Raw genomic sequence first — 122,019 nt, 5'->3', positions numbered from 1 at the left:
TTGAAAGACTTTTTTAAAGATTAACAGAGGAACTTGAATGCCCTAAGAACACGGATTAGGGTGTTGAGGAAGAGCCCCAACTTCATATCAGCATCCTAGAGAACACTGCATTACAGCCTGAGGCAGTGTGTTTCTAAGGATGACCATGTCACCATGAAAACACTGAGTCAGCTCTGTGTCTGCAGATGAACAAGGCAAGGAGATGTCAAGTTCACCACAGAGTAAAGCAGGGATATGGAGGCGGCAGAGACTAGAGCTGGGAGTGAACCAGAGTTAAAGCTGGGTATATTCAGACTCTCCTTCCCTTTTAGAATTCCTCATCCCTCGCATTCAATGGTCTTCAGTGTGTGTGTGCATGTGTGTTCAGATGTGTGTGAGCACACTAATGTGTGCATTTATGTGCATGAGTATATAAGGCCTGAAGTTGGCATCATGCCACTCTTTCCATTCTATTCATGGACACAGGACCTCTCACTGTACCGAAAGCTTATCAATTGCAGCTAGTCTGCCAAGGCATCTTGTCCCAGCGAGTGTGGGATTACAGGTGGATACTATATCTGCCCTGTTTTACATGCATGCTGGGGATCTGAACTCTGATCCTCACACTTGTTTGACAGGCATGTGCTTTATCCACTGAGCCAACTTCTCAGATCCAAAGTGACCTTTTTCTGTCTCCAGAAAGGTTAGCCACTAATTAGCTTCTTCCTTCTAGTGATGGAGGCCTGCCTCACTTGCATAGATACCCATCTGGCCATGTGACTGAAATATTTCCATTTACCTAACCAAATATGAAAAGCATAAAATGTTAATATTAAAAGCATAAATGTCCCAGTGTGCCACCCTTTATCCCACACTCGAGCAGACCAGCGATTCGTAATTCGAGCAGCTGGACAAGTAGTTCAGAAAAGCGCAAAGCTAACAGAAAATCTGTTCGAAAAAACAAAAAAAAAAAAAAAAATAAAAGCATAAATGTTAATATTAATACAGATAACACTTGTATTCACTACCCAGGATTCTGCCTTTCTTTCTCATGGTAAATTCCTAGATGTTTTCTTAGGGTGGACCATACTTTCCCAACCTCAATCATACATCTTGAACAAAGCTGACCACTTTCCTTCCTCCATTCCCTCTGCCTTCCTAAACTGTTAGACTGCATTCCTAAAGATAGCCATCAAGGTCTATTCTTTTATTTTGCCACTTCCTCTTCCTGACTACCAAGTTCTAGCTATCAAAGTATTAAATGCCAGCAATCAAAAGCCCCCTTTTGGCTGCCCTAATTAACATGCCCAATCAAAATAAACCAACTCATCCTAACATGGGGTTCTCCCCTTTTCCTTTATAAACTACCATTTGCCACAGGCCATGACTGTCTCCTCTCTATTCAGAGGCAGTCCCTGATCCTTCAGAGGCAAATATCTTCCCCCCTCGGGGCCCCGCTCCTTTATTCCTTCCCCCTTCTCCCTCATCCTCTATGTCCTGTCTTTGTCTCTTATTCCCTGACCTTTGTCCCCCTGGGGCAAATAAATGTCCTTTGTACTGAGAACTTAGTCTTGGAATGTCTTGTGCTGACTTCAAGGTCCTATCAGTGGGGAACGTAGATCTATATTTTAAGGGGGGGGGGGTCTCACTATGTAACATAGGCTGGTCTTGAACTAACAATCTTCCTATCTCAGCCACTAAGTGTAAGATTATAAGCATGAGCCACCATGTGTGCTTGAGGTGAATATGAGCAGAAATGGATTAAGAACCTGGATAGAATAGCTGTGGTCATCATACAGCACTGGTCTGAATCCAGTGCAGCACAGTGGTTTAAGCAGTAGACAAGTGGGTTCTTCCTCTTAAGCGTTAGAGAAGAAAAAGAAACAGAAAATGATATAAACAAAGAAGGAAATTATACAACACCAGGGAAACAGACCAACCACTCTCTACTACACAGAGGCAGGAAAAACATGAGGCAGCTGAGCAGCTGGCCAGCAGGTAAGAGACCTGTGGGCAGGCCTCTCCACCACCTCCACCTCCACCACCTCCACCACCCACTGGACTCAGTAACCTACAAAATCCCCAAACCCACTGAACCCATCATCCTCCCTGTATTCAACTGTCCCCAACAACACCAGCAGCCCCTAGAGGCACAAGCACCACCTGCATCAATTAGAAGAACAGCCCTAGCAGCTGGCCAACAGGTAAAGACCTGCGGGCAGGCCACTCTACCACCATGGTCACCCACTGGATTCTGTAACCTACAAGACCCACTCTGTCACCCAAACCCACTGAACCCATCATCCTCTCCCTGGCCAGCCACCCTCCCACAACATCAACAACCCCTAGAGGCACAACCACCATCTACACCAGTTGGAAGAACAGCCCCATCAAGGCAGCTGGGCCCTGCCCCCAACTCTGCTGGAATTCCACCACTCTGGTGCCACCCCCAGAAGCCTCTATATGTACAAGTACCACCTCCACCAGTTGGAAGAACAGGTGTAGGAAAAAACCTCCACCAGCTGGAAGAACAGAACCCATCAGCACAAGTAAAGCCCATACCAGCCAGAAGAACTGGGTGATGTGCTGGATCTAGGGCACCCAAACCCCCACAAATCTCAGTTGAGACAACCTTACTTGACCTGACAACCAGCCAATCACCAGAACTCTTGTGCATCCAGTCCAAAAGACAATAAAAGAAATAGATAATAAAGGAACAAAAGACCCATCCAACAAAGATGTCACAAGAATCAATACTAGTACCTAGAATTATCCCAAACCCAGATGGGTAAACAGTAGTGTAAGAATACATTCAACAACATAAAGAGCAATGTGGCACCATCAAAACCTAGTAGTTCTACAACAGCAAGACCTGAACACCCTAACGCAGATGAAGCAGAAGGAAACAACCTTAAAAATAACTTCATGAAGATGATAGAGGCACTTAAAGAGGAAATGAAAAATCCCTTAATGAAATCAAGGAAAAGACAAAAAATTGGAAGAAATCAATAAACCCCTTAAAGAAAGCTTAAAATAAAAAAAAGCCACGAAATAAACAAACAGGTGAAGGAAAACGCCTGTTGAAAATTAAAATAGAAGAAATAAAGAAGGCACAAACCAAGGGAATTCTGGAAATTTAAAATCTGGGAAAACAAACAGGAACAACAGATGTAAGCATCACCAACAGACTTCAAGAGATGGAAGAGAGAATATCAGGCACTGAGGATACGATAGAAGAAATAGATCATCAGTCAAAGAAAATGTTAAACCCCAAAACTTCTTAACACAAAACATCCAGGAAATCTGGGACATGACCAAACAAAAGAATAATAGGGATAGAAGAAGAAGAAGAATTCCAGCTCAAAGGCACAGAAAATATATTCAACAAAATCATAAAAGAAAACTTTCCCAACCTAAAAAAAAAAGGGACATGCCTACAAAAGTACAAGAAGCTTACAGAACATCAAATAGACTGGACAAAAAAAAAAAAGAGTCCCCTCGCCACATAATAATCAAAACACTAAACATACAGAATAAAGAAGGAATATTACAAGCTGCAAAGGAAAAAGGTCAAGTAACATAGAAAGGCAGACCTATCAGAATTACACCCGTCTTCACAATGGAGACTCTAAAAGCCAGAAGGTCCTGGACAGATGTTTCATAGACACTAAGAGATGTCTTAGACCATGGATGCCAGCCCAGACTACTATACCCAGCAAAGCTTTCAATCACCATAGATGGAGAAAACAAGATATTCCATGACAAAACCAGATTTAAAAAATACCTATCCACAAATTCAGCCCTACAGAAAGTACTAGAAGGAAAACTCTAACCCAAGAAAGTTAGCTGCCCCCACAAAAACACAGGCAATAGATAATCTCATGCCAGCAAATCCCAAGGAAGGGAAACACACACACACACACACACACACACACACACACACACACACACTACCAGCAACAACAAAGTCAAAATATAACAGGGATTAACAATCACTTATCATTAATAGCTCTCATTATCAATGGACTCAATTCATCCATAAAAAGACACAGACAAACAAAAATAGGATCCATCCTTCTTCTGGATATAAAAAATACACCACAAATTCAAGGACAGATATTACCTCAGAGTAAAGAGTTGGGAAAAGATTTTTCAATCAAATGGACATAAGAAGCAAGATGCTGTAGCTATCCAAATATCTAACAAAATAGGCTTCCAACTAAAATTAATCAAAAGAGATGGAGAAAGACTTTGTATATCCATCACATCCTTCACAAGAAAAAAATCCATCAATAAGTCTCAATTCTGAACATTTATGCCCCAAATACAAGGGCACCCACATTTGTAAAAGAAACATTACTAAAGCTTAAATCACACATCAAACCCCACACACTAATAAGAGGAGACTTTAACATCTCACTCTCAGCAATGAACAGGTCTGCCAGACAGAAACTTAACAGAGAAATAGGTAACAAACAGACATTATGAACTTCATGGAACCTTCTCTAAAATTGATCACATACTCGGTCACAAAGCAAATCACAACAGATACAAAAAAAATTGGAATAATCCCCTGTATCTTATTAGATCACCATTACTTAAAGTTAGAATTCAACAAAATACACAAACTACAGAAAGCCTACAAATTCATGGAAACTGAACAATGCTCAACTGAATCACCACTGCTTCAGGGAAATTAAAGACATCCTAGAATTCAATGAAAATGAATGAACAACATACTCAAACTTATGGGACACTATGAAAGCAATGCTAAGAGGAAAGCATTAAGTGCCTACATAAAAATTTTGGAGAAATCTCACACTAGCGACTTCACAGCACACCTGAAAGCTCTAGAATAAAAAGAAACAAACTCACCCAGGAGGAGTAGATAGCAGGAAATAATCAAACTCAGGCTGTAATCAATAAAATAGAAACAGAGAACAACATAAAGAATCAATGAAACAGAGAGTTGGTTCTTTGAGAAAATCAACAAGATAGACAAACCCTTATCCAAACTAATAAAGGCAGAGAAAGAATATCCATATTAACAAAATCAGAAATGAAAGGAGAAGCATAACAACAGATACTGAGGAAATCCAGAGAATCATCAGGTCATACTTCAAAAACCTGTACTACACAAAATTGAAAAATCTAAAAGAAATGAACAATTTCCTGGATAGGTACCACATATCAAAATTAAATCAAGACCAGATAAACAATTTAAATAGATCTATAACCCCTAAGGGAAAAAAGCAGTCATTAAAAGTCTCCCCAACTAAAAAGAGCCCACGGCCAGATGGTTTCAGTGCAGAATTCTACCAGAATTTCAAAGAAGAGCTACTTCCAATACTATTCAAATTGTTCCACACAATAGAAACAGAAGGATCATTTCCAAAATCTTTTTATGAGGCTACAGTTACTCTGATACACAAACCAAACAAAGATGCAACAAATAAAGAGTTACAGACCAATCTCCCTCATGAACACTGATGCGAAAACACTCAATAAAATACTGGCAAATTGAATCCAAGAATACATCAAAAAAATCATCCACCGTGATCAAGCAGGCTTCATCCCAGAGATGCAAGAATGGTTCAACATATGAAAATCTGTCAATGCAATCCACCATATAAAAAAGAGAGAGATCAGGGATACAAGGAACATACCTAAACATAAAAAAAAGCATTATACAGCAAGCCAACAGTCAACATCAAATTAAATGAAGAGAAACTCAAAGCAATTCCACTAAAATCAGAAACAAGTTAAGGCTGCCCACTCTCTCCATAGCTATCCAATATAATACTCAAAGTTCTGGCTTGAGCAATAAGACAACAAAAGGGGATCAAGATTCAAATTGGAAAGGAAGAAGTCAAACTTTCACTATTTGCAGATGATATGATAGCATACATAAGTGACCCCAAAAATTCTACCAGAGAACCTCTACAGCTGACAAACACCTTCAGTAATGTGGCGGGATACAAGATCAACTCAAAAAATCAGTAGCCCTCCTATACACAAATGATAAATGGGCTGAGAAAGAAATCAGAGAAACAACATCCTTTACAATAGCCACAATTAATATAAAATATCTTGGGGTAACTCTAACCAAACAAATGAAAGACCTATATAATAAGAACTTTAAGTCTTTGAAGAAAGAAACTAAAGAAGATATCAGAAAATAGAAGGCTCTCCCATGCTTATGGATAGATAGAATTAATATAGTAAAAATGGCAATCTTACCATAAGTGGTCTATAGATTCAAAGCAATCCTCATCAAATTCTCAACACAATTCTTCACAGACATCAAAAGGATAATACTCAACTTCATATGGAAAAACAAAAACCTAGGATAGCTAAAACAATCCTGTACAATAAAGGATCTTCTGTAAGTATCACCTACCCTGACTTCAAGCTCTACTATAGAGCTATAGTAATAAAAACAGTTTGGTATTGGCATGAAAACAGACATGTGGATCAATTGAATTGAATTGAAGACACTGTCATAAATACACACACCTATGAATACTTGACTTTTGACAAAGAAGCCAAAAGTATACAATGGGAAAAAAAAGAAAGCATCTTCAACAAATGGTGTTGCCATAACTGGATGTCCGCATGTAGAAGAATGCAAATAGATCCATATGTATCACCATGCACAAAACTCAAGTCCAAGTAGATCAAAAATATCAACATAAAACCAGTTACACTGAACATGTTAGAAGAGAAAGTGGGAAGTAGCCTTGAACATATTAGCACAGGAGACTAATTCCTGAATATAACACAGGCACTGAGATTGACAATTAATAATTGGAACCTCCTAAAACTGAAAAGCTTCTGTAAAGCAAAGGACACTATCAATAAGACAAAATGTCAGCCTACAGAATGGGAAAAGATCTTCACTAACCTCAAATCTAACAGAGGGCTAATCTCCAAAATATATAAAGAACACAAGAAAGTAGACATCAAAATACCAAATAATCCAATTTCAAAATGGGATACAAATTTAAAAAGAGAATTCCCAACAGAAAAATCTCAAATGGCCAAGATACACTTAAAGAATTATTCAACATTCTTAGCTATCAGGGAAATGCAAATCAAAATGACTCTGAGATATATTCTTACATCTGTCAGAATGGTTAAGACCAAAAACACTGATGAAAGTTTGTTGTTGGAGAGGATGTGGAATAAGGGGAACACTCCTCCACTGCTGGTGGGAGTACAAACTTGTACAGCCACTTTGGAAATGAGAATGGTGGTTTCTTAGAAAACTGGAAATTTATCTACTTCAAGACTCAGTGATACCACTTTTGGGCATATACCCAAAAGATGCTCAATCATACCACAAGGACACTTACTGAACTTTGGTCATTGCAGCAATATTTGTAATCGTCAGAACCTGGAAACAACCTAGGTGCTCCTCAATGGAAGAATGGATAAAGAAAATGTGGTACAATAACACAATGGAGTATTACTCAGCAGTAAAAAACAATGACATCATAAAATTTGTAGGCAAATGGATGGAACTAGAAAAACATCATCCCGAGTGAGGTAACCCAGACCCAGAAAGACAAACACAGTACGTACTCACTCATAAATAGATATTAGCTGTAAAACAAAAGATAACCAGGCTATAATCCACAGCCTCAGAGAAGCTAGGTAACAAGAGGACCCTGAGAGGGATGCATGGATCGCCCTGGGAAGGGGAAATAGAGGAGATCTTCTGGGTAAACTGGGGATGGGGGGGGGGGGGAAGAGGAGGGGATGGGGGATGGGAACATGAGGAATCGGGATGGATGGAGTTGGGGGCAGGATGGAGGGGGAGAGTAATGAAAGAGATAGCTTGATAGAGGAGGCCATTATTGGGTTAGGGGGAAACCTGGTGTCAGGCAAAATCCCAGGAATCCACAAGGATGACCCCAGCTAAGACTCCTAGGAATAGTGGAAATGGTGCCTGAACTGGCCTTCTCCTGTAATCAAATTGGTGACTACCCTAATTGTCATTATAGAACCTTCATCCAGTAACTGAGGGAAGTAGATACAGAGACTTGCAGCCAAGCACTGGGCAAAGCTCCAAGAGTCCAGTTGAAGAGAAGATGGAGGGATTATATGAGCAAGGAGGTGGGTCAAGATCATCATGGGAAAACCCACAGAGACAGCTGAGCTGAGCTAATGGGAGCTATGGACTATAAACTAACAGCTATGGAGCCTGCATGGGACCTAGGCCCTCTGCATGTGGGTGACAGCTATATAGCTTGGTCTGTTTGTGGGGCCTCTAACAGTGGGACCAGGACCTGTCCCTGGCTCATGAGCTGGCTTTTTGGAACCTATTCCCTGTGGTGGGATGCCTCTCCCAGCCTTGATTCAGGGGGTTGGAGCTTGGTCCTGCCTCAACTTGATATGCCATGCTTTGGTGACTCCCATGGGAGGCCTTCCCCTTTCTGAATAGAGACAAAAGAGAAGTAAATGGGGGGAGGCTAGAAGCAAGGTGAAGGGAAGGAATGAGAGGAGAGAAGGGAGGTGAAACTGTGGTTGGTATGTATGATAAATAAAATTTTTAACTAAAAAATATATGTGTGTGTGTGGTGCCCACAGAGGCTTCCTAGTGAGACCTTACTCAGGGCCAGAGAATCTGGGCTTGTTTTATCCAGCAGGGCTGCATAATGAGATGATTTGGCCACAGGCATGTTTACCAGGTTTTTGGAAGGGTTTACATTTGACTATGCAGTGTGCTTTGATCTTGCAAAGGGGAGGTCTTTTGCCTCTCCCCTTGGCATATTATAAAAAGCTCTTTTGAATAAAGTTCTGAGTGGCTGGGTATTGACTCAAGGCCCTCCCGAAGCCATCCTGTGTCTCTGTCTTCTTATTGTCTCTCTCTTTCTATCTAACATTTCCTTACTTCTCTCTCCTCCACCTAAGCACCCTTCAATAGGTAGGAACAGGTTGGAGCTGGACTCCTACAGTCTCCCACATAAACAGATGAGGCAGCTGTCATGGTCGACATTCAGTATCATCAGTTCTGAAGGGTTTCCTCTGTGCCGGGCACTTCTAAATGCTGTAAGAACCGTCACAGCAAACTTACAAAATAATGTTGCTAGTCATTCTACAGGTGGGAAAGCAGCTTCAGGAAGATTCCTAGCTTGTCCAAGATCACAGTGGAGAAGACATGAAGACAGGACACAAGTTCAATCTGTCTTACTCTCAAGTCCTTAACAACCCATGGAGAACTCTGAAACAGACAGACCTCAAGTACGTGAGTATTCCAAAACAGTCCGTCTCTGTCACTCTTGATTCCTATTCCAAAAGACCAGGGAATCCCTTCAACTATGCAGTCCCTCCTAAAAACCAGATGCAAAGGCCCCCCAGTGCCTGAGGCTGGCCTGTATCTGTAGAATGCTCAGGAAACTGGGTAGGTAGGGAAACTAACATAAACCACCTTATTTTCCTTGCAGCTTTGGAGATCAAACCCCTCCCCTGTGGAGGAAGGAATACTTACACATATAGGCAGACAATGTACCACTGAGCTATGCTCCCAGCTCAAAGAGCTACCCTTTTGTGTGTGTGTGTGCAAAGAACCATCTCATAAAATGGAACGAGAAAAAAAGGTTGGATCTCATGAGATTATTTTTCTAAACAGTGGCAGGAAAGTGCTATAAAATGTCTCATAAAATCCCATCAACTGTACAAATGTCACGGACTCAAATTGAACAGCCACTGTGTGAGTCATTGAACATCTGGGCTAAATTTCCAACCATCAGAGTGCCCCAGGCTCAGATCCTCGTTTACCGGTACAAACCAATCCATCATGACTCCTCTCTTAGGTTGTGTCCTCCCTCTCCCAATGGAACACACCTCTCTCCCTTCCCTACATTCACTTGATAGGTTAGTATACTTGCTTTCTAATAACAGTTTCGGGGGACTGAAGTCATCCATCTTTCTTGACCTCATAGGTAGACAGATTCTGAATTTAGCTCTCTACAATCAGCTCCAGGCAGATCTTCTGATGTCCAAACAATGAGCAAAGATGAATGAGAGAGCATTGGGTGCCTTTTGGTGTGTGGAGTCGATTTAGAGAAGACTGGTTTCGGTCCAGGAAAAAGAAAAAAAAAAAAGCTCAAACTTCCATTGCAAATAGACTACCCTAGAATTCACAACCTGAACTTTTATTGGTTTTACCCACATGCTGCTAATGAAATAAAAGGAAACTACTTTAGTGAGATTAACTCTCTGTAAGAACCCAATGTACTCTTCAGAGTTCTATCAGACCATATCTCACTAATAGTAAGTGCTCAATAAACAGTAGCTACATGTCAGATTTCGTCACACTGTCACCACAAGTCAATGGCATCCATACTGTTATCCCTACTTTAAAAGGCAAAGATAGAGCCTAAAGCTCAGTGATTAAGAGCACTTGCTGCCCTTCTAGAGGGCTTGAGTTCAGGTCCCAGCACCCACACAGGGTGCCTCACAAACAGCTGTACCTCCAGCTTCTGAGAATCCAACACCCTCCTCAGGACTCTGCAGGCACCTACACACATACACTAAAGAAAAATAATTTTTTAAAGGAATTAAGTTGAGACTGGAAAAGTACATTTTCTGAACAAAACACTACCACAAGAATGATTCAAATCTGAATCTAGACAGCCATGTGAGAGAAATAAAATATTTCTCAGTCAGTCTGAAAGTCACAGCATGTTTTTCTATGGTTACAAGGCTTTGCCAGCCACAGAATGTCCCAATCCACAGTCCATAATTTCCTCAATGAACCCAGCAAAACCCTTTTTTTAATTTTTTTATTTTTAGGAAGGTTGTATCTAATAAGAAATAAACATAAAGTCAAACTTGAAGAGTGCAAGAATGGTACCATTGGCCAAAGTTTCTGCTCATACCAGTGATTCACATATCAGATGCAACAAGAATTCAACACACCCATGAACCCAAAGCCAAGGCAGGTCTCATCTTACTTTAAATTGATATCTCTTTCCCTCCCTCTCTCTACCAGAAGAGGGAAGGGTAGAGGAAAGCAAAAAAAAAAATCTATCTTTCTTTTGGCTTAATAAGTCAAAAGTATGCAACTAATAGAGGTTGAATGAAGTCAGCAGAGGATCAATATGTGAAAGAATTTCTTCACTCATGATAGCCGGTTGTGAACTCTCATGAGGCAGGACACTTCAGATGCCCCATCTTCTCACGAAGGTGCCAAGAAAATGAGATTGACTGTCAAGAAGAGTGTCTGGGCCTCTGAGTAAACTATGGGATGCACACTAGTATGCTCCAGGCTTGGAGATCCTTTAACCATAGGAAAAACAAATGACTGTCCCCAAACAGCATGACTGAATGTACCAAGCAGATCTCAGAAGCCTGAGCATCGAATAACGATGCCACAAAAGAAACTTGTGTGCAGGGTAAGGCACGCAGGGAGATGACCCCAAAGTTCTCTTACATAAGTAAGGTCTCTGAAAGAACACTAGAAACAGTTGACTATCCTCTGAAAGTGCTTCAAACACAGTTACATCAAGAGACTGGGGGACAGACCTTTCAAGGTCCTTAATACTTCTTGAGTCTATGAGCATCTGAAACAGGCAAGCCGTCAGCACCCATGTGTAGTGTTGCATTTTAATAGGTGCAAAGACTTCCTTAAGTCAATAAAAACAATAGTAGGAATGACAATAGCTGTATGAGCTAATTCACTTTCGATTGCCTAGACATTTGGCAAATCCCACACAAAGCCTCTGGAATCTCCCGAAGGGCCCTAGAAAGTGATTTCCTATTTTTCACACATAGAAAATTAGCTTTCAAGATGTTAGGCAGCATGTTCAATGATTGCAAGATTCTGGACACGGAGCTTCTAACAACCCTGTTTTGAGATACCACCGTGCTATTCTGGGAAACAGAGTCCCATGAGAAAGCTTGGGCAGAGCACAAAGGGAATTCCTCTGATCATGTAAACATAATGGTGTTCTCCCCAGGACCATCATGATGAACACCAGCACAATAATGGCTCCAGAAGTTTTTCCATCGTCCTTCAAAGGACTGGCACAGGTCTGGGCATTCGGGAGGCTGTCTACAGAAAACTCTAAAAATAGCACCATCCCCTGCTCCAAATAACCCAACTCTCATGCAGAACATACAGAAGGGAGAGCCCAAAAGATGAAAGAGGTGGGGCTCCCAAGAAGGCAGAGCTGGAAGGAAAGCATCTAAGGCAGAGAGGCTGGTGCACTCTGGGTGCCAAGATTATTGGTGTTTCTCTAGGTTTCGATCTAGCCTCCTGAGAAAAACCCCAACTCCATCAGTTTCCCCCTATCCCTGCTCACACTACTCTAGCCTAAGCCGCCATTGTTTCTTGACCTAAGGACCCTATTGCCAGCTCCCCATCATCTGCCCTCTATAATCTTATCCCCAAACAGAAATGAAAAGAATCCCCTGCCACTTTGGACCTGTCATTTTGTAAAGTCCCTCCTTTTTGGTTAAATGGTAACAGTTTCCCAAAACCACAGTAGTCAGCAGAACTAAAGTAACCTGTTTTGCTAGACTCTTATCACCCCACCCCATACTGTTGGATCCGGGGAACTAGCTTTCCAGTAAGAGATGTTTGTAAATCACCTAATATTCTTTCACTCCCTGTTCACCACTCTCTAGTCGCTCCTGGCAATAGCCAATCTCTGACCAAAAAAGGAAGCTTTTGATATCTGTGCCCTGGTTCCTATCGCTCCTCTTCTTTGCACCCATAGCTACCCCTAGTCTGAAATCTGAGAGCAAGCTCTCTGGCTTCGAAATCCAAGACTTTCCTACTGCAAGTCTCCTTGTGTTGAGCCTGGGCTGTAATAGAGTTGCTAGGTTTCCTGTCTTCCATTCCTTCTATTCACCTTTCAGCCACATCGCCGACCACAACTTGCCAAGTACTGACTTCAAACCCTCCCCTCTGACTTCTGCACAGGGGGCCAGGCGGCAAGCTGCATCCTCCTGGTGTAAGCTCTGGTTTCTGAAGGCCAAACTACTTCTGTTGTCATTGCTAGAAGGTTTCTGAATTACACAAAACTGCTGAGTAGAAATAAAGTTATGTACATTGCAAAGTACTTTGAAGTGAGAGTTTATTAAAAGCTTATAAAAGAGATATTTTCCTATTTTAGACCTCACGGCTATTTTGGGGACCCACAAATAAGTGTGATCCTCCCCCAGCAACTTTACTTCTTGACATTCAAGTTTCACAATCCTTAAGTAAAATGTGATATTATTCAGCAGGAAAAAGCGTTTTCCTTTTTAACTTTTGACAAATTAATGTTCGCTTTAAACGTCTAGAAAAAAAACTGAAGTAATATTTTTAACATGGAGAAATTAATAGCAAGAGATTTAAAAATATTTTAAAATTTAAAAAAAAAATCCTTGCATGCATTTTGAACAGAGTCCATGTCCATAAGACTTCCAAGTCCTCCTAGACTGTGCCTCCCTCTGGTCATCTCATGCCACACTTTCCTGCCACACCCCATTTTTCCACCACAGGCTTGAGGTTCCAGAACACTCTGTGTGAACTGGCTCCCCTTCCACTCATGCTTCACTCCCAGCTCAGGTCCCATCGCTCCTCGCCCTGATCCAGCCCTGACTCATCACATCCACAATACCCACTGCTCCCAGGCATGTCCTTGTCTACCTGCTCTCTGCCCTTCCCACTGGAACGTGGGCAGCTGGAAAGCAAGGCCTTTCATCTTGTGCACAGCCAGCTGCTCCTGCATGCACACATGTCTGCTCCACAGACAGATGGATCCACAGTTGCTGGACTAGCATCTCTTTGAGGGGACGAAGGAAGGGACTCATGGGAAGGACAGAGAAGGTCAGGTGATCCTTTCTGGACCAACTTCCAGGGGTACCAGACACTACAGCACCGCATTAACAAGTTATCCATGTCCTAGGTAGAGTTTTTAGTGCTGTGACAAAACACCATAACCAAAAGCAAGTTGGGGTGGAAAAGGTTTAGTTCATTTCCCCTTCTACATCCAAGTTCAACGTCAAAAGCAGTGAGAGCAGGAACTCAGGCAGGGCAGGAACCTGGAGACAGGCACAATGCAGAAGTCATGGAGGAGTACTGCTTACTGGCTTGCTCAGCCTGCTTTCTTACTGAACCCAGGACCACCAGCCCAGGGGTGGCCCCACCCACAATGGACTGGACCCTTCTACATCAATCACTAAGAAAATGCCCTTATAGGCTTGGGTACAACCCAAGCGTGTGGGGGCATTTTCTCAATTGAGGATCCCTCCTCTCTGATGACTCCAGCTTGTGTCAAGTTGACATAAAACCAGCCAGCACAAGACCCATAGAGACTTTGAATGTGTGGCCGTAAGAAAGGGACAGTTCCCTGAGGCCTGGCCACTGGAATCAGGCAATGCAGACAACCTAATTTAATCCCCCACAGTAAACATCACAGTCAATACAACGAACGTCTCACTCACAAAATGTGGAAACGGGCTGGCAGAGGTTGGATCACCGCCTGGCAGCAGAGCCTGCGCCCCCACATTCTGTCTGCCAGCCATTCTGAGGCGCTGGGTTGGGCTATATTTAACTAGTGGTATTTGCCATCTTCTCAGACACCCATTTTTTTGGTATCGTCTAGGGCTGTAGAAAATGCCTCACTGAGGGGTTGAAGGAAGAGAAAAGTGTGTATGTCAGACCTATCAAAGTCTGGAGCAACAAGGACACTTTTGAAAACAAGAGCATTGTGTTTGCAGTCACACAGCCCTTTCCACCTGATGGGGTGACACTGGAGGACACCCCAAAAGAAAGCCAGGGTACCTGTGCTCCAGACATCTCCGAGGAGCTGCTGGCACTGAGTTCCAAAGCTGCCAGAGATGGGACTGGATTGGAATTTGTAATCTTTCGTTTTCCAGGCTCCTCTCAATGTGATCCCCCCCCCCCCCCCCCCGCCGCCATGATATTGCTGGAGGACAAATAATTGACAATGCTATCCAGCCCATCTGAGGAGTGATGTGATCCCAAGGCCATCAATCTGTCCATGTTACTCCTCCCTTCACCCACATCCCTCATGTGCCCAGAGGTGAATGGAGGAGGAGCTGTCTTGCTGAGCCTGGGGGTGAGGGAGATTTAACAGTTGCAAATCAGTGTTTCCAGAACTGTCTGGGGGGCAGGGAAGGGACTTGGTTAGCAGCACCTTGTTAAGGCCCCCTTGAGAGACACTGTGCAGGCGGAGAGGCAAGTCCTGGTGATGAATGGACTTCCCGTGCCTTATTCCTCAGTGTTTTCTTCTCAGCCCTGAGATGACTTGAGGGGGTAGGAGGGGGAGAAATAGGTGCGCACACACACACATAAAAATGGAAACACACACCGTACACAGAGAGGAAGGCACACACAAACACCAGGCTTGGCAAAGTCTTCATTTTCAGGAGGCCTATGAGGGTGTTCCCTGCTTTGGCTGAAAAATCGATAAAACAGCTACAGGGTGAGCTCCATTCTTAGAAATGATTGGAAAAGTTCCTCTGAATTGGGATTTTCACATGGCATTTTCAACAAATTTATGTGGATGGGAAGAAATTCCTCCCTGTTTCTTCCCAAGACTGCTTTTCATTGTCAGGATTCATGGGACTGACTCGAGGGAAGGTGTGCATTATGGTTTTAGACATTTCTCAGCGTGCTCTGATGACAAAATTTCACTCGTGGTGGAGATAAACAGCTTTTTTTTTTAATCTCAGAAGAGCGTGTGTAGGGTACAGATGACAGGATGGCTGCTGCCGTCCGTAATCCCCCTGTAACATAAACCTCACCTGGCATTTCTAGTGTCTTTATAAAAACCTGCCACCCCGACCCCAAAGGCCAACAGAATATGTTTCTAATAACTAACTTGCCACTTAGCAGTTCATAGTCACAGCAACTGGCTTCAAATTAATTAAACCGCTTTTCCTTTAAAACGGTGATGAATCTAATAGATTCATCTGGATAATCACAAAAAAAAAAAAAAAATGAGGAATCCTAACATCAGGGGGAAACCGGAAGGTGAGGAATCCTAACATTTCAGTGGACGTTACTCCAATCCCAGCTTGCCCTGGAGTCCTGTGTTCACACCAGGCCAGCGAGGGCAGTTAGCCCCACTTTACAAATGGAAAGTTGAATTTCAGATCGGCTTGCCTTGCCTGAGCTAGGGAAATGACAGAAGAGAATTTTGAACTCGGTCCCTCTGCCCTGACGTTCCAACATCCAAGTCCACGGTGCTTTTTCAAATGGATTCTTTTTATTAGCATATGTTAATTATACACAATAATGGTTTCACATGACATTTCCATGCATGTATATAATTTATTTCGATCATATTCACCCTCCATTACCCTCTCCTGTCCCCTTTCCACTCCTGCTCATTTTTCTTTGTCTAACTAGTTGTCCTACTTTGGGAAGGAGTGGCCCAATTAGTTAGTTTAGTTAGAACTGCTTGTAGGATCTTATGGGAAGGGTTGTTAACAGAAGCATGGACCACTTAACCAGTATCTGAAGAGAATGTTTTTCCTTCTACAACAATCATTAACTGCCTAGAAATCCTCTGGTGTTGGGGGGGGGGGTGCAGTTTCATGGGGGTTGGAGGGTACAGTTCAAGGGGCCCCTCCCTGCTCTATAACAGGATGTTGGCCCAGTCTTGTGCAGGTAATTGCAGCTGCTCTGAGTTTATGAGTGCGTCAGCCTTGTCGGGCCTAAAAGATATCATTCCACAGCATTCCACCCCTCCCCTGGCTCTTAGAGCCTTCCCACCCCCTCCCCCACAATGGTCCTTGGACCCTGAGGAGAGCGATATAGATGTCCCGTTTAAGGTTAAACATGCAACAGCCACTTATTCTCAGCCCTCTGATCAGTTATGAGCCTCTGCAGTGACGGACTGAGGTATTAACGGATGGGTGTGGATATAAATATTTTGAAAACACCCTGATCATATTGCGTCCATTTAATAGACCATCAACAGTAGCTTCTCTACTATGGCTTATGACCATCCCTGCCTCAAATCCATTCAGAAAGTCCTTGGTTATGTCTATAACAGACTTGCTTCTTGTCTTAGGGTTTCTATTGCTGTGAAGAGACACCATGACCATGGCAACTCTTATATAGGAAAACATTTCATTTTTTCTTATAAAGGAAACATTTGTAAGAAATGTCATTTTCTTATAAAACATTGAACAGTTTGGAGATTTAGTCCATTATCATGGCAGCAAGCAAGGCAGAATGCAGGCAGACACGGTGCTCGGAAAGGAGTACGGAGGTCTTACATCTTGACTCAGGGGCAACAGGAAGGGGTCTGTCTCATTGGACGTGGCTTAAGCATATATGAGACCTCAAAGTCCGCCTCCAGAGTAACACACTTCCTCCAACAAGGCCACACCTATGCCAATAAAGCCACACCTCCTAATAGTACCCACTCCCTTTAGGGGCCCTTCTCTTTCAAACCACCACACCACTATTGCACCGATGGGCACAGCTTGCCTGGCACGCTGGTAGTGTGGCACACAGAGTCCATGGCTGAGTAAGACTGTTGATTTTTCTCCTACAACAGCTCAAAAAGTCTCTTCCAACACGATGAGGGCTGGCCACCAGGAGGAAGCCCCCAGCTCAGTTCCGGCTTGATTTCTGTGTTCTACAACCAGTGTGTGTGATGTCTTCAGCAATAGGATCTCACTGCCGAGTTCTGGTGGGCAGCCCGCAGCAATAACAGCTTCCTGTGTCCGGGGAGCAAAAGGAGCCACCTTGACCGATAACTCATAGAAATCCCAGGTTGTTAACAACTACTGTATGTGGATTGCTAGTTGACCAAATACAACATCACTTGGAAGGAGGTGGTCAGGGGAGGACAATGGAAATATATCTCATAAGCTCATATGATCCTAGAATGTTGCAATCAGCTTTTCTATTTACTAAAACTTCTGTAGTCATAAAAAATAGACTCATTATTAATTCCGAACGTAACACCAACTCTATTCCCCATAACACCAACACCAACTGTTTACTTCTTAAAATTTGGAGCCAATAAGCTTGAGGTCTTGTATGGGTCACCCCCTAAAGTTAAAGTAAGATTTATCTTTATCTAATGGATTTGCCTGCAGTCCAAGTCCACAGCCTAGTCAGTTTCTCAAGGGTCTCTGAGACCACTATACCAGACACAGTATTTAAAGGCTATGTCAGGGTAATAATTCCACAGAATTCCATCTTTCCTAATAATGGAAGTAGCTGTCCACCAAGTGGCAATATTTCAAGGGAAAAAATAGTACACCAAATACGCATGGTTTTTAACTTACTACTAACTGCCTCTGTTCACATGACAATACGCCTCCTTTTCTTTTTTTAGATATATTTATTTCATGCTTATGAGTGTTCTGCCTGCATATATGTCTGTGCACTATGTGCATGCCTGGTGCCTATGGAAGTCAGAAAAGGGTGTTGAATCCTCTGGAATTACAGATGATTGTGGACCACCATGTGGATGCTGAGAACCTGGATCCTCTGGAAGAACAAGTGCTCTTAACCACTGAGACAGAACTCCAGTCCCACAATCTGCCTCTTTCTTCTAAGCTCCCAAACAATGTTGCCCCCTAGGTTTCAGAAAGCAGACCCTTCAGAGTCATTGTTGACCTCGGGCAGTTCTGTGGGACCCTGACAATACTCCCCACCCTTGCTCATCCTCATCATCTTCATCTCTACCACACTGCTTCAGCAGGAAGAGTCAGTTCCCCAGGAAAGGTATCATTCAGTAAAACAGAGTGCTGAGCAGTAACGCACACTTCCTGCTCTTGTTTGTATTTTGAAGAAGGTGATGCAGAAAAAAAAAAAAGAGGCATCTTTGCTTGTATTGACATAGCAAATACCCCAAAGTTTATACCAGAAACTGCTGGCATCAGGCACACCAGGGAAGGTACAGGGTAGGAAGGAGGTATTTGACTATTTTCTTTTATAACTCTTAAATCTGAAAGCGTGTAGATGTTTACCTCTTTCGTATTTTCAAAAGAAATCAAAGACTATTGAGGCTTCACCTTTATTTCCTATTTGGTTAATTTCAGAATTTCTGTGTCCCTTAACTGAAACATAAGGCATTTGGAAATTGGGTTTTGTTTTTGTTTTTTGTTTTTTTTGTGGTGGGGGGGTTGTTTTTTACAAAAACAATCAAAGGAAATCCAAGTGTATAAATTACCATGCCGGCCTCTTAGGGGTTAGGAACACTATTGACTATACCAACTTCTAGGAAGTCGCTGCCTTTATATACATGACCAGGTACATTATAATTACTATTGCTTCAGGGTCTGAGCTTCTGAAGGCATTTAAACCAACAAGGAGATATCCTCATTTAATTCAAATTAAACTCAAATGAGGCTACTAAAGAAGTCGCTTATCAAACCTTACCATGTAGGCTGAGTCTGAATAGGAACAATCAAAGACGGCCCCTGCCCTAACACCGTGGCTCTCTCTCCTGCTGCCGATGGAAACTCGCATTTCCTTCTAGGTGGGGAAGATGGGAGAGGGACAGATGAGAACAAATGTAATGACATCTTATGTGTGGACAAGCCAGATGAGACCCACCACTCTGCATGCTGACAAGAAAAGAAGAAATAGTAGTAGAGGAACAGGAAGCTTGCTGTGAGATTGTGTCTCCTAGAAATATCAGGGAACCTACACCCATGAAGCACAGATGCCTAAACACAACCTGAACAAAGACCACATCAATAGACATGCTACTGTGGAAGGGGAAAGATCCTGGGGCCTCAATCCTGGACAAAAACTACAGGCAACTAAACAATACTAAGGATGGGAGAAATAGTCTTCCCCGGGGAAGATCCCCCAGACCTGAAATCATGTACATGTAAGTAACACTATATGGACTGAATAGGTCGTATTTATATATTTAGGAATATACATATATGTGTGTGTATTTGAATACATAAATCAACAATTAAAGAAAAAGAGGTCATGAATTTGAAAGAGGGAAAGATGGCATAAAGGAGAGTCTAGAGGGAAGAAAGGGAAGGGGGAAGTAATGTGATTATATTTTAATCTCAAAAATAATAAAAGTATTAAATAATTAGAGAAAGAGCATACTAATGTCAGAGGTATTAAAATTTTTGCATACCAGACACACACACAGAGAGAGAGAGCGACAAGAGAAACAAGAGAGAGCTAAGTAAAAGATAAAAGTAAACTTAAAAAAAAGATAAAACAGCAGCAGTGAGAAGCCAGGTGCTGGCTGTGTGGTTTGAGCCTGGGTCTCCCAGTCAGAGCCCAGCCACACAAATCCTTCCCACTTTCCAGTTTATATTCACAGGCATTTTGCTTAATTTGTTTGAAGTTTTCTATCACATGAATTTTTCCCAGTGCTCATACAGCCCCATGGCCCTGTGTATTCCCGGCAGCACACGATGCTCAGCATTCACATAAGATGCTGGGACCGCCTGGGAGTTAGGAGGGCAGTTTGAAGAACCTGGGCTTAGAAGGAAGTCCTGTAGTATCACAGGTGCTGAGGGAGATAAACACAAGATAGCTGTGAGCCTACAAGGCCAAGTAAGGAAAAAAAAAAATAAACCAGCAGCCATGTCAACACCATCGTCCGCATGCACCCTGCTTTCTACCTCATGCTGTTATAATCTTATATCTTATGACATGTCCTGAAAATTGCCCCTGACAAACAGAATGGAATGCTTGGGAGAGATCATCCACTTACCCAGCAGTAAGAAGAAATGTGACACCAGGTCTACCCAGCTTCAAAGCTTTGACCCTGAGAGTTCTTCTGGATCAGAAACAGGTCCAGTGAGGGGAAGAGAGCAGCCTGCCAGGCCGTAGGCTAAAGCTTTCAAGTCAAAACCAGGTTCATGTCCTACAGACCCTTCCCTGTAGTCCCCGGCAACTGGTGACTTTTTCTTATGCACTTTTTTATGTAGCTGAGTGCTTGGCCTGCATGTCATGTATATTAGCCGCTTGCATGGAGAGCCAGCACAGACCAGAAGAGGGTGACGGATTCCCCGGAACTGGAGTTAGAGGCAGTTGTGAGCCACCATGTGGCTGCTGGGAATTGAACCGAGGCCCTCTGGAAGAGCAGTCAGTATTCTTAGAACCATCTCTCTACTCTCAGATGGCTTTTCTGAATGCCAGTTTTCACACCTGTAAACCACGGTTAAAGCCACCTCTATAAAAAAAACTTACCTTAGGAACAAAATGGCCAAAATAGAACAACTCTTGGAACCAGAACTGACGGGTCCCAGGAGTTGATGGGAGCTTGTTTCAGGTTCCTGTGTCAGTTTTCCTGGGAGTGCCCACTCACTTCCGGCCCCTCAAAACCAGTTCTGCAGAATTACTTCCACAGACACATTCATAAAAAGCCAGTCCCTCTGGGACCTGCAGACATCAGGAGCTATGGTTGCCCATCCTTCTCCTGCTCCCATTTATGAACTGAAATTGTAACCAGTTGCTGCAGCCAAGCCTCAAGTCTCCAGGCTACAATCTATTAGCAAATGCGTCCTCATTTACTGTTAAATGCACGGAATTCGTCTCTGGTTTGTCACTGTTTTATGGCTGCTTTCTGTCTTGGGACTTCAAGTGATGAAGTTTCATGTAGTTGGGTGCTTCTGTTTTTTTAATTGAAGCTATAGATTTCAAGAAACCAAAACAAAAATGGTGTTTAATTAAAAATCACTGTGGAGTTTGAAGTTCTTTGGTAGGTTACAATGGGCAAAAGGGATTCAATAAAGAGATTCTAACCATCTCAGGACAGTGAAGGCAATGCACGCCTTGCTAAATGGAGGAAAAAACCTAGTCACGGGTCTCTTCTGAAGAGCAGGCCATGTGGTCATTCTTCCCACATCTGATAGACTTTGCAAGCAAAATTAGGAGTCCCTTTACTTTGCAGAGGCCAGTTGCAAGAGTGGATCTGGAGAGCTAACATCCATGAGGTTGAGCCCCAGCGCTGCCACATACTCATATGTGACCTGGATAAAGTTCTCTGAGTTTCAGTCTGTTCTATAGAACAGGGACAGTGGCGATCTATTAGTTACTTGGCTTATTGCTATGATAAAGTACCTCACCCCTTAAGGGAGGGAGCTTTGCTTTTCTCACAGTCTCAGAGGCTACAGTCCATAGTGGTTGGGAGACTGTGGTAGAGGAAAGCAGCTCATACAATGGTAGCCAGGAAGCAGAAAAAAATAGATATATAGGAAGGGGTCAGGACAAGATATAGCCCCATGAGCATGCCCCTTAATGACCTGCTCCCTCCAGCTAGACTACATGCTTAAAGCTCTCAGGAACAACCCCTAGGCAGGTATGGTGGCACATACCTGTAATTCCAACATTCAGAACATTGAGGATGAAGGATTACCAGGAGTTTGAAGTCAGCCTGGGCTACATAGCAAAACCTGTCCTTCAAAAGAATGAAAAACACAATTGGACATAGTAGCACAAATCTAAAATCCCAGCACTTGAGAGGTAGAGGCAGGTAGATCAGGAGTTCAAGGTCATCTTCAGCTACAAAGTGAGTTTTGGCCTGGGCTATGTAAGACCTGGTTTCCTATACATACAAAATATTAATTGTCCAGAAATCCTGAAAATAATGCCACCACTTAGGGACCAAGGCTTCAACACACAAGTCTGTGAGGGACATTTCAAAGTTAAACTATAACACACAGTATGCAGTTCTTGATATAATGGGGTGAATGGCTACAACAGAATTCAAGTAAGAGAAGAATGTACTGGAGTCCACCGAAGCATGGATGCGCACACATAGAAACCCAGCAGTAGTTGCAAGATCTTTTAGCCTGGACAGTAAGACATCTGTCCAGATGCTGCTGTCAGCTGCACGGTGGGCTCTTTCATCCCTCGTTTCTTTCCTGTCTCCTGCCTGATGCTGGAAGAATCCAACACAAGATTCTAATTGGCTGACACATCTATTGGAGACAAGGGGAAACAAAGTTGGGTGTTCCTGGTGGTAGAGTCCCCTCACCCAAGGAAGTCACATGAATGTGTTCACAAGGGCAACTCTGCCCAAAGTGAATATCCATGGCAAAGTGATTCCTGTGAAGAATAAATAAGATTAAAGCTCTTAGCAACTTATTAGAATGTAGCAGATGGCCAATAAATGGCAGCTATTATTATTGCTATAATTAGTATTATTTTAACAGCTTCCACTGTAGCCATAAGGAGTGAGATGGCAGATGATAAAAATACATTCCTCCTTCTAGGTGAATTCGTGAGGAAAGAGTGAGGGGAGACATTGGCACAATAGACACCCAACACACAGGCCCAAAGCATCTGAGGAATGACACCTAGAAATATCAAGGCCAGCTCATAGACTACCTTGGAAACCAGAGTCAGTGTGGATGCTGGGGGAAGAGTATGTTCCCTGTTCTAGACAAAAATGGGAGGGAGGCACTCCCTGTCCTTCTCAGACCCTACTACACCAGGAGTATATTCCTCTGATTGCCTAAGAAGCTCTAGCTTAGCAACTTGCCTCTTGCCTCCAGTCGCATGTAAAGGAAAGATAGATCTGAGGTCCTTTTGTTTTTAACATGACAAGGTCTCAGGGAGTTCCCAGGCTAGTGGAAGAAAAAGATATGCCAAGATTATTATGCCAAGATGAAGAGCAATTTAAGAATGCACATAGACCTGCACATTGTGCATTAAAAATGCAGCTGAAGTCTATAAACAGAAGCCTAGCATAACCACATAGAACATAGAGTCTAGCATGGCAATTAATTCTTCATATCTGCCTGCTGTGTACGGTGGGCTTTTTTTTTTTTAAGGAAAAATCTTCACCATAGGTGCAAATCATACAAGCAGTGGCTTAGCACTGAAATTAAAGCTGGAGAGCTGGAGAGCTGGCTCAGTGGCTAAGAGCACCAGCTGCTCTTCCAGAGGACCTGGGTTTGAGTCCTAACACCCACATGGCAACTCAAACCATTTGTAACTCCAGTTCCAGAAGACTCGATTCCCTCTTTTGGTCTCCAAGGTGACAAGCATGCATGTGGCACACAGACATATGTGCAGGCAAAACACCCATACACATGAAATAAAATAAGAAATTTATAATTAGGACCAGAACAGTACCTTGGGAACTGTGTTCCTGGAGTCACAATACCACCACAGCAATAGTGTGTGAATTAAACAAAGTGAAAGCAACTTCATCTCCACTAAACAGCCTTTAGTGTTCATCGAATGGCCTTTGGATAGGAAACAGCATCACAGAGCCTCGGGCAGTCCCTGACGCACTCACTGGACTGAGAGGAAGCTACAGGTGAGCACTGTGCTTCTATTTTACAAAACCACTCCACATCTGCGGTTCTGGTTGGACCCTTCTCCTCTACGTGAGTCATTTTTCCCTTTTTGAATCTCTGTACACTTGATTTCTAATTAAAATGTTTTGTTTTGTTTTATAAATTCTGGTCATTAAAAGTTTTGGAATCATTTTTTTTCCCTGAGAGAGGGTTTCTCTGTGTAACTTGGGCTGTCCTGGAACTCACTCTGTAAACCAGGCTGGCCTTGAACCCACAGAGATCTATAGATGTAACCAACCGTCTTATTAAATAAGAAACACAGAAACAATGTAAAAGAGAAAGCAAAGGTCAGAGCTCAGAGCTAAAATCTCACCTTCCTCTGCTGTCCAGCTTCGCGAAAGAGACCTACTTCTGTCGTTCGTTTTTTTATAGTATGTCGTTCTGCCTTCTCATTGGTTGTAACCAAACACATGACTGCTCATCTGTCTGAATGTACAGCCCTAGGTCTTAAAGCATATGTCTCCAATGCTGACTGTATCCTGAACACACAGAGATCTATGGATTAAAGCGTGTGCACCACGCACACTCTCGCTATGCTCTAATAGCTCTGACCTGAACACACAGAGATCTTATGGATTAAAGGCGTGTGCCACACGCCACTCTTGCTATGTCTAATAGCTCTGACCCGAAACTTTATTATTAACATACAATCAAAATAATATTTCAGTACAATTAGATTACCACCACAGAGATCTGCCTACTTCTGCTTCCATCTCCTGAGTGCTGGGATTAAAGGCATGCGCCACCACTGTCCAGCAACTTGAATTTTTTGTTTGTTTGTTTTTTTGTTTTGTTTTGTTTTGTTTTCAAGACAGGGTTTCTCTGTGTAGTTTTGGTGCCTGTCCTGAATCTCACTCTGTAGATCAGGCTGGCCTCAAACTCACAGAGATCCACATGCCTCTGCCTCCCAAGTGCTGGGACTAAAGGCATGCACCACCACTGCCCAGCTTGAATATTTCTTAGACTAAGGTATTGTTGATAACTCCAAAGGATGTAAGGCATTAATACAAATGACTTCAGCATGCTGCGCTTGTTTTCAGTGTGTTGGCAATGTCAAACTGTACTGTAGATATTGCCCCTGCTTTGAGAACCCTCAGGGCGGTCTTCCTGATCAAAGCTTTCAGATGTCTCTGCTAAGGGACTCTATTGACTGTGGCAACCACTAACTCACTACCATTTCCTTCTGCTGTCTATGTTTATGGCCTACGAGGTTGTGTCTGTTATTTATCTGTTGTGGTTGTTATCATTGTCCATGCCAAATGTTAATTGCCAAGCTTCTAGCAGCCTAAAGCATTTTTCAAAAGCATGACTAGATATAATTGAGGATAAAGTTTCTGCAAACCCAATTTGAAAAACCGCACACGTCAGTTGTTACAGAATGACATGCTGTCATTCTTGATTGCTACTTGGATGCAATGGAAACTAGGCTCTGTTACATGTGAAAAATCTTAATAAAGTTTGTGTATCAGGAAAAAATTATGAAGAAATGTACATTCTGCACCATGTGGAATTTTCCACTCATCTTAATAAATTCAAGTTGTAATCCAAGTTGGGATAGCAATAATAGTAAATCATGGTTATTAACTAATTGAACTTCAGTTAAGATTTAATGGCACAGGGAGTCATTCCTTTATCCAAATACTATCTATTTAGTGTCTGCTATATGCCAGGAGCTGCAATGAATTCTGGGAGTGTGATTAAGGGCAAAGGTAGCATCCAGGCATGGTGACATGTTGGGAGCACAGCACAAAGAGTCTTGTGCCCACAGATCTCCAGAGAGCCCAGAAATGTTAAATATACAAGATTATTTTTCCAGTGGGAAAGATGTAAAAGCCTGTTTTTCCATCCAGAAAGCTGAGAATTGGAAGTTTAACAGCCTGGTGATCTGTGTCATCTGTTGGGCCAGGCCATATCAAGCTCTTATAACTAAGACCTGAGGTGGCTAATAATCTAAATGACCCTGATAGCCAGAGGATCCCCCAAACTCCCACAAACAGGACTGAAGGTGGCTGATAGCCCAAATGACCTCTATGTTATCTGTATGACAGAGACCAGGCCATATCTTTCCTTAGGCCCTTAAGCCAGTATAGGTAGCTTACTCTGGAATCCATCCTTTTGGAAGAAATGACATATATCCTGAGTTGAGTTTCAATGTAATTACACTTCTTTGTGCAATGGGAATTATGTTACACCAGGAAACTTTCTTCCTAACTTTATCAAGCTTAAATACATTGGGAATAAACTGCCTGTTATTAGACTCCCTGAAGTATGATCCAAGTTGACCAAGTCAATATGCACTGGGTTTACATTCTTATCTCTTTGCATGGTTCACTTTTCTGTATGACACCTGCGCACACCTTTAATCCCAGTACTCAGATGACAGAGGCAGGTAGATCTCTGAGTTCCAAGCCAGCCAGGGCTACACAGAAGAAACCCTGTCTCGAAAAAACAGCCAAGGCAGGTAGGTTCCTCAGGAATTTTCAGGCTAATGGATGATAGATCAATGGGTGATGGTGCTCTGCATGCTGTGAATGTGTTGCTCCCATTGGTTGATAAATAAAATGCTGATTGGCCAGTAGCCAGGCAGGAAGTATAGGCAGAAAAAACAGACAAGAATAATTCTGGGAAAAGGAAGGCTGAGTCAGGAGTCGCCAGCCAGACACAGAGGAAGCAAGATGTAAAGGCAGAACTGAGAAAAGGTACATGGCTAAACATAAATAGGAATTATGGGTTGGTTTAAATGTAAGAGCTAGTCAATAGTTAGCCTGAGCAATGGCCGAACAGTTTTAATTAATATAAGCCTCTGTGTGTTTACTTGGGTCCAAGCGGCTGCAGGACTGGTGGGTAAGAGAGATTTGTTCTGACCATGCATGGGCCAGGTGGGACACAGGAAAACTTCAGCTCCAATAGATAGGTAGTGACTGCATACAGAGGCAAAGTAGCAAACGCTGCCTGTGATAGCTGGAGCTCCCCAGGTGAGAGAGAGAGGCATGGCAAACACCCCAAAGTAGCTCCATCAAAAGGATGTGGGTAGAAGGGTGCTGTGGGATGTTCTGTATGCTGTGAATGTGTTGCTCTGATTAGTTGATAAATAAAAAGCTGATTGGCCAGTAGCCAGGCAGGAGGTATAGGCAAGATAAACAGACAAGGAGAATTCCGGGAAGAGGAAGGATGAGTTGGGTGATGCCAGCCCACGATCCAGGGAGCAGCAAGTAATAGCACACAGGTAAAGCCACAGAACACATGGCAACATATAGATTAACAGAAATGGGCTGAGTTTAAATATATGAGCTAGTCAGTGGAAGGCTTGAGCTAATGGCCAAGCAGTTTTAATTAATATAAGCCTCAGTGTGTTTACTTGGGTCTGAACGGCTGTGGGACCACAGGGTCACCGGGCAAGAACACAGAAAAACTTTCAGCTACAGAAGGGCTCTTTCCTTATCCTGTTTGCCTTCCCAGGAAGTTTAAAGATCTTGCTAAAGTTTAGGTAAGAAACAAAAATCAGTCCAAGTACCTTAGATCAGTGGCCCTCAACTAATGCTGTGACCCTTTAATACAGTTCCTCACATTGTGGTGACCTCTCCCAACCATAAAATTATTTCATTGCTACTTCATAACTGTAATTTTGCTACTGTTATGAATCATAATATAACTATCTACTATACAGGATATCTAATATGCAACCTCTAATGGGATTATGACCCATGGGTTGAGAACCACTGCTTTAGAAGTATGCAGCTTCCTTGAAAACCTAAATGCTCACAGAATCCTGAGACAGCTGAGTGGGATTTAAAGGCCACAGTTAGGCTTCTGTGAGATGATGCATAAGTACTTTTACCAAATATCCCTAGCTCATCTCCTTTCCAGAGTCACTTCCCTTTGTGGAAAGGTTGGACACATAATAATCCTGTGCACTGATTTTTTTTTTAGAGTAGATATCACATATTGCTTCCAGGCCAGAGCATCTTATCACCAGCAGCACTGTGCTCAGACCGAGCCCAGCATAAAGCCACCATCTAAGGCAGTGATTCTCAACCTATGGGTTGTGACCCCATGGGGGTCATGTATCAGCTATCCTGCATATCAGATATTTGCACTACAATTCATAACAGTAGGAAAATTATAGTTATAATGTAGCAACAAAACCAATTTTATAGTCATGCAGGGGTCACCACAACATAAGGAGCTGTATTAAAGGGTCGCAGCATTAGGAAGGTTGAGGACCACTGACCTAAGGTTTTCAGTAGCTTGTTACCATGGCCAAACCTTGTCAGTGCTGACTGAAACAGGTTCAGACTCCAGGATCATAAACTACCACAGCCCTGGAGATGCCAGACTATTGCTGTTTCCATGGCTACCACCACTGCTGAGACCACAGCTTTCTCACACCATGAAGCTAAAGAATGAACAGCGAATGTACAGCCCAGCTGCTGCCAATATTCACATGTACAGACATGACAAAACTCAGAGGCAAAAATGCCCTGTGCCTCCCTTCTGTCTCCAAAGTCTCCAGAGCTTTTGCTCACCAGAACCTAACATAGCTTCTGGAATACCAGGGACCACGGGCATCGGGAAAGGTGCTCTTAGCTGAAGGCATGTGAGGGCTGAGAAGGTGACAGAAACAGATGCTGAACGCCAACACACAAGATCTAGTTCAAATTTTTTTTCTAGATTAGCATGAAAAAATAAGGAGTTGAAATGTGCTACAGGGACCTTCACACCACAAAATCCCTGGAGGTTCTCTTACCACACCCCAGTCATTCAGCATCAGAATTTCACAGTCCGGGAGTCTTCATACCCACTGAATTCCAAGGCCCTCTGCCCAATGTCAAGGGTGATTTGTCCACCAGACAAAGACTAAGTAAGAATAAGGAAAAAGTAAAGGCACTCCTACATGAAAATGACTATTTTAATGTTCTCTGTAAGTTTTGTGTTTCTTACAGAGTCTAGTCATAACAAAATTATAGATCATGAAAATTTGATTTTGTCTAAGAGAAAAAATAAAACCCAACTCCTTCATTGTATAAGAAATGTGAAACAATGTGAGGGTTATGAGCTTTTCTTCACATTAATTTTTTTAAGGAAAACAGACAATTGTATGAAAGAAAGAAATATTAGAAGCTAAAGGAGGGGCTGGAGAAATGATTCACTGGTTAGGACCATTTGTGCCAGCCCTTCTAAAGGACCCAGTCAGCTACTAGCACCCCCAGCAGGCATCTCACAACTGGCTTTAACTCCAGCTCCAGAAGATTTGGCAGGTCTGGCATCTGCTGGCACCTGCACTCATGCGCATATACATACCCACACACAGACGCAGACAGACAGACAGACAGAGACAGACAGACAGACACACACACACACACACACACACACACACACCTATACATAATTTAAAATAATAAAAAATAAATCCTTTTTAAATATTAAAGATGCCAAATAAATTAGATTTGCCCTCAGAAGATGGTCTGTTCTCCATCTCCTAACTACTTCCCACGGAGGAAAGAGCACTTAGTGGGAGGGGTGGGGGCGAGGCAGGGTCTCATGTTGAGAGCTGGTCTTAAACTTGCTATGTAGCTTGTACTTCCCAAGTGCTGGGATTACAGGCATATACCACCATATGTCTTTTCTACGGTGCTGGGTGGGAATCTAACCCAGGGCCTTGTGCATGCTGAATATGAGTCTGCCAACTGAGCTACATCTCTCACCCAGAAAAGCTCTTAACTAGCGAACTATGAATGAGTGGCCCTTGACTTCAGAGGTAGTCTACAGTACTCAAGTAAAATTTGAACTAACATTTAGTATTTGGGGAATTTCACATTAAAAATACACATATTGGGTTTCCGCTGAAATTTTTGTTGTTCCACACATTTGTTCCAGTCCCGGATGACAGTAGTTGACTCCTCTGAGAAGCAGCTCTAGCTCTTACCTCCTGCCACACACCTGCCCAGGCCCAGCATCCCTTCCAATGGTCATCATCCTGTTTGCCACAATCCCTACACATCCTCAGGGTCTTCTGAACTCTCACTGTGAGGGCGGATGACCATTTATCACCCCGATTCTCACAACTAAATTTGTTCTAGAAACAAAGACCAGTGAGGATGTGTGAGTTCTCATACCTTCCCATTTCATTCTTCTTTATTACCTGCCTGGCCCCTAGGGGTGATTTGCCACAGTGGCCTTCAAGAACTCTGCAGCATTTCTGTGAGCCCCTTGGCAGCATATGGCTTGAACTCCAGTTGAAGAGAGCCCCCACCTGGCCAGCTGCAAAATAGCACCCCAGAGGGCTCGCTGTCTTTATAGTCTGGCAGGCAGGACAGTTAAGAGTGCTTTTCTATTCAGGATACCACAGCGCTGTGTTTGAGGTAATTAGTTTGGCTCTAAAATTAGCAGTTACATAAAATGTTAATGAACAGCTGTTCCCAATAAACAGGATAAATTGAAATTAATAATTGCCATATTCATTTAACAAATGAATTACCCACTTTTTAAATACACCGACATAACACGTGTGATCGCCTGCCGGGGGATCATCCTAAAATTTTTATTTTAGTGACAAAGAAGCAACATGGGAGCTGAATGGGCATGTGCCCACTCCACCTGCTCTGACTCTTCTGACTATAGAAAGAAATAGCTCGTTATACCCAAAACACCCTAAGAAACGGAATTCGACTTTTCCCCAGGGTGAGGGGGGGGGTGAAGCTGTGTCCGGTGTTTTTTTGAAAGACATCTTGTTGGTGACCCACTCCATACTGCTCAAGGCCTCTATTGTATTTGAGATACTTTTTTTTTATTTTTTTAATGGAACTTTAAGGAACCCAACCTATAAAGTATTCCTGAGACAAGGCAGTGCTGGGAAAGCTGGATGATAAGACCACAGGAAGGACATGAACCTTAGAGGGGCAGATGGCAGGGGGTGGGCTCTAAAAACACTAGAAAGGAAAAAGCAGGCTGCAAGAAACCACTCAGCAAAAAAAGCTAAGCCTTCACCTGCCACAACCCCAGGCCTTATTTGTACCGTGGCCAAGACAATGGCGTCTTCGCCTAAGGGAGCTCACCCACTCACGTCCTTGTCCAAGCCTTTCAGGCAAGTGCTGTCAAGGGACAAGAGGGTAATGGAAGAGCTGCTGATGGCTTCCCTGCGGAACCAGGAACATTTGTGGGGACAACTCACAGAGGAACCATTTCAGCTGGCACCTGAATGAGACATCCCAAGAGAACATTCTGGAAAGGGGACAAATATAAAGATAGGTAGGTAGGAAAGAAACTGGCATATCTGTGCAAGAGGTTAAACACAGAACGAGTTTAGCATTATCTGGCATTTTGTTTTTAAAAGCTCACTACGCACGCCAAGCCAAACAAAAGTGGTTGGAAGACAAATTAGAAGGCTCTTACAGATGGTGGTTTCCTCATAAATGGTCTCTGCCCAGACAGGAGACCCTCCCACCCTAGGATTTCCAATAGCATGTGGTGTTGATTGTGAAAGGCAAGGTCGTTACTGGCTAGATGTGCACTACACACTCCTCCAGCAAAGAATTGGAACTTAGCCCTTCTTCATTGGCTCCTTTGTCCCAGTCCTTATGCTCAACACATACAGAGATGGTTACCAAGACGCTCTACATATGGAAAGATCCGATAATGGTTTTTGATGAACCTAGACAATCTGTAATATTTCTGAGTAGTTAGCAGATCTGGGTCCCAACCTTACCATTTTCTACCTATACAACCTGGAAAATTTACATCACCACTTTTATGTGTCAGTTTCTCATATCTGGTTATAGAAAGGAGAGCACCTAAGTACTTTTTAAAAAACTTCCAATGATCTCTTACAGAGAAACAACTGAACAAATTATAGCTCTATGATATGTATGCTAGGTAAGAGTAAGTGGAATGGACACTATATATACATACGCTGAGATCCAAAAACACATTAAACTGGAAAAAACAAGAGGCAAAATCATATTTGATGTAGCAAAAGTAATATTGTGCATGTCTGTGCACATTTTCATGACAGAGTCATTGCCTTCTCCTCCTTCTATTTACTAGAAACATGATTTGTATTTGTAGCAGTGATTTAGTTAACCAGCATCTCTTGCAGCTACATGTGGCCTTTTGACTAAATTCTGCTCAATGAGATATAATCAGGTGGATACATAAATGAGACCCTCATTCTTTGTATTGTATCTGGTGTACAGGAAGAATGGCTACAGCTTCCATCATCACATTGGACCAGGTAACCTTAAAGATGGATACAACAGATAAAGGATGGCAGACTGGGGCCTGGATCCCTTATAACAACATGGAGCTACCATCCAGCCCTGGACCTCCTGCTTCCAGATTTTTTTTTCTTACATTTGGGAGAAACTTCTAATTTGCTTAAACTATTGTTACTTGAGATTCCCCTATCTCCTGCAGCCAAATGTAAACCAAAATAACAGAGTAGGTAAATCTCTCAGTCTGCAGGATACACTAATCTAATATTGGTTGTAACCCCTGAGAACAGGAGAGGGTTGTAATTATAGAGAAATACAGAAGGAACACAGCTCTGTCTTTCATATTTAACTTTTGGGAAAAACTATTCAGAGAAGGCAATTGTCCAAGTAAAAAATTGATTTTAAAGGAAAAAGAAAATCGAGTGTTAAATCAAAGAGGGAGTTTTTTGTTTTTTTTTTTTTAAACAGCAGCAGATGGGATTTATGGCCTTTGGATCTCCAGAGCTGCTTTTTCTCACTCAGCAGCAATCATGTGAAGGCCAGGCCATTTTAGCTAACATATCCCCAAAGACTCTTCCTCAGAATGTGAGCAGGTTACCCATTTCAGGGATACTTCACCTGTGGACTAGTCACCTGAGCCATCCAGCAAGCAACATGGCTCCTTCTAGATCAATGGTTCTCAACCTGTGGGTCGCAACCTATCACAGGAGTTAGCTAAGACCATCAGAAAACACAGATGTTTCCATTAGGATTTGTAACAGTAGCAAGATTACAGTTATGAAGTAGCAATGAAAATGATGTTATGGTTGGGGGTCCCCACAACATGAGGAACTGTATTAAAGGGTCACAGCATTAGGAAGGTTGAGAACCACTGCTCTAGATGAAAATGAATCCAGCTGAGGAGGTTGGTACAGCTTTGTTGTCATTGATCCAGGAGCCCAGAACTCCAGAGCTGGGTTTGATTACCTCCCCTGTCAGACAGTTCTTTTCTCTTTCATAATCATATAGATGCACAGTGAGGAGAAGGATTCCCAGCGGGCATTCTCCTGTGCAGTAAGTCAGATGAAGCCATTCTACTCCTCTGTTAGCCAAGGGTAAGATGGCTAAGAAATGCTAAGAAAGCTTAACTTCACATTTTAATGGGCTCATGCTACCTTCCAAACCATAGAGACACAGGAAGGTAACAGGCCACTGTCAGAGGGAAAGAGGAATGTGAGGTGTGCCACTATGAGTTCAACTATAAACTCTAGTCACATCCACTTCTCATCAGCAAGAAGTCCATACCTATTGACGAGACAGAAATGGAAGGGAAAGGCCTTTCATAGTGACTGTCAAAGTACCCTGATTTATTAGCCCTCAAGGCCCAACCATGCCCTTCTCTCTGCTACACCTAGAGAGCTGGCCTAACAGACAAGTCACATGCATCAGCTGGCTGTTGTCATTGGAAATCAGTCTCCCCAGACTTAAAAGCCATTCTACTATTTCAGAGCAACCAGGCTCCTAATTTCTCCCAATAACCCAAACCATCTACTGTCTGCCCACCCCAGAAGCTGTGTTACTGTGCCTAAATCATCTGATGCTCTAATAAAGAGCTGAATGGCCAATACTGAGGCAGGGGAGAGTAATGGGTAGGGCTGGCAGACAGAGAGGATAAGTAGAAGGAGAAATTTGGGAGGAAAAAGTAGCCAGAGGAAGACAACTCCAGGGGCCAGCCACCCAGCCACACAGCAAGCCATGGAGTAGGAGTAAGATTTACAGAAGTAAGAGAACAGGAAAAGCCCACAGACAAAAGGTAAATGGGATAATTTAAGTTAAGGAAAGCTGGCAAGAAACAAGCCAACCTAAGGCTGAGCATTTATAATAAGCCTCTGTGTGTGATTTAAGAGCTGAGTGGCAGGCCTCCCAAAATAGCAAAAAAAAACCCCCTTTTATTTGATGGCCTCACCTCACATTCATCGAGAAAGCACAAGCCATACAGCAGTTCCCATATCTTGCTACCTCTCAATATCAATCTCTCCTGATGTTCAATCTTTTCTTTTTTATAGTGTTATTACTTACTAGTCAGTTTATATTAAAATTCTTGACTTCATGTGAATATTTATAATTTCCTAAGGAATAACATTCTTTTTAGCTGAGCTTGTAACATAATATATGAATGGGAAAAATTTATTTTTATCTTCCTAACATCTTAGGGGTTTTTTTTGGGGGGGGGTGTTGTTGCTGCTACTGTTTTAAACTGTGGCTTTAAAAGCTACCAGAGTTAACATTCCTTTTTTTTTTTAAATGACTCTTTGGGAATTTCAAGTCATGCACTCCAATCTCACTCATCTCTCAGTCCCTTTGTTTCCTCCCCTCATTCCTGTGGTGTCCTCCCCAAAGGAAAGCTAAAAAATAAAAATAAGAAAAAAATAAACAATAAAAAAGGAAAAACACTTCTTCCTCCATCTTTCCCACCTCTCCATCACCTCTTCATTCATCTCAGTGGCACTGGGAGCTGCTGTGGATCCATGCAGTATATAAAACTCTTTTGTCCTACCAGCTTTCCTTGACAATGTTCGTTGTGCTATGAGTTGTTGGTCAGGTCCAAGGCCTTCAGCTTTGGCACACCATCAGAACAGGACCCACGCCAACATTTCCTCTCTGCTATCCTGCTGTTGTCCTGAGTCACAGAGATCCTGCGGCTATGGCTCCATAGGACCAGTCCCTTCACACTCTAGCAGGTCATAGATGGGGTAGACGTTGGGGTATACCAGCTCCAGGCCCTGCATGTGTGCCTGGGTGGCAGCTGAGTTGGTCAGTTCAGGTTGCTGGAACCATTCCTCTCAGGTGAGGGGAAGAGCCAGCTCTCCCAGGCCCATGGGGAGGGGGAGGGTGAGCTTTCCCTAGAGCGGCAGGCCAGCTCTCCTACTAAGGGCAGGGCCAGCTTTCCCATGCTGGGGTCCAGACCCCAGGCATCTGCATTGCCTTCAGTGGTAACCAGAGCTTCAGACGTCGGTGAAGACCCCAACGGCAGTGGGACCATGGATCCAGACATGGCCTTTGGCAGCAGTTTGGGTCTAGACAATACCATGGCCACAGGTGGCAGCACAGGCCACTGAGACTGGCTTGGTCCCAGCAGCAACATGTCCCTCAGACTCCAGCATGGCCACAGGTGGAGGCCCAAAGGCCGTGGGTTCTTCTGGCCTTTGGTGGCAATATGGGCCACGGACATCACCACAGAGCCAGGTTGCAGTAGAGTCACAGACCCAGTCATGGTCCTCAGCAGCATCCCTAGATGTCACCATGGCCCTAGATGGTTGTGTCTGCCACTCAGATTGGCATTGCCTGTGCTGCAGGTTGGTCCTCAGACAACAGCATGACCCCAGGTGGCTGCCCAGAGATATCCATGGCTCCTGGTACCTTTTCTTCCCAAATCCTTCCTGGGGTTAAATCCTGATCAGTTGAGGTCTGAAGACTCACCCTAACTGGGGCCACACATTCTCCTGGATGCCTAGATAAAGAACACAGGAGGAAGAAGCCTTTGCCCTGTGTCTGCTTGCCCTCTCTCTGGATTCACTGGCATTAGAGCCTGCTTATTTTCCAGTACATACTAAAGAGCCACTGAGACATCCAGCCTAGAGGACCAAACTACTGGATTTTTAAACTTTCCGTTAGTAAGCAGCCATTAGAGGACTGGCTGGACTACAGCCTGTAAGCCACTCTAATGACTCCAATAGAGAGACAGACAGACAGACAGGATAGATGATAGACAGATAGCTGTAGATCAAGTCTAGATAAAATATAAGATGGATGGATGGGTGGTGGTGGGTGGGTGGGTAGATAGATGGATGGGTAGATAGGGGATGGGTAGATGGATGGGTAGATGGATGGGTAGATTCATTCTATCAACTCTCTTCCCCTAGAGAGCCCTGACTAATACACTCATCTTCCCAGACTCCCTTCTACCCATTTAAAGTGAATGTTTAAAAATTCAACTTTATGGAGCTGGAGAAATGGCTCAGCAGTTAAGAGAGTTTGCTGCTCGTCCAAGGGGGCCCCAATCAGTTCCCAGGACCTATGTTGGAGAGCTCACAGGTGCCTGTAACTCCAGGTCCAGTGGATCCAACATCGTCTTCTGTGCCCCATGGGAACCTGCACACACATGGCATATACTCACCCACACACACATACACATAAATTTTAAAAAGCATATATTTTTATTTCAACTTTATGCTGGCACACACTCACACACGTAATCCTTGTACTTGAGACGTGGGGGGGGGGGCTATCCTGGACTCCTTGAGACCATGTCTTTAAAAATCAAAAAGACAGAAAAAATAGGGGGGAAATCTGCTTTATGTTAACACAAAAACTGCTACTTCAACTCAGATCTTCCAGTGCCTAGTGTAGCAGAGTCTCCTTTTCCTTGATTATCTCCAAACAAAACATAGCCCAACTCAAAACATGCACGCATCAGCACCACCGTGGTGTCCTATTCTCTCTCCCAGCAATATCTGTGCCCGCGGCAGCTGAGGCTTCACCCAAAACCCCAATGAGGTATACCTAAAATAGTTTCGTCCCAAAGTTCTTAGGTGACAGGAAACAGGTCTGGAAACAGACAAAGGGTCTGAAGAAAAGGCAAGTGGTCAGGGTCAATCAGGAGACGGAGCTGCCAGCTAGTCTGTAGAGAGGTCCAGCTGATTTTTAATTGAAAATAAAATGTTTTCATACAATATATTCTGATCATACTTTCCCCTCTCCTCCAACTCCTCCCAGATACTCTCAACCACTCCCTCTCTTTCTTTAAAAAACAAGAGAAAAAAAAAAGGAAACCCACATACACGCCACAAAAATAAAATAAAATAAAAATAAAAATGGAAACCAAAATATATAAGCAGAAGACCAATGGACCAAACCAAGCAATCTGAGACAAAAGTCTACAAAAATACCACTGAGTTCATTTTGGGTTGGTCAACTAGTGCTGGGCATGGTTAATAGACCTTGAAGTGTAGTTAATATACCCAGTGAGACTCCACTGGAGAAAAGTTAGTTTGCCTTTGCCAGTGGTACCAATCGGACATAGCTTCCAGCTTAGGGGTAGGAGCCTATGCTGTGGATATCGCCCTGTATAAATAAAACTCTAGCTACAAGCTCGTGTCCACATCCCCCTTTCAGTTCTGGGACCCCATCTGGCTTGAACCTGTGCAGGTCCTGTTGATGCTGCCACAGTCTCTGTGAATTCACGTGTGCATCAGTCCTGTCGTGTCTGGAGGGCACTGTTTCCTTGGAGTCCTCCACCACCTCTGGCTCTTACAATCTTTCTCTCTCTTCCACATAGATCCCTGAGCCCTGAGAGGAAAGTCTGATGAAGACATTCTGTTTGGGACCGAGTGAGAGCTCCCCTTCATGAAGGGAAGAAACAGGGAGGCAAGAAAGACTTCATCAAATCTGAGTGTTGAAAGATGGTCCAGTTGCTACATGGAAATGTAGACAGACCGACCTTTCCAGGGGTGAAGAGCCATGTGAGAGATCAAGCTCTTTGAAGACCCAGAGCTTCACTATAATTCCCAAATCAAAAGTCAAGAAACCACACTAATGAGTGTGGAAACTACCGGGAAATAAGGCAGAGTATTTAAGTCAAACCACCTGACGAAACGTGGATGCTATAGTCATTCTCGTCCAGCAGGCACAGTGACAGACTTATAACAGCTACCTGCAAAATAACATGTTCCTTGATAAAAAGGTTCTTATCCAATGGGCAGGCTAGATTCCAAGATAAATCTATCATCATCTTGCAATTTTAATCCCAGTGGAGATGAGGTGACTTTCCCCAAGAGTGCTGAAACAATGCTGTCTTTGTCTCCTGTATCCTCATCTTCACCATGGAATGTTCCATTATCAAAAAGAGACAAATAGCTTGAAAGGACCACACGGCAGTGAGCAGGACCAAAATACATTATATGCACATTCAGAGCCCATTATTTTGTTAAAGTCATATATACTAATAAATGTATAGAAACTGATTTTAAATGGAGGGTCAAATTCGGGCCAGTTGCAGCATCCATCCCTAGAAGGGGCTAGATCTTGGCAGACCACAGGCCAAATTCAACCCACTAGCGTGGTTTTGTTTTTATTCTAAGCCTCAGATTGATGCTTTAAAAGAAATTAAGCACTGCATTCAAATTAGAAAAATCGGAGAAATGTGGATGTTTTCTTCTCTTGAAGCAGCAGAAGCACCAGCAACTCTGGGCTTTTTTTTCCCACCGAAACCGTCATCCAGCACCAAGGGCAAGCCGGTCCTCGGGTCGGCCTCACCTCCCTACCACTACAGACGCTGGCAGGGCATCTGCCTTAGCCTCAGCAAGGAGTGGCGTTGACTCTCCTTCCCTCTGCTGGCTAAATCCCTGCAACTGCAGGAAACTGCCAAATCACTCCGGCTTGTTTATTATCAGCAGCAAACAGATCTTTGACCCTGGAAAACAAAACGCATCTCTGTTCCCAGCCTTCTCCCAGCAGCAGATGGTACATGTTTGAAAGATGCGAATGGAATTTAACAGACCCACCACTTCAAACAGTGAGAAGGAGGTGCCGAAGGCTGACTTCTCTTGTACTGTGTTATACCTTAGGCTTATTTGTGAACTCAGAATTGATTGTTTTATATAGTACATTTTGTTTCCCCTGCCCTGAACATTTAAAATATTAAATAACTTCCCCACCGTGTTTCTATATATAATTAAAACTTTTTTTTTTTTTTTCCGAGACAGGGTTTCTCTGTGTAGCTTTGCTTTCCTGGAGCTCACTTGGTAGCCCAGGCTGGCCTCAAACTCACAGAGATCCGCCTGGCTCTGCCTCCCGAGTGCTGGGATTAAAGGCATGTGCTACCAAGGTTTTGCTACATAGCCCTGGCTAATCTGGAACTCTCTGTGTAAACCAGATTGGCTTGAACTCACAGAAATCCACCTGCCTCTGCTTCCCAAGTACTGGGATCAATGGCATGGGCTACCATGTCTGGATGATTAGTGTGTTAAGTCAGGCCTGAAGTATCCATGAATGACACTGTATTTATCTAAGATTTCGATGTTAGACACCTTATCCCAACATGGTACTCATAGCATCCATAGAAGTGCTGAGTGAGGAGAGGGAGACAGAGAGGAGAGAATGGGGGTTGGGGGGGGGGAAGATAATGAAGTAAAAAAAGTGAAGGGGGAAAAGAAGGGAAATAAGAAAAGGAAAGAGGAAATAGGGAAAAGGAAACAAACAGCATGGTGGTTTGAAGAAAATGGCCCCCAAAAGAGTGGCACTATTGGAGGTGTAGCCTTGTTGGAGGAAGTGTGTCACTTTGGAGATGGGCTTTGAGGTCTCATATGCTCAAGTCGTGCCCAGTGAGACGGACCATTTCCTGTGGTCTGCAAGCCAAGATGCGGCTCAGCTACCTCTCCAGCACCATGTCTGCCTGCATACCACCATGTCCCACCATGATGGAAATGAACTAAATCTCTGAAAACGTAAGTCACCCCACTCAAACGTTGTTCCTTATGAGAGTTGCCATGGTCACGGTGTCTCGTCACAGCAATGGAACACTAACTAAGACAGACAGTCACTACCAGCATGCAGGATGGTCTCCATCACTGAGTTGCTGCAATGGAAACCCTCCAGGCACACAGAGCAGCCACCACCTCATAGGGCACTCCAATCTGCCTGCAAAGATTTTTTATAACCACACCAATTCAATTCACTTGGACCAGTGTATTTTGACAGATCCGTTCAGTTAGAGAGATCTCTCCTCTGTTTTCCAGATCCCCACTTACCCTCCACTCTCCCATCCAGAAGTAGGAGCAGCCCAAGATACAAAGCACCATGCCTATTTCCTGCAGTTCAAGTGGAAAGTGATGCTCGCCAATGCACCTAAGCAAAGGCTCGCCGGGCATCAGCTAGTTTAGATCGGTGAACTGAAGATGATCACTCTCATAGAAAGTCTGCTTCTGTCACTTTAAATACAACTTGGAACCCCAGCAGAATTCCTTCCCACTAAGCAATTAACTAATGCAAAATAGAAATGGTTTTGTGTTCTATGCGCATGTGTTTACAGTGAATGCGCCTTAGTCTTTTGAACTCGCCTAGAGTTTAAAAGTGGTCCCCTTGGGCCCTTCCAGGGGATTCATGAGATGAAACTGTTTCCTAATCTTTGCCTTTCTCATCTCTCCCCTGCATGCGCAGTGGACTTTTCTACAGGTTGCATCATCTGTGATTCTGCAACAGATAATGCAGAAGTCAGGCTTTTTAAACACAATGCAAGAACACAAAACAAGTTGACTCTTTCTCACTTAATGCTTCTTGAAAGTCTATTTATTATGAAAACATCCTTACTTGTATTAACCTATAATGGGTGGATTGTTGTTTTAATTTTAAAAATTGTTTATGTACATATATGTCTGAGCAGGAGCTTGTGCACCTGAGTGCAGTACCCTCAGAAGCCACAAGAGGGTGTCTGATCCCCAGCCACTGGAGTTACAGGTGGTAGTGAGTCTCCCGCCTTGGGTACTAAGAATTGAATTCGGGTGTTCTTCTAGAGCAGTACACACTCCTAACCACTGGACCATCTGTCCAGTCCCTTGTCAGTTTCATAAGAATCAACACCTCCAGCTTTGACTTCTAATCGCATATTAGGAGATGTAACCTATGCCACCGTAGAGAGGAAGGCAGAGGATCAAGAGCTGAAGGCCATCCTCAGCTACACAAGTTTAAGGTCACATGAGCCCCTTCCTCAGAAAACAAGAGCCCAAACACAGCTCCAGCCTGGATGCCCTATGAATGGATAAAGCAATGTGGTATGCACACACAATGGTGTTGTCCTCAGCCATAGGAATAGTGAAATAATGCCCCCTTCTAGGCAAACGTCATTAACGCCAAGTGAAGTCAGCTCACCTGAATAGCTGGAAAGACAAATATGTACTCTCACATGAGGAATCAAGATTTAAACACACACACACACACACACACACACATCTATCTTGATTTAAATTAATAAAATATCACACAAAAGGAGAAGGAAGACACTAGAGAATTGGGGAGGAAAAAGGCATAATATTGCAGGTTTTCTCATGCACAGAATCTAAATTTAGCCATACTAATATATGCACACATATACATTTGCAAGTGAAATGAAAACAGTGGGGGGAGTGAGGGGACCAGTGAAGACAGAGAGGGACTAAAAAGCAGGGTGGAGGCAAACGTAAGCTAAGTCCAGTGATGTATACTATGAAAATCGGTGTGGGGGTTCCAAAGAAAATGGCCCCCAAATAGAGCGGTACTATTAGGACGTGTGGCTGTGCTGGAGTAGGTGTGACCTTGTTGGAGGAAGTGTGTCACTGTGGGGGTGGGCTTTGAGGTCTCTTTAGCTCAAAACACTGCCTAGTGTCTCAGTCCATTGCCTGATCAAGATGGAGCCAGCACCCTGCCTGCCTGCATGCACACCACCATGCTCCCTGCCATGATGGTAAGGGACTGAACCTCTGAAACTGTAAGCAGACCACTCCAGTGAAATGTTTTCCCTTTATAAGAGTTGCCGTGGTCATGGTTTCCCTTCACAGCAATAGAAACCCTCACTGAGACATTATAATCTGTTATTTTGTATGCTACCTGAATAATAAAACTATTGGGGGAAATCATCACTTAATAATCAAATCAGATCAGCGCACTCTACAAGTGAGCTCAGAAAGGCCAAAGTACGCAGAAAATGTTCGAAAAAAAAAAAAAAAAAAGAAAAGAAAGTGGAAATGCTTCAAATGTAACCTAGAAGGCAATAATTCCCCCATCAAACCAATGGTGGGGTTGATTGTCTGACAATAAATACAGACATAGTTAAGGAAACTGAGGCACGCACGTTACCCAGTTTCCCACAGCGGGCTAAGTAGTGACAGCATCCAACCCAATGCCAAGTCTAGAAGCCAGCAAGCACTTCTGCTGTGCTCCACTGCACATGTGAGCGCCTGAGCTGATCCAGGTTGGGTTCTGACTCCGGAGATCTGGGTGGGGCCTGAGATTCTGTTTGTCTAAGAAGCTGCCAGGCCAGGCTGCCGCTCGCCCTCCAACCACAGTGAAGATTGTACGTCTCTCCTCATGGATGTCGTGAGCTTTTTTTTTCTAACATGTGGAAGGGATGGAGGAGATGTGAGGTTGTGGGGTGGGGGGTGAGTGGTGATGGTGGGGATGGGGGTGTGGGAGTGTGGGAGCGTAGGTGTGTAGGCACACTCGTGAAACACACCCAAGAAGTCAGAGGAGAGCTTTGGGGAGCTGACTCTTCCTCCACCATGTGGGCCTCATTTTAACCCAGGTGTTCATTTTCCTTTGTATAAATAGTCTTATGCTGATTAAAAATTCTCCAGTAGCTCCATTATGTCCCATTCAATAGTCCCTGTCTTCTCGGCCTCACCTTTCATGCTACTCACCGCCCTTCAACAAGCTGCCTTCGCTCCCAGCTCGGCTGTAGTATTTTAAACTGTCACCAGGGGGCGCCGCGCACTCATCTCAGGCTCCACTGCCGCGCTCTTGGGGATGCTGGGCAACCGTGCAGTTTTACTTGAACACAATTACAGTGAAAGGAAGCTGGGAAAACAAAAGGCAGGGAGCCACGTGAGTCCTGCCACGGACCCCGGGCTGCACGCCCTACTGTTGCCCCGCTGCCTTTTCTCTCCATCTTTAGAAATGACGGAATCATCGCGACTGTGACAAGAAGGGAAGACACGCTCCAGCAAGCTCTTAACGCCTTGCCATTGTTGCCTAGCATCACTTGCTGCTTTCAGGTGAGGATGCTCCGTTCTGAGGAATAATTGCTGTTTCTGAGCAGTGACTGCACCCAGCACTAATGCGGATGGCTTGGCTGTCATGAGATGATTTAAGAATACACTCATTTTCCCTGGCCCGCCTCTTGTCTCTGACATTCAGAAGAGAACACCGCCCCTTTAAAACTGCATCCTCAATATTGACTGCATACAAAGTTACTTATATTGAATGTGGTGGCACAGTCCTTTAATCCCAGCACTCAGGAGGCAGAGGCAAGTGAATTTCTGAGTTCGAGGCCAGCCTGGTAAACAGAGTGAGTTCCAGGTAAGCCAAGACTGTTACACAGAGAAACCCTGTCTTGAAGAAAAGGAGGAGGAAAAGGAGGAGGAGGAGGAGGAGGAGAATCCCACCAGCTTATAAAGTCAAATACATTAAATGTTGTCTCTTTTAAAATATCCAGTTTTTTTAAACTCTCTGTAAAACTCCCAATCTCTTATTTTTTTAAGTTTAAAGTCTCTCAACTGTGGGCTCCTGTTAAGTCAAAAATAAATTAAATACTTGCTTACTTCAAGAAGGAAGAACCAGGGCGCAGTCAAAATAACTCAATATCTGGGATCCCTCGCGATCTTCCGGGCTCCTCCGAAGGGCTTGGGTCACTTCCCTGGCTCCACCCTCTGCGGCTGGCACAGCATGTCTTTCAGGCTGTGGCAGGCTCCCCTCCACCACTGTTGCTGTTCTTGGTGGTCATCCCATGGTACTGGCATCTCCAAATCCTAGCGCTGCTGCAGCAACAGGGCTCTCTTCACGGCGCCAAGCCTCAACTTCTCCCTAGGACCGCTTTAATCCCAGGCCTTCAGCTACTGCGGAAGTTGCACCCTCTCCATTGGCCTACCCCGGCCTCTCACAGTGCGCCGAGCCTCAGCTGCTTTTCATGACCCTTTCATGCCTTCAAAACCAGTACCACCTGGGTGACTCTTACACTACCAATTAAGCTGCCAGTGCAAGGTACGACCTTGGCCACCTCTGGAGCACAGCTGTAGGCTGACTCTGAGGAAACACTTCCCAGATTACACTTCAGTGATTGCTGGTCTTCTCAATCACCGTTAATTTCTTACCTCCAGCCACCAGCGTCTGGTCTCCTGTCTATCTCAGTGGATTGCTCTGCCCTAGCTAAGCAGAACCACGGATTCTCAACTCAAAATGATAGTCTATGAGTTATTGTGATCAATCCATGTGAGTCTATTTAACGAGTAGTAGGAATGTATTAAGATATAAATTGAGGAAATACACTAATACAGAATGGAGTAGACAGCTGAAGTCGTCCTCTGATATGATGGAAGCCAATCCACCTCCCAGGCAGGAGCATGGAGAAGGGGCAGATGACCCTTCTCCCTCTCCTTTTAAAAGGTCATGTACAACAGCAGGAAGCACCCCCTCCTTTGGGCTGTATGGCCCAAGGTCACGGGCGGAACACACACCACTACAAAAGTGACTCCCCAACTTCCCTGTGGAACATCGCAAGCCAGGCCTCCATGGTCTGCACTGCTCCCAACATTATGCTCCAAGCTCACCATGCTTTGAACACTCAATGGCTTTTCTAGCCCCGAGTTCCAAAGTCCTTCCACAGTCCTCCCCAAAACAGCATGCTCAAGTCTGTCACAGTAATACCCCACTATTCTGGTACCCATTTCTGCCCTAATTAGTGTTACTATTGCTATGATCTCTGATGAAATATCATGACCAAAAGGGGAGGGGTTTGTTTGGCTTACATCGGCTGTCGAGGGAAATTCAAGGTCAGAGACGGAGGAGGAGTACCACTTCCTGACTTGCTCTCTATGGCTTGCTCAGCCTGCTTTCTCATGGAACCCAAGACCAGCCAAGAGACGGCACCACCCACACTTGGCTGGACACTTCCACATCAATCACTAATTAAGAAAATGCCCTTACAGGCTTGGATTGAGCCTAGAATTTTACCTTACCAATTACATTCATGTTCAGTGGCCTTCGGGGAGCAACATATGACCTCAATATAGTTTCCTTAGCAACCTTTTGAAGATAACCTTAAGATCTCCAAAATGCTCTCTATGATTAAGGACAGTGAGGTGCCATTGTCTGAGAAGCCCACGGCCATGCTCTCAGGTGTGTCTTATTTTCTCCCCAAGTGTCTTCATTCCCTTAAACCTTCTGCTTCCGAGCTCTTTTTCAAAATGTCTTCTAGTAACCTTCAGCTCTGCTTATTACTGGCTTGTGCTAAAATTTTCCTCTGTGTGGACGCTAAGGATCTGGTTTTACCTGAGCCAGGGTGCCTGATCCGGGAACTCCTCAGGCTTGTGGGTGACAGCTGAGCTGGGTCTCTATCCCTGCTGCTGCTGACAGTACAAAGTGGGATCCCGTCACAAACCATGTACAGGGGTAGAATGTATTTGGAAATATGCAGATGGAGAGATCTGGGAGGCATCACATCCCATCTTTGCCACAGAGCCTCGCCTGACAGGTAACTGTTTTTCCTTTGTATTTTACTTTTACATACAATTTTTGAGACAAATCTCATCTAGCTCAGACTAGCCTTGAATTTCTGCCTCGGCCTTCTGCGTGCTGGGATTCTAGGCTCGTGGCACCAGCCCCAGCTGCTTTTCAAGACTCTAGGACCCATACAGCCCATTAGTTTCAGAGAGGGACTTTAGGGCCACAACAGCAGATGAGTGGGACTTCAAAAACGAGAGCTATGACTCCACCTCAGCACCTGTTTCACGTGGTCTAGACCCCGACCCCCACCCCCTTATCTAAATACATTTCATCTGGGGAAGCTTAAGAATTGTCTCTGTTCGGCAACTAATCAGGTTGGTAACTATAAGCAGGTCACCAGCTCTGTGGCACCTGTTTCTTCTAAAAAATGCTTATTACCTCCTCCCTCCTCTGCCTAATTAAAAAGGTAGGAGCCAAGCATGGCGGCGCACGCCTTTAATCCCAGCACTCTGAAGGCAGAGGCAGGTGGATCTCTTTAAATTCAAGGCCAACCTGGTCCACAGTTCCAGGACAGCTAGAGCAGTTACACAGAGAAAATCTGTCTTAGAAAACAAAACAAAAACAACAACAAAAAGGTTAGGAAGATAAGAAATTAGAGACATTTCCATTTTTCAATTATAAGAGGATAAAATAATGCACAAAATAGAATGTTGGTGAAACTGTTAGACTTTTCTGTCTGCTTCAATGCACACCTGTATTGAAAAGGAGAGCTATTTCAAACTTGCTTTGTTTCAATGAACTCAGCAGAAAGGGTGATTAACAAACATTTTGTACCCAGGTGGAAACATTTAACACGAGTTTCTACAGCTTTTCTTCTCCATCAGAATAGCTATTCTTTCTTTGAATTTTTTTCCGATACATTTTGTTATTGGCATTGCTGAAAAATAATGTTACCTATGCAAATGAATGCCAATCAATCAGTAAAAATGCTTCTGAAAAAAAAATTTATTCATGAGGTGGCCACAGGGAGAGATGGGAGAAGTCACATCTTCCTCCTTGAGCGTAGGGTTTAGGGCTAAGAGCTATTCTGAGGCATGGAGAAACTTCATCAGCTGATACCCATGGCCCGCACAGCAGATGGCATCTCCAGGTCACAAATGGGATGCACAGCCATCTCAAAGAGGGCAGTGTAGCTTCCCTTCTCATGCCACCAAGAAATCAACGGCGTGAACACAGAACACTTGCAGCTTGTTAGGTCTGGGGATGATGGAAATGTGTGTCAAGATGCCAGGGCCTCACTGGGTTTGGTAACCATGGAAACAGCTCCAGTTTGCCGAAGAGATCATCACACAGGCTGGCCACTGTGGCTAGGAAGGATAGGAAACTGTAACATTATTCAACCTGGAATTATACAATTTGATGAGTGCATTCTGTAATATACAAACTATCACTCACTGAGGCTCCTGGAAAATGCGGCAACAATTGCTACACAACAGGGTCATATAAATGGGCTTTTGTGATTTCTTTTGTTTGTTGTTTTTGTTTTTGAGACAAGATTTAGTTATCAGGGGGTGGCTCAGTACTTAAAGAACCTGCAGCCCAAGCCTCTGCAAGCCCCATCTCATCCCAAGAACCCACAGCAAGACGGAGGTGGAGAGCCAACTCCAGAAGGCTGGCCTCTGACCTCCACACATGCTCCACGGGACCCGACGCCAACCACCATGCTCAGAGTAACAAAGAAAACACATTTTGAAATTTAACTTCAAGAACAAATAAAAAGATTTATAAAGAGGGTGGTGAGATGCCTCCGTGACTGAAGGGTTCTGCTGTGCAAGCCTGACAACCTGAGTTCAATCAGTAGAACCCACATTAATGTGGGAGGAGAGAACTACTCCAAAGTTATCCTCCGGCCTCCACAGCTGTGCCAAGGCGCGCATGCACACAAATGTGCTCTGCATGTTGTCTTGTGGAATGGGGTACAGTGGGAGGAAGCTGACCCCCCACCCCGAGACTGTCCCAGAGATGTATGGAAGGGTAAGATTTGTTATTCTTGTCCATTCGGTGATATAACTTCTTTCAGTTATTATTTTAGTTTTAATAAAGGGCTCAGATTTGAAAGGAGGTGGCATGGGTTGGGGGAAAGCCAACAGAAGGAGGACGCAATGTGAGAAAAGTCTAATTTTGTATTTTAATAAGTGTTCAATTTTTAATTCAATGTCAAAAAAATAATAATAGCTCACTGTGTAGCCCCGGCTAATCTTGAACTTGCACTGCTCCAGCCTTCAGGGCGCTAGAAATATGACGATGTACCACATTGTTCCGGCAATGGGTTGTTTTTAACAGCTAGATTGGCCTCCAAATGATAGAATATATGTATCATTCTAGTAAGGTCACAAATAGAAAAACAAGACACCTATATCCAAAAGTAAGTTTATTAGATATGAACCAGGACCATTCTGGGCCCATGAAAACATCTTGGCACTTGCTGAGAAGATCCTGTTCTCCTAGGACAAACCTAAAAGTGACCCATTTCTTCTTCAGTGAGGATAGACCCATCTCCAAGCAAGAAAATGATGCCAATAGCTCCGATTTTTCATTGCTTTATCACCACTTCTCAATTTTCAAGGGTACTTCTTGGCAACATTGAGGTAGGTCATGGGAAAGTCACATGGTAGGGGGCCTGGAGAGGTGGCTCAGTAGCCAAGAGCACCGGCCGCTCTTCCAGAGGTCCTGAGTTCAATTTCCAGCAACCACACAGTGGCTCACAACCATCTATAATGAGATCTGATGCCCTGTTCTGGCATAAAGTTGTTCATGCAGACAGAGCACTCATATACATAAAAAATAAATTTTAAAATGATTAAGCCAGAAAAGCCAGGCATGCTGTCTACCAATTCCCTTCCTTCTAGATCTTTCTCTCTGCTCTTACCTCAGAATAAAATGTATCTTCTGCCTGGGGCTACTTTGCAATCTGAGAGCAAGAAAAATCTTTACCTCCACCCCAAATAACTATTTTCTTAAAAAAATAAAAATAAGCTGGGCAGTGACACACACCTTTAATCCCAGCACTCGGGAGGCAGAGCCAGGCAGATCTCTGTGAGTTCAAGGCCAGCCTGGTCTACAGAGCAAGCTCCAGAACAGGCACCAAAACTACACAGAGAAACCCTGTCTTAAAAAACAAACAAACAAAAAAAAAACACCTAAAAATAAATAAATATTCACATTAATTAAATTAGCACATTCTGAATAAACAATCGAAGGTAAATTGGTACATTTAATTGCTCAGAAAACTCCACAGTACAATTTTAGAGTATTCTCATTACCAAAAGAAGGCCCATTGTGCCTAGTTATAGCTCAGAGGATCTCTTCCATCATTGGCCCTTCCACCATAATTCCATCTCCTAGGTATGTGGGAACAGAAGCAGAACCCTAAGCCTGGCACCACGGCCAGCTTTCTTGGTTGAGCACCAACTCAGGGAACGGGTTTCGTTTTCATTTTTTTAAGATTTATTGGTTTTTATTTTACATGTGTGAGTGTTTGCCTGCCTGTATGTCTGTGGCTCCCAGGGTTTTTGTTGTGCCCTTTTCTTCCCCTGAAAAAACCTGCAGAATTGGTACTAGGACCCAGAGGTGTGACTCACAGTCTGGCCATTCTGACCACTGCTACTAGAAGTGTATGAGCAGTCACACTCAAGTGGGACACTTCCGCTCCCACCTGGCACTGTCCTTTAGACCTTGGGCGTTTTAGGTCTCTTTCTCCATGGGCCTGTTAGGGAAGTCAGTCTCAGGACGGACTGTACTGTCTGCTGTTAGGGAAGTCAGTCTCAGGACAGACTGTACAGTCTGCTGTTAGGGAAGTCAGTCTCAGGACGGACTGTACTGTCTGCTGTTAGGGAAGTCAGTCTCAGGACAGACTGTACAGTCTGCTGTTAGGGAAGTCAGTCTCAGGACGGACTGCACTGTCTGCTGGTTATTCCTGTCTGGGTGATACCAGCTCTTCTCCTCCCCTCCAGTGTCCACTGCCTGGGACGTCCCAGTTCATCTGAGCTTTACTTCCGCCAACCATTTTGTTACTATGTATATTTTCTGAGATACGTCTTGTGGGGGACCAGTCCCCACCATTATTTACCCCAGGGACTCTTGAGGAATGAGGGATAAGAGACTTAGTTAGAAATAGAGGGAAGAGAAACAAGAGAGAAATGCAGGATAAACTCAAGTGAGCCTGGATCCTTATCCAAACAGGCCCAGGACTTTATTCCGAAGGTCTATTTATAACAATGCCAAGGGGTGGAGCAAAAGACCTCCGCCTTGCCAGTTACAGTCAAGTGCAGACCCTTAAAAACACCTGCACTCAGGCCCGTGGTCCAGTCAACCTCTCTATGCAGACCCACTGGGTAAAGCCACTAGGAAACCTGAAAATGGGCTCCCACAAGGTATGTGTGTTACCGTGCCTGTGGAGGACGAGGACAACTCTAGGGAGTCCATCTCAAGTGACTCGAGTTTGCCAAGCAACTGTTTTTACCAGCTGTGACACCTTGCTGGCTTTCCAACTTTAAAATGGTACTTTCTCCTAAATGTCTTCAACATAAACATTCTGAAAAGCTTATCACTTGGCTTCATCGCCATTACGTGTTGAAGTCTTCTTAGTATATGTAAACCAGTTCAGAGTTCCAGAAGAACCTCTAGAAAATTCACAATGAACTTGGGTCATCCATAATTGGGTTGAAAAGTACTTCTCCAACTTTTTCACCATGCAGCTGTGCTTGCATCAGCCAGTTGTTCGTGGAACTGATTCGGCAGTGAGGGTTGGGGAAAGGAACGCTCCTGTCTGCAGAGGAAAAGAGGGGAGGGAGCACTGGTTAGAGTGAGGTGCCAGTGGTAGCAGTAGCAACACCCCACAGGAACTTGGTAGAAGACTCTTGGGCCCTATCTAGATAGACCAACATCAAGCTATCAGATCCTAACGCACGTGAAAACTCAAAGGGCTTGAATTAGCTGGAGTGTCTACTGAATTACAGACCACAGTCTGTAGTTAGAAATCCAGTCAAGATTTTAGAAATAACTGGCTGAAAATACCTTTTCTAATGATCTCCCCTCACCCCAGGGGAACATCCCTACTTACTTGGACATTTCTCATGTATCATTTATGGGAATGTGTTATCACTTTTATGAAGCTGGTGTTTAGTATTAGACTTGCTAATGAGCGGTATCAGCACACTCCTGCTGCCTGTCAGTCCATGCAGTTACAGTTTTGTGCAGCACAAAAGCTCAGCAGCCAACCTTCCATTGTCAGCAAACAAGCAAGGGGAGGGTCCAGAGGTGTCGTCAGTGTGGACGACAGAGGGCATGCATTTTTTTTCTTATGCAAAAGAGCAAAGAGAAAGAACAACCTAAACCAGAAGCTAACCTCTGCAGGGAGGAGCTACATGGGAAAGGCAACGCTGACAGCTGTCTTGGCTGACTCCAATTCCAGCATCATGAATGTGTCGTCTGCTCACCTCCACTTTGCAGGAGGGTACCTGCCATCTGACTCCAAGGACTGGAGGACCATCATTCCGGCTCTCTTGGTGGCTGTGTGCCTGGTGGGCTTCGTGGGGAACCTATGTGTGATTGGCATCCTCCTTCACGGTGTTTGGAAAAGGAAGCCATCCATGATCCACTCCCTGATTCTGAATCTCAGCCTGGCTGACATCTCTCTCCTGCTCTTTTCTGCACCTGTCCGAGCGGCAGCATACTCCAGAGGTGTTTGGGATCTAGGCTGGTTTGTCTGCAAGTCCTCTGACTGGTTCATCCACATGTGCATGGCAGCCAAGAGTCTGACAACTGCTGTAGTTGCCAAAGTGTGCTTCCTGTATGCAAGTGACCCAGCCAAGCAAGTGAGTATCCACAACTGCACCATCTGGTCAGTGCTGGTGGCCATCTGGGTTATAGCCAGCCTGCTTCCCCTGCCAGAATGGTTCTTTAGCACCACCAGACATCACGGAGGCGTGGAAATGTGCCTCCTGGATGTGCCAGCTGTGGCCCAAGAATTCATGTCAGTGTTTGGTAAGCTCTACCCTCTCCTGGTGTTTTGCCTTCCTTTACTTCTAGCCAGCTTTTATTTCTGGCGAGCTTATGGCCAATGTAAAAAACGAGGTACGAAAACACAAAACCTTAGAAACCAGATTCGTTCCAAGCAACTCACAGTGATGCTGCTAAGCACTGCTATCACCTCTGCTCTTCTGTGGCTCCCCGAATGGGTAGCCTGGCTGTGGGTATGGCATCTGAAGGATGGAGGTCCACTGCCACCACAGGGTTTTATAGCCCTATCTCAAGTCCTGATGTTCTCCATCTCTACAGCAAACCCTCTCATTTTTCTAGTGATGTCTGAAGAGTTCAAGGCAGGCTTGAAAGGTGTATGGAAATGGATGGTAACCAGAAAGCCTGTAAGTGCCTCAGAGGTTCAGGGGGCACCAGTTGGAAACACAGAGGCCCTTCCTGACAAGATTCCGTCTGCAGAGTCCCAAACATCCACTCAAGAGACAGACAGACACGGCTTCCCCAACTCGAGCAGAGAGAACACGGACAAGGCAGTGGCTCCCACCCTCCCTGACGTCCAGCAGTTCTGGCACGAGAGGGATGCTGTCCCTTCAGCACCAGACCATGACCCTACACCCTGGGAACATGAAGGCCAAGAGACAGAGAGCTATAATTAGTGGACTTAACTTTCAAAGAAAAAATGTGATTACTGTATTTACTTGTACTGTTGCTTAGCCATATTGCTGATGTATAAATTACCATTAGAAACTGCAAAGATTTCCTTCTGCATTCTCAAACTATACAATCTGGTAAGCAGAATGGCATGAGGTGATTATGCTTCAGAATTCTCTTGTCTAAAGAACTCATTAGAAGTGTTATGTAATTATTGTGCTCACAGCGACATTTCCCCAGGGTAACCCCTAAACACCCTGAACAGCACTGGCTGGAGTAGTTAGTTTATCACTGTTTCTTCCTGAAACTGCTGGCCTCACGTCAGCAAGCTATATTTCACCTAAGCATAGCTCACTATCTGTCTACTTTGGCTTTTGTAAAGTGTAAATCTGACTTGTAAATTCTCGTTTGCTAAGTACACGTTAATATACTTGATGAAAAATCCATATAATTTTCCTGAGCAAAATTTACAAAATAATGAATACATCTTCTATTCTGGACTAATTTCAAACCATGGCTCTTTTGGGCCAAATTTAAGTAAATTCAAGTCTTGCCTTACAGTATAAAAGCTGTTTCAATCCTTAAAAATCTACCTGAATTAAGTTTTGGATTGAAAGTCTGAGAATATTCGTAGCCTAACATGATATTCTATATCATAATGCAGAAAGTTTTCAAACAAATGTCCCTTCTCTTCCAAAACAGAGTATTCTACAAGCTTAAATTTATTCTCCTTGCTCTCTGTTCTCTAAGGCAGACTGTAAGCTGAAGATGATACAGGTATTAACTATTGATTAATAGTTATAGGCAAGCACAAAGGAGAATGATGGGATTTTCTTGTATCATCAAATTTGGAACACCCTGAACTTTAAAAATATCACAGGGCTTCTAAGATATAAAAATAATCAAGTGTAACAAAGTGCAGAATAGCACACATTGGCAGGGGAGAGAGAGAGAGAGAGAGAGAGAGAGAGAGAGAGAGAGAGAGAGAGAGAGAGAGAGAGAACCCAGCAGACACTAACAGGAAATTTAGAAAAGAATAGAATGGTCACAAGGACAATGCAAAGCAATGGACAATATAAGAAGCTTCCGAGTTCCTAGATGTGGAAAATTTAGGTATAGCAGAATGCAGTACTGCCAATAATTGTACATTCCTCCCCTTTAAATATAAAAAGCATTATACACTCATGATTTTTAATTGCTTTGTTAATGGAACTTTGGGGTATTCTCCTGTTGGGGTACCTCTGAGAAGAAAAATGCCTCTAAAACAAAGAATGGAGGAGTTTGGAGACTAATCTGTACAGTACAAAGAACTGTTTTACTATAAAAGGTTGTTCAACACAGCAAGACAAAGCTGCCTTCCTTTTCACTTGTTTCAGTACAAATTGTATTTCAAGTTCTCATATTCAAATAAATATTAGTTTAGCTGAAGAATCCAAACTGCTTTGTGAATCCAGTTACACGAGGGGTTGCCACCGACAGTGGAAAGCAGGAAGCAAGCTTGTTTTATAGATACAATATGTAGAGTGTAAGCTTCAAGTATATGACATCTCAACCGGTAAAGAAATAAAAGCAATGTTTTACTTCTGACAGGTGTTAGAGACTTAAAGCCGTCTGTGTCTTGAATTAGCATTTCAAAACCACTCAGAACAAGAGAGCTTTATGAGGCAGCCTGAGGATGACAATGTCCCAGGTTTCTGAGTAAACTGCAGATAAAGTAACACCTTAAGCTACAGATAAAACAACATATAATTATAATGAATCATTCATTGAGAACATGAATCCTGCTCTGATCTAAAACTCTGCAAGGGAAAAATTGACTTGTTCCTTCTAAGAACAGTCCACACAAAGCATTTATGCCCTAAGTAGGACACAGGAATGCCAAGACTTCTTTACTCTTTTCTATTGTGACGGATGGACGAATGTGCAGACACTACCACATGGAGCTCAGAATGAAGGCCTCAGGGAAGGCAGACATCTGTAATAGTTTTCCTTTTGGCAAGCATTTCAATTGCACTCCTAACAAAACTTAAAAAACACATAGTAAGTTTATAAATGTAAATTTCAAGAGAGGGGATACAAATCCTATCTGTTTACCAACTTCAGACCTTAGTCTTCAACAGGTTCCATAATTTCTGTGACACTTAGTGTACAGATATGGATGTTCTACAGAACACACGCACAGGTCAGTCACTCTTTCTTTCTAAGTGTTGTTGCCAGCATGGCAGGTGGGACGATAAGCGTATCTTCTCATACATCTTATTTATGTGGCCCTCTGGTACCGGCAACCTCTGAGAACAACATAGGATTTACAGAGAGAGAGCAAGAGAACGAGAGAGACAGAAAAGGAAAAGCCAGGAAAACTTAACTGAGCATCAAAGGTAAGTTCATGGTACATACATGACAGGTTGAAAGGAAGCCCAAAAGGCACAACCCTTTGATATGTTAATGAGAAAGAAACAAGAAAACAAAAATTACAATATTCTCGCTATTAAGCAACAAGTAACATTAAAAGACTGAAAACACAGGCACACAAAGGAAAAAGGAAGAACAGGCTTTCTACAAAATTTCTTGTCTTTTATATTGGAAATACAATTATTATAGTCAAGCCTTTAAAAACCATATACTATCCAAGATTCAGTTGTCTTAAATCGCATATGCTGCTTTCTTAAAAAACAAAAACAAAAAACAAAAAAAAACAGATTTAAGAGTTTTTATAAAATATATTGTGTAACAATAACCATTTACAATCCACATATATAAAAGGGTTGGTTTATTGTAGTTCAAATACATAAACTGAACATTCAAACATCTTAAAATTAAACTTTAGAAACAAAAGTTCAACATTCAAACAGGAGTAGTTTACAGGGAACATCCAGAAAGGTAATTTTGTTGTCTAATTCAGAATTTCGGTAAAGATCACTCAGTGGAGAGTAAAGTATGTTTAACCAGGACTCAATTCTGGCCACCATGTTAGTTATGAATGTGTTCAGACCTGAGAAGAAATTACTAAAGCAATCTTCTCCTGGGCTCCACAAGACTTGGCCTCTACTCAGAGGGGAATCAAAGCACGGGAGCAAACACACAACTAAGCTGTTCCTTAGAGACAAAGGATGGCCACTAGAATAGTCATCGTCTCCGCAAGAATTCAATTCAGTGTTTTCTCTTTTACCCGCTTCAAAACGAAATTAAAACAAACCCCAACTTCAGTTTTCTTGGAGTCTGTGGTATTTGCAAGCTCCAACCACAAATGCTCCTGTCTTGCTGAGTAACACTGCTAGTAAGAACACCACCAAGTCACTGACTTCCACATCTCATAAAAGGATGATTTTTAGCTTCGAGATTTTAAATTTACTAGACAGCCTATATTTGAGTATGTACGTCAGTCATGCCACACAAAAAAGCATTAAATATTTTCAAAGTGTTCTGTTCAGAGACTGCTCACAATTGCTTCTCCTTCTGTTCATCAGGTGGTTTTGCAATAGGTTGACTAATGCACATATATGTAAAAACCTGAACTTTTGGCTCATGCAAGCGTTTTCAATTAACAGAGAGCCCGTGGAAGGGTATTTAGAATTATTTTGTTGATCGTCGAGTGGGCTCTGATGCTGTGGGAGGTGGTGGTGGACCCCGGCGATCCAGGTCATCAACATACGCCACGATCAGTTTCCTCCTCTCCTCTGGTACACAGTCCAGTACTAGATACCGTTTGTCATTCTGCAAAATCTTTTCTACATCTTTCAGGTGCTGATCAGATTCTTGGATTAGCTTTTTGGATCTGAAATAAGAAAAAAAGCACAAGAATTACTGACTGCTGTTCCCTGGTCTTTCAGAAATGAGCTGGAAATGTCCATCTAGTTCCTAATTGTGTTTCCACTTTTTAAAGAAAAATTTCACTGCAGCAGTCACCTTTGTAAATCGCCTCAGCAAAGACTCCAACGAGTGAAAGGGCCTCAGAAGCTGAATTACCCTCCCACCCCTACTGGTGGTCCCTCCAGATCAGGGCTGAGGGTGGGTAGGTAAATCTTGCCCGTGCTGTACCTGTTCTGTGGATGAACAGAGGACTTCAGTCTGCGGGGCTGCCAATCCCAGCATCTTTCACAAGCTTTCACTTTCACATCTTTCACTAAATTAACTATAAAAATGTAGAAAGAAGTCTTACTTCACATCTAATTTAAAAGCCCAAGCTGATGCAAAACATTAAGGATCCTGCCGAAAAAATCCAAACGACAAAACACCTGAGAACCACACCCTCAGCACTAGCTATCCTCCCGTGCACACCCTTCCTCAAGGTCGTCTTTAAAGAAGAAATGCTGGAGCGGGAAGGCACTGGTTCCCTGCACAGCACACGGACTGTAGGCAATACCACACTGTCTTCCTGATGGAAGGTTACTAGTGGTGATGGGTTGGGTGTGCTACACCAAAAACTTCTAAGGGCTCTGATTTTTCATTTTTTTAAAAATAAGTGTATCCAGCAAACAGCTTTCCTAAGGGGGAAAAATAATTTTTCTGCCTTAACAAGATGATTTCAGGCATCGACGATCTAATCACACTCAATAGTCCTCAGAGGAGGCAAAGATAATTCATAGTGAAGGATTCATTTAAAGTCTCTTTGCGAATTACAATTCTTAAGAGTTGAGGGTCCTCAAAAAAAAAAAAAAAAAAGCAGTGAAGTAAAAACAAAAGTGTATTTAAAAAACTGGATGTAGATAACACAAAATACAAATTGACATCTGGGCCCTTTCTTTAAAAAAAATAAAAATAAAAAATAAAACCAAAAAGGTACTGTGGTACAGCCTGTATCTGCCCTCGAGGAACGCTGGCGTCTTCTGACTCCTAAAATTCACAATGTCAACATGTGTGTGAGTGAAAAGTATGCTCTGGCCGTTAGAGTACAGGCTAGTGGACACAGCTGCCGGTGGGACACCCGACTGCACTCACCTGTAGGTTATAAATTTGGTCTCTTTCAACAGTGTCCTGAAGTCGGCTTTGGCAGTGATGTATTTGTCTCTGATGTACTCTTCAAACTCCCTTTGTTTTTTCTGCAGGGATGGGAAAAAGTAAGATTAAAGGGAGAACCAGACAGACTCTAAAACAAACAACTTCTTTATTAAAGCAGTAACCTGTGAGTCCTGTAATAAGATTCAGAATTAAAAAAACAAGGCAGGGTAGGGTTTTCTTTCTATACAACTTACTGTAGTATATAACCTGCAAAGTACATTTTTTAAAGGAGGAAAAAGTCACAAGAATGTGAAGCACATTCAGCTAAAATGAAATCTGTCTTCCTACATGTCCTTAGGAGGTAAGCACAAGAGAACCACGAGACTAAGGATCAAACAATCTTTTCCTATAGAGTGTATTCTCTTCACGCTCAAAGACAGTAATGCCACATAATGTATGGATATACAAAACAAGGGAACACTCAGAACATACTGTGCATTTGGCTTTCTAATGAGGAAATTGTAATGAAAGTTCTATATTATCTATATAGACCCTGCTATCAATTTCTTCTAAGTAGTTAGGTAAATTGGGAACTGACAGTGGGTCTCCTTGCTATCAGTCTATCACTCTCACAGCCCTACATATTTTGTGGTTCACATAAAAAATGCAACTTACTAGAGTTTCAGAAATTTAGTCTTTGGGCTTCTCAATGTCAGACCAAGAGATCCCAATCAGTGGCAAGACAAGGACAGCCAAAGGACAGAATGGTGTTTTCCAGGAAACTATTTTTTGTATTATTCCCTGTATCAGACATTAGATGGGCTTGTTTCCTATACAGAGGCAAGTGTGCAAGAACTGGGCTCTGCTGTTAAAATCTCATGCATTGGGACACTCTGCTTCTGTAGAGGCTCCTCTACAAGAACTTAGGACCTCACACTGTTTGCCAGTGTGACTTAATAGGAAGGTCCTTCCATACCTTAGCACCAACTGCCAGCCCGATGCCCACCTAGCAGAAACTGGCTGTAGTTTCATTCAATTGGTAAGACCTTAAACACAAACTTAAGCTTTAGATTACCGCTTTCTTGTTAATGTATGGAACACAATTTTTAAAGACATGTACTTAAAAGCCAGTTGTAGTGGTGCACACTTTTAATCCCACAACTAGGAAGGCAGAGGCAGGTGGATTTCTATGAGTTTGAAGCCAGCCTGGTCTAAAAAGTGAATTACAAAGGAACTCTGTCTCAAAAAACAAATAAATAAATAAAATGTACTTAAAGTCCTGGTTTATATTTCATAATGTAATTCACCTAAAATCATGTTTGGTAACAATCAGTTTTGTATTTGGTCAAGCTACTAATGCCATGATTAGGCACCCATCAGCATTTATCAACTTCAGGGTGTGATAGTGCACATGTGCAGCCTTAGCACTCTATAAGCTAAGGCATGAGGTTTATCCAGAGGCCAATCTGAGCCATATCATTAGTCCCACGCAAACCCAAGTGTCATAAGGGGATATCCCAAATCCTCTTACCCTATCACTGGAGGAAAACTTAATGCACCGAGGATCTTCCTTGATTATTTTTTTCACTTCTTTCCATGTGGATGTTAAGGTAATCTTTGAAAAAAACAAGTGAAAAGAAAACATAACTACAATTCCCTTTTATTCAGAGAGTCAAACTCAGTACATATGGTACATAATATTACACACTGACCTGCAATCTCTGGTAATGCCCAAGCGTAACTGGACTAGTTAGGGACAGGGAGCAGCTTTAATGCAATTTCTTTTTGCTGGCTTGCCACAAGAGTTATTTTCATGGCCATACTTTCAAGGTGGCCTAAGACAATCACCTGCAAACCCTGTATTTACATGGGCAAACATCATAACTTCTGTAGAAACCATCACCAAAAAGAGCAGATAAATAGGAACAGAACCTGGATAACAAAGCGTACAAACTGCCAGATGAGGGGCTACAGCACCACAGTGCAAACGGAGGGAAGGAAGAGAGCCCACTGGTAAGGTACAGCTAAGGGCATTCTAGTCACCAGAGAAGCAGCTACATATTTGGAAGCTGCAAAAAGAACTAATTCCTGACAAGTGGGAGCACAGTAACATGTTTAAGGGGGGGAAATCAGAAGAGAATGTTATAAAATCTAAGGATTCAAATAATGGGTCTGACCAAGACACTAAAAATTATGTCAGAATTTTCCGTCATCAAATTATAAATGGAGATTCCAGAAAAGAAAGACAGGCCTCTCACCGCGGACGTTTCATCCAGAAGCTGCCTGAAGTGCTCCCTTTTCTTCTTGGTAAGTGCTTCGATGTGTTCATTGAAAAGCTTCTCTTTCTCCTCTCTTTCCAATAAGGACCCAGATTCCCAGCGGTGATCTTTCCGGAGGGTCCTCCTAGTATCAGACCACGATACATCGGAAGAGCGGACCTAAAAACAAACAATGTGTATGTGTATTTGATGCGCCCACACACCCACATCCCACCAAGTAGACTTTGCAATATTTACACAGTAAGAAGTTCAAGCTGTAGTCAGGAATGATTAACTTCACCCAGGCTTTACAAAGGTAGTCACATTCAAAAACTAAAAACATTTCCTGAGGTAGTCGACCAGACTACCTCATAAATGAATCCTGTGTTAAAAGACCACTGTAAGTACAATGTTCAGTAAGTGAATTTCGTCAGGAGATTAGCTTTCCATCAAGTTAACCAACAAATAAGCAATGTACATTGCCAATAGTTTAAGCAAGAAGCTTATGGTAATACCATTTTAGTTAAGAAGTCTCCTAAAACCTACTTTAGAACAGAAATCTTAATCCTGGTGATGAATTACATAATGAAATACTCAGGCTGAGGGGCAGGGGTGAGGAGCAGATCATCTTCCAGTCATGACCACTAAGAAGTTTATAATTAGTACTTTATGTTGCTAAATGTTATGTCAATTAAAAGAAAGAAATGTTAATTTTGCCTTCTTCTATCACTAAATATCTCCTCTCCAAAAAGTGGTACAATAAAGCTTGAGCTCGAATCTGGACTTATTAACCAATCTACTAGAAGCAACACTTCTAACCCACAGCAAAAGGTCAAAGTAATATATGGAAATTAGTGAGCATGAAAATGCACATTCACAAAATAGTAAGGGTATTTTTGCGTTATGATTATCAATAGATATAGAAAAAAACAACGAAATAAATTCCCTTTCATAACAAAAACTCTGAGCAGAGGCCAACAAGATGGTTCAATAGGTGAAGGCACTTGTTGCCAAGTTCAATGACCTGAGTCTAATCCCAGGACGCCACGTGGTAGAAGAAGAGAACAGACTCCTGAAAGTTGTCCTGAGGTCCACACATACAGCATGACCGAAGGGCACACACATACATTTACAAAAATAAGTGTAATAGACTGGATATAGGGGGAATGTAATTCAATGCAATGAAGACTGTCCATAATGAGTCACAGCTAATCATCTCCAAGAGTGAGAAGTTGAACATTTTCCCTCTAAGACATGAGGTGTTAGGAATATCCTCTCTTAGCCTTCCTTCTCAAAACAGTATCTTTAGAAGGCAAGAGAAAAAAGACATCACAACAGGAAGCAAGAGTTTAAAATGTCAAGAGTTGCTGATGACATGATCCTACATATAGAAAAATCTGAAGACTCCACCAAAACACTGTTAGAAACAATAAATTTAGTAAAGTTAAAAGGATACAAAAACCACCATACAAATGTCAGTAAGATTTCATAAGCAATTAAAATGTAAAGTGTGAGAAAAATCTCACATGGAACAGCATTAACAACACCCTCCCAAAAAATAGTAGCATAAATTTAAGCAAAGAGCAAATTAATTGTATGCTAAAAACTATTAAACACTGACAAAAAAGAAAAACTGAAAGAAGTACAAACGAGCTGGACGATACTCTGTGCCCACTGATTAGAGAAACAGTTCTTACATTCCTATGGAGCCAAGTTAATCTTGAGCACAAAACAAAGACAGAAGCACCACACACTCTGATTTCAAAATGTAATTATGATACTACAACTTTGGGAAAAAAAAAAAAAAACAGACAATAACAGAAATTGTCACAGATCCAGGTGGTTCACCAACACCATCAATGGCAGACAATGACAGGAACCAGGAAGAACGAAAAGAAAGAAAGAGAAGAAGGAAAGTATACAAATACAGAATGTCTTTAACATTTACCAAATGTCTAAATGTGTGTTGGCACTGCAACTACAACTAAGTAAGATGACAACTGTCACTTTTCAGAATGTGTATTTTCTATAGGACAAATGTAGTAAGTGTGACAGTGGTGTATGCTGAACACAGGTGCTGTGGGTGGGGAGTGGCTTCTAGGAGAGGTCAGTGTGCACTCTTGGTTTTGAGACAGTGTTTCTCTGTGTGGCCCTAGCTGTCCTTGAACTCACAGAGATCTGCCTGCCTTTGTCCCCCAAGTACGGGGATTAAAGGCGTGCGCTCTTCCACAGTGAGAAAGTGTGTCATTGTGGTGGGAAGGTGAAGGGCTGCCACAGACAGAACCGGTGGTCTGTCTGTCTACTTTAATCAAGGAGCAGAACTAGGTATGGTGCTGCCCCCCTGTCAAGGTAAGAGGATCAGTGCCTTAGACGAGCCTGGGCAACAAAGGAAAACCCTGTCTCGGAGCAAACAAACAAAGGAATTGAATTCTAAAACAAAATAAAAAACAACAAGAGTTGAATTTGACTGGCAGGCAACTGCTGGGAGTATGGAGAGCCTTAACCTCCTTCAAGTAACCAGGAGAGACAAAATGAGGTTTGCTCTTCACAAAAATCACTGCAACTGCAACTAAAGCAAAAGACTCAGAGGAATGTCAGGAAAGAGACCTCAAACTACTAAGATGTCCAGATGCACAGCCCAAAAATGCAGCAACAGAAGCAAGGAAGATGAGAAGTGACGACAGCAGCAGCAGAGTCCAGCTCATAGAGGAGACAGTGACTAAGAGGGATGACACAGCAGAGCAGCCCCAGCATTCCTTGTTTCCCTACACACCTCAACAACTCTAGGGCTAAGGCAGCGGCCTTTCAACCAAGTCTCAGAGCTGTCTCTTGGGTCAGTACCCTTCACCATCTACGGTATACCTGGTCATCACAATGATCCTGAACCAGTAGTTCTCAACCTGTGGGTTGTGACCCCTTTGGGGTCACATATCAGATCAGAAATTTACATTATGATTTGTAACAGCAGCAAAATTACAGTTATGAAGTAGTAATGAAAATAATTGTATGGTTGGGAGTCACCACCACAAGAGAAACTGTATTAAAGGGTTGCAGCATTAGGAAGGTTGAGAACCATTGGCCCTAAACATCAAGAAAAAAATCCAATTATGCTCAGCACACTTTATTTCAATGGCAAGTATGTAAGAATTTAAAGATGGCTTTCACCAAAAACTATCTTAAAAATTAAATTTTGGAGTTATGAATTTTCATTTTTAAAAACATCTAACTTGGAATTTCTTGTGTTTTCCTATGTCAGTAGTACTAATACCAAGAATTCAATTTTTAAGTGCTTCACAAGTAACAAACTATCTCATAATCAATTTACAGAACACTGGTAATAAAATGAACTTCCACGTCCAGTATTCAGAGAAAGGAAAGTACCATGTCAGACAGAAGAGCCTTGAAATTCTGGATTGCTTCTTCTCGTTTGTGCTGTTCTCTCTCTCGGTCAATTTCTTTAGTTTGCTCAGAACGTGCTTTCTGAACTTCTCTTTCCCGTTCTCGAAGGCTTGCCTCAATGCGGGCTTGCCTTTCCAGCTCCTTTTCCTTTTCAGAGTCTAAATTCTGTAAAAATAAAATAAAATAAAATTACATTATCCTCCTTACCAACCTCATTAAGATCTTTTCAGAAGGCAGCACACGCCTTTAATCCCAGCACTCTGGAGACAAAGGTAGGCGGATCTCTGAGTTCAAGGCCAGCTTGGTCTACAAAGCATGTCCCAAGACAGCCAGGGATACACAGAGAAACTTTGTGTTGGGGGGAGTGGGGGGTGTGCGAGCGGGATTTCTTTCCCATAAAATACCTTGCCAACAAAAGTGTTCAAAATGTAATTTTCCCTCAGAACATTTATAAACATGTCTTCCCAATCAACTGAGATTCGTAATTTCACCTTCCCCATCAACTATGAGAAAAATTCCACCCCAACATTGAAGCAACATCCACCCTTAAACAACATTAAGTAATACAATATTCAAAGGTTAACACCAGTGAGTCTAACAGTTACCTTAGCTATTTTTTCTATGTACTGTTTGAAAAGGTCTTCTCTCATTGAAGAACTATCCACCGCTTTGTACCGTGGGTCACTTTCTACTTTATCTTTTACTTTGCTCCATCGAGACTGACTGTCCAAGTGATGATTGGATAACAGCTCAAAAAAATCCGATTTAATCTACATTTTAAAACAAGTGAAGGCAGAATGATACACTGTGAGAAACTCTCCATGTTGAAATAATTAACAACCCAACAATCTGTTTCTTACCTTAAACACGATCATAGTAATTTTTAAAAGTCACTTACTTGGAGGCCAATGAATCTTAGTGAAAGAGAAATTCCCCCATTATTAAAAAAGATAAAACTCAAGAAACATACAGACTATTTAAAATCTGCCAAATCCCTACTATCATATTTAAAACTACACTGACAACAAACAGTATTTAGGTTGCTTACAGCCTTTGAATTCAGGGCTGCTGTGTTTTCATATGGAACATCAACTTGAAATGAGCTGCACATAGTTTTAGCAAGATCCAGGATTATGAGGTGACAGCAAAATAATTTAATATGAAGATGATAAGAATGATTCATTTTAAAAACTAGATGAATAATTTCCGTTCATTAAAATTAAGAGAAAATCCAGAAATCACTGAACACAAATACCAAGTTTTTATGACCTGCTTGCTATCAAATGTCTAAAATAAAAGGATTTTAAAAACTTCTATTTTAATATTTATTTATAATATATTATATAAACTGCATAAAGTAGTTACAGTTTTTAACGTGTGTGATACATGAACAAATATTATAAATAAACTCTTAAAATCTTTTCATTGTGGGCATTACCATGACGAGCTTGCTAAAGCTGCTAAGCATGAAAAGTAGTTAATAAACGCCAAAAAAATGAAATTTACCAGCAGCTTAACTCACAGCCCTTCTGTTTTCCATCCTTACCACAGCAAAAATGATTAAGCACTATACAGTACAAAAGTTAGAAAGCCAATTTTCTAACAGGGTTAACTCCATCGCCTGCACCTTCAAATGTGTACTTCTAAAGGATGAAGTCGTTCCAGTAAGCAGCAGTAAACAGAAGCTTGAGTACTGTTTTTTTGCAAACAAAATGCATACATGTCAAGTAAAAGCAAACCAACTCTAAGGGCATGATTTTTACAAAATGAAAAGCTGCACTGAAGCAAACCCTTATTATTCCTACCCTGCTACTGCTGCCAGTCTTACAAGGTTACAATTTTTTTTAAGTCTAAGATTAACAAAAACATAACAGAGGAAAAGTGATAAAATTTTCATTAACCAAGTATTTCACAAAATGTGAACATACAATCTATCACATTAACCCTTATAAATTCTCTGATGGTCTGGTAATCTGTTTTGTATCTTTTAAATTAGCTCAATCTGTCTTTATTGTCTAGAGGATAAGGATTTTATAGAAGTCTTTATTTGGATTTATTTGATATCCTGTCTATTCAATGTTCTTCTGAGGACTCCAGGGGGAAACTCAAAATAATACATGTAAGGACCAGAACTGCAGGACGCTAGAACAGTAACAGCACAACTAGGAAATCTGCTGATACCATGTGTACCAGTGATGGCAGCTGTTAAAACTAAATTGACTGACAGGCCACACAGAATCAAACTGCAATCTACCCATTTATTATAAAATAAAATTCTTAAGTTATCCCAAACATGTTTAGAAAATTAAGTTATTAAAAAAAACAATTTACATTCAGTGCAATCATGTACTATCAAATGATCAAATACATTATTCTAAAAGTCAAAAGTAGGGGCTGGAGAAATGACTCAGAAGTTAAGAGCACGGGCTGCTCTTCCAGAGGACCCGGGTTCAACTCCCAGCACTCACATGGCAGCTCACACCTTTCTGTAACCCTAGTTCCAGGGCTTCTGACACCCTCACACAGACATACATGCAGGCAAAACACCAATGGACATAAAATGAAAATTAAGAAGAAAAATTATATATTGAAAAACAAAAGTCCAGAGCAGCAATTCATTGATGTGATTCTAACAGATATACGAAATATTCCTAATTTTTGTTTAGATGATTTTTTCTGCACATTTCTTTTAAGAAGCATAATCATTTTAAGTCATCTGTAAAGTAATTCTATAAAATTTACTTTGAAGCCCAACATATCAAATAATCAGAGTTCTCCTATTACTATCAAAAGCTGTTTCATCTAATACTATTTTAACTAAAAGAGACTTCTTAACAATGAGACTTAGGATTACTTCCTAAATATTGTTAGCCTTTCTTAACAGCAGTAAGTAACCATAAGCAGTAATTCTGAAGGTCAGGAAGGAGGCTCCAGAGGCTCTTTCCCCCCATTACAGAGAACACTGAACACTCCGAGAGTGACTGTTTGGATGGCTCACACACCACTGGTGCCATCTCCCTACTGTTCTGTCTCCACAGTGGTGAGCTCTCTATTCCTGACACTGCGATCAAATGACATTTCAGACGCATTAATCTTTAATAGCTGACCTTTAATTCTGATAAGCAATAATTTATATGTAAGATACATTTACTGAAAGATTAGAAACTTGCTAAAATGATATTTTTATAGAATACAAAGATTAAGAAGTTCTTTGAAATTCAAATATTAGCATCTATAAAGACTTCTGAAATCTTAACACGCTTTAGTTACCATGGAACTAAACCCAGTTCCAGGCTTACCAGATATCTTATTTAATAGAATTTAAAGCAATTCTAAATAGTTTACTGAGGTTTCTAAAATTAGGATTATGAAAATATATATGCATAATCTAGGTAAACCAACAATTGTGCAAATGAAAGGAAAACACGGATCCAATTGCTTATACCTACAAACAAGGTTGGGAAACAGTACACTTATTAGTCCTCACCCACCAAACAGGCCACTAGAACTAGACCATCTTACCTTCTCACCTCTGGTCTTCGAATCTTCTTTCTCTTTCTTCCTTGCAGCTGCCACAAATTCATTAAACAATGCTTCTCTATCTTTCATCTTTTCAATTGCTTTGAATCTTGAATCTTTAGCATGTTTGGCAGCAAATTCACTAAAAGTAGCTCTGTAAGAAAATGGTCAGCATGCTAACTTTAGTTGACTATTTGTTTCTAAAACAAGCATAAAAGGAATATACCATTTTCTTAACAGGAATGTGTACCACAGACTTGTAGGTCCCGAATCTGAACAGTGACACACAGGAAGAAAAGGAAAGCAGTACTGACTGAAAAGGTGGTTAGTGGTTATATGCCAACCAACTAAGATTAGGGGATACAGTAAATAACTCATCCACTACCCAAGTGTGTAGCCATGGCTTGCTTCAAACACAATGGGATAGCTTATCTGACCGACTCTCCCTAAACTGAATGAAGTAGATAGGGCACCTGATTTAAAACAGATGACAACAGGCAGAGTACCAGCGAGGTACCTGAAAGGAGAGAATTCAGGAGGTACACCCGACCGTAACTCATCTTCACACAACCTTCCAAGGTGCAGAGCTAGGTCACATGTAACATAGTGGCTACAAAAGTTTGGGCACTAAAAGAACACAGGAAGAAGTCCTAGAGACAGGGAAATCCTGACTCCCCAGAAGACTCACTGTGGGGTAATTCCCAAAGGGGCCTCAAACACAACCGAACTGTGGAAAAGCGTGGCACAGCCTCCTCTATGCTATGTCATCACAGTAAGAGTGAAAAAGCATCCCACCACTTGTGAGGCAGAGGCAGGTGGAGCTTTGAGTTCAAGGCCAGTCTGGTCTACACAGCAAGTTCTAGGACAGCCAGGGCTGTTACACAGAGAAACCCTGTCTCAGAAAACCAAAAAGGCAGGGCTGAAGAGAAGGCTCAGCAGTTAAGAGCATATACTGCTCTTACGGAGGACCTGAGTTTGCTCACAACCACCTGTAATTCTACTTCCAGGGGATCCAACACCCTTTATGATCTCTGCAGGTCACTGCACTCATTCATACCCTCACATAGACACATACACATAATTAAAAATAAAATCTAAAAAATAAAAAGCACAGAGTTAATAGAGATTCAAATATGCCAAAAGAATAGTATCAAGCAAGTCCATAAAAGATTTACAAGGGAGATAGCTCCATTTGCAAAGACCCACTCTAATAAGTCATAAAGTCAAGCCTCCAGGCAACACCCAGTCACTACACCGTCCGCTTAGCAAATGGAAGATATAAGAGTCTAGAGTTTGTAAATATTCAAAATGCTAAATGTTTAAAATATCACAGTATATACAAAGAATTACATATGTTACTTTGGGGGAAACAAACCCTAGATAGACACCCAGACATTGTTCTAAGAAGCAATGTTTTCAAGCTCTTATAATTACACTAGAAAATTAAATGAAAATAAATTCAAACAACTGAAAATTATCTTAATGAACAAATAAGAAATTTCAACAGAGTTGGCTTCAAACTCACACAGATTCACCTGCTTCTGACTCCAGAATACTGGGATTAAACATGCACACCCAGACCAGAAAAAAATATTTACAAAAAATTAAAACCATTAAGAAAGATTAACTGAGTATGTTTAACACTATAATGGACACACTAGAAAGATCATTTATGTGAAAGCTAGATCAGTCACTATTACCTAATCGAAGGATGACCCAGAGAACTGATTGGGGGTGGGAGCCAGGAACAGAATGCTAACACATGAACAGGGAGAAGAATCTAAAAGAGCAAAGAGTACATTGAGGGCACAAGATAACTAGCCAAAATTCCCCAAATTTGATTAAAAATACCAATTTGTAATTCTAAAAGTCTCAGTCAATCCTAGAAGGTCAACAAATACAAAGACAATAACTCTAGGCTAATGATGCAAGGTGTTTAAAAGAGATAAAGAGGCAGTTCCTATAAGCCAAGCAATGATGAAGTTCAGTTGGGGCTACCCACGTTTCTCGGGCTTAACAGAAAGGTACTACTTTTCCGTGGTCTATTTCTTTCTTTCTTTTTTTTTTTTTTTGGACGCTGGCCAGAACTGAAGTGGGCTTTGACTGGTCCTTCAGGATTCCTTACTAGCCCTCTAAAGTGTCTCCCTGTCATGAGCTACCTGTCTAACCAGTATCTGACTACTGAGCCTGCTCACATGGCATGGATCTTTTCATTCTCTTCTCCATTCTCCTCCTCCAGGCAGCTGCTGAGACTTACAGCTTTCCTGGCCTGGGATGTTTAAAGGGGGGGGGGGGAACTCCAATGAAACTATCCTCAAACTTCAAAAATAGGAAAAAGGTAGTTTTTCCATGAATACAAAGCATTATTTATAAAGCTTATACAATGAGATTCACCCCTACAATAAGACACTTTCGTATTTAAAGGAAAAATAAGGTTTATTTATCACTTTAACAATCATGTCAACACAAGACTAAAATATACTACCCTCTGTGTTAAGTAAGACAGCAAGCAGTCACAGTTAGCCATGAGCCATCCCTCCTGTTTATACAATTCTCAACAATGGCTGACTGAGTAAACCTCTGTCACCACCACCTAAGCTGCTTACGTTACTGTCCTTATCTACAAAACAGGGATAACTTGATCACCTAAATCACTGTTGCACAGACATACTCGATTTCAGGGGAAAATGCATACTCAGATGTTACTGGAGTCAAACACATACCTGGGATTAAACTTTGCTTCTTCCATCATTTTTTTGAAATCTTCCTTGGCTTGCATTATTTTGTTTTTCTTTTCCCTGCGTTCTTCCTCTGCTCTGGTCTTGACATACTGATCAAACACCTATCACAAAAAATATACCAATTTGATAACATAGTCTTTCTAATAGAAAATTACAAAACAATGTCTCCATCCAAACTGTAATAGTAACCATATACTATGTATAGCTAATCAACAGTAGATTATCTCCAGCAAGTCTCACTTTATCAAAATAGTGCACAAGTATATGACACTCCACTTAGCATTCCGGGACTAAACAGAAAAAGAGAAACAAAGAAAAGCCCTGTATTTCATAATTTTCTCCCAATGGTATAGCATGTATTTCAAACAGACATGCAAGCTACACCACAGTCCTCTGGAACTCGTTCCATAACTTAATTCTCCTTCAATACCTAAATCTACTCTACACTACTTCCCCTCCTTAGTACTGTACGACCAAGAGAAGTTAAGCGAAACTCCAATGTCTGGGTCTAAAGCTTTGTCTGAACAGTCATTCTCATTGCTTTACATATTGTCTGTGATGCTTCTACACTAAAATAACAGTTCAGAGTTGCAACTGGACCACAAAACCCCACATATTATCCAACCCTTAAAAGTCTGCAGATCCCTGTTCTAAAAGGCTAGCTAAACAAGTGTCTCCTACCTTGAGGCAACATCATTTCTGAATGCAGCTACCAGAATAAGAACCACAGTCTCAGAACTGAGGCACGGTTCTCTCAGAAGTATGTGGGCTGACTCCCATCTCAATTAGCCTAATCTAAAGAATCCCTCACAGCATGCATGCCCTGGGGCTTGTCTTCCTGGGGGATACTAGAGTCTGTCAATTGACCATCAGTGTTAACCCTAACCAGTGCATCTTTGCAGAAGTCCCAAACCATGGCAGCCCACCCGAATGTCAGACTGGTCTGCTGCTTCTCTCTTCACCGTGAGGCAAGAGTTCAAAGGCATCTGATTTAGGACTCTGTCAAGAAACAAAGTTCAAAAGGAAAGGAAAAAACACACAAAACTCAAGCAACTTATGAAACTAACTCTAGAAGAAAAACCTAAACAAAATCTTAGAAATTGATAAGGGAAGAAGCAAAATAGAACCGAACAGGTTAGCTGACAATGGTGAAGGGGCAAAAAAATTCAAGAGAAAAGACCAGGAATTTAAGAATGAGGGCTGGGGATTAGAGGCCAGGGTTCAATATCCAATACAACAGAAGAAAAGGGAAGAAAAGGGAAAAAGTGCAAGGGAAAGATTGGGGATGAACGATGAACCCAGAACCCAGAGACCAGAAAAATAAATTCTCTGCTCCAAAACAAAACAAAACCAATTTGGAGAACCTGCGGCTCAGAAGCTCATGCACCATACAGAAAACCTAGTACTGTTGTTTTGTTAAACTGCCTTCTAAATACTTATCTCTATACCCACAATTCACTCAAGCTTTCCAGCCCTCATCACAGAACCTTCTTTTTGCAGCCAATGGCTATTTATTAATAAATGATAATTTAACAGCTGGTCCAAGTGTAGAGAATGAGTAGGTCTAGAGTGTTCAATCCTAAATGAGACATCTCTATCACACTCCTCCCCACATGGCACAGAAAACACTGTGTAAGAGTGGAAGCAGAGGCTAGGACTGCCTGAAAAGACCTGTGTAAGATCAACCCAGTGCAAAGTCCAGCACAGAAGAGGAAGGACTACAGTAGTTCCATAAAGATGAAGATTGTTTAGCAATTAAGGACTACCAAGTAGAAAGGGCCATCGTGTTGCCTGTGGTCCAGTGAGTGGCATATACCCATGCATATAGGCTGGCACTGAACTGGACTCGGAAGGCTATGGAAAGAGGACACAAGCTAGGAGGGCGTTGTGGCAGGGGAGGGTCTAGGGAGCTAGGGGTTGATATGATCATAATACATTGCATACGTGTATGAAAATCTCAAAAAATAACAATAACAGCAACAACAAAAGTAATGGAAGAGAATTTCCCAGAACTCAAAGACATCAATTTCCATATTGCACAATGTAATATTCTACTCAAACATATCTCACTGGAACATCAGATCACAAAGGATTAAGATTTTCCTAGGGGAAAATCAAAAACATAATAGGTAACAATACAGCTTCAAAACTATCTCTGAGTGAGTGTTAAAAGCAAAGTAAAACCTTTAAGAAACAATACAAAGAAAGGCCCCAACAAGGCTTCCTCAAATATGTAAAACTCATTAAGTTATCGACACCACCACCACCCCACTACTTCTTTAAGTTATAAAAGGGATGAAAGCAGCAAAACCAAGTACAACAAAAACCACCTGTTACTGGGCACAATGGAGGTGGAGGGAGCACAATTCTGAGAGCAGCCCAGACTACATGGAAAGATCCTATCTTAAAATGTAAGCACCATGGATGAGCTCTGTAGCAGAGCACTTGCTCAGCACATAGAACACCTTGGGCTTCATCCACAGTACTACACCAAACAAAATGACACAAAAATCTCATGATGGAGTCAACAGTTGACATCTCCCCAACCCTAAAAGGATAAAGGAAACCTTCCAGATGATGGTGAGCTGTCGTCACTGAAGGTGACAGTTGTAGAACAGGTGAATTTAGAAAGCTGGGGATGTCTCACTTCAGCATCAGAGTGTCTATAAATGCATGTCTACATATGATGTTTCCTAAAATGCCTCTATCCAGGCCAGTCTACATAGCACCATCAACAAAACTGTACTGAAACTTCTAGATTACCTTACCCTGCCAGAGACAGACAACACCCCTTGTCACAGGAGAGCCTCCTTTCTCCTGCTATCTTCCTAATCACACAAGTATTATACGCTATATTAAAGGTAACTTCTTTCCTTAAAGCAGCAACATCAACTTAAACCTCTGTATCTCTGCCTGAGTGTCAGGATTACCACCATGACAGCCTCTATCAACTTTTTTCTCCTAAGGTACTAGAAAGAATTGTATATCCCCATAATTCCCCTCCTTTAAGACAGACCAGATCAATGTTATAAATTACTGAGATGGACATCATAGAAAATAAGGGTTCTCTTATGCTTACAAATCTTTCCTTATTCCTATCATGCTTTCTAATCATTTTCTTTTAATTTCAACTCACAAATGCAACAGTTACAATGAGAGTAAGGTTTTAAAAGCAATTCCTAGCTAAGTTCCTTTTATAAACATAAGCAAAAATACAATAAAGGACTATACCACCTAGGTCTTTAAGGTAGTTTCTGGGATGCTGGTAATATTTCTTGATCTTAGTAATTTACATGCATACACGTTCATCTTGTAAATATTCACTCCTCATTTTTGCTTTTCTGTGTGTATCTTTTTCTTGAGAAAATAAGTTTATGGGGCTGAAGGGATGGCTCTATCAATAAAGTGCAAGCATGAGTACCCAAGTTCAGGTTCCCAGCACCCACAGAAAAGCCAGAAACAACGATGTACATCTGTATCTCAGTACTGGTGGGAGGGAGGAGGCAGAGACAAAACGATCCATAAAATCTGCTGGCCAGCCAGTCTAGTCAAACCAGTAAGCTTGAGGTTCAATAAGAGACTGCCAAAACTAAGGTGGACAGTGAGGAAGACACCCAACCATAACCTCTCATCTCCACTTGCACACACATGCACTCACACATGCACATCACACCTACAAAAACATGTACAAGTTTACTAAAACATGAGACTATCTAATTATCCTATCAATATGGCCTAGATGCACAATCCTAAATAATCATGCTGGTAAAGTGATCATAACAGTCAGTCTTCTAAAACTCTAAATTACATACCTTAAAATAACAACTCATCCAAATGTTAGTAATTATCTATACCAGAGCCTAAAATCCTGCACAGAAAGTCTATTCTGTGAAAAAATACTATTTTATAATTTGTCACAACATATAATAAAAACTTCTAACCCTTTAGGATACCTCTCATCTAAAACAAGATTAAAGAAGACAAATCATAAGCTAAAACATGTGGTTAGAACTGAAGGATGCAATTTTAGATTAAGACATTAAACTGAAATTATATTTTTTAAGTGAAAGCACAAACTCAGATAGGAAATTATGATGTGAAGCAAATCAACTATTTGCTTTATCCTTTATTTTTTATTCACATGTAAATAAAACCAAGTACTTAAGATATATATTTATACTTGAATGCCAAATATGAACTTCTCTTTCCTCTCAGTTTTAAGAAGCTAATTTCTTTAGAAAGCATCGTCTCCACACAGAGGCTCTGAAACAGTATTCTCACTGTTGCAGTACAACCCTAGGAAGGCCCTCAATCTCTACCAACATGGTAACGCTCCCGAAGTTGAAGAACTTAAGTTCTAAAACAGTACTTGGGTTTCGCTCAGACTGAAATTTTAACACTCAGTAACATAAAAATGTGCCATAAAATGTTAAGTCTTCTAGAGTTTTTATAACAGACATTGATCAAGACACCATACAGAGCAATGAACAAAACTGCTGCCCTTACAGAGGTTACATCCTGTAGGAGAGGGAACATGATAAACAATGTAATTTTATTTTATTTCTATTTATCTATTTGTATGGATATATGTGTATCTATCTGTCGAGTATGTGCGTGGGCATCTATACCACAGCCCATGTATGGAAGTCACAGAATAACCTGCAGGGACTTGTTTTCCTCTTTCACCATGTGGTTTTGCAGACCAGACTCCGGTCAGATGTGTCAGAGGTTCATTTATATGCTAAGCCACCCTGCTAAATCAAATCCATTAATGTCGGATAATTAGTGCTACCAGTGCTATTCAAAAACTATACCAAAAAACACAAACGGTAAAGAGGGAATATTAACAGACTGACCAGGCAAAGGAAAAAACAAGCACCAAGCGTGCTGCCTTATTCAAGGACTGTTGATGTGGCTATAATACACAGAACTTAAAGACATACACAGGAGACCACATGTAAAACATTCCACATCAAGAGTCTCTTTTATCTTAAATGAAATGGGATGCACTAGACAATTTTAAGACTAGCAACTTATATCTGATTTCTCTTAAACCTTAAATTACTCTGGCTACTGTGTATAGAAAAACTTGACTACAAAAGAAATAGAATAAAAAGAATAAAAAAGAAAGGAAGAAAGGAGGCTACAAGATTAAGAGTTGCTCTTAGTGGCTTAGGTTAGGGCATTAGTGGGGAAAATGGTGCGTGAGAGGATAGTTACAGAATGTTTTGGAGATAGATTCACTGAATAGAAACAGTGAAAGTAAAAATTCAAATTTATGGCTATAATCTTAGCACTTGGAAAGTAGGAACAGGAGCACCCAGTTCATGTTTTAGACTCTGGCTAAAAAAAAAAAAATCAAAAAGCCAAGGTTGATTCACAGACTTTGATGGAGCTGTTGTCTGAGATGAGGATGATGTGATCACATGTGAACAGTTTAAAAATAGTTTAAAGCAAATACTTCAAAACAAAGTAAAATAGCTACAAAGCTTAAAATACAGATGCAAATACACTTAGAAAACTATGTGTTTTATTCTAAGTATCAAAGCATGGACACTACAAATAATTCTTTCTTCATTAATGTTCACAAGTAGGTCTGCATACAAAATAACATAACTACGGAGAATTATTCCAACCATTACACTACAAATACTCAAAATGAATAGCACTGTTACCAAAAGAAACTTCACAACTCAAGTGTACTATGAGGATGTAATTCAAATACCATTTTACAGAGACCACTGTCTGGATGGTTCAGATAATTTAATATTTACATAAACTAGAAGTGTGCAATGCTTTAGAGCAAGAGGCAATTACCATGAGGCGTTACTGTCCCTGAATCATCATGAGAATGACAGTTAGCATTGACTACTTCCTTGAAGAGACCACCATTTCTCTACACTTAGGAGATAAGCACTTTAACATCTACATAAATGTTGACATGCGGGATGCACGAGATACAAACATGCCAACTACTACACCTCCCAGTATTTACACACTTACATAGACAAGTTGGCACCCTGGCTAAGAAGGCAATGAACATTGGGAATTAGAGATGGGTGTTTTTCTTTTTTTAAAATGTATTTTGCTATTTTCTACTCTAAATTTGCATCACTTGCACAAATTGATAAATGCATTAGAAAAACTTTTACAACCACTGCAGATATAACTTCATTAAGTATGAAGCACAAGGACAACATGTTCATATGAAGTAGCAAAAATTATCTTGTTTCTGAAGTGGAAGAGCCTCCACACTGACCCATAACTGACTAAGCACTAAGATACAAAAGTATGTTGTGGAGTACTATTAAGAAAAAAACATACAGATGGTAGCTTCAACAATATGCTGTTGCCAAGTGTGCTGGTATGTGCACAAGAGAGCAGGGGCAGAAGGGCTGCAAGGCCAGTCAGTCTAGGAGCTTCTGTCTGAAAACTTAAACATTCAATTCCATTTAAGTAAGTAAGTTTTCACTGTTATATTTCCCTTTACCTGTTTTCTTTCTTTAGGATTGAGAAGCAAGTACCGAGGGTCAAATACTATCTTGTGCAACTCCTTCTCCCACGTTGAAAAAGCAGACACCTTTAAAATAAAAAGAAAGCATTGCTTCATAATTAAGATACTCTAATAGTAGAAAGGTCATAATTTTGCTTGAAATCTACAGGACATCTGTTTATAAAAGACATTAAAGCCATAGTGAAGTTTCCATCACTAATAAATGATAAGCAGTGGGAGGCTAGCAACAGCAAATTTCCACATTAATTGGCTCTGACCATTTCTTTGTTATAAAAGAAATAACACACACTTCATTGCTCATTAAAATAACCACTACTGTGTGACATTTTAAACTTAGTACATCAGAAAAGGTCTTGAAGATTTACATTTTGATTTCACACACTTAACTGCAATCTTATAAGCAATACTATGATTTAAAAATAGTTTACTTATTCAAACACATCTGTGAATACAACCAAAGTTTCTTTCTTATTTAGGCTTTCAATATCATAAAGTATCAGTTTCTTCACCAAAAGTCATTCTGAAGATATTAGAAGAATCATATATACCTTACCTATCCGAAGTACTCCGCAATTCTGTAATGTTAATACTCATACACGTTACCGAAATTATATGACCCCACAAAATGTTAAATGCTATTTCACTTAAGGACAGTAAAATGCCACTTAGTTTAACATGATATAAACCAAGGCAAAAGCCACTTCAAAAAATGTACAGTAATTTAACAGGTTCCCTTATCCTTCCCACCCCCATTTAATGAGCACTAACCTTAGATTTGACCTTTTAGCAAGACATATTTATATTACTTATATAAAACAGAAATATCTCCCCCAAAGATTGTTTTCTGACCCCTCTCTCTAGCAGCATGTCCTTGAACTGCTTCATTCGAGCCTCCAGAGGGACAATGGCCCTTTCTCGGGCAGCTTTAATTTCAGCTTCCATGGCAGCTTCTTTCTCTGAATCAATGTCTTTATTATCATCTCTCCTAGAAAAAAAATAAATCATAAGGTGATATTAATACAAATCTTACAAAGTTCTTAAAATCAGGGGAATGTTCAAGGCACTACTAAGCAGCATATTTTTGACAAAACAAATCATCCTGAGGATCTCAAATAAATTATATGGCATAACTCTCATTCTAATAATAATAAAATTACAATGCATTTCTATAACGTTATAATGGCTATACTGGTCAAAAAAAATTAATGTTCTGTCTCTCTCTTACTCCAGTTGATTTATAAGATGAACTAAAAAGAAAAAAAGCTTTTCAGGCACTGCTTGCAAAACTATGTTAGAACTAAATAGAACAGAATATATTTTTAGTTCTTGATATGAAAAAGAAAAAAATTAGCATTTCCCCAAATATTTTACTATTAAAATCCATTAAAAATTTTTACTAAAGTCTTTGTAATTTCAAATATTTGTTTTAAGAATAAAATTAAAGTATGTTCTAACTTGGCCAAGTGCACAGTATCTGACGGTTTTTATTACTCACTTTCTGGGTGTCAAGCTGAAACTTAAGGTGAAGGGCAGGTTGCAGAGAGCAACAAGGGCACAGGAGCAGTTAAGTGGGGGGGAGCAGTAGAAAGTAAGAGAGGTTCACCAATGGCTTAACTTACTTGTTTATCCAAAAATGCACTTCGGGCTAAGGTCGGGCCTATTACTTGTGTGTACACAAGGAGACTGTAAACATGAAATCAGGTCACCTCTCAAAACATATGCACTATGAAAAAGGCCTATATTTGTATAACTAATCCAAAAAATAAAACCAATGTACTCAAACGTAATTGAACATATCTTCCTTCTTAAATATGATCCGCTAAGTATATAAAGCTAATAAAATTCATTTATATTCCCTACACAAGTTACTGCAAATTCAAAAGCATGCTATAGGTAGCCCAAGAGCTACAAAGACTAATGATGACAGGTAATTAGCAATTTGAGGATTAAGGAATGCCTCAGAAGAAATAGAAAATGCAATCCATGACCTACAGGAACTTAGCAAGATAGTCTGTGACCTAAAATATGCACAAAATAAATAGGTAAAGCAATTTGCCAAGCAATATACCTTCTTACTTTACTGAAGAACTATTTAAATAGTTAAAGAAGTTCAAAGACAGCAAAGAAATAAAATAAAAACCTTTACAGAATTATACTAAATGTCACAATACAAACTATCACTATCTATCTCAATAAAGTAAATAAAAGGAAAACTAAGCCAGGAAAAACAGGCTTTTAGCTTTGTACCTAAATAGAGAAGCTCGGGCAATCCACATAAGGGACTTCTTTGACATTCTCCTGATAAAAGCAGTTAAAAACCTTACAGAGATGTCTATAAGAACAAACAATTAAAAACAACCTAAAAGTTTAACATCACAGAAATATCTAAAATTATGGTACATAAACAGAATGAATACAATCATTTACAATAATTAAGAAAACAAATGTCTTATTCTACAATTTTTAAAAAGAACATAAAATTAGATAACCACAACTAGTAAAAATACATTTGATTAAGGAATGAAAAGGTCAATCATGAAAATGAGAATAGCTGCCTCAGTTGCACATGATGGGAATTCTCTTTAACAAGACCTTAATGTAATGCTGTTAGCATAAACAAACGTGTATTTGAAAGGAACCACTCTTTATAGGAGTTGTTCTACTCATCTCCTTGCCACAATCAGGCTGCAGTCAATCTGTCTTTAAATCAGGACTATTATCAGCCAGTCCCTAGTAATGACCTCAAAACTTCCTTATTTGCTGCAAAATAATAATCCCGTTTATATACACCCTCTACTCCAACTTTACTACCCCCCCAATAAAAGTAACATCACATTTTGCCCAGTTCTAAGAGGACTACCCACACCAATGAATGCTACAACCCTCTACCAATGTCTCTCATAGTATTTTCTAACTAATGACATTCCCCACCAGGGAATAATGACCAGTCTCTAGGAACAGGTAAATAAGCTAAGCACATATAAGGAGAAGATGTCCACTTTTATGACATCCCTTGAATGGGATTTGTGTAGGCTGATATAAGAGAGAAATTTTATTTTTTTAATAACATTTAGACTTACTAAAGCCTGTAGAAAATTAATCAATGAATTCCAAAATGTCAGCTAGTAATATCTATTTGTATAACCAAGTATTCTGAACTTTAACCACAGAAAGGATACCATCTCTACATTACAAAACAAAGCTAATTAATATCAGGCCCAAGAAGGCAATTATGACCACTGTTTCCTAATCACACAATACTACACATTACCTTCCAATCACAAACTGACCACCTCATCAACTCTATACTGTAAATGTACCTGGATATGCATAACTATGTATTACTTACTTCCGCTTTTTTGCTTTAATAGGCTCATCTTCATTCATTTCTTCCATTAATTCTTGTTCTTCTTTAACTGTAAGATAAAAATTAATTAAAAGACTGAAGAAACCTAAGCAGGCAACTACTGAACTTTCAGTCCCTGATTCTTCTGCTAATGACTATGAAAACATTCACATTAACGTATGGAAAAGCTGCCATTTACAGTTATTTCACTCACTTGCACTCATTGAGAACTGCCACTTTTGGATGGACAGCATTGTTGGAGCCGGGTGTCCTAGCAAAGACATTTCAAACACTGTTATTACCAGTTACACACACACATATATTCACAATGGATAAAATATCTACCACTAAGCCAAGTAAGACAATTCTACACTTTATTTATCCTCCCTTCACAGTGAAGAATTCTTTTGATGTTTCCTGCCTGGCCCTTAACTTAAAAAATGTGCAAGTAAAACTTCCCAATTTTAACTTTACAAATAAATAAAACTCCTGATTCATAATTCATAGAACCTTTTTTGGATGCATACTATGAAACAAATGTGACTCAAATATAAAGAAAATGTTCCCACCCACCCCCCAAAAAAATCACGTATTTTCTTGGCATCATTCATTACTATAATTATAAATATCATCATCATGCCTATAAAGTAAATATTATTGAAGGTGAAAAAAACTGGCACCAGAGCACCAGCTAGGCAGTTACACTAATCTGCATAGAATTTCAAAGCACAAAATGCCAGGAAAAAAATATAATATATATATTATATATATATTACATTGTAGTATATTATATACATATATATATTCCATGTAAAGTTTTGACCACTTTAAAGACCTTATCAGGATTTATTACATTAGAAGCATTAAATGATTTATTTACCATGTTCCTACATTATTCATGAATAGGAGTTCCATAAAAACAAACTGAATAAAACACTCTGAATAAACATAAGGGCAATTAAGAAAAATATATAACAAAAAGTTATACATAAATGTCTGTACCCAATAGTCTGAAGTACTATTAGAACAGGAAATAAATTTCAAAAAATCTCTTAAGAGATAAGAATTTTGTTATTCAAGAAGTTATTATCTAGTTCAAATGATTGGGGGGGGATATAACAGGGTCTTACTATGTATGTAGGGTTGACTAGTCTAGAACTAACTCTGCAGACCAGACTGGCCTGGATCTCAGAGATCCACCTGTCTCTGCCTCCCACATGCTGGAATTAAATGTGTGTGCCACCAAATCCCACAGGATTTTTTCTTATATTTCTATAAAATAAAAATATTCTGCATACTTAGATTATTGCAAAATATATCCCTAGTAATAAAGGAGGTGAAAAGTTCAATCTAAGCAGTTCAATCTAAGTTCCATGGCATTACTAAACACTAAGCCAACAGCAACAGTTCCAACATCTCAGACTAACTGAAAACGTAACAAAATTAAAAATGTTTTACAAAATAAAATCTTATCCAAATTCTTTACATTTTTCACATTTCTTATTGTATCAAACCAGAATAGCAGTCTATTTTAAAAAAATTATTCTAAATGGCCTTTAATACTTTCCACCAAAGAGTAAAAAGGGGTTAAATTCAGAGGATGAATTCCTAATTTAAAACCTACTTAGCTTCTTCATGTCTTCCAATCCTTTCTTATGAGGGGGCTCTTGAATAATTTTGTCAACATCTGCCCTTCCAATCAAATCATCAGGTCGGTCCCACATAGAAAGACGAGTGGTAGGATTGTAAAAGAAGACCCGCTCATCACCAGTCCAAACAACACACCTAAAGATGAAGATAAAATATCATTTTCCTGTGGTACAAAAATGCACTTTGATGCACTTTTAATGTTAACTCTCGGGAGGCAAAAGGTCAGGCAAGTAGTAAGAAGAGGAAAGGTCCTAATTAATAATGGTTTTCATATGGTTTTCAGAATAAAAGAGCTGAGTAGCTACAGAAATGCAAATCAATTTGTGGTCAGAGTTTAAAATGCTTAGGAACTAAATTCAGCACACCCAATCTGACAGCACTAAATTTTAAACTATTTGGAAGTTCAAAGGCAAACTGTATAGCTTACAAAGCAAACCATAGTACTCAATACCTTTTCTTAATAAACCAAAATTACATATCAAATATAAACATGATCTAATTATAGGTGATGTAAAATACAAAGGAAGGACTATACTAGAACCCCATAAACCACTGCAGTCCATTAATCCTGCTTTTACAATTAGAAAATTCAAGCCATAACAAAAAACAAGTGTATGAAAGGATTTGTAAGTTTAACATTAAATATATAAAAGTACAGTGAGTCAAGACTGACAGAGACAACTATAAGGAAGTAGGTGACCATTTCTGCCCCTTTACAAGTTTTTGTCTGAGGATGGTTCCTATTGCAGCAGACAGCTAAAAGTCCAAACCAAAGTCTGGAAACCAGATCTTCTCTCTGGCTAGACAATCAAAAACTGAAAGTTGTCAAGCTCAAAATAACCCAGACATTGAAATGAGAAAAAGATCCTACGCTGAAATAATCAAAGATTCCAAAGTAGCAACCAATTTCATATCTGGAATTAATGAAAAGATAGTTTTTCAGAGTAGGAATAGAAACAATTTAAAAGATAAACAGGAAATTTATTAACTGATACTGGGGTTGGAGAGATGGGTCAGCAATTAAGAGCTCTTCAGAGTTACCTGGTTCAATTACCAGCACCACATGGTAGTTCCCATTGTAACCCCTTTTCCATTGGATCCAATGCCCTCTTCTGGCCTCCCTGGGTACTACACACACGGTACATAGATATACATGAAGGCAAAACATCCACACACATAAAATACTTAAGACTTATATAATGGACAGACATTTCTCAATTTGCTCTATGAGGTATAAGCTCAGTAAACCCCATACAAAATAACTTCAAGAAAACCTAACCTAGACACAAAAGGACAGCTATAAATAAAATAATAAAATATAAAGGACAAAAAATCATGATAGCAACTAGGGATGGGGAAGAAGGATGACAAAACTTGTATGAGGCAACTTTTTTCCTTAACCAAAGAGAGGCTAAGAGGTTCCAACCCAGAAGACCTGTCTGACAGAAATGTTCTCCAGGCCGAGAACTCAACAAAGCCTGCCTCTTTATCAATAAAGAAAATGGCAGGAAGGGTCAATATAAAAGACCATTTTCTTCTTATGTTCTTTGAAATTCTACCTGCCTGCTGGAATTTTAATGCACACAGCAGTTATGTCTAAGATAACTAAGACATAAGTCAGTGTGTACAAGTTTAAAGGGACTACCCAGCAGCAGGGTTCATATACACAATAGGACATTCATTTTAAACAGAATGTGGAAGTTACGTATGAGTATTATAATTCCTGAAGTAACAACTAATGGCAAAAGAGATGTCCTCAAAAAGCCAATAAATTAAACAGAATACTAAAGAAATTTAAAAAATGGAAATTAAGAGAATAGAGGAAAAGGTCAGAAAAGACAAACAGTAAATAATTATATCCTAAATCCAACACTATTAAAACTTATATTAAAGTTGAAATATAAAAATATAAAACCAGCTGGGTGGTGGTAGCACACACCTTTAATCCTAGTACAGAGGCAGGAGGACCTCTGAGTTTGAGACCAGCATGTGTTCCAGGATGGCCAGGGCTACACAAAGAAACCCTGTCTTGAAAAACCTAAGCAATAAACAAACAAACGAAGTCGGTAGCTATATAACACACCCCATAATAAACAGAAAAATAGAGCTGATGTGGTGCTTTAAGCAGCACTTAGGCTGTTAAGTCTCAAACCCTGGGACAAATGGCTGAAGTGCCTATTTAACTTATTAAAGCAGACCTGCTGCCAGGTTCTCCCTGCGTACCTCAGTACCTACCTGTCAGAGTATAGCTATATAATCCAACCATTTTGGTTACCTGGCTTTTCCGTCTACCCTTTACCCTCAGGGTTTCAAACTAACCACCTCCTCAGATCTACATCAGCTTTGGGCACCACTCAGATGCCAGCACAGCAAACAGATGCAGGGTATCTTTCTGGGCTGGGCAGTCAAGTGGAGAAATGTTGATCTCATGGGAAGGCAACACTGACTATTTCTGGGAGTGTCAGATGTTCCTGCCTGTAAAATACTATTTGATACATAAAAGCTTTAAACAGGTACTCTGGCAGCAAACTAGAGCCTGCTACAGTCTAGGCCTACAGAACCAGAAGAGTGCACCAGAGAGCCAAGTGGGTAATTAACAGTCTATCTAGGCTGAAAGGAATCAGTATCCAGTACAACTGAAAGAAATACCAAATTTAGAAGAAATGTTACAAGTTGACTGAGGCATCATGAATAAATTAAATAATAAAAGCCCTTTAAGGATCAAAGTGCATGAAACCTCACACAGCTCAAGCTTCAGAATAAGACTTTCTAAGTTGATATTCTGGGTGGAATTAAGATGGTCTTTACTGTTCTTTAGCAACAGGAAGGCCAGAAAGGTGATATGTATGCACTGAGTAGCCCAAAGGGTTGGGGCTGGGAGTAGGACAGATGGCTGTTGGTGCTTATGGTGACAATAAGCAGTGGTTCTCAACCTCCCTAATGCTTTGACCTTTAATCAATACCTCATGTTGTAGTGTCCCCCAACCATAAAATCATTTTTGTTGCTACTTTATAACTGTAATTTTGCTACTGTTATGAACTGTAATGTAAATATCTTGTGTTTTCTGATGGTCTTAGATAACTCCTGTGAAACGGTCGTTCAATCACTAAACAGGGTCAAAACACATGTTAAAAACCTCTACCTTCAAGGATGCATTAGACTCCTAAGGAGTCTGGGCAGACTGTGGTCGTGGGGAGACCATAGGCCCAGAATGCTTAAATCCCTCACCCACTGTCTTGCTTTTAGATCTGCCCTGCTGAGGATATCATACTGAGAGGACCTCTTCAGATCCTCCCCATCCTCAAGCCATACCCCCCTAAAAAAAAGTCACTACATAACTTGAAGGTCAATGAGAGGAGGGAAAAAACAACCCCACAGATATAAATCATAAGAAAAACACTTAAGGGCTTGGAGGGAGACTAGATCCAAACGTCTAGACATATAAATTACAGCTGTTCCAGAAAGAAGCAATAATTACACAAAGTCTAAAAGAATGTAAAGCTATTCTAAGGACATGTCCACATGTAAACACGAAGCCCTGCTGTGGGATGATCCTGCTGTACACTGTGAATATGTATTTCTCTCATTGGTTGGTAATAAAGCTGTTTTGGCCTATGGCAAGGCAAGATCCTTAAGGTTAGGCAGTACAACCAAACTGAGGACTAGGATGAAGAAGGGCAGAGTTGAAGCAGATGAGGGCTAGCCTCCTCCCAAGGAACAAGGTGGCAGAGCACCAGTTAAGCCACGAACCACATGGCAATAAATAGAATAAAAACAAGTTAATTTAAATGTAAGAGCTAGTTAGTAATAAGCCTGAGCCATCAGTCAAGCATTTATAATTAATATAAGCCTCAATGTGGTAATTTGGGAAGTGGCTGCTGGGTATTTGGGACCAGGAGGAAGAGACAAAAGGCTCCGTGACTCTGTTTACAAAGCCCCAAACAGAGAATGAAGTGTGAGGTTGGTTACCAGTTTTATTATGAACACAGAGAAGTAAAACTTAGGAGCATGTGTATTAAATAGACTATTTTAGTAACTCTGATTTTATATCAGAAACATTTTGCATAATTATTGTTAAACAAGTTTATTTATTAAGTCAGTGAAATATATACATAGAAAAACCATACCTAGTGTCTTTAAAACACATTTTTATTACAAGCCTTACTGATAACCCCTACACATAAAAGTAACTAGAACCGTTTAAACTGCCTTAGCAATGACATTAGAGGTAGTGCTGGTATTGATAGTGTGACCTATGTGAGAAAGGCAAATAGCAATTATGCTGCCATCATTGAGAAACAGCCATTTTCACAGCAAAAACAGAGGAACTCAGCAGTATGTGAGACAGATGATGCATTCAGAAAAATGGTGCTATAAATCTCAATGGCACAAAATGATATAAAGTCATATTGTACCTTTAAATGTGTATCTTCCACCTAAATCTACCACAGTATTTTTAAAATAAGAAGAATTCAAAACCAGCACTATCCCTAGATTTAACATTTTGATCTATAAATGCCACTTCTCATAAAAATGAACTCCATCTCCTTGGGAAAATACCCAAGTCCCAAACCAGAAATATACAAAGGCAAGCTTCAACATTTTGTCACAATAGAAAGAAACAGTAATATGAAAGAATCAAAACAAGATGAGGAGTTGAGTCTTATAAGAGCCAGAGATGAGACATCAGTAAAGATAATACCTCTACCAGACAGAAACATAAAGACATTTAAATCAACTATTCTGGGACTGTAAGTTCTTTCTAATACACTCTGTCCCTTTAAGATACCAATGCTGATGAGGGTCTCTCTCCACAGATATTTCCATTAATAAAGTAAAAAGAGTTAATACAAGGACATATCACTGTCAACTCTTAATAATATATAGGATCTGGTCTAGAGATTTGCCATCTTGCACTAAGGACATGCCGGGCCACATAACTTCTGCAGGGAGATATGCATTGAAAAGCATACCCACCACTCATCCATTACAATCTCCAAGGTGTAATGACCAAATTTGTCTCTAACATTGCAGTCATGCCTACTAGAGAGTAAAATTACTGCTGACTGAAAATCACTATCTAGACAAGAGTAACTGACCTGATCATCAGTAACAGCTACTCACATCACTCACACACGAACGACTAGACACATTAAGGAAACTGTCTTACTCGAAAGAACTTCCATCTCATCACTCTCAAGATCTGTTTGCTATTTTGTGGGAAATGCAGAAAGTAAAGAATCTATTCAACATTACCTCACAGACATGGTTTTTAAACACAGATGCTGGGCAACTACTGGAAAAAAGGGGGGAGGGGAAAACAGCAAAGAGGAACAGGGACAAAGGCAACAAAAGTTAAGTTGGAAAGGACTCTGTGTATTCATACACAGCCTCAAGAACAAGTCCCTGTATGTAGTACGCAGTGGGAATGGGTTAAATAAGCAAGAAACAGGGGAAGGAAAAGACATTGATATGGCAGAGAAGAAAGGGAAAAACCAAGCCCAAGAAGAAAGAGTAGGGAGATTATTCCATAATTGGGTTAAAAGGCATAATTTTACAGAGTTCTGTAATAATCCCATAGTGGGAGCCTATATATGCATATTTATATGTACATATAAATGAACTTAAAACATTAAATAATAAAAAGCAAGTTCAAGATTTCACAGTGGTTCAAATACACAACTATTTGATACCAGGGGATACCAATACCAGGGCAGAATCATGAAGGGAAGAAGGTATTTGTCTGGTAATTACGGAAAACTCTCATGGCAACTGAATTTTAGGTTTGCACACCCCAACTATAACAAACAAGAATCAAAATATTGAATAGTTCAAAAAACATATCTGACCTATACTTTTAAAAATCCTTTTTCTTCCTACAGAAGTCATTTAAATAATCAAGTATAATAAAAAAATACATAAAATTCATCAGTTAAGTACATACCACGGAGTGCCAGGAATCGGAGTAGTAGCTACTGGCTTTGCCTTCTGGGCAGCTTTTTCTTCTTCAGTCATCTCCTCTTCTTTGGGCTCCTAAGGGAAATAGTATTATATTTAACAAATAGGACAATACAAATGAAAAATAAACTATCATTACAAATACCTCAAATGGAATTTCTGAGTAAGAATTTCTAAAAAGTTCTACATCCTTGCCCTAAATTAAGAGCTGAATCACACAAGAGCAGAAATCAGGAGCACCAACTGGCCCTGTATCACAGACATGCTAGCCATGTGCTACAACAGAAATAACTAGAGAGAAAATGAGGAGACCTCTTCTTTTAACATGGTTTCTTACTTCTACTAACTTCTGTAGTACTGAAACATGGCTCTCATTGTCATCTTAAGAGAATAAAAGAAGCTCCCCAAACTTAAGGGACCACTTCACACTACGTGGATAGTGGGAGGGGGGGGGATGAAACGCATTCAACACTCCCCAATTAGTAAGTTGTACTTTTTTAACTTTAACATCAATCAGTCTGCAAGTCAAAATGCTGTAGATTAGATTCAACCTCTGGCTTAAGATCTTTCCTTTAATGGACCTCAGTTAAGTATAAAAAGGAAGTGGCTGGAGAGATAGCTCAGCTGTTAGGAATGTGTACTGCTCTTCTCCAGGACCTGGGTTCAGTTCCCAGATCAAGCAATTCATAACTGCCTGTAACTACAGCTCTGGGGATCTGATACCCTCTTCTGGCCTCCAAGGGTATATGCAATGAAAACAAACACATAGACACACACACACTTTAAAATAAAATCTTAAAACAAAAATTACATTTAAAAAAATTAATGAAACTTTGAAAGGAAAAAACTCAGGTTGACCCCCAGTTTAGCATGCCTTGGCCCTTTACCTCCTTGATCTCCTTTATAGGTTCTTCTTTAGGATCTTCCTCTTCTGTCTCCATTGGCAGTGGTTCCTCAGATGCCTCCTTAATTGGCTCTTTAATCTTCTCATCTAATTTTTCTGTTAAACAACTAAGACGATGTTATTCAACAGTTTTCTGTACTTTTTAAAAGAACTTGCACAGAGTAAGCAACTGAGATGCTCTATTTCTACATGTTATCCATAAATATAAAATGCCTTTCTTGGTCCTGTCTTTACCATAATCAGAAGTCTTCTAACTTTCTGACTTCCAAGAGAACATAGTCTCAGGTCATGTCTATGGCCTGCAGCAACCATTCATAAAATACTGAACTATGCTGAGGAGAAGCAGGGACTCACAACAGAGCATTATAAACCTGCCGCATACTCGATGCCAAGGACCTAAATTTTGTTGATCAGTGTTATCAGTCTCCATAAGGACAATATAATTACACGCCTCATAACAAAATGTGTAATATACACCAACATTTCAAAATTATTTTTTTAACTTAAAAAGTATGAGTTCCAAATAGTATTCTACTTATTACAGTTTATACTATGTCCTCAGTCACAAAACAACTATACCTTTTTCCTTCAGTTCTTGGGGCTTTTCCCATGTTGATTCTAGTGTTCTATTATTATAATAGTATGTCTTCCCATCTGCCGTTTTATATTCAGTCCACTCAGAAACTGCTGTTGCTCCAGCTAAGGTAGCAGGTGAAGCTGCAATAGCAACCTGGGGATGTATCATGGGTACTATAGGAGGGGCCATTCCTGGTAATACACCTAAAAAAAGAATAATAAAAAGTTAGACCCAAATATTAAATTATGATAGAAAATAAAAGCACGAGCTAAATCCTCCTAGTAAATACTAATAAATACTTAGAACAAGAATAGTATCTAAAAAGTGGTATAAATATTGACTCCATTTCCTTGCTCTTTGACTCTAATGCCTAAATTCAACTGGATGTGGAAAATGGATCCAAGGTTTACCTTAACAGTCAAAAGTTTAAGTGTCCACTACGACAATGTCTAAATACCATGATATACTAAGAACAGAAATACACTTTTTTAAGTTCTCAAATTCTAAAGAAATAACAATTCACTGAGTATAATTCCCAACACAAATTTCCTACTTCTAAAATTCTTAAAAGGGTCAGAATAAAAATTCTTAGTTTTAAAGTAAAATGAATTATCAACTCCAAATGATAAACCATATAAACTATCAGATTATCCTTTTCCTTAAAAAGGCAGACATCTATTTTTAAAAGACAAGCCACAATTTTTGTTTTTTTATACTGCTAAATAAGCTGGTATTGTTTGAAATACTGTTAAAATAAGGATACAAGAATCCGAATGGAAAACAAAGTCCTAGAGTCTAGGTAGTCTTACTTTAGTAACCTTAAAATGCAAATGTATGCTATATACAAATATCACACGCACATAGTCACTTGCATGCAAGCATAATCACATCATTTTACACATGGAAATGACATTTTATATTTAACTTAAAAACACATCAAAAATAAAATTAAATGTTATGAATATGAGAATGAAGTTGTTTACACTTATTACATAAATTAAGATATATAAAGTGATCTGACCTCATTTGCTTTTGTGAACCAAAGACGCTAATACTACAGGCAATTGGGAAATTAAGTGTTGGCCAAATATGATAACTGCATTTAAACTGCTCATTAAAAAGGAAAATATGTTTTAAGCTCCACTCACTAGGGCAAAAAATAAATAAAAGGATAAACAACAACATTCACTACCATGCCAACTTACAGACAAAACAAACTAAGATGGTTTTAAAATTACCGGTCTTGGTGGTAGCGACTGTCTTTACATACGGGCAGCTGACTATTTGCATCATTGCTACACCTGTAAAATGGACAAGCAAGCATTGGTTGGAAAGCTGCCATTGTATGTCGGCTACCACTGGGATTCAGGGAAAATAATTTACCACTACAATTTAGAATCTATTTCCAATGAGAAAGACCAAGAATGGAATAAAATAGTAGTTGACATTTTGTGGGAAGTGGTGCCAAATCCAATGAGTCTACTTCTAAACTATAACACCAATTACCTACCAGCTCTCATATCTGAAGGAGTCTCAAAGTTTAAATTCGACAAAAGAAAACCCCTTTGTTACACATATGTAATAATTCTCATGTGGGACCTTCTCCCAGCAGACACCAGACCCAGCTGCGGTTGCTTACATGCCAGTAAAAGGCAGTGCACGCAGCACTGTGCCGACAAGGTACTTCTGCTATGCTGATGCTCATCTGAAACTATAGGCTGGGGCTGAAGAATAAATAGGGCACAACTATGCAAAAATAGAAAGGAAAAGACAAGGCAGAGGGGCAGGGAGAATAAGAAAATAAGGCATAAAATGGATTCAAATATCCCACTGCAAATAATAGTGAAAACAAAAAAGCATAGATGGAGAGAGTAGCATTCAAACAGTGTCAAAACATCTGCTCATCGGCCACTCCATGGAATGGCATGAATATGGAACACTGTGGAGGCAGGCCAAAACTACACTTCATCCCTTCAATGTTCTCAGTCACTGGCTGCTGGTAGCTGCAGACACCTCTATCCCTCAAGCTAACTAAAGGAGCACTTGTATTAAGGAACAGATATTACGTACAGTTTTGAGAGGAATGAAGACTCATCATGATGCATTAGAATGATGGTAAAAGAATGAAAAGAAAAGCTGGAAAACTGAGGAAATTCAAAAGTGAATGTGAATTTTAAAATGTTTTAAAAGTAAAAGTCTGAAGAATATAGGGGAAATAATTTTTACTTTTTTGTACCCGGAAAAAAAAAACCTCAGCTTAGTTTGGTAATGCAAATCTAAAAAATTGAAAATACTGTATTAAAAATAAACTTTCGCACTGAAGGGTGGGAAAAGAAGTCTCTCCTAATCCAGAAAGTAAAATCAAAACTCTGTTTTCAAATAATTTAAACCACACACACGCACGTATGCACGCACGCACGCACGCACGCACGCACGCGCACACACGCACGCACGCGCACACACGCACGCGCGCACACACGCACGCGCACACACGCACGCACACATACACGCACGTACATCCAGGCACACACACATCCATGTACCAAATTTTGAAGTGTCTTTAATTTCTTTACCATTTAACATAAAGAATATTAACACTAAACTTTCCACCAACTTTAAACCAAAATAAAAACCCTGAATTATCAAAGCATGCTGAGTGAAGAAAGCTGTATGTATAGCTTTTTTTCCCTAACGCTGAAACGAAGCAAAGAAAAATTCACTTCATTAAAGAAGTTACAGACTGTAAATTTAAGTTAATATAAATACTGCCATCTACAGGACAACCAAACATATTAAACCACCACTGCCCTTAGAACATATATACTTTATTCCAGTGTCTCTTCTTCTAAACTATCCTCCAGAATTTTTTTTCACTATGTAACTGAAAACAAATCAAGTATCTTCATATTCAGACATAACTGCCAATGATAAATCAACAGGGCCAGCTCTGGTTTTTCCACCTGTATTAATGGAAGTTTCTTCTCAAGCTAAACAGATAAATCTAAAGCTTTCCCTGAAGATATCACAAGCATATTATGAATACTCACAAAATAGCCACATATCTGAAATACTAACCTTCTTTAAAGGGGGGAGCTTTTGTCCAATTTTCCTACAAATTATGCTGTCCTCAAAATATGCTCTATTAGGAAATTAGAAAATTCCACTTAGCATTTTGGATAATTCTGATGTCAGCGACAGTAAATTTCTTAAAATTGCAGGTAAGATTTCAGTTTTAGAAATATGCCTCTAATCTTCATCTGGTACCACCCTCAAATTCTACCTCTTATTCTTTTACTTCATCTAATTCTTCCACTATTTCCTTCATCTTGTTCATTTCACTTTTACTTAATCATCTTCATCATAACCAGACAATGCTATTTCAAAGAATTTCAGGCTGCAAAATAAATAATATACAAATAAATCCTTCCAATTCAGCCAGGCAGCAGTGGTGCACGCCTTTAATCCTAGCACTCAGGAAGCAGAGGCATGTGGATCTCTCTGAGTTCACAGCCAGGCTGTAAACAAAGTGAGTTCCAGGACATCCTGGGCTATACAGAGAAACCCTGTCTCAAGGGAAAAAAAAAATCCTCCCAATTTACCTTAACTCAGAGTTGACATAAAGAAAGGGGGAAGACAGGATCTAATTGCACATAATGAAAAATCCAGGGAGGAGAAACTAAGCGCTTTGGTCATTTTCACTAAGCCAACTTGTAGAACTTAAGAAAAGGGTAATGAGAAAAATAAATGAATACTGAATCAGAAATACCTTAGTACCAACAATATTACTATTACTTTCTATAAGACATCCTCCCAAGAGTCTTGGTATCTTGGACAACCCAACTGCTAGCCAGCTGGAGTTTTCTTGGGCTGGAAGTAGAACTCAGGAGTGTAGCTACAGCACTTGCTTAGCATGCACAAGTCCCTGAGTTCAATCCCCAGAAGTGTGCTCCCGCATATACACATACACACAACACACAGAGACAAAGAGATAGAGGTCAAGTTTTCTTCCAGTTAACCTACGAAATGTCATTAGCGGCTGCCATTTATTGTCTTTTATTGCCAAATTTCACAAGTACCATCTTGATTTTACTATCCTAAACATTTAGAAAATGAAATAAGAAAATGAAGAATCTGACAGACTTCAACTTTCCACAAAAATTTTACTAGTATGTACCCTCTTGCCTTTTCTCTGCTCCAAGTAAGAACATTAGAACAAAGAGAACATCCTTTCAGAAGACAATGGTCTTTCAAAATATTTTTATAGCACCATCATACTTCCTCTCAGTCTGCTCTCTACAAATTAACAGCTCAGCATTTTCACATTCAAAACCTAGAACTGGCCTTGACACTGTCCTTAACCATAAAGGAGACCGCCATTTCAAGGTTTAAGACTAGGCAAGTGAACTCTAGGCTAGGACAGGCTACACAGCAAGACACTATTCTCTCAATAATACTGTTTCTAAAAACAAAAAGAGGTTTTGACAAGTGTCAAACTATTCCCCATTTGTTACTTTCCTACAAAAACAAGATGCTGCTGGGTGCTGTCACACATCTTTAATCCCAGCACTCAGGAGGCAGAGGCAGGCAGATCTCTGTGATTTTGAGGCCAGCCTGGTTTACATAGTGAGATCCAGGACAGCTGTGTCTACACAGAGAAACCCTGTCTCAAAAACAAAAATAAATAAATAATTATAATAATAATAAGCAGCAGAGGAAAGTCCTCAGCTTATCTTAAATTTAACTCAAGAAAAAAGCAGTCCTTAGTTCTAAACAACTGTTTTTCTTATTTCTAAGTGACTAGAGGTGTCACTGTCACATATAGGGCATTTACTCATTTAACACTACATTAATAATGTAGAAAAGGTTTTTTAATGGAATAAAAAAAACCACGAATTCCTAAACTTCTGGTACTTGTAAATGTTTCCCTATTGAAATGTAGTTGTAGCACACCTCTATTTTTACACAGAACCCTACAGAATAAAATGGCAGTAGCGTCAACAAAAGTATGAAAGTTAGAGACAGAAGCCAGGGTTCTCTTCATCCTCACCACAAACTAGCCTTGTAAACTTGTCTACGCTATCAATATTTTCAACTACAACAGATAAAGAATGGGTCAAGGATTAAATACATGCATTTGACAACAGCAAACACACTCAAATTAGAATGCCCAACACTATTATGTAATCCCTAATGGAAGACCTATCCACGAGTTTTTTAACTCCTTCTCTAGTCTTCATAATTTCCTGTATAATAACACACACGAATTTGCCATAACAGACTCAAATAATGCATGTTCTACTTTACTTGACAAATGTTGCAAAGAAACCTTCTGATTTGTCTTACATCAACCAGTCTGTTCACACTTAAGAGCGACTCACATTTTCTTCCCAAATACAACATAATTATTAAGAGCTTGGTACCTGGATCTGGAGGGTACCAGATCAATACCTAACCCTATCACTTAGCTAGGTGACAATGGACAAGTAATTTAACCTGACTGTGTACCTACCTCCTAAGATGGTTGCAAAACTTAGGACTGAATGCATACGATGTGTTAGAACAACATGTGTGTACATTATTCAACCTGTGCTAGCTGTTACAGCTTGTAATTTATCAACTTCGTAGACTCAATCCCTTTAAAAATTACATTTAGAACATATTTAGAAACAAAATGATCTCATTCACTGAGGCTATTATACAAAATAAGTGTAATTTTAAAAGTGACTCTAATTTTAAGATATGTAAACAACAACAAAAAAGGACATTTACCAAAACTTAGGAAAAAAAATATTGCAGTTAGCCATGAATCTTTCAAAAACATTTCAAACAGGTGAGATTCAAGGCAAATTTCAAACGCAACAGACACATGAGAACAAACTGACAATGTGAAAACAGCTAGAAAAACAACTGTAATCTGTTGTTTACCTGGAAGTGGGATTGGCATGCCAGGAAGGGGGACACGGAATGGAGGCACCATTACTGGTGGAAAGGCAGGTATTGCCGCTGCTGGCTGAGGTACTGAATGAGGAACAGCAGGAGGTAACGTCTGTGGGTGCGGCTGGGGTACAGTTTGCACAGGTGTGGCTGTAGGAGCAGGAGTTGAAACACTAACTGTAGGCGTGGCAACTGAGACAGCAGAACTTGGGGTCTGGTCTTGTGTTGTGGGTGCTGATAAAAGAGAAAACAACATGTATCACTCCTTCATGATCCTTTCTACTGTACTCACCCGTCACTCAACTCATTCAGTATTTAAAGGCCCATTATCCCATATACTGGAGGAAATGTTTCACAAAAATCTATCTCCAAGAAACTTGAAAATAGCTAAATGAAAGTTAAACAAAAACAAAAAATCAAAACTAAAACACAAAATAAAATGAGGTAAATATACAGAAATGTAATCAGGACCCAGTTCATTCATAGATATAGGGAGTGTACAGAAAATTTTATATTGAGATAATAAACCTCAAAGAGTCAAGATTTCATCAAAGAAAGAGGAGCCCAAAGAGGAAATAAGCAAATGGTGAAAGAAACACGAATAAAGGTAAAGGGTAGAGAGCAACAGAAAGTGTTCAGAATCACAGGTGAGCACTCAACTCATGAGACATGCGGCACACCAGCAAGCCTTGAGCAAGAGCCAGGAAGTCTGTACTTTGCTGGGTAGGGAAAGGGCACACTTATGCAGAGAAAATGGAGTAGGAAAACAGACACCACTGTATATACAGTGTCTTCTCACATTAGTGGCATAATTTCATAAATGTAAACAAAGGTTTCATGTGATGAATTAGATACAATGGAAAAAGAGGAAGGGAAATCAATTACATTACTGGAACTGTCTAAGCAAGAAAAAACAAAAAGAATATGCAAACAACTAATGTCGGGATATGAATGAATGGAACAGAAAACATTTCAGGTTTTCCTTTAATTATTTCAAAATTTAAGAAAACGTTTTAAGTGCTTTCCATAGTGTAACCAGGTGAATGTACAATTCAGGGTTATTTGGGTTCTGCTAACACATTTTTAACTATCTAAAATACAACACTCCATCTCTAGAATTCACATTTAAAATAGAAATGATAAAAAAAATTAAATCTATACTTCACATTATTAAGGTTTTAGCTCTTATTCAATAAAACATTTTATAACTTTACCTAGTTCCAAATAAAATCCACTACGATAATTCACTGGATTTTCAGTGATTTCTTTTTTTAAAGAAAGGGAAAGTATTAAACTCTACCTGTATTAGACTAAGAATAAACTTGAAAAATTAGTAACAGTGCTTTCCCAATCTTTAAGTAACTTCATTTTTAAATAAAAGCACAGAGCTGAATACAAACCACCCAACTGTATTGTCCACCTGACAACACAAATCTGTCCATTACCATCTTCTACCTTCTACAAATTTTGAAAAACTCACTTAGGCTGGGAAGATGTGAGTAATTTCATACTTGTCAATGAGGAACTCACCTTGGCTAAATAGACAGCAGGGCCAAACAAGTATCTTCAGGGGCCCAGGAATGAATTGTTGGTCTAGCATAGACCTAGCCTTAGGGTACAGTATCATATTAATATAATTTATAACAGTGTGAAAAATACAAAGTACATGCAACATTTGCCCAGTCCCATAGATACACCATCCAGCAACTACAGACCACTATAATGTCTGAAAGCTTATTAATTCTTCCCAATTTCCCTGAGAAGTTGACTTCATGATTAGTTTCCATAAACTTGCAAAAAATGAGCTTTGCTCAACTTCAAGTAAAATAAGTGGTTTGAATGTTTACTCCCATGTACCCAGATCTATACTGTAGTTTACAAAACTAAATTTTAAAGTATTACTGGTATTCATATTACTAAAATTATGGTTCAAAGCACCAATGCCAGGAAAATGAGTTTATAGGGACATAAAAGTTCAAGTAGAAAAGACTGCGATCAAGGAGATGGCAAAAAGTATTCACTCAACTCACTCCTACTCTCCACAGCAGGGTATTTTGAAACTGCCTAGAGATAATGAATCTGAGGAAAAGGATAAAGGCAATTCCGGAATCAAAGAGGAACCTGGGAGAGTAACGCCAATCAATGAGCAAGTTCCTACAAGTTCCATGTGCTCAAATAACTCTACAGTTCCCCATCTCAAGCCACACATATGGGATTCTAACAAGAACAAGTACCATTTTACGGAAGTACAGAAGGAGAAACAGTGCGACTAGAATCACAGTACCAGACAGAATACTCAGACACACAACATAAAAACGGGTCTTCAAATGCAGCCAACAGAGTGTGACTCTTATGTTTAGATTTTCAGGACGATTACAGCAGGAAGGAGAGGGGCACTTACAAACACGGAGCACACACAGAGCAACTGAAATACCTACAGAACCACATCCCTCAAAGTAAACCAAGTACCACCCTTCCCAAGCCATCAGAGAGACCTTAAGCAACAGGAGCCTCCACACAGTGCTACACTGCCTTTAATACCCTGCTCCCACTACCACCACCATGTACTCCATAAATCAATGGCAGGTTTCTGCCTTGGGCCCTCAAGCATAAAAGCCATAAGCTAAAGATCACAATATAGTTAGTCAGCACAACTTTCCTTCCATTTACATCTTACACTTGTAAAAGACCTACATTTTCCTGTTTCATCTATTTCTCCCAGTTTGTCTAAAAAAACGAAATAATGTCTAAAAACTGTCTCCAGGATGGATTCAATCACCAGGGCTGGGGAGAAGTGGAGACACATATGCCTATACATATACCTTACTTCTTCAATCAGTAAGGTTAATTCTAATTTGAATCCATTATGATTACATATTTCAGTATTTCAAACACTACTGATTCCCAAGTTTTTGAAGCTACCAAGCAAAGTGTGGTTTTGTTTTTCTTTATTCATTGTTCAGACAGTAAACAATAGGAATACCAACCACCCCATAAAGAAAACCAGTCAGTGCAATGCATTAACAATGGTCACATCAAGATCATTTCAATAATCTGGGCTCAGTCTGTTTGCAGTGATACCACCAACACACAGAATAACTATTTAAAAAAATCTGTCTTCAGCCCTTACATCTGATAAGTATACATTCTCACTTTTACTTTTTTAAAGTTCTAAGTCTTAGGATGTAACCATACACTTGGAAATTCTTTCCTTATTGTTTCTAAGCCAATCCCCACTGCATTGACGAATAACTTACTCCAGGGCTCACCATTTCTAAAAGAGGTTACAGAAAAAGTCCTAACAAAGTCTTCTGACTTCAACAACACCCAGACCCGCTACTTAAAGAACATTCCAGAACATCTGCCTGATTTTTAAAACTATCCACCCCCTGGGATTGCTCTTAAACAGTCTATTGACCAATATAAATTGTCCTACTTCAGAACTTCCCTGTCAATCCCATAAAATACATCAGTCCTCACAAGCTGACCTTAGTTCAAGCCTCAATTAGAAAACTGTAAAGTAAGGTCCAACACACTGAATTTTGTAAATCCCACAGCATTTGTCACTAGTGTCTGGTCAATTAAAATAACTACACTTCTACAGCTTAACTGCATGAACTATACTGGGGCAAATTTCTTCTACTCTTACAAGTGCCCAATTTTCTCTAACTCAGAAATTTTAATGTCAAAACGTATTTTAAATAATGTCAAGGGTAATGCCAGAAACTACCTTTTTAGACTACAGGATTTGGTTTTCACACCCCTAAATACCCACACACTAGGCCAGTACTCACTTGATACTGTCTGTGCAACCGAAGTAGCAGTTGTCGTGGTGGCTGTGGTAGAGGATGGGGTAGACGATGGTGTTGAAGTAGACACTGCAGGTGCTGGGCTACTGGTTGTAGGGGTGGGAGCGCCTACTGCTTGTGCTTGCACTTGTGCCTGGACCTGAGCCTGGGCCTGGGCTTGAGCCTGAGCCTGAGCCTGGGCCTGGGCCTGAGCCTGGGCCTGGGCTTGGGCCTGAGCCTGTGCCTGGGCCTGGGCCTGAGCCTGTGCCTGGGCCTGGGCCTGGGCTTGAGCCTGAGCCTGAGCCTGGGCTTGAGCTTGAGCCTGAGCCTGAGCCTGGGCCTGGGCCTGGGCCTGAGCCTGGGCCTGAACCTGCGCTTGGGCTGCAAGCATAGGTGTCAGTTCTGATTGCTGAATAACCTTTACTCCATCTGGCTTGGTCCATGCAGATTCACGTGTCCGAGCATTATAATAATAAACCTGCAAAGGAAGGAAAAAAAGTAGTAATCACAAAATCTGATACTAAAAAAATGTTATATTTTGTCTTAAAAGATAAAGTAGCTTTAGAGACGGTTATACAATATTATGAGTCTATGTTTCTATAAAACAGAAAAGGAAACCTAATGTAGTATTTTGCAAAGGAAGTTAACGAAGGCCTTGCTGACAAAATTGGCCTTTGGCTAGTGTGTGAGAACTGGACTTGAGAGTACTGCACCCCTCTTCCTAATAAGAATTGTGCACTGTGCCTAAACTGTGTATGCAAACAATGCAGCTCATGCTGAAAGTCTGTTTTCCTTCTGGGAGTGTGGAATTTTAGTTTATGCTGGAATGGTGGTACTATACCATCTAATGAAAACCTCTAGGTTCAGGTGAGCTTGCTGCTAGAAAAACTTCTCATGTGTGGTCACCATTCTACTCTGAAGAAAATTAAGCATGTACAGTCTCATTCCTTAAGAGGACTTTGGGAAGCTCAGGTCTATTTTTCTTCCTATCTTGCCTCAGGCACCTCCTGTTAGTTTTGTATCCTTTCATTGTAGTCTAAGCTACGAGGTCAACTACACAATGATCCCTACTGATGATTGTCAAGCCTAAAGATGGTTTTGAGAATCTGTGACACATCATTGAAAATGCAAGCCTCCATGCAACCTTGTAACTACAGCAAAATCTAATGCAGCAAGCTCCTCTGGAGTCGTACCCTAATCCCTGTTTGAAGCTCAGTCTTAATGCATAGAGGTACCAGAATCTCAAACTACCAAATTTTCACTACTTTGCCACCACAGAAATAAGTTGAGTATATTTTGTAATTTACCTTCCCATCTGGAGTTTTATTTTCTACCCATATCTCCTCAGTGGGAGGCAGTGCTGGAGCACCAGGAGCAGTCCCAGGAGGCATTCCTGGTGGGAACATCATACCCGGAGGAGGCGGCATAGCTCCCATGGGTGGAGGCATGAAAGGTGGTCTCTGTGAATGCACAACAACAGTTATGATCACTTGTAAACAACCTTATTTCTTCCTTCAGGTTAGTAAGAACTACAAAAGCAAACAGCTGTCCATTCAAATACATCTGGCTACTGCATGAGCAAAATTATTAATCTGTAATAAAAATAACAAGAATATCAAAATACTGACAAGAGCTAATTCTAGGTTATGCCATCATGAGTAAACTTTATGTTACATTGCATTTTTCATACACTGGGTTACTTTAAAAGAAAAAAGTTGACTTTTAAATATTCTGGGGATTTTTTTCATGTTTTTGTTTTTGTTGTGGTAGGGGTCAAACCCAGGGCCTTGTGAATGTTAGGTAAGTGTTCTATTCCTGAGCTACATCTCAAGCCCCTGTTTATATACCACGCTTATCCATGACCCTCCATAGTAGCCACTAACAATAAACATTATTTTACAAAATCATACAGCAATAACCCTTATTATTTACTTCAAGCAAAAAATGTAGTTAAAAACATATTTTCCCATCCTATTTTTTATGCAGTAGTAATAAAACTCACTTTAAATGTCAATAAGTTTTGTGTGATATTTTGTTTGTGTTTTGACAAATAAAGCTTGCTTAGAGTCAGAAGGTGGAGCTAGCCACTAGTTAACCATAGAGGTTTGGAGGACTGTAGAGAGAGGGACAGGAAGTGGTAAGGCGGGGCTCAGATAGGATCTCAGCCCTTTTGTTTGGAGAAACCTGTGAGGTAGGAAGTGACTGTGGTTGCTCCCCTGCTTCTCTGATCTTTCAGGTTTTTACCCCTATATCTGACTCCTGCTTTTTATTGATAAGATTAATTAGATTTATGCTTCAAGTAAGTTTCACAAATACAGAAAACAATTATCCACTTCAGGCTTCATTTATTCTGGTCTGGTCTGGTCTGGGCACTGGTCTCAGCCCTTGCACAAGCCTCTCTCTCATCACACCTTTTAGTGGAAAGCTTAGAAATCAACCCAGCATATAGGACACCACTGCTGTGGATATCACTCTATATAAATAAAACACTGATGGCCAGTGACCAGGCAGGAAGTATAGGTGGGACAAGGAGAGAGGAGAACTGGGGAAACAGGAAGAAGGAGGAGAGAGACTGCAGCCACCGCCAGGACAAGCAGCATGTAAAGACGCCGGTAAGCCACCATCCACGTGGCAAGGTATAGATTTATAGAAATGGGTTAATTTAAGATATAAGAACAGTTAGCAAGAAGCCTGCCACGGCCATATAGTTTATAAGTAATATAAGCATCTGAGTGATTATTTTATACGTGGATTGTGGGACTGCGGGGCTTGTCCTCCAGCAACACACCACTCTTGTAAGTCAACAGAACCTGAAAATTCCTCCACCATCCTTTTTAGTGACTACTAACAAGATCCCACGCCAAGCTGTATCAGAAGCAAGAAAAGTTGCAGCTTCTTCTGATACGCAGGCCTGGTAACTTCAGCATAATGAAGGAGTCTTCAACTAAGTTTGCACTGTACATTAGTTTCAGAAGTAAAAATATAATGAATATTGGGGCTGCCATTTTGGGCAAAGATAAAAAGATGTTCTCTATAATTTGAATCTAATATAAAAATTAAATTACCAAAAGCACCTTAAGTTGGACAAGGGGACTGAGTTCCACTTTCCTGAAAGTACTCCCTGCCCTACACCTGCTTTGAACTTGTTTCTGTTCCTTACATAGGCTCATGTCTTTCCAGCACCAACAGACTCCATTTATAAAAGACCTACCCTAATGTCTCATGAACCCTCAGCTACAAATAATTCAGAGGATTTAATGTAAAGCAACACAATTATCCATCAAGACTAAAAGCAGCATCACAGCATCTGAGACATGTCACCCACACTGAATCCTTACTAGAAGAGCACACTTATTGAGTACACACTGTAATTAATTAATAATAATAATTAAGTAATAATAAGTAATTAATTAATCACTGCACTGATCAAATGTACACAGTAAATGTATAGTCACTAAGAAACTGGATTTTTGTAATCTTCAAGTAAATACAATACCACATCTCTTATAGATAAGCCTCCAGTTAAAACACGAGTTTAGCATATTTTATATGGTGGTGCATGTCAACAATCCCAGCACCCAGAGGCTGAAGCAGGAGAACTACTGCATGCTCAAGGCCAGTCTGGGATACACAGTGAATTCAAGTCCAGCCTATGATAAACAGCAAGTCCCCATCAAATTAAAAAAAAAAAAAAAAAAAAAAACACATAATGTTTTTCTAATACCAAAAGATTTGGGAAAAGAAAGAAGAAAAAAAGTTAAATCCTATTATCATTCTCCAAATTCTACCCTAGGCATCATTTCTACAGTGGAAAACTACTCAATATTATACAGTATACATCTATTATATACTTGCTAGCAATATAAACCATGAAAGAGAAATATCCTCCAGTCAGTACATAAAGATTTGGAAGTCTTTTCCCACATTGAAGATGGTTACAGAAGAGAATTTGCCAAGTTACTGAGAGAAACACAAACTAGTCATTGAGGCAGGTGTGTCGGTAGGCTTCTGCCACCACCTACATCCCTCTTCTCCCTCCCATATTAAATAACTTAAGGAACAACAGCAACATGTGTCTCCTTAGCTGTCATTTTATTTCAGACTTGAATTTTTGCTGGATGAGGTGTCTCACACTTACAATCTCAGCATTGAAGAACTAAGGCAGGAGGATCACAGTAAATTCAAGGCCAGTCTGAGCTACAGAGTGAAAATTTGCCTTAAAAAAAAAAAAAAAAAAAAAAAAAAAAAAAAAACACCAGGAACTGAGTCAGTGGTTAATTATGTTTGCTCCTCTTCCAGGGAACCCAAATATGGTTCCCAGTATCCATGTCCATCGGTTCACAACAGCTTGTTAACTCCAGTATCAGGAGGGATCTGATGCCCTCTTCTGGCCCGTGCACACATGTGCGCACGCACATACACACATACATACACACACACACACACACACACACACACACACACACACACACACACAAAAAAAAAAACATTTAAAAATGAAATTAAATCTTTAAGGGCTGGAGAGATGGCTTGGTTTCCAGCATTCCAACTCTAGATCCAGGGTATGGGGTACCCTGGGCCTCAGTGGGTATCTGGTAAACGTACACATACATGTAGGCAAAACTCATATACATAAAACAAAGAAAAATCTAAACAAAAATAAACAGAATCAAGTTTTTAAGGCAAAAACTTATATATAAAATTGATACTGATGCCAACTAAGCAATGGCAACCTCTTACCTGGAGGTGTGGTGGGCCCATGGGTGGAGGTATTCCTCCTGGGGGAGGCATTGGTGGCATATTAGGATCGAAAGGAGGCCGTCCAAAGGGGGGTCTGGGTGGTGGTGGAGGGCCTCTCATCATGCCAAAAGGAGGAGGAGGTCTCATGAGAGGTGGCGGGCCTCGCATCACTGCATTTGGTGGGGGAGCTGGGCCTCGGAACCGCAAGGCCTGCTGCTGAGCCATCCTGTGTGGAAGAACAGTGAACAGGTTCTCAAAATTGCAAAAGTAGCCACTCACAACTGAATTATAGCAATTTTTAAAGGGCCCAAGTGCAAGCAAGAGTTGGAAAGCCATTATTTTTGCAATCACATGGTAAAAATGAGATGAGAATGAAGATGAGGGCAGATATTTAGATGATTTTAAAATATCTTCCCACAATAGTACATATAGTCACAAAATAGAATGAAAACCACAATCAGAAAATTAAGCAATACCAGGTTGTCATAATTAATGTTGTCTAAGGGCATGACTGAGAGGCATACCCCACATAGTGCAACCAAGAGTATACAACCTCAGTCTAATAACGAATACATAATGTTGCTGGGCAATGAGAAGACTCAACAGGTAAAGGCACTTAACGCCAAGCCACAAGGTAGGAGAGAACCAAGTCACCCAAGTTACCCTCTGGCGCACGCACATACACACATACACACACACACACACACACACTTTTTAAAAAGAATGTTCCAGACGGGGGTTGCTCAGAAATATCAGTGGTATACAGACAAGGTTAAAGAAAGCTGAAAAAACCATCTGTGGACTAGGCTTCACATACCAAACAGAAGCAGTACTACATAAGGTGGCAGGATCTGTCAGAGAAGGATCAACTTCAGACACTGATTCCTAGGCTACTTCTGTAGTCACAGAAAATAGACACAAATGTATTTAGCGGGAAATGTTCCAAGTATCTTAATCATAAGCAGTTCAGAGTTAAAAAGAGCATGCATACATGCAAATAAAGCAAGAGGGAAAATACCAAGTGTTCCATCTTCATTTCTTTCATTTTTTAAAGTTTGAAATACTTTTATGTTTTTGTTTTTTGAAACATGGTGTCTCTACAGAGCCTTGGCTGTCCTGGAACTCACTATAAAGACTAGAATGGCCTCAAACTCAAAATCTGTCTCTGCTTCCTGAGTGCTGAGATTAAAAGCACACACGCCCTAAGCTTTTAAAAGAGGATGGAGGGCTGGTGAGATGGCTGAGCAGGTAAAGGTACTTGCCATCAAGCCTGATGACCCGGAGTTTGATCCCTGGGATCTACACAACAGACCTAAATTCCTGTAAGTTGTCCTGATTTTCATGTATACACCAAGGCACACACAAAAATATTCCGTAAAAAGAATTTTTGTATTAGAAGAGAGTGGTCACAGCCCAAGACACTTCAAATATTGTGTACCTCCCCTTCAATGCGCCCTCCCCCGCAAGCTCTGACCAAATATCTTAGTGTATTCTTTCCATGGCATTTGAGTAAATAACGAATGTCATAAATAACAGCATTAGCCAGGCGGCAGTGGCTCCCACCTTTAATCCCAGGTTGGGAGGCAGAGGCAGATGGATCTCTATGAGCTGAAGGCCAGCTTGGTCTACAGAGTGAGATCCAGGATAGCCAGGGCTACACAACACAGTGAAACCCTGTCTCAAAAAATAAATAAACAAACAGACAAACAAGCAATAGTATTATTTACCTTTGCCCAGGTGATTAATGTGTGTGTGTGTGTGTGTGTGTGTGTGTGTGTGGTGTGTGTGTGTGTGTATGTATCCCTAAAAGTGCTGACTACATGCCAGGGAAATGCTCTTTTCAAATATTGTTTATTTAGTAACATTTCTATGAGATTATGAAGTGAACACCATTGTTAATCCCATTTTACAGGTAAGGAACGAGGGCACACAAAACTGAAATACTGTATCCAGTCCAAGGCCTCACAGCTTGCTTGTTAGTGGTAAAGCAAGAATTACAACACCAGTGTCCTGTAAGCCCTTTCTTTCAAAGGAATTTTGTTCACTCATTTCTCCAGCACACTGTCAAGTCTAGACATAGTAGGCCCATTAAATACTCATGAGGGGTTGGCGAGATGGCTCAGCAGTTAGGAGCACTGGCTGCTCTGAGAGGACCTGGGTTCAATTCCCAGCACCGACATGGCAGCTCACCAGTCTAACTCCAGTTCCAGGGGATCCGACACCCATACACAGACATAAATGCAGACAAAACACCAATGCACATAAAATAAAAATAAATAATTTTTAAAAATACTTATGTGGCTGGACATAGTGGCACATGCCTTTAAATCCCAGCATTGGGAGGCAGAGGTAGGTGGATCTCTGTGAGCTATGAGGCCAGTCTGATCTACACAGTAAGTTCCAGGACAGCCAAGGATACATAGAAAAACCTTGTCTCAAAAACAAAAACAAAACAAAAAACCTACTCATATAAATCAACACATGTATACCTTGGTGATACTGTACGAAAGCTACCATACAAGGGCAAGACACAGAGCCTACAATAATTATTTTTATTACAGCCAGACATGGTGGTTAATGCCTGCAATCCTAGCTATTCAAAGACAGAGGCAAGCTGGGAATAATGATAAACACCTTTAATCCCAGCATTTAGGAGGCAGAGGTAGGGTTATCTTTGTGAGTTCAAGGCCAGCCTGATCTACAGATTGAGTTCCAGGACAGCCAGGGCTATGTAGAGAAACCTTGTCTCAAAAAACACCAAAAAGAACTACATAGTGAAACTGTCTCAGAGGGGGAAAAAGAAAGACAGAGGCAGGAGGGTCATGAGGCCATTCTAGGCAACCCAAGATTCTTATCTCTAAATAAATAACTTTAAAAAAAAAAAACCCTATTATGAGTCGGGCGGCGGCGGCGGTGGTGGTGGTGGTGGTGGTGGTGGTGGTGGTGGTGGTGCACGCCTTTAATCCCAGCACTCGGGAGGCAGAGGCAGGTGGATCTTTGTGAGTTTGAGGCCAGCCTGGTCTACAGAGCGAGATCCAGGAAAGGCGCAAAGCTACACAGAGAAACCCTGTCTCGAAAAACAAACAAACAAACAAATAAATAAATAAATAAACACCCTATTATTAAACTTCAACTTGCTGAAGTCAATTACAGCAACTACCTAGACCTTCTTACATAAACTAAGAATGTACATTACACACGATTCAAATTTCCATACTCAAAAAAACTAGATTAATAATAATATTCTTTCTTTCTTTGGGGAGAGGGGTTGGCTTTTTCTATCTGGTTGAGCACACCTTTAATCCCAGAACTCAGGAGGCAGAGGCAGGTGGATCTCTGTGAGTTCCAGGACAACTAGAGCTATTACACAGAGAAACTCTTGTCTCAACAAACAAAAAGAAAAGAATGTACCTTAATATTAGGTATCCTTTTTGTCAGTTTTTCCTTTTCAAAAAAATCAACGGGTTTTTTTTTTTTTTGGGGGGGGGGAATCCATACCTCCTACTTCTAACTTCAAGTCAAGCACTTAGCCTCTAGAACCACGAAGCTATACCTGCTCTGTTCTTCATCAGGTTAGTTACATACATTCCCAAGTCTGAATTTCCTACCATGTAAAGAATGTAGACTTCAAATAAAAGCTACCTCAGTTCTGTTCAATGAGATAATCCCTGTCACACAATTTAAGGTAATAGCCAATATACAGTAAATTGTATTATCACTTCCAATTACTCCCAATACCTCATAGAGCTTTGCCTATATAAGGCATTTAGTTAATTTTCCAGATTTCTTTTTAAAGTCTGCCACTAATTTCCTGCTGCCAGTTATATGTAGAGCATGTCCTGAGATCTTTATCTACACAACTTCAACACTTCCTCACCAAAATAAACAGATAAAGCACCTGGAACAGCAACGACCAGAAATGCTTGTGAAGTACTAGCTACTAAGGACTGTTACTACATTAGCATTAGTGTTCCATGCTATTAAAATTACTGTTATTAATATTAATGTCGGGTGTTATTACCAGGCCGTTATCTGGATGTTGTGGACAGCTCAGTCTCCAGTATTTCTGCTCTTCAAATATATCACCTGCATTATGTTGAAGCCTGTGCTTACCGTTTCCACTGCTTGGCATGTTCTTCCCACCCCTTTCTATGACTGTCCACTCTTCATTATTCAGACGCAGTCCAAATGTCACCTCAACCTGCTCCCCACCTCTAGGGTCTCACAGCCCCTCTCTGGACCTTTACCCAACTGAGTTTTCAAGTACAGCAAATTCGATAAAGCTCTCACTCTATCACTTATTTTTACCCATCACTGTACAGCTTTTAATATATTGACACTATGTATTACTGTTTAATAACGATTATGAACCCTGAACACTTCCTATTTACCAGGACAGTTACATGGGCATTTTCTGTACTCTCTTAATTCTTACAACCACCTAAGATGAGTTTAATGTCATTTTTACAAAGGAAAAATAGCTTGTTAAGGAAGCTAGTTTATAGTAATGCCAGAATATTCTCATTCCTGTTTTCACCAGCAAAGAAATCCAGGTTTCAAGTACCTTGTCCTATGTATAAGTAGTAAACAAAGCCCCCTGGAGAAAAAAGAAAAAAAAAGCCCTAGGGTAAGAGACCTATACACAAATCAGTCCGAAAGTTACTTCAGGGCCCTCAACCAGAAAATGACAAATGGATCTCTGAATTTCACAGCGGTTGCAAGCAACTTGAGATCCCACAACTTCCAACATTTTGGGGGAAGTCTACATGCATGAAGAAAAATTGTCTTTAATTTTCTTCAAAAGAACATCCTGGAAATACAAATATATTTTTCTAGAAGTAATCTACCCAGATAAGCAAACTCCTCAGAGAAAATACTTTAGTTGAATGGGCACGAAACTAAAGATGCTACCTTCTTACATATAGGAGGCAAATTATGGAAACAATGAATCAGCTGGGACCCAGGTTTTAGTTCCAACCCAGCCAACTAGCTCCATATGTTTCACACCTGTAGGCTGATCCTCATTTGATGGAGTTAGTTTCCTTTCAAATTTAGACCAACCTCAATTAAATGGAAGGTCTTTGGGGACAAAGGGCTTTCCCCTTTATTGCCAGGACCTAGGCCAGAAACTGTCACAGATTGCATAAGTGTAGTAGGATAAGGTGACCATATCTCAATATCGGTTTATTACCCCATATCTACTAAACATCGCATTTCTGACTCTATGAAGCATATATGAGATGCAAATACAAAACAAAGCTCAGTTTCTGCCATCAAAGCAGCCAGTTTATCATAAATTGAGAGCAATGCTAAACCTTCTACAATGTGCTGCAAAGAAACGAGACAGAGTCACATGTAATAGAGGCTGGCCTGAAATTTACCACCCTCAACTTCCTGAATGCGGGATTAACAAGCGTTTGCCACCACACATAGCTCCACAAGCAACCTCTAAGCCAAGAAGCTAAGGGACCGAATACTTGCAGCAGGTCCTCTAATTAAAGCCTTATTAGGATCAGTTTTGCAATAATGTCTAGAGTCTAGACAATCAGTAATAAGTCTACAGGGCTACTTGCTGTGAAGTTGAAGACACTCTCCAAAACGCTCCGCTAAGACCCTGAGGCTAGCTAACCTCTTGAGACCAGAATCAAAAATACTTTTTATCACTAGTACTGGAAGATCCTGAAAATGCACTCCAGCCATTCATCACACACGTATGGGGGTGAAAGGATTCATCTCAGAAATAAGACAAAACCCTGTTCCTGCCAGAGAGGGAATTTTCGTGTGTGACATTCTGAACCCGAAAGCCGTTATTTTCTTCTATGCAAGGCTAGTCTCCATTTCCTTAGAAAATTTCATCCCTTACTCTAGAAAACACGAATCCTCAACATCGACACCGCTGTTTTCCTTTTAAACGCCGAAAACGGCACATTTCAGAATGGGCACTGAGTAGCTGAGATGGCATTTTCCCTTCCAAGGGGATTTTAAAAAAAAAAATGTACATACACAAAACGTAAGTCACCTCTTTTTCTCTTCAAAAGCCACCTACAAAGAGATGGCATTTCCCGGTCACTCCGATCAAACTTTAATCACAAATTGCAGGGGCACTGACTGAGTGAGGAGGTTCCAGAGGGAAGAAAGGTCACTCACTGCCTCGGTAGGGCTAAGGCGTGGGTGAGAAGAGAGCGAGGTCGCAGGCTAGGGACCCGGACACATCAAATCACTTCCTGCATTCACAATTCCAACCTCGACTCGTTCCACCGCCCCAACCCCTCGGAGCCGTCCCCTGGACCACTGAGCGGAGGGGGGGGACGACGGGGACGAGGACGAGGGACCGGGCCTGGCACCGCCTTTTTTTGGCCTGCGAACGGAGCCCTGCAACTCGTCCTAAAACCCGGGTGGAGGATCCGCGGGAGAGAGAGAGAGCGAGAGCGAGCCTTTTAAAGCCGCAGCCTCCGTGGCCCCCAGCAAACGGTCGGGGCTGCGAACCTTGACAAAAGAAACGGAATCGCGAACGAGGGCCGGCGTGAAAGCGAGAGAAGCCGGGGAAGGTGGGCGGGAGGCCGGGCGGCGCGAGGCCGCGGGCGGCGTGGACGAGGCCACAGCGGGTCCGCCAGTGCCGGCCGGCGGCGCGGGCGGCGGAGGGAGCGGCGGGGAGCGGGCGGCGGCGGAGGGAGCGGCCAGCCGAGCCCGTCGGGGTAGGCCGGGAGCGGAGGCGCGCCGCCCAGGCCTGCGGGCCCCGCGAAGGACGCGGGTGCGCCCCGCCGCGCGCAGGAGGCCGCAGGCCAGCCCCGGCCCCGGTTCTCATTCAAGCCGCCTTCCCTTCCCCCTTTCGCCAGCCCCACGCGGTCCGGCCCCGGACCGCCGCGATGCCTGTCCCCCACTGTCGTCCCCTCGGGCCCCCCCCCCGCAGCCTGCCCCAGCCACTGGGACGCCAGAGCGCCGAGAGGTGCGGGAAGGCGGCGCCCTTTACCTCAGCTCCCCCGGGTTGAAGCGCTCGCCTTCCCCTCCGTCCCCGCCACGCTCCGCCATTACAGACAGTCGCGTTCATCCACCCGCCGACCCGGCGTTCCCGATTGGTCGGGAGAATCGTCAATCCCCCGCACAGGAGGCGGGACTAGCCGAGATCGATAAGATGATTGGCGAAGCTCGCCATCAATCTTGACGTTTGGGACGGCATTTGTTCTACTATTGGGCAAAGGGCCCGCCGACTTTGAAAGCGGTATGGAGACGGTCAGTTGATTGGCCGCTCGTAGGCTTCATGGGAAATGAGACATTGGCAAGGAGGAACAGGTGGCGCCCTCTTGCGGAAAGAAAATCTAGGTCCTCCCAAGTTCCGCCCAGCCTAACGTAGCCACGTGTCGGCGCGGCTTGCAGGAGCCAGATGTGGAGCCATATTGGCCACTAATAGCTCAGGCCGGGATCTTGGGCGTTATACGAGCCAATCGAAATCGACCTGGGTCGCACCCAAACCAATTATCAGGTTGCAAGGGAAAGCGGTATTTCCTTGCAGTTAACAAGAGGCGTTAAGTCACTACGCTGTGTGTGCTTGTTCTGAAATGATTGCAAGCATGCCTTCCAGTTCACCTAATCAACAGCAGGCTGAATGTTATATAATTTACTGCATGAAAATAAGTAGATTGGAGAAGGGAGGTCTCTGCAATTTACAGCTTTAGCATTTCTCCTTCAATCTCAAAATAAAGCTGTCTAAATTAGCACAGCCTGATACCAGAAGTAATTATAAATATGCTATATTTTTAACTTTAAAAAGAAGAGGGGCAGGGATTTCGATGGAATAGTGAAAATGGCCGCTGTCATTACTGAACTCAAATTAATGACAAATTTTACACAGTGCTATGCACTACTCTAAACACAGGTCATGTATTGTTTCTTTTAGACTTTGAAATCCACTAACAGGTAAGTACAAATAGGCACAATTTATAGGTGAGATTGAGGCACAGATGTTAAATTAGTTGCTAAATATAGCCAGCTAGTAAATGGTAGGTCTTGGCCTTAGGCTGTAGTGCTATTGTGTCCCCCAATATATTTTGCACCCTAATAAACTTATCTAGGGTCAGAGACAGAACAGCCACTAGATCGACATAGAGGCCAGAAAAGGGTGGCACACACACCTTTAATCCCATCACTTGGGAGGCAGAGATCCATCCAGATCTCTGTGAGTTCGGGACCACACTGGAAACAGCCAGGCATGGTGACACACACCTTTAATCCCAGGAAGTGATGGCAGGAAGCAGAAAGGTATATAAGGCATGAGGACCAGGAACTAGAGGCTTTTAACCTTTAGGCTTTTAGCAGCAGTTCAGCTGAGATCCATTCAGATGAGGACTGGAGTCTTCCAGTCTGAGGAAACAGGATGGACTGAGAAGTTGGCCAGTTGAGGTTAGCTGTGGCTGGTTCTGTCTCTCTGACCATCCAGCATTTCACCCCAATATCTGGTTCCGTTTTGTTTGTTTGTTTGTTTGTTTTGTTTTATTAATAAGACCTTTTAAGATTCTTGTTACACATGGCAGTGTGACATTGAAGTCCCATTGTGGTCCAAAGCGATTCTACCAGCTAAAAAACTTGTACACGAATGGCCATTGTCCCATTATTCATAATGCTAAAAGAGGAGGTAACATCCCTCAGCTGGTAAATGGCTTTAAAATGGGATATAGCCACATGATAAAATATTTTTCAACCTCAAAACAGCTATAAAAATGGATGGACCTTGAAAGCAGTATATTAAGTTAAGGAAACCAGACACAAAAGACCGCTGCTGTATTGCAATACAATCCCCTTTTTAAAAAAATATTTATTTTTTTATTATGTATACAGTGTTCTGCTTGCATATATGCCCGCAGGACAGAAGAGGGCACCAGACCTCATTACAGATGGTTGTGAGCCATCATGTGATTGTTGGGAATTGAACTCAGGACCTCTGGAAGAGTAACCAGTGCTCTTAATCGCTGAGCCATCTCTCCAGCCCTACAATCCCCTTTTCTTTTTCTTTTTCTTTTTTTTTTTTTTGGTTTTTTCGAGACAGGGTTTCTCTAACAATCCCCTTTTCTATATCAGCATATATCCTCAAGTCCTGGCCACCTGTTCTGAAAAATAATACTAATATAAATACCTCGCACCACCAGAAGGTGGCGGCACACACCTTTGATCCCAGTACTCAGGAGACAGAGGCAGGTGGATCTCTGTGAGTTCAAGCCCAGCTAGGACTGTTATACAGAGAAACCCTGTCTTGGATAAAAAAACAAAAAAAACAAAAAAAACCCCTCACTTTACACTAATCCATTACACTGAAAAATAATCCCAAATAGAGACCATTGGCATATATAAAAGATAAACCTTTTTTTAAAGAAACTTTTAAAGGGAAGCAAAAATTTTAATATCTGATAATTTTCATTATTTATATTAGAACTTTTTAACTCATTTACTTTTATTTTATGTGAATTGATTTTGCCGGCAGGTAAGTCTATGTGAGAGTGTCAGATCTTGGAGTTACAGACAGTTGTGAGCTGCATGTGGGCTCTGGGATTTGAACCCTAGTCCTCTGGAAGAGTAGTCAATACCCTTAGCTGCTGAGCCATCTCTCCAGCCCCCTATGTCTAGACTTTTAAAAATTATAGATAATATTGTGCTTTTTAAATATTTATTCAGCTCTAATTAAGTGTCTATATGTAGCTGTATATAAGTATGTGCACATGAACATACATGCCATCTGGAGTCCGGATATATCAAATCTCCCAGAGTGTAGTTACAGGCAGTAGTGAGCCATCCCACGTGGGTATTAGGAACTTCATGAATTCAGGTCCCATGCAAGACAGGATGCGTTCTTAATTGCTGAGCCATCTCCCTATCCCTATATCATCTATTTTCATAGATTAAATACATATACAGGTGGGGCCAGTGAGATAGTTTAGCAGGTAAATACTCTTGCTACAAAGCCTGAGTATGATCCTGCGGGAGTTTGAATGAAAATGGCCCCCACAGGCTCAGATCCTTGAATGCCTAGTCCCCAGTTGATGCATAGCCACATGGCTGTCCGGGGCCCAACTTATACATCAGTTCCTCCAGTAAACCCTCTCCAGAGAGGAAAATCTGGCCTGATGCCGCAGTTAGCTGGCTTCTCCTGTCAAATTCTCTTGCAACACCCTACATGTCTTTCTGACATTCCAGCCACATGTTACTATGGTGTCCCACTGAACATTATGTGGGTGACATTTTCACATTTTTCTCTTAGATTTTCCTGTGAACTTATCTTATTGTTTTTAGGGCTGAATAATTTTAAAGCAAATTATAGACATCCCAATATACCCCAGTATGTGCTGGCTACTTTTATGCCAACTTGACACAAGCTAGAGCCATCAGAGAGGAGGAAGCCTCAATTGAGAAAATGCCTCCTTGAGATCAGGTTGTAGACAAGCCTGTAAGGCATTTTCTTAGTGATTGATGGGGAAGGGTTCAGCCCACGGTTGATGGGACCACGCCTGGGCAGGTGGTCCTGAGTTCCATAAGAAAGTAGGTTGAGCAAGCCATGGAGCACAAGCCAGGAAGCAGCACTCCTCCATGGCCTGCACACATCAGCTCCTGCCTCCTGGTTCCTGCCCTATTTGAGTTCTTGCTCTGACTTCCTTTTCTTTGTTTTGTTTTGTTTTTTTTGGGTGTTGTTGTTTGTTTGTTTGTTTTTTGTTTGTTTTGTTTTTCGAGACTGGGTTTCTCTGTGTAGCTTTGCGCCTTTCCTGGTCCTCACTCTGTAGCCCAGGCTGGCCTCAAACTCTCAGAGATCCGCCTGCCTCTGCCTCCTGAGTGCTGGGATTAAAGGCGTGCGCCACCACCGCCCGGCCTCTGACTTCCTTTAATTAGGCCTCTGACTTCCTTTAATTAGGCCTCTGACTTCCTTTAATTACGAACAGTTATGTGGAAGTGGAAATGTAAAACTCTTTCCTCCCCAGATTGCTTTTGGTCACGGTGACCTAAGATACTCTCCTAAATATTTCAGTAGGAATCCCTGCAAAAACGCTCATTGTTTTCATTGTGTGGTAGTGGTGCATACCTTTAATCCCAGCACTCCAAGAGGCAGAGTCAGGCAGATCTCTGAGTCTGAGGCTAACCTTGTCTAGAGAGTGAGTTCTAGGATAGCCAAGGCTACACAGAGAAACTCTGACACAAAGAAAACAGAAAACAATAGGTGCCGGACACCTGCTAAAAGACCAGGCTGCCTACGGACCTTCTCTACTCTCTGTTCCCCAAGACCTAATCCACTAGCACTACAACAGAATCGCCCTCCTCTTCCCGGTCGCAGCTCCCAGCTCTAGCAGACACCCCTTGCTCAACCACAAACCCCAGCTGCCAGAAGACCAGGTATACAGCCCATGGACCTTCTCTCCTCTCTCTGTTCCCCCAGAACCAATCCTCAGGGTCCTCCCTAGTGCTGCAACAGAACACCAGTTGCACCCTACATTCCCTCCTGTCCATGCCTCCTGTGGATCCCACAGACCACCATCCCCCCTCCCCTCCCCCTCCACCCCCAGCCTCCAACATCAGCAAGTGCTCCCCATGGACACACCAGCTGAGGAGGCCTGTAACACGGGCAACACAAAGCCAACACACTCTTTAATAATAACAGAAACGTTATTAGTTAAGGTTCTCTAGAGTCACAAGAACTATGGAATGAATCTCTCTCTCTCTCTCTCTCTCTCTCTCTCTCTCTCTCTCTCTCTCTCATGTGTGTGTGTAAAAAGAGGGAATTTACTTGAATGACTTACAGGCTGCAGTCCAGCTGATCCAGCAATGGCTAGCTGTGAACAGAAAGTCCAAGAATCTAGTAGTTTCTCAGTCCCCCAAGGCTGGGCGTCTCAGTGGTCTTCTGTGTATGCTGGAATGCTGAAGAAGTAGGCTCCAGGGCCAGCAAAGGAATAGATGTGCTAGCAAAGTGAAAGCAAGCAGGCGAAGAACAAACTACCTGCTTCCATTGTCTGTATATATAGGCTTCCAGCAGAAGGTGTGGCCCAGATTAAAGGTATGTCTTCCTGCTTCTAGATCTGGATCAATGATTATCTTCCTACTCAAAGGTCCAGACCAGAAGTGGATTCACCCACTTAAAAGAAAACAAAACAAAAAAAAAAATCTCTCACAGGTGTACCCTCCATTTCTGGATTCCATTACAGATGTAGTCAAGTTGACAACCAAGGATAGCCAGTACAGAAACCAAGGAACAAAATACCCACCCAACAAAGACAAACCAAGAAATCAGCACCTAGACCTATAATCACCCCAAACCCAGATTCCTAGACACCAGCATAAGAACATAATCGATAAAAACAGGCAGGGCAATATGTCTCTACTAGAGCCACCCTATCTTACCAAGCAGGCCCCAAATCAATATTCATATAAGAAACACTTAATGCCGGCCGGTGGTGGCGCACGCCTTTAATCCCAGCACTCGGGAGGCAGAGCCAGGCAGATCGCTGTGAGTTCGAGGCCAGCCTGGTCTACCAAGTGAGCTCCAGGAAAGGCGCAAAACTACGCAGAGAAACCCTGTCTCGAAAAACCAAAAAAAAAAAAAAAAAGAGATGGGGAAGGATACTACATACTCAAAGGAAAAATCCACCAAGATGACATTTCAATTCATAACATCTGTGCCCCAAACAGGGCACCCACTTTTGCAAATGAAACACTACTACAGCTTAAGTCACATATTGACCCACACATACTGATAGTGGGAGACTTCAATACCCCACTCTCACAATGGATAGATCATCCAGACAAAAACTACACAGAGAAATACTGGAGCAAATTTGTATCATAACCAAGTGGACCTAACAGATATTAGAGCATTTCACCCAAACCCAAAAGAATATACCTTCTCACCATCTCATGGAACTTTCTCCAAAATTGACCACATTCTCAGACACAAAGCAAGACTCAACAGATACAAGAAATAACTCCCTGCATCTTATCAGACCAGATTAAAGCTAGATTTCAACAACAACAGAAACAACAGAAAGCCTACAAACTAATGGAAACTGAACAACTCTCAACTGAATGGAAAAAAGTGGGTCAAGACAGAAATAAAGACATTAAAGACTTTCTAGAATTCAATGAAAATAAGTACACAACATACCTGAACTTACAGGACACAATGAAAGTGGTGCTAGGAAGAAAGTTCTTAGCACTAAGTGCCTACCTAAAAAAATGAGAGAGATTAACAGCAATTTAACAGCATCCCTGAAAGCTCTAAAACAGAAAAGAAGTAAGCATACACAAGAGGAGTAGACAGCAGGAAATAATCAAATTGAGAGCTGAAATCAATGAAATAGAAACAAGGAGAACAATACAAAATTAAGAAGCAAAGAGTTGTTTTTTTGAGAAAATCAACAAGATAGACAAACCCTTATTCAAACTAATCAAAAGATAGAGAGAGAATAGCCAAATTAACAAAATCAGAAATGAAAAGGGGACATAACAACAGACATTGGGGAAATTCAGAGAATCCTAAGGACACACTTTAAAACACTGTACTCCACCATATTGGAAAAGCTAAAAGAAATGGATAGTTTTCTAGATACATACCACCTACCAAAATTAAATCAAGATCAGACAATTTAAATAGACCTATAACCCCCAATGAAATAGAAGCAGTTATTAAGTCTCAAAAAAAAAAAAAAAAACCAGCCCAGGGCCAGAGAGTTTTAGCACAGAATTTTACCAGACTTTCAAAGATGTAATACCAACACTTCTTAAATTATTCCACATAATAGAAACAGAAAGGGCTAGAGAGATGGCTCAGAGGTTAAGAGCACTACCTGCTCTTCCAGAGGTCCTGAGTTCAATTCCCAGCAACCACATGGTGGCTCACAACCATCTATAATGAGGTTTGGTGCCCTCTTCTGGCTTGCAGGCATACATGCAAGTAGAATACTGTATATATAATAAATAAATAAATCTTTTAAAAAATAGAAACAGAAATAACATTGTCCAATTCATCTTGTGAGGACACATTTACCCTGCTACCCAAACCACATAAATGCTCAACAAAGAAAGATAATTACAGACCAATTTCTGTTATGAACATAGATGCAAAAATAATAATAAAATACTTGCAAACTGAATCCAAGAATGCATCAAAAAGATCATCCACCATGATCAACCAGCTTTCATCCCAGAGATGCAGGGATGGTTGTGGTGATATACAGTGTACCCTAATAAAATTTGCAAGATCAGAGAATAGAACAGCCACTAGATTAAACATAGAGGCCAAGCAGTGGTGGCATGCACCTTTAACCCTAGTACTCGGGAGGCAGAGCTCTGTCTGGATCTCTGTGAGTTCAAGGCCACCCTGGACTACATAAAATTGACTGAGTGGCTTGTTTCTTTGTTCCTCCAATCTTTCAGCATTTACCCCAATATCTGGCACCAGGACTTTTATTAAAAGAGATTTTAAGATTTGAGCACATCTGGCACCCAGTGTTTTAACATTCAAGTTACAGATGGTTCAACATATGAAAACCAGTAAATGTAATCCACCATATAATTAAACTGAAAGAAAAAAACCACATGATCATCTCATCAGATGCCCCAAAAAAGTTGACAAAATCCAGTATCCCTTCATTATAAAAGTCTTGGAGAGATCAGAGATATAAGGGATATACCTAAACATAATAAGGGCAGTTTACAACAAGCCAACACCAAATCAAATGGAGAGAAACTCAAAGCAAGCCCAATAAAACCAGGAACAAGACAAGGCTGTCCACTCTCTCCATATCTATTCAATATAGTACTTGAAGTTTTAGCTAGAGCAATCAGACAACTGAAGGAGATCAAGGGGATACAAATCAGAAAGGAAGACGTCTAAGCATCATTATTTGTAGATAATATGATAATATATATAAATGACTCTAAAAATTCCACCGGGAACTCCTACAGCTGATAAATACTTTTAGCAAAGTGACTGGATACAAAATTAACTCAAAAACATCAGTAGTCCTCCTATACGCAAATGGCAAATGGACTGAGAAAGAACTCAGGGAAAGAACACCCTTCACAATAGCCTCAATTCCAGGCACGCACATGGCAGGTCACTGCTGTTTGTAACTCTAATTCCAGAGGATCTAACACCCTCACACTTTTCCTTTAAGTACTAGTATAAACACAGTTGTTTTCAGTGATTAATGGGTTTTATTCAATTGTAATCAATCATTTTGATGCTCAAACCTCTCTACATTATCCAATTACTCTCATAATAATCATATGCAATATCACTGCCATGCCCTTCTACTTACCTTTGATGAAACTAAGACAGGGTTAAATTAAGCAACTGAGAACTAAGTACATAAGAAGGTCAGCGACTTAGGTCACTCAGAAATAACTCCAATCACCAGTTGGATACAGACTCAGAGAGTAGGGGGCATGTTCATGTTTTTTAAAGTCCTGTTTCCCTTGAATGTAGCTCAGTGTAAGACAACAAAGTTCAATGAGCAAACTAATAATAGTTTCTAGTTGACACAACAATCACTTAGTGGTTCTCAACCTTCCTACTGGTGCAACCCTTAAATACAGTTCCTCGTGTTGTGGTGACCCCAACCATGAAATTACTTCATCACTACTTCATGACTGTAATTTTGCTACTGTTATGAATCTTAAAGTGGACATCTGATATGCAACTGCAAAGGGTCTTGACCCACAGGTTGAGAACCATTGACTTAGATGCAAAAACATAATCAGTGAATTAGCTTAAAATACTCAAGGAGGGAGCAGGAAGGATGAGGAGAGAGATGTGAGGAGGGAGAGATAGATGGCAAAAATGCAGCTGTCTATAGTGGATGATTTTTTTACACTTATTATTTTACACTTGGACAGTATACCATGGCCTGCATATGGAAACCAGAGGACAGTTTGCCAGGAGTTGGTTCCTTCCTCTTCACCATGTGGGTCCTGGAGACAGAACTCGGGTCATTTTGGGCTTGACGACCAGCATCTTGACCTGCTGAGCCATCTTACCAGCCCATCATAGATGAGTCTTTTTTTTTTAATTATTTATTTTTAGTTCATGTACCTTTAGTGCTTTTGTCTGCATGTATCTCTGTATGAGGGTGTCAGATCCCCTGGAACTACAATTACAGACAGTTGTGAGCTGCCATGTGGGTGCTAGGAATTGAACCCAGGTCCTCTGGAAGAGCAACTGGTGCTCTCAACCACTGAGCCTTCTCCCCAGCCCATGGATGATTCTTAAAGCCAGGCAATGAGAGTTTATGATACAATACTTGCTGCCATTTGATACTTGAAGTTTCCCATCAATAAACAATCACAAAGCCATTAAAACACAAAGAGTTGAACGAAAGTATTTAAACTGATACACAGCAAAATATATCTGCAAATATTGCTCATCTACTAATAAAGATAAATCACCATAGAAACCATCCCAACACAAGCTAAGGTAGATAAGGAATAGGTGTGTCATTAAGATGACAAAAAATTAACATTAAAGACAGTATCTTCAATGTTGTCTTAGTTAGGGTTACTAGAGCTATAATGAAACACCATGACCAAAGAAATTTGGAGAGAAGGGTGTAGCATGAATCTTAAAAGGTCTTATTAATAAAAACAAACCCAGAGCCAGGTATTGGGGTGAACGATGAATGATCAGAGAAACAAAACAAGCCACATCCAACCTCACTTCACCAATTCCTCAGCTCATCTTGTTTCCTCAGACTGGAAGCCTCTAAGTCTTCATCCAAATGAATCTCAGCTGAACCGCTGCTAAAAGCTAAAAGCTTAAAAAGGCTCTAGTTCCTGGTCCTCATGACTTATATACCTTTCTGCTTCCTGCCATCCTTCCTGGGATTATAGGCGTGTATCACCATGCCTGGCTGTTTCCAGTATGGCTTTGAACTGAGAGATCCAGACGGATCTCTGCCTCCTGAATGCTAGGATTAAAGGCGTGTGCTACCACTGCCTAAACCTATGTTTAATATAGTGGCTGTTCTGTTCTCTGACCTTCAGATAAGTTTATTGGGGTGCACGATATATCAACCACAGAAGGGTTTATTTGGCTTACACTTCCATATCACAGTTCATCTTTGAAGGAAGCTAGGACAGGAATTAAAACAGGTTAGGAACCTAGAGGCAGGAACTGATGCAGAGGCCATGGAGGAGTGCTGCTTATTGGCTTGCTCAACATGGCTTGCTCAGCCTGCTTTCTTATAGAACACAGGACTAGGGCCTTCTCCATCAATCACTAATTAAGAAAATGTTCACCATCCTTAGCCATAAGGGAAAGGCAAATTAAAACTACTTTGAGATTTCATTTTATCCATCCAAACTAGCTAAGACAACAAATGCTGTTAGGATATGAGGAACTGGGAACCCACATGCACTGTAAGCGGGAGTAAAAAATGGTTCAACCACTCTGGAAATCAGTGTGGGAGTTCCTCGGAAAACTAGAAATATATCTACCATATGACCCAACTATACCACCCCAGGAGCTACACCCAAAGGATTCCATTCTCGACTACGAAGACATATGCTCATCCATATTCATAGCTGCTCTATTCACTGTAGCTGGATGAGGAGGTGTGAATAATATAGGTTTATATATTTAAATACTTAGGGACTGGCACTATTTGCAAGGAATAGGAGGTGTGGTCTTGTTTGAGGAAGTGTGTCACTGAAAGTAGACTTTGAGGTTTTTAAAAGCCCAAGCCAGACCCAGTGTGGCTCTCTCTTTCTGCTGCTTGCCGATCCAAATGTACGGCTCTCAGCTACCATGTCTGCCTGCATGCCACCTTGCTCCCTACCAGGAGGATAATGGACTAAAACTTCTGAAACTGTAAGCCAGCCCCAATTAAATGCTTCCTTTAGAAGAGTTGCCATTGTCATGGTGTCTCTTCACAGCAATAGAATATGGACTAAGACACTGGGACATGAAAAGAGCCTACACGTCCACCAACCTGACATGAATAATGAAAATGTGATACTAGATACGATGGAATGTTATTCAGCTGTAAAGAAAAATTAAACTTATAGTTAAATGGACAGAGCTGGAAAGCATGATCCTGTGTGGTGTAACCCCTACCCCAAAAGACAAAGGTTTAGACTATTTATATCTTTGTTTTGACCTTGGAGTATCCATAATATCCAGGATCTAGAAGGGTGGGTTGGTGGGAAGAGGAAATAAGATCTTACAGGACTGGGTAAAAGACAAAGGTGGTATGAATGGAGGAAAGGGAATGATGCAGAGAGGCATTTAAAAGGGGAGAAGGATGGAAGGAATGAGAGACAGAATGACTAAACACATATAAAAATCTTTTCTTTTTCCAACTAGAGTTACCCTACACAGGAGATATGCTCCTCCTACTCCAGTGGTTGCCAGATTAAAAGCCCAGTACCTGACGTGGGATATTTCCCCTTGAGTTGTTGATTAGAGGTATCCCAGAGACCTCCCCCGAAAAAAATACAGACTTTTGCTTTTGCTATGGGGTGCCCACCAGAACTTAATGGTAAAACATTATTGCTAACGAAATCATACATGTTGGTCACGGGACATGGAGAAATCAAGTTGGTGCTGACCAGAACACTGTTAACTGGTTCAAACAACAGACAATGGCTGGTGAATTTATGAAGTGGCGGGCCCTCAAGATGATGTCATAGACCACCTGAGATCTGCGAGCCACAGATTACATTGTTATAATACATTAGATTATATTGCTGGAGAATGACTTGGGTCATAGATTATATTACTGGAGAATGAATGTGTGTTTCCATAATTATTTTTCTTAGTAGGATACCATATGATTATTTAGGTTTCCAGCTACTAAATCAAATGGCAAACACATTCTGTAAACAGAGTTTGTGGTTTTCCTGGAATAATTAACCACACATTTACAATCTCTTGGCTTATTAACAATAGATAGCTATACTCAAGTCCATTGTGTATTCATTTTGCTAGTTTACTCTCAGAAACATTGAATTTGTCTAGACTAATTAATAACACATTTGTAGCCTGGTAGTTTATTAACATTTTATCAAATCCACCATGTAAAGTCAGTACTTCCACTGTCCTTCTGATGTCCTGAGGAAAGAAGGTTGACCCACCGTCTCTCTTTCTCTTCTATAAAACCCACAGGACCTTCTTTCACCTTTTATTCTACTTCTAAAGTAACACGGTTAAAGCTTTGTTTCTCAAGATTAGCAGCAACAAAGTCTTCTAAATATCACATAAAGATAATATTCAAGATTGTATTATAATACAATTATTTCACCTACTACTTTTCCTCTATAATTTCCTCAAAGAACCACCCTGAGAAGCTACAAAAATACTCGGCCGAAGAGCTGAATGAGTTCTGCAGAATCGTCTTGTC

At 41.1% G+C, this 122,019-nt stretch overlaps 2 protein-coding genes across 5 annotated transcripts; one reads left to right on the top strand and one right to left on the bottom strand.

The window, feature by feature from the left end:
• Positions 1–51,111: 51,111 nt before the first annotated feature.
• Positions 51,112–54,012, top strand: Gpr151 (G protein-coupled receptor 151). Its single transcript, XM_028881719.2, has one exon. The coding sequence runs from the start codon at positions 51,125–51,127 to the stop codon at positions 52,391–52,393; it is 1,269 nt and encodes a 422-aa protein (XP_028737552.2). The 5' UTR covers positions 51,112–51,124; the 3' UTR covers positions 52,394–54,012.
• Positions 54,013–55,139: 1,127 nt separating this feature from the next.
• Tcerg1 (transcription elongation regulator 1) lies at positions 55,140–109,732 on the bottom strand. Of its 4 annotated transcripts, XM_037197120.1 has the most exons (23): positions 109,626–109,732; positions 102,656–102,881; positions 99,223–99,375; positions 97,922–98,393; positions 94,119–94,361; positions 89,432–89,494; positions 88,196–88,396; positions 87,600–87,712; positions 86,699–86,787; positions 80,728–80,888; positions 79,318–79,374; positions 79,107–79,173; positions 78,005–78,055; positions 76,607–76,742; positions 75,734–75,823; positions 69,226–69,344; positions 66,506–66,656; positions 63,589–63,753; positions 62,966–63,148; positions 59,585–59,764; positions 58,858–58,941; positions 57,327–57,427; positions 55,140–56,163 (listed from the first exon to the last, which is right to left on the bottom strand). In XM_037197120.1, the coding sequence occupies exons 1-23, from the start codon at positions 109,682–109,684 to the stop codon at positions 55,962–55,964; spliced, it is 3,366 nt and encodes a 1,121-aa protein (XP_037053015.1). In that variant the 5' UTR covers positions 109,685–109,732; the 3' UTR covers positions 55,140–55,961. The 4 variants fall into 4 exon arrangements, with proteins under 4 accessions (XP_037053015.1, XP_028737549.1, XP_028737550.1 ...); XM_028881716.2 differs by lacking the exon at positions 78,005–78,055; XM_028881717.2 differs by lacking the exon at positions 89,432–89,494.
• Between the last annotated feature and the right edge of the window lie 12,287 nt (positions 109,733–122,019).

The sequence above is a fragment of the Peromyscus leucopus genome, chromosome 19, assembly GCF_004664715.2.
Source record: "Peromyscus leucopus breed LL Stock chromosome 19, UCI_PerLeu_2.1, whole genome shotgun sequence".
Classification (NCBI taxonomy): Eukaryota; Metazoa; Chordata; class Mammalia; order Rodentia; family Cricetidae; genus Peromyscus; species Peromyscus leucopus.
Note: the sequence above shows the minus strand (reverse complement) of the source record. Positions and strands in the feature narration are given on the sequence as shown.

Excerpts from the sequence above, each read along its gene's own strand:
- Gpr151 (XM_028881719.2), top strand. The coding sequence starts at position 51,125 with ATGGGAAAGGCAACGCTGACAGCTGTCTTGGCTGACTCCAATTCCAGC.
- Tcerg1 (XM_037197120.1), bottom strand. The coding sequence starts at position 109,684 with ATGGCGGAGCGTGGCGGGGACGGAGGGGAAGGCGAGCGCTTCAACCCG. Across the intron at positions 89,495-94,118 it reads CATGCCAATCCCACTTCCAG|GTGTAGCAATGATGCAAATA; the intron begins GTAAACAACAGA and ends TCCATTTTACAG. Across the intron at positions 59,765-62,965 it reads AGGCTCTTCTGTCTGACATG|GTCCGCTCTTCCGATGTATC; the intron begins GTACTTTCCTTT and ends GTTTGTTTTTAG.